Source organism: Acipenser ruthenus, chromosome 1 (genome assembly GCF_902713425.1).
Source record: "Acipenser ruthenus chromosome 1, fAciRut3.2 maternal haplotype, whole genome shotgun sequence".
In the NCBI taxonomy this organism is placed as follows: domain Eukaryota; kingdom Metazoa; phylum Chordata; class Actinopteri; order Acipenseriformes; family Acipenseridae; genus Acipenser; species Acipenser ruthenus.
In genome coordinates this window covers 14,667,936-14,789,831 of record NC_081189.1, presented here as the reverse complement: position 1 = coordinate 14,789,831, position 121,896 = coordinate 14,667,936, and the positions used below count along the sequence as shown (strand labels likewise).

The 121,896-nt window shown below is 36.8% G+C and overlaps 2 protein-coding genes across 6 annotated transcripts in view; both read left to right on the top strand.

The window, feature by feature from the left end:
• The first annotated feature begins 6,873 nt into the window (after positions 1–6,873).
• Positions 6,874–96,592, top strand: LOC117403553 (transmembrane protein 8B-like). Of its 3 annotated transcripts, none has more exons than XM_034005735.3 (13): positions 6,874–7,077; positions 41,119–41,308; positions 51,631–51,838; positions 57,906–58,039; positions 58,780–59,048; positions 77,124–77,512; positions 82,508–82,604; positions 83,121–83,244; positions 84,830–84,972; positions 87,473–87,651; positions 90,588–90,734; positions 91,788–91,904; positions 95,602–96,592. In XM_034005735.3, exons 1-13 carry the CDS (start codon positions 6,993–6,995, stop codon positions 95,935–95,937), a joined length of 2,418 nt encoding a protein of 805 aa, XP_033861626.2. In that variant the 5' UTR covers positions 6,874–6,992; the 3' UTR covers positions 95,938–96,592. The 3 variants fall into 3 exon arrangements, with proteins under 3 accessions (XP_033861626.2, XP_058862788.1, XP_058862839.1); XM_059006805.1 differs by lacking the exon at positions 6,874–7,077 and adding an exon at positions 32,742–32,867; XM_059006856.1 differs by lacking the exon at positions 6,874–7,077 and adding an exon at positions 32,742–32,894.
• A 15,922-nt stretch (positions 96,593–112,514) lies between these two features.
• Positions 112,515–121,896, top strand: part of LOC117403837 (beta-1,3-galactosyltransferase 5-like) — a 14,108-nt gene continuing 4,726 nt past the window's right edge. Inside the window, exon 1 of one of the 3 annotated variants that reach the window (XM_059006665.1) lies at positions 112,515–112,662. The gene's annotated coding sequence lies outside the window, so the exon portion shown is untranslated. Of the gene's footprint in view, positions 112,663–120,393; positions 120,534–121,135; positions 121,297–121,896 lie in introns of those variants that run through there. The other 2 variants (XM_034006281.3, XM_034915729.2) reach the window with 2 other exon arrangements.

Here is a 121,896-nt window from a genome sequence, read left to right as displayed (position 1 = left end):
CTCTACTCCAACACTCCACCTCGAGTGCAGAGAGCTGCAGGTTTATATACTCTGGCCGAGGGATTAACTAGTTGTTAATGATCTTATCTTATTCTAGAGTCTGCACGCGTTTGGTAAGGATGCATGACTGTCAGCTAGTTAAATAATCAGTAGCTGATCAGCCATGCATCCTCACTGGGTTTTTAAATATAATAATAAAAGACGCGGCGCTTTTACCCGCGCCACAAACAAAAATACAAATAATAATAAATAGGGGCGGGACACTCCGCCACACAGCATCACCGCCCTCTGTCCCCCACTCAGCTAACCCCAGCTTACTTACCTACTGTGCTTGAGGTCCCCAAGCAGAATCTTTTCATCTCAACCAGAGAGAGTTGCTGCTCCTCTCTGCTGTTTCAGGTAAGTTTGCAACTCTTGACCACTGAATCCGATGTCTCTGAGAAACCGGATTGTGGAGTGTGCCACAAGTCCTCGACAACCCACCTCCACTGGGTAAACCTGGACTCTCCATCTTCTCTGTGCCACTTCAGCAGCTAGTTGAGCGTACCAAAGTTTCTTCCTTTTGTATGTCTCATCCACAGCTTCCTCCCATGGTACTGTGAACTCTCCCATAACGTAAGCATTTTTTTTTTGATAAATTAACTGTAGACAAACTTTTAAAAGATAAAGCAAAACGTTTTATTTGGTGTACATATATTTTAACAGTTTTTAACAAAATTAATACAAAAGGAGGGGGGTGATTGTGGTGGTGTGGGGGTTACAATTAGGTTTTATAAAAAAATATTTATAATGTTTCGCTCCTCAGTTTTGTCTTTTGTCAGTGTCTTCACTGAGTTTTATTTTCCCGCTAGCATTTACTGTTTGTTGCTTGGTAACCAAAAGCCACTGTACCTGCAGCCGTGATGTAACAACGGACCGCCCACTGACTTTACCCTGCTTCGTTTGGTGTGAACAGTACTGCAGCGCGGGGCGCAAGAAGGCGGCATGCGCGCCGCGTCCGGTGTGAACGCCCCCTTCAGACTGCACTGCACTGTTACTCACTGTTCACAGTTCAAAACAACACTTGCACCCCAGCACTCACTGTTGGACTGGTGATCATGTAGATGCTTCAAAGTGTGTGTTATTGTATTATTATTTCGGGACTGAACCCCGTGGTTTTGACTGGCTGTACACAACTTTGTGTATAGTCAGTCATATTATTTAAAAGCAATAATAAAGCTTTGTTTTGACCATTGAACTGTTGTTGGACTGTTGTTTATAATCACTGCCTCACCTCTACACCTGTGCACTACCACCCACAGGTTCACAGTCATATATTGCTGGCATTGGTGGTAACCTGTTGGTCATGCTGCACTTGTCTTCTAATGCTAAGGCCAAACATCGCAGCACCTGATCAAGACACCAAGTAAACCGTCCTTGGCTATGACCCACCTTACATCCTGTCAAAATGTGTCTTGATGTAGCTGTGATGAACACAAAGGACACCAGAAATTTCAGAAAACACCTGCTGGACACGGGCACTGTGTCCTGAAGAAAGGCTCCTGGCCATATCAATCTCCGATTAACTTTATTTTTGTTTGTTTATTTTATTAAATTAAACCTTTATTATCTGACTGTCTGGATATACAAATACAATATGTAAAAAACAGAGAAAGAAAGATGATCAAATGCCATCTTTATGATGGTGTGGAAGGGTGGTGGGCAATTCACTGACACACACGGGAGACAGAAGTTTTATTTGAAAACACCGCACTGGTGCCCAGTTTTATTACTTTTGAAGTTTTCTTTTAGCCCGCAGAGGGTGCTGTTGTCTGTGGCCTGACTACCGGCAACGGTACACAGGACCACAGGAATACCAATACTGGTAAACAGTAAAACAAACTGGCGCCCTCACAGGTGCTCAAAATAATAATGAAAACAAAAGGCAAAATTAAAAGGGAAAATAAAACACAGTACTAAAACTGCAAAATAAAGGTGCTGCTTATGCAGTGCCCCCACTGCCGCTAAGCCGGTCAGCTCAGGTCTCCGTCCTACGCTGATATGCACTATACACTGGGGTGGCCAAGGTTCCCCTTCTATTCATACACGTTCCCTCGGATACGTAACAATAGATTTTAATGAAATTATTTATTTATTGCTGGCTGTTTTCCTCAGCCGTGCTTGCCTGTTTTGGTCACTTGCTCCAACCACTGGCCTTCTCAGCCAGCGTCTGTGTGTTTTCCAAATTACGGCCACCCGAAGGCACAACCTAGCACAGTTCTTATGGGCAGAGTAATCTCCCAAGGCCCGCCTCTCAGCCACTCAGAGAGATGGAAAGCCAACACACCCTCTTCCCCACCTCTCCGTGTCATCGCGATGACTGACAGGTGGATCCTACGAGACTGCTGCCCTCTTCCTGCAGTACCATGCATGTGCCAGATAGTCAGCACAGATCTCCCCCCGTTACAGATGGAAACATAGTTGATATGCAAAAGATAATTCTCCCACACGTTTGAACCCTTGGAACAGCCAAATTAACAGAATTCTAAGGGCGTAAACTAAAGCCAATGCTAGTCCTTTCTACCAGAGCACTCAAATAAGGAGGTACCAAGCCTTTAAAAACTTCGCAAAACAATACCAATGAAAACGCCTCCGGTTCATAAGCAAGAGTCAGCCTGGTTTTATGTAGACGTGACAATGATGTGTCAAAGGGGAACTCTCTATTACAAATCTGCAACATGAATTATACACTACATCTCATTTATGTAGAGACTACTTACAAGCAAACTGGTAAATATAATCACAATAATCTAAAACAGGGAAACAGTCGCAGTCACTAACTTTAACTTGCTAGATAGGGAAAAAGCCTAATTTAGGTCATAACTGTAAAACCAATTTATCAATATGGTAACTAAAAGTAAGATGCCAATCAATCCATATCAAACTAAAAGGAATTCCGTAACAAACAGCAGAGAACTTTAGAACTCTGGCAGGAAAAAAATGATCACCAGAGAATATAAAAAATACTGCATGGGGTAGTGTGTCATAAGAACATAAGAACATAAGAAAGTTTACAAACAAGAGGAGGCCATTCAGCCCATCTTGCTCGTTTGGTTGTTTGTAGCTTATTGATCCCAGAATGTCATCAAGCAGCTTCTTGAAGGATCCCAGGGTGTCAGCTTCAACAGCATTACTGGGGAGTTGGTTCCAGACCCTCACAATTCTCTGTGTAAAAAAGTGCCTCCTATTTTCTGTTCTGAATGCCCTTTTATCTAATCTCCATTTGTTACCCCTGGTCCTTGTTTCTTTTTTCAGGTAAAAAAAAAGTCCCCTGGGTCGACATTGTCTATACCTTTTAGGATTTGGAATGTTTGAATCAGATCGCCGCATAGTCTTCTTTGTTCAAGACTGAATAGATTCAATTCTTTTAGCCTGTCTGCATACGACATGTCTTTTAAACCCGGGATAATTCTGGTTGATCTTCTTTGCACTCTTTCTAGAGCAGCAATATCCTTTTTGTAACGAGGTGATCAGAACTGAACACAATATTCTAGGTGAGGTCTTACTAATGCATTCTAAAGTTTTAACATTACTTCCCTTGATTTAAATTCAACACTTCTCACAATATATCCAAGCATCTTGTTGGCCTTTTTTATAGCTTCCCCACATTGTCTAGATGAAGACATTTCTTAGTCAACATAAACTCCTAGGTCTTTTTCATAGTTCCCTTCTTCAATTTCAGTATCTCCCATATGATATTTATAATGCACATTTTTATTGCCTGCATGCAAAATCATAAATGAGTAGAGGTGGTAGCTAAGGTAACATAATTCAAGAATTAAAAAATGCAGTCCAGTAGGCCTCTTACTATTTTAAGCTTTATTAATAATGCAACCAAGTTCCAGTCAACTCTGGATGTAGCTGTGTATGTTGGTGATTGTGGTTGAATTTTAGTGTGTGAGTAAGTGTATGTTTTGCAGACTAGCTGTTGATTGAAAATGACACCCTGTCACAAAGACGGCCGGAGTGGGTGACGTCAGACCAGAAGACAGGAACACAAACGACAGAGAGATGTGGAGTTTGGTGGAGCTGAGCGAATGCTTTCGCTCAGCATTTAATGAATAAACAGACAGAAAATAAACGTTTGTAACAAAACACAAAAACAGGACACGGCACTTGAGCCAAAATAAACAGACAAACAAAACGAACTACACAGACAAACACGGTGAGCTTCTTTTACTATTATTATTTTTACAATACCCTCCGTCTCCTAACCCGTTCTCCACTCACCGAACACCAACCCCCAGTGAGTGAAAACATGCAGCTTTTATGCAGTTGTACCGAGATTTGATTGCTAGTCAATCATTCAATTGGAATCTCGGTACAACTGCATGTGAATTAATTAAAGTGCAATTCCCCGTGCTCACATATTACTTTTTACTTGCACGTGATGTGATGTGCCATCCCCGTGCCTAAATACAAATATACAATTTACACACACGTGAAACACAGACCGCTTATATCCCGTGTACCAATGCCTATACACCCACATTTACACACAACACGTAACATATAACATACACAGGGGGGGGCACTTTGCCACACACCCACAAAATGAAACCTTGTGTACTCATTTCTATGAACATTATTTAGAATCTTTTGGAAGGGTTGTAGATCGCTGTCGCTGTGTTCACTGATGTGGTTGCATTCCACCACACAGTCACCTCTATTGGATTAGGATCTGGTAATTTGCCAGTGTGTCAGCTGTACCTAAATATTATGGCAGTTGCAGTTGTGGCTGCATTGTGTCACTCATTCTCTGATGGGGCAAGGTTACCACAAGATGACAATGTCCCTACCCATCCATCCAGAGGTGTTAAGGCATGGTTCAAAGAGCTCAGCAGGGAGTTCCCCACTGACCTTCCCAGTCTCAGCATCTCTATACAATTAACCCCTTAATGAGAGCGACATCTACAGGACACTAATGCACCTGAAATCTCTGAAGGTGGTATGTATTAGTTACTGGAATGTTTCTATAAGTGTGTTGTTAGTAGCGGTGGTGGTGGCTGGGATGGGGAGGATTTGTTTTTGCAGCCTAGCCTGAAGGATGTAGCTGCAATGTGTGTTGTTATATTTGCCACACTGAAATGCTGAAGCAATAAAAAATAGTCAAATTTTTTCACAAGAGGGCGCTCTTTCCCTGTTCAATGTCAGTACCGTGCTGTAATACTGTGGAAAAAACAACTTGTAAGAAAACTATGTTATTCAAATACCCTATTCAAATACGTTTAAGGTTGATTTAATTATATTATTAAAGGTCCCTTTAAAAGGGGTGATCATATACCTCATTCTACACATTATGTCACCAAGTACTCACTCTCCTGGTGAGCAGTGAAGTCACACAAAAGCTGCTGACTGTATTGAAATATTGGTCAGCCCAATTATCAATTCCCTTGACGACAGCTAACATCTCAGAGCAAAAGCAAAATGCGCACCTTCAATACTGGTTTCTGTAATTAACCCTGTTATTTTAGTGCTGTTTTTACCACATTAAATGGGCAATCTACTTATTAATCTTCATATTACAAATAAAATAAATAAATTTAAAAAAAGGAAATTCCAGCAGTAACCATCATTGGTGTATGCTGTTCGGTGATTGTGGCTTGCTGGTTCAGCTGGTCGTGCTGGTTAAACTGGTCCAAGAGAAATAAAAATAGGTCCATTGAAATGTCTTTAATAAAGTCAACTGTGTGGTCTATTCTCCCATATGAAACCTGGTCTGGGACTTGATATACCTGGTGGTGGCCAGCACATACAATTCCCAGCAGGTCACCAGCAGCTGCTGGAATTTTCAACTGGGCAAAGCAAACAAAGGAACAGCTACATGTTTCGTGTAAAATTACAAGACTTCTTAACATAGGTAGTAAAACAGAACTTTGTTGTTGTTATAGAGTTGCTGCTGTACAATGCTGTACTTATTTTATTATGAGTCATGCAGACTTTTACAGTAAAGAAAACCTGTCTTTCACACCGCCAGTTTGTCTCCAGTAACATTAGGAATCGGTATTAGGAATATATATATATATATATATATATATATATATATATATATATATATATATATATATATATATATATATGGATACCCTTGTGATGCTAATATTAAAGAATACGAAGTTCAGCAGTACAATTCGGTTTTTTTTTTCTTTTTTTAAAATAGTGTTTTTCAGTCCTGTACAGACGTTTTATGTCGTTATCTGTTTTATCTGTTTAGTTTCTCTGAGATACTAATGTACCAGCTTTACTTTTTTTTTTTTTTTTAACGTATTCTCATTTTGTTGATCATTAATGAACATTTATGTACTGTGGGTGTTGTCGAGTGATTGAAAACGAGATATTTTGTGTTTGAATTGAAAGTGATGGTCTCGAGGAGTTGAATGGGTCAAAGTTCAAGTACATTTTCCTCTAGAGGAATTATCACTTTTTGACGTCACTACTGTGGTATTGTCACTTTTTTTTAGAGTGGCTCAGGATGCAAATATAGCCTTCATCATATATATATAACTAAACCGGCCTATACCAAACCGATAATTACACGTGAAAAGTTGACCACGTTGTATCTAACTTGGTTTGAATATGTATACACGCTTTGTGTAGGTTAGTAGGAACTACTTACCGATTACAGATTATTTTATACAGATAGCACTCCCGCTTTTTAATAGCAATACAAATATATTCTTTCAATCTTATAATAATTAACATTTTACTTTGCACTCAACAGCAGCATCCCCTGCTACAACAATGACTGACACCACCACTTGCCAATAACCTCGGCGTCAATTATGTCAGCTATCCAATCCCAGCCATGTTGGGAGGAGCATTCTCGGAATCGCTATCTAAATGACGTCATTCATGAAACAGCTGGTCTGTTGCAATAACTGAAAATGGGGAAAACCTTAGTGATATAAAAATCATCTCCGTGCTTTTTGGAGGTATCGATTTAGTTTACCAAGATGTGGCGGCTGGGAGGTCTTGGGCGGGATGTGGGCTGCGCACAGATCCTGTTGCTCGTTTGCCCCTTTCTCTGCTCTCTCGGAGGTGAGTCTTATAAACTGGGGTTAGAAAGAGATCTGTATGTGGTGCTGAGGCAGTGGAGCTGTCCTTTGTGGCGGTACTGAAATAAGAGAATAGCAGTGGAACTAGGCATAGTCTCATCTGTAAACAAAGTCATTTGATATATCATACAGCAGTTTCAGGATCGGGCGATTTTTCTTAATGTCTGTATGTTATACTGAATTACATTGATTTATTTCTCTTAAAAAAATACTGGACATTAAGAACTGTAAATGATTAATTAATTACTTTGCATTGTTTATTTGCCCATTTCTGGATGTCATTTATAAATAAAATGAAGAAAAAAAAGATTTACCTTACCTGCAATACTTCTGTAACGCATCTTTGGAACGTTTTCTTCTTTGCGGTGGTAATATTTCTGTGACTGATCTTGTAAGTCAATGTATAATTGTTCAGTAACAAGGTGGTGGTTTTCTATATTTTAAACATGTAGTACATTTTTTTTCAAGATAATTCCATCATCCTGATTGCACTTGTATTGTTAATCATTTTAATCACGTCTGCCATTGTACGCTATCTGTTGTTTCTCTTCATATTGTTCATAGCTCGGTCTTTTGCACAAAACGTTACAACTTTCTCTTCTTGGCTAGTGGGGTTTTGTCATTAAGTATTTCTGAAATAACTCGTGGGGAATGTGAAACACAGTACCACCACAGTACCATCTGTTTAAACTTAGCTAATTATGTTGCTCGCCTGTCTCCAGTAATCTTTGCTATGGTTCTGCCACGTTATTCTTTCACTACTATAGGTGTTCAACAAACCTGGATGAAATTTTACTGAATTATGTGAGCAAAAACGCAGAATCAGGGCGAGGAAACATGCGATTTAGTTTTTCTCTGGCTTGACACTTTTTATCTCAGTGTGTGTCGTTATTAACCAGACGTTCGTCTATTGATCATTATTAAAGATGCAATCTGGTATTGGCCCGTTTTTCTGTGTGTTGTAAAGCTGTAGATCTGTGATCAAGTTAAAAACAAGTTCACTGGTGTAGCGATTTCGTTGGCAGCACATTGAGGGGAAGTTGATGGATAGCTTGTGGAGCATGCTTTAGATCATAGGTGGCAGGAAGACTTGTGAACTGTGGGGAAATTTATGGAAAGGCTATTTCTGTCTGCTTGAAACAAAGGCGGCAGGCAAAGCTGTCTGTTTTATTGTTTCTGTAAGAAACACTTGACATCCAAGGTAACAAATGACATGTTGTCTAATTTAGATGAAAAGGCTGCTTGTGAAATCTATGAGTATATCTATAAGTATTTTTTTTCTAAACACTTTCCCTATAGATTTCTTTCCCCGTAATCCCCATTAATTCAGTGGATTGATTTTGATACTTTTTGTTTCCTTAAGCGTAAAAAGGCAAAAATAAATACCATTATTTTGTTTGTGATGATTACCATATATGAATAGATGGGTTTAGAATAGATGGACATGTGCATTTCAGTTTCAGTTTAATTTAAATGTTATGCGTGGAATACTGTATTTTATAAATATATGTATAGGCTGTACATTACTTAATGCATGTATCTTTTTATAACACAATAAACAAATAGGCCTAAATAAATAAATTAATAAACAAATATATTTTTAAAAAAAGCATTGTTCTGGATTGTTACTATGATTCTGCAGTCATTTCTCATCAAGTATTGCATGATAAAGAAATAGCCTGATTGGCTGTCTGATTTCATGTGGTTATTATATGGGTATTTATTATGTCTAAATATATATTGAATAAATACTATATGGATATGGCAAATCTGACCCTCCATTACAGTCAAACCCGTTATATATTGCTTTTTTTTGCCATAATTTGCCATAAGGACCTCTATAGTATTGATTACAGCAGTTTTCATTCATAAACACCATTTTAATCTGTGCTGTACTATGCTATATTGTACATGTACAATACAATGTAATAACTAAAACCATAAGCAATCTGAAATTAAGTTAGGTGGAAATCAGACTGATCCATCTGATTAGTATTACCCATAATGTGATAATAATCAAAGTGATATTATCAGGAACTTGTATCGATTGTCTCCCGATGGTGGGGTGCCCTGCCACTGTGTGTATTTTTTGTGTTTTATGTTTTATGTGGTGTATTATTGTTGGTGTGTATTTATTGGTGCACGGGGTATAATGTGGGCTATGTAGCATGAGTGATTTAAAATGTATACTTGTATTTAGGCACAGGGATTGCACAATCACTTCATGTCCAGACAAAATGTGTATTAGTATGTGGGCACGGGAAGTGCACAAAGTAGTTCACGTGTAGACTGTGCTGAGATTTAATTGAATGATTGATTAGCAATCAAGTCTCTGTACAGCTGCATAAAAGAGTCAGTGTTTCACGCACACAGGTTGGGTGTTTGCAATGGAGAACGGGAGAGAGAGATAAATAATTAAAAGCCAAAGGAATAACAATTGCTACTCGCGCGGGTCCCACACGACACTTGTTTGGGTCGTCCACTGTTTGTTTGTCTGTTTGTTTTGGCCAACGTGCCTTTTGTTTTGTTCAGTGTTTTGTGTTTTATTAAATCTTTTTATTTATTATGAAATCAGTGCATTTCATATCCCAGCACTATTGTCTGCATCCGGGCCTGACGTCACCACAACACCATGTGGTCAAGCTCCCATAAGATTGTGGCCAAGCCATTGATAACAGGTGGAGGGTGACATTAACAGGAGTGATATTAAGCAGGGTTTACTGTAATAGGAAATGTAGGCGGAGTTCTACATATTGTATTGTTGCAAAGATGAGGATCCAAATCTTGCATGATAAGTATTTACAATGGAGTGACTTGCTTGGGCTCATCACTGGTGAAGAATCATATGCTTGCAAAAGAACATCTTTGTAGCAAAAAATGAGATTCAGGTTTCTGAGCAAAACTGAAGTCATTGTCCAAGATTTCTCCAAATCCTCTTTCAACAAAGAGGCCATTGTTCAGAGTGGATCTTTAGGTTTACAACAGATGACACATGGGCAGTGAAAAGAGCAATGTAAGTACCATGCAATCTTTAGAAGGAGAGGAGTTAAAAAAAATACTGAGAAGCAGATCCATATTAGGCATGGCGTTTCCCATAAAAATAAATAGATGACCTCTCGGAATGCAAAGAACAATAGACAGCAGGGGATCGAGCCAGCCACCCACACCAAGTAGGAGCACACCGCGAGCACTGCTGCCATTGATTCTCTATTGACTGAAGCAGCAGGCATGTCCACATTTCCTAATAAGGTACATTGCCAAGTACAGCACTGTTTTGTTTGTTGCACAGTGATGTTTAATATAGTTAATATTGCTATTCAGTGCTTTTATGTATCTTCATAAAGATCTGATAAACATCACTGAAGAACTGTCTGGTCTTTCTGACAGCAGGAATATCTGATGATCATACAAATCATAAGGTATTTATTACTTATTTTATAATATTATGGTTTTAGTCCCTTTTATAACAAAAAAAAAACCAACAATAATTTTGCTCTATAACGTTTAACATGAATACCTTGATAAACCTGTCACACTGTGTCTGTGCTGGAGTAATTAGTATGTGTTATCATTGCAGTGTTGATAATATTTAACAGTATGTATATTCATTTTAACAATTATGGGTCAGCTAAAGGGCCACTCAGAAGGACCTTGGTGGCTAAATGCCATGGGCCGTCAATTGAGTACCAGGAAGTATAAATGGTGACAGATACTGATGAAAGCAGAATGTTCCTTATAATAGAAGGCTTTGAACAGGTTTGAGTCTTTTTCAAACAAATGTTTATGTAATTCAAACAAATGTATATATAATTAAGAAACACCTGTAAGACAACCTGATGAGGTTTCTCACTCAACGTTAACAATGAGTTATTTTTGCAAGCTTGATGTTTATGACTTTTATTTAAATTGATTTGTCCGGTTTTTTAGGTTTGGTTTGAGTTGGTGTTGAGCTGGGTTGACTGGGAACCCCTAAAAGGTATTCCAATAAAGATTTTAGGAATGTATCCAATGAACACTCTGACATAGTCACAATTCTATTAAGTCCAAACTTGCTTCCAGAGGGTCTAAATGGAAGAGTCGTTGCTGAAGTCATATCAGCCCTGAAGAAATCATCTGAAGACAATGACATGGTCTGCAGGACTAAATACATTGGCCAGTGCTAACTAGATCATGGAGCAATCCACAGAACATACATCATCTGACTTCTTGACACGAGTAATGGCAGGTCATTTCAAGGACAGTAGAGCTGTATGACAAACAAGTGTTTAAGTTGTTCTGGGGAAACATGACAATTCTTCAATGATTTCCAACTCAAATACCTGAAGTCTATTCAACATCTGTTCACCAGAATGACCCATACTGTAAATAAATCACCTTTAAGGCTGTTCCTTTTGAAACACCAGTAATATGTGTAGTCTTCAATATGGAAACACTGTCAACTGCTTTCTTATGCAAACTGTCTTTCAACACAGAGACCCTGTACAGTTTGTATGTATTATAGAATACATATCTGAGAATACACTTGAAAAGCAAACAATTCAGTCGTCTGAGGTACAGCCCAGTTGCAGAAAAGCGTGTGCTATAGTGCCAGACATTTTAAAAACATGTGCTATAGTGTCAAGCATTTTAAAAACATGTGCTATAGTGTTATGTATTTTAAGTACTATATTTGTCAAACTGCTTTATGTTTTCTTTTGTAGTTGTTGAGTAATATGTTAAATTAAAACAGGCCATTTCAAGTATTCTGGGGGTATTTTTTTCTTAAATTTAAAAATAATTTGGGAGCTGAATTTTTCCAATTTCATCAATACTGAGGTAATATGTTATATCGAGAACATTTTCAAAACACAGCGTTTTTTTCTGACCCCCTTCTTTGTGGAAGATGAAGTGCCTTGTAATATTATTTGTTCGGATGTGTTTTTATATGTCTTGCTCATTAAGTTTAAAAATGGCATTGTGGGTAAATAAGGATGGGAACTTCTGCCCAACCAGTTCATCAAAACCCAAGTCTCATTAGATCATTGTCACAACCCACCCCCTGTCTTGTCCTTTTGTCTTGAAGCTTCTGCACAATTGTGAAGGAAGTGAATGCCAGATTCTGTTCAATTAGTCATTTCACACATGAGCATTTGTTGAAAACATCCTTTCAGCCTCTATAGCCAAGGAGGGACTGAAACCCAGTTTCCCAAGATGCAAATATGTGTGCCGTTTATACAGGGAATTTTGTCTGCCAAATTCCTCCAATTAATGATATGTTTCTGAGGAAGTGCAATATGGTCTATGCAGATGAGGTGATTGACCTTGTGTACTCTTGTACACTGTTGAGCTTTCCATCAAGCTCTTGCACTGAGTAGTCTAATGCACCAAGATGCTCTCTCAGCACACACTGTACCATGTGTAATTATTTTTGTCAGCCTGTTAAGAGTTTTATGAGATTGCATAAAACCTGATAAAACCTATTTATCACATCCTTCAGAGTACAGACAATGTGAATACAGGGTTGGACTGCTGTGTTTTAATATAGTCACCCTGAAGACAAAATATCAGGAGAGATTTACAAATACAGAGAATTGTCATTAAAACAAACTCGGATTACACACATTTCTTGATACTATGACTTTTCTACACAGTCCTTGCCAAATTTAGCAGTCTCTTATTGTAAATGACTTCTTATAATATGAATTTACATAACACACATTTCCTGTTAGTGCAAATTATTTTGGAGCCCTAAGAAATAATTTGAATAAAACGAATTGCTCTAGTCCGAACAGCTGAGTGTAAAAGACATTGGGAAATGCATTAACTTTCATCCAGATTTGGGACGACAGACCCTGATGCACTTTGAGTTGTTTATAAAAGCGGAGGTGTTGAAAGCTGTGGATAATGCCCCACCATACAGAAAAAGAAAGATGTTGCTGCAGATGCCCTTAATCGGAATGGGACAAGCGGATTGCAAGTGCAGTTCATTTGCAGTGTATACTTTTTCAAAGTTCACTTCCAAATGTATTTTCAATAACATACACAATGCTTTTAAATGTACGTTACTTTTCATTGTTGTGTAATTGAATTTGATTTCAGTGTTGCTGTAACTTCAATAAAAACTGTCAGTATGTATTTGGCTTAGCCACATTTTTGCTGGTCCCTTGAAATTCGTATTAACGAGAATGAACTGTGTTTCTTATTTTTTTCTGAAGAGCTGGACGTTTTTAGTTCAGTTTAGACTGACACTACATTTCAAAATAGAGTTTCCTTGGTATCAGTAGCAAGACACGATCTCAACTGATCTACAGTTTTAGCGCCACACCACCATACAGGACACTGGTGACAGCACGACATGCAGCTTTACAGTGACGAGTGATGTATGTAGGCCTATCACTGTACTGTGAAAGTGTTGCATAAAGAAGTAAAAGAATCAGCCTGTACTTGTAAATCACCGTGAATGCTAAGGTGCTACCTAACCCTAACCCTAACCCTAACCCTAAACCTAACTCTAAAAGTGGATGAGAAAAAAAAATGACAAAAGACAAGAAATGTAGTAACCTCTGTTTTTATTCATTTTCTTCTATGGGAATTTTAATGAAATGGAAAGTTGATTGGTGATTGCCAACAGCTATGGCTTTAATAAATCACAGCATACCTACACTGTACTATTCCACAGAGACAGAAAGGGCAGTTATTTGCATTCATGCTATTAACCTTTCTGCTTCAACAGCACCTTTTCCTTTTGCCTGGGGACACATTTATGCACTCTACATGATTGGAGTCAGAGTTGGTATGATAAATACAAAGGCATTCGGGTGTATTTTCTTAAATTAAAATGATATATACTGTAATGTTGCATATAAGTATTGACATTCTCTGTTAATTTCAGGATGATTCCCCTGAGTACTATGCATTAAATGTTGATTATGATAAAATGTTTTAACACTGGGATGGAAACATCAATGTTCTTATTCCATATTACATGACCCATTGTTGAATTAAGTTGCAGAAGATATTGACAATATGTACTTTTCTACTTACAATGTTCTGAATGCATGCCAGTACTTATAAAAAAAGTCTTAATTATTTTGTACTTATGTGTGTGTGTGTATATATATATATATATATATATAGTGTAACACAGCAGGGAGGGAGTTAATATCCTCCTTGCCAAAAACGTAATTGTTTAATTGTTTTATTAATTAATTATCAACTGCACCTGGCTTTTATTGTAAATTAGAGCCAGGTGCAGGGTATTTAAAGATAGCAGCCAGTCCTTTCAGGGCTGCTGTGTGAAGGAGCCTGATTGAAGAGGTACTCAATCGTATTAAAAAAAGGTAACTGTGTGTTCCTTTTCTGTTGTAAAACTGTGTGTTTTCCAGCCAGCAAACATCTTAGCTGTCCAGCTTTCTAGAATTAGGTTCCTGTTGTATGTAGTTAGGTTTTTGGTTTGTTTTTGATTTATTTTGTAAAAATTAAAGTGCGCTGAAGTGCTTTTTCTTTCAATTCCTGTGTGTTGGGTCGTGTTTTGTGTTTTGAAGGGAAAAGAGCCAGAGAGAGCCTGTGTGGCGAGCGTCTCCTTTACAATATATATATATATATATATATATGGTCTGCACTCACATATCCAACCCTATAAAATGTTGACTTCAGTGATGGTTAAACATGTGTGACGCATATCTGATTATTTCATTTGGGACCATTCCAACCCTTGTATCATTTTTGTGTTCCATGTAAAATGGACAATGTGTTTTAAAATAAGGCTTCCATTTAGATGTACTGCATTGGTTTTGTTGGTACAGTACTATATTTTTTAACAGTAGTAGTATTTTAATTCAGAACGATATGATAACGAAAATATCACTTGCCAAAACTAAAGAGATGACACGTTAACTGTAATACAGTACATACTTTTAAATCCGGTACGTATTGTACCGGTATGTAACATTTTCCATTAACGACCTAACAGCAAAATTAAATCTAAATGTTATCCATGCACAGAACTGTGTAAAACGTAAAAGGCAATGCAATTTAACAAAACCAACAGAGTAAAAAAACTAAACAACAACAGCAACGCAGTTTCCGGAATTGCAGAATATAGTGCTCGATAAGGTCACAGTTCACTTGCAAATGAAAATGCACAAAAGCAACAAAAGATCATAGATAAAAAAAAAAAAAAACATATCACAGTATCTAAAACTGTTTAATGATTAACTCTTATATTACCCTAGCTTGTTCCGTTTGTTTTGTTTTGGCTGAATTTTTGTCAGGTGATTGCGTGTGATGGGCAAATGCATTCATTTTTTACATATCTATAATGGGGATTGATTTTATTCTTAATACAAGGGCAGTAAAACATGACTGACGTGTGTATATATGTATATAAAATCCAGGTCTGGCAATGGAACATGAAGCAAGCAATGTGATTGGTCGAGCAAGGTTCCAGCTGTCCGTATATTGGATGGATAAGGACAGTTGGAGCCTTGTCACATATTAAATATCACTGCGCTGCCTCACAGAATTGGACGGCAGCCATCTTGTTTACAGTTACAGATGTACAGTAACTATAAAACTGAGTTACCAATTACCAGCAAAAAAATCCCAAAAGTAGTAAGAAGACATATCAGTTTGGATGAGGAACAATTAGCTTAAGAACATCTTTATAAAATACTCAGGGATCTCTGTGGAAATGTGAGAAATGCCCATGGAGAAGAATATAACATGTCAAGCTACATTCGTCTCCGAGCTGGAATAAACTGCTGTCTAAATGAAAACAAAACTGGGGAATCTGTCAATGCACACTCACCCCAACTTTGTCACTTCAAATAATGTCTTTTTAGTGGTTTGTAAACACTGCAGAAAACCACAAAATGACACGTCTGTACATTATCCACCCCTCTCCGAAAAACTATTGAAATCCAAGACGGCGTTGAATATATTTGTATTCCTTCCGTCTGTTCTGCTCAAACAGTGTCTTGCACATAAAAAAAAAAATAACTCAGTGCCGTCTCAACTCCGCACCCTGGTGTATCTTTTCTATGGTAATGTACACAATATCAAAAATAAATAAAATTACTCAGCTTAACTTAATGTGTATTTCAAAATTCTAAATTGGAATACATTATTGATGTAAAGATATTTAACCTTATTTTATGTATATATATATATATATATATATATATATATAATGTGTGTGTGTGTGTGTGTGTGCACGATCAGTTAGTTACAGCCTCGTAATCTATAGTATAAGATTGTGATGCTGGACATGTATGTGTATCTCCAAGTCCAAAATGGGTTCATATTTTATTGAAAAGTTATGATGTGCTTATTCCAACTAAGGTATTAGTATGACATGAAATGGAATTTTATCAATTCTACTACATGTAGATTTTATAGTCAGAATGGTAAAAATAATAAGCTCCAAATGACTTGGAATAGAAAATCAACTGTTTACACCTGTTTTAATTCTGCGATCATAGATGTAGGGATGTGAAAAATGTTATGATTTATTTTCTCCATTCAGATTCAAATGACTTTTAGGATGCCTGGAATTCTGAATTAAAATGTGTGGAAATCTATTATTTGCACAACAGGATTAGCTTCCTTCTTGACATAATTTCTCAAAGCAATTTACTCCAAATCGTCATTAGGGAAGTTTTTTTTTTCTCTTCAAGACAAAAACATAATTTGCATTTCTTAGACTAATCACAAGCCGCTAAATTAAATGTTTGAGGTGTTGATTTCTGGATTGGTAACTATTAAAAAAAAAAAAAAAACATGCTAATGACAATTTGGAGAACATTTCTTTGTGATTCTAACCCAATGTGATTAATTGCAATCGACCAATTGGTACTTATTGTAAACTATACTGTATTTAAATATTAATCTTGCACTGTAACCCTGTACTGCCCTGTAGCACCTGTAAGTCACCTTTAATAATAATAATAACAATAATAATAATAATATGAAAAGTGTTGTCTGTCCGAATACAATAATAAGATTCTACTGCTGCTGGGGTTTTAAGGGGACCTCAAGCCCTCTTACTTTTTTCTGCCTCCTCATTTTTTGGGGCTACCAGCGCCACTGGTGTAATAACTTCTTGTGTTCTAAAGATGTGTGTAAAATGTAGGCGTGACATACAGATGGACGAATGTAAAGACAGAGAGCCACGTCTCACAATCTGATACTGCCATTAGAAAGTCTGATCCTTCCAGTAAAGTGTTACATACAGTTGGTACGTACAACTGCCTCACTTATAACCCTGTCGCCTATGGTCTATCATATTTAAAACACTAATATGTATATGATTATTGAAATTATTGTTACATTTTTTCTGAATCTTAAACTTAAGCTTAATGGTTTTTTTTATTCACATGTTAAAACAGCATTAACATAAATACGTTTCAGCCATTATTTTAAAATATTACCGAACCAGCTATTATTATTATTATTATTATTATTATTTATTTCTTAGCAGACGCCCTTATCCAGGGCGACTTACAATTGTTACAAGATATCACATTATACATTATTTCACATTATACAGATATCACATTATTTTTACATACAATTACCCATTTATACAGTTGGGTTTTTACTGGAGCAATCTAGGTGAAGTACCTTGCTCAAGGGTACAACAGCAGTGTCCCCCACTGGGGATTGAACCCACGACCCTCCGGTCAAGAGTCCAGAGCCCTAATCACTACTCCACACTGCTGCCCCCCATGATTCTAGAGGCATACTGCAGATATACATTGAAAAAAGGGACCTTGAAGCTTTCTGTACAAAATCCTTGGTTTACTGGTCAGCTCTCCTTTCTGTTTTCTTTCCTTTTTGTCTTAAAGCAAACACACAGTTAACTAGTCTTTGTGATCAGACTGTAAGAGTGTGTCTGACGATGCAGACTGCATACTCAATGCTTTTATCTCCATAAGGAGAGGCACCCTGGTACACATTAAAATGCTACAGCGTTTTGAATGATATTTAATTTGATACTTAACTGCTTGATCCCTATGGACATGCTGAAATGAAATGGAGAGATTGGTAATACACACAAAGGGAGTTCGAAAGACGAGAAAATTCAATAGCCATCTGGTAGCAGCATTTTAAAACTCAACCTGGCCTTCCAGAGATGCTTCAATAACACAGTTAAAAGCCTTCTATTGTGTTTTTTTTATTGTGTAATGTTCGGGTATTTGTTTATCATTTGGCAGCAGTGGCTGGGTTAAATAGGATGATTTCCGTGACACGAGAGTAGATGTTAAAACTTCATGCTGATTTGAACTCGGCTCTCGCCAAGATAAGCACCAACTAAGATGTAGCTTTACAGTAAACTAATGTGATCCATATGTGTCTCCATCCATTTACGTTTCCTTCCATATGATGATGTAGATATCCTTCTGTCTGGTGTTAATGGCTGAAGTGTAATGCTGGCTCCAGGGATCAGCTTATTTTGCCTCCCTGGCGCATCAGCACCCACAACGGCTTGTTAGAGAAAGCTGTTGGACTGTTTTCAGATTTTTATAGTTTTAGAGTTTTATATTCTCTTGATGGGTATGAAAAGCTGTTATGTATGAGAGGGCACTTGAGACAAACATCAAAGTTGGTGTTTGGGCTCCCGCTTAATTGTGTTATTTTCACTTTTTAATTGACAGCACAGCTACTGTAAGCATTGCTAATTTTACACAGTTATGGTGTATTAGAGCATATTAAATTATACAAATGTAAACTATATACTTTGATATAAATAATAATACTGTACCATTGATATTTAAATGAAATAATATTGACTAAATATCTGAACAGAACATTCTCAAAGTTTCTTATGCTTTTAAAAAATGTTAAGTTATCCTCTGATACACAAAAAATGACAATGAAATAATGTCTCTATTTGCAGGAAAAGGAAAACAAGGCTACAGTTTTTTTGAGTGCCCTTTCATTGCTGCAGCATTGTGATCATTATGACCAATGTATTCAATGTGAGAATGTGACAAGCAAGATGTATGGAATTATTTGAGCAATAACCTCTTTAAATAATGTGTAGCGCTTATTTATTGCCAAGTTTCTTTTGTGACACTGAAGTAAATGAGATGGTTGTGCTATATCATTTCAAATAGGTGACGCTGTGATATGCGTTGTTTTTATACAGCAGATTATACCCTGGATTAAAAGGAAACATTTCCATTAATGTGCAACGAAGATGATTTTCAGTTACAGAAAATTAAAATCATAGAAACTGGCATTCAACGTTATATACACGCTTATAATGATCAGCTTGTTTTATCAGCTGATGTGTGTTGTGCTTCTGCTTCTATAATTAGCACAGTGTGTCAGCTGTGTAAGGGGTTTAACATTTCATCTCCTCTGTCTTGCTTGATTATACCATCAGTACCCAACACCTCTCTCCATCGCTTGTTTCTCACTCTCTGCAGCTCCTGCAATGCATGCTTGCTAACATTTTGAAAATAAAGTGCGAGGCAGCTACTCAAAGCACTCTGTCTGTGAGAAGAAGGATGGGGGGGGATTATGCCAATTGAAATATTATAGAGATTTGTTCAGAAAATAATTACTGAGAATACAATAAAATTAGTTATCATAATTACAAAATAATGTATAGCGAAGCGGTACCTATTAGTTGTACTAAACCGATCTAATTCCTCATTTTAAGCACCCGTCTCACTGCTGCTTTGGGAGAATGTGCTTCCTGGGTACAACTCTGTCTAGTGTCGGGGGGAGGGGGAGGGGTTTACATGATCATTTTATTCCCCTGAGTCCCTTTGTCTTGGAAGTACGTGTGAACCAAATATAGAGATTTACTATGGGATTCAGAGTGGAAGAAATATGAAATAATGTATCTCACAGTGTCTTTTAATCCCACTCTATTCCCAGAGGGGGGAGTTATACTTTAGTTGTCCTTTTATTTGGTGTGATTTTATGCTAAAATAACACACCATGGATACTGGTTACCAATTTTGTACTGTAGCTGGTTTGGGGTGTATTAACCAATACAGCTGAGGTGTTTCATGCATAGCCTGTGGTATTAATGCTCAAAAAGGTTTAAGATGACCAGAAATTGTGTAAGCAGCTTTTTAATACATTTTCAGCAAAAATGCACACCCCAGTTTCTTTTTCCAACACTTAATTTACTCTTAATAGTAGGTTCCTTACTGCTATTTTATATTTCTACTGAGTATTGTTTTTGCTTGACACATCACTAGTTATATCTTCTTCTTCTCCTTCTTTACAGTTAATATGAATTCCCCTTTAAGCTGCATATTGTATCAGTATAATTTCCACTAATATTGAAACAGGCTTTTCTTTTTAACAAGGCGTGTTTGCACATTGTCATCTGTTATTTACACCAGATGATGCTGTAAATGATTAATTTACCCTTTCCTGCCTCAGGGACTGTAGCAACTTAAAATAGGCTCCCTGAGGAGGAAACCCCTGGGGTGCCGTTCAGCTGCAGAGAGCAGAGAGGAATCAGGAGCTGTCTTTGTAGAGCAGCCAGCATTTCTAATTACAGCTGCACCAGATAGTTTTCATACAATACACTTCAGGCTTTCCAGTATTAACTGTGTTTGATGCAGCCTGTGCTATAAAAGAGCAACCCAAAATAATCCCCCCCGCAGCAAAAATAAATAAATAGATAGAATGGTTTTATGTACTTGTAAATGCAATTCAACTTATGACATCGTTTTTGTCCATAAATTCAAAAATCAATAGTTGTATGGGTTACTCCATATGAGCATGGACCCCTCATTTTCTTTAAAATTTGTACCAGTGTGTTATTCGTTTTGTTGCTGTGTATGTTTTCCATAACAATGAACAGAACATGCCAGTACTGCCTCAACCCAGGTACTGAAGAACACTTTAAATGTGTTGGAACTCTTCCAAAGAATTTGCACTACAGCACAGTGTTGTTATGTTATCTAAAAGGTAGCAATGTAAACTGTAACCCTGTTACATTATTTATAGTTTGTCCTACCTGCTATCTACATCCACATTTAAATCATTATTTCTATTACTTGACCCAGCAATAGCAGACGTTTTTTAGTGTCACGGTTAATACCCTCCCCCCCCACACACCGATGAAAGTAAACATGTTTCCACATGCATATCATATATTTGTATTCAGAAGTAAAAGTAAAATTGGTATAAAAAATCATTTTCTATTTTTTAAAAACAAAATTGTTTTTTTAAAACAATTTTCCTTTCCCAAAAGTATTTGAAATAGAAATAATCTCTGAAAATGTAATGTAAAATATAAATAGAAAACGCTATTTCATTCACGTTTTATTATATAGTGACAGACTTGGCCATTAATTCACAATGTATTTCCACACTGACTGTTTTGTCACTTGGTACAGTAATTCAGTTCCACTGGTGAGCACCAGGCCTGTCAGAAGTCTTATTAGACACCCATGCCTCACACATTAAAATGTATGACAGGTGAAACACTCCCTAATGTTCTCTTTAAATAAGGCTGTTCTAGCATAACTACCAACAAATATAAAAATAGCCTCTTTGTACAGCATTTATCATTTTTATTTTACACTTATAAACATTCATCTTACAGTACAATGTCCATCTCCCTTATAAGAACTTTCACTGGAATCTGGCACTATACCACCATAGCAGTGGTAAACCTGTAATTGGATAAGATTCCTTCCTCTCTATCAAGTATATTACATTAACATGGCAACAGGCCCATCTATTAGCTGATAACTCTCCAAGTGCCCAGTTTTCAATTACAGAATGATGTGACTCTACCACATTCAGACATTTTAGATCCCTGACTGCTTTAGATGAGGGAGAAGTGTGACTGATTTATTTTTCTTGGTGGATTTAGCATGATCCAAACCCCAAGCCTCCTCTATTGCCCAATCTGAACCTTTTATTAATTCGTTGACATTCATTTTCACTTCAGATGGAAGAGGGTTGGGGTGCCAGTTAAGCTAACCCTCTATGGTACACACCATAAAAAATACAACAGAACATTATTTACAACATTAATGTTTATTGATTTAGGTCTCATAAACATGAATCTGGACACATATTTTGTATGTATTTTTTTATTATTATTAAAATATGAACATGTATTTTTAAACCTACATTGTACGTTTACAACATGCGTTTCTGGATGTGCTCAGCAAGTGCACAGACCTGTTAACTTGCCATTTCACACGTTTCAAATCAACATCATCTACAGCTGATTTTTTAGTCTTGCCGTAAGACCTGTGGATGTCAAAGGTTGTTCATTGTCATTTCGAGGAGACCCGAGTACATGCTGTGTCTGCTGGGTCATGTGCCTGTGAGGAAGGGCTGATGTCATCATTCTCACTGCCATCACATATATAATGAATCTGTAATTAAATAAATCAACTGGACGTTAAGGCTGGACAAAATACACATATAATAATAAGTACTACTACCACATTATTATTATTATTATTATTATTATTATTATTATTATTATTATTATTATAAATAATAAAAAATAATTGGCAACGACTAAATTAAAAAAAACAACAAAAAAAACCAATAGTTTTTAATGTGTATGTTTAAACCATACCATAGAGGGCTAAATTATGTTATGGAAGATCAGTCTAGTCTATTCTTGGGGGTTCTATTATGACTAAGCTATAACATTGCATCACTGCTTCTTAAATATACTGTAAGTACATAAGTGCATTTACAGGTAAAACACAGCTCCTTTGGATGTGAAAGATAAGGGGGTATATTTTAATGAACCGTGGAGGGTCTAAACACCTCTTTTAGAAAGCTCTCTTTTTGAAAACCAGTAATCAGTTGTTTGTTTTATAAAAGTTTACCAGGGTAACTCGGTATGGTAATTGTGCAGTTTCTGCATGCTTTCCCCATGGTTATAGTACGCATTTACCTCAGTTTAACATGGTTTGCCGTGTTTATCATTTGCTTTACCATACCTCTCTAAGCTTTATAATGCTTACCTGTGCTTTACCATCTTTTCAGTTTGTTTTATTATATTTTGCTATTCTTTTACAGTGGAGATCTTCCAAAAGGGTTAGGCCAGCAGATAAACTGAACAAAATTACAGGGCTGACAAATGAATTTCTTGAAAACAGAGAGCTTGGCATTGACATCATAATTGGCCAGACATCTGCCTCCAAATGGTTCTGCTTTTTCAACAGTAACTATTTTGTAAGTGAATTATTCATGTTAGAATGAATTAAGCTTCAAATACTAAAACTGACATTATAGTCCTTTTGTAGGATAACAACTCTGTGTGCAGTAATACTAGAGATGGTGGTCTTGGGAGGAGATGTCAAAGACAGATGACATCCCCTTGCTTTCTGAATGAAGGACTGCGTTCATCTGGCACTTGTTGAGGAGCAGCAGAGTTATTGATCCTGGCTCTATCCAAAAAACTCAATAAGCTTTTATTTCTCTGGGGAACCTCTGAAGAAATAAATGTTAATGTACAGAAGGACACGCTGCATAATTATTATCCAAACAAACAAATGACAGTAATTAATTCCTCTTACATATGAAAGTCTACTTAGCATTATGAAAGTAGCCAGGTAGAAATCCATAACAACCACAGCTGACCGCAGGTAGAAATCCATAGCAACCACAGCTGACCGCAGGTAGAAATCTATAGCAACCTCTCAGGAAAGCAAGGTATACGTGGCTGTAAGGGAAAGAGTTCAATGGAAGCCTTGGTACTGATCTGTCCACAACAGCGTTGGCGATTAGCAATCCAAACGTGGAGGCATCCAGCTTGACATTTATTTTTATGAAAAGAAATATACTGGAGTTGTATTTGATTATATGTCAAAGGTTATTATTTATTTGGCTCTTGTTCATAGTAACCAGTTAAGAGATCCAGGAATATATTATTGCAATATAAAGGGGTATAGACCTGTGACCTTGTGACCTATGTAGCCAACACAGAGAGCCTAATTTTGGTACTGGGGAAAGCACAATGACATGCCCTGGATGCACTGTTGAAACCCATGTCACATGGCTTATAGTTAATTAACCATGTGATGTGCACATATAGGTGTCAACAGCACCTCCTATTGGCATTTTATGCATTACTTTGTTCCCCTAGGCTTGTTCTGTAACAGTACAGTACCAAAAGGTATTGCTAAATCGTACCTAGTGTCTAACTGTGATATCAGACAATATCTGATTTAATAAGTGACTGGTACATGATTCTTTTCTTCTCCACACTTGTGACTTTACCAGGCTTTTGCTTGCTTGTTCATAGCATGTTTCTTTCTTGTTTTCTGATGTTTTTTAATTAAATACGGCAACATTGCATTTACTCTGAAATCGTGTTACTGCTCATCGTGAAGCTTTAGCTGAAATGTAATTGAGAAAGACAAAAGGGTTTTAATTTTTTGCAGTCATGGACTGAACTGGGCTGTCTTAAAGGAGGTCTAGTCCCCAGATGTCTTTATGTTCAACAGTGATAAATGTCTGGGGGGGCTACAGACAAGCTTTGATTTGCATACATTTCCAAGCCCACAGAGGAGGGGAACCTTCTCCTGCTAGGGAGACTTGAGACATTGCGTGGCTGGGCTAATTCAAAATTGTTTTGCATCTAGCTCCCAACTTAGACAGTATCCCCAGTGGTATTCTAATTATGTCTATAAAAAGTGATGAATGCTTAATATCTTGATGCTCTGCCTAATATAATTATCATGTGTTCCAAGCACTCATATTTTTAATTAGAATTTTTTTTTCAATTCCTTTTTGTTTGGCCTTGATTACCCTCCATTTATTATGTGCCTTTGCACAGGGTTCCTAATCATGGAAGTAAGCTTCAGAAAATCCAATCAGTTCTCTTTGAACTAGTGCTGGGACAAATATCCGAATATTCAAACCAATATTTTTTGACATGTATTCGGAGACAAAAATCAGATGTTTGGATTCGCTACAAATTACAAAAATAGAATAAAATAAAAATTTCAAATAGAACTGATTGGATTTTCTGAAGCTTACTTCCATGATTAGGAACCCTGTGCAAAGGCACATAATAAATGGAGGGTAATCAAGGCCAAACAAAAAGGAATTGAAAAAAAATTCTAATTAAAGATATGAGTGCTTGGAACACATGATAATTATATTAGGCAGAGCATCAAGATATTAAGCATTTAACAAGATATCTATCTTCTCTTCACCAAGAACTACAGAATAAAAATATTTAAAAAATAATAATAAAATAGTAATAAAAAAAACATATGGATGTTTATCATAATGTGTGTTTTTCATATACAGTAAGAACATATGAGACCTATAAAGTAATTTTAATACATATAAGGTAAGATTTACTAGAATAATTGTGTTAGCCCAATGCACTTTAAATACAGAAGACCACATGGAACAGCCTGACTGTTGACCATGGAACAGCACCACACTTCTGCAAATGAGATCAGTATTGGATTTGTACCACTTTGGAGGAATTTCATAGAATAATTTCCCCCACTACTGCTTCGCTGCAGTATTGGTAGATCATACTATCATGACATGTCTTGTTCAAATTTCAACCAATTTGCTAGACCATTTGCAAAAGTGCTGGTCCACAAAGCCAGTAACTCCCAGTACAGCAGCTTCATTGTATAAAATGGCTTGCATTTCTGGAGCTTGGTGTCTCTTGCTTCATGATTAATGGCCATTGGTTTAAATAGGTCTGTAAAAGCTTTATACATACAGTCATGTACAGCAAACACTGAAATTGTACAATTGATATTTCCTGAAATCAGATGGCTTTTTATCAGATTAACAGTGTAATTACATTAAGGACAGTTTCTGGGAACAAAGACAGCAACACAATTCATAATAATAATAATAATAATAATAATAATAATAATAATAATAATAATAATAATAATAATAATAATAATAATAATGAAAATGACTTCTTTCTTTTATCATTAACCACATTATGGATGTGCTAATTAAAACAATTTAAAATGTCTAAGTGGACAGGATCAAACTTTTGTGCATTTGTTGATTCAATTCAATGTTGGACTATATTCCAAACAATTCCTGCCTACAGTTATATGTTCGAATAAAAATAAAACTACTGTACATTAAAAATGAATTATGTGCAGTCCCATGAATTATGTGCAATGTAATACATAACTGTAAACATATGCCTTGAGCTTTATCCCTGATACACAGGTAGCTAATGCTCAAATCAGTCAGCAGCATTTGCAGTTTATGCAAAAACTGAAGAGGGGTTTTCAAAAGTAAATGGGTTTTACATACTGCACTGTGTATTGATTTTCTCATATCTGTTGAAAGTCAATGCTTATTAACCAGCCTCTAACACAGACAGCCTTGATCTTCGTCTAAGACAGGAGTTATTAAGCAGAATTTATTGAATCATACTTTTATTGAATCTGCCTTTTTACATTTTTTATATTTTACTTTGAGTGGTCAGGAATTTAATTTTGTGCATTTTCACCTTCATGGTTATAAAATACCTCATTGTGAAAGGTTTTTAGAATCCACTAAATAGACTCTGTTCTGTGTAATAGATTGCACCACAGGCTGCTGAATTAAATAGAGAAGCAGTGGCTGGATGCTAGCTATGAACCACCTCCTTCAGTACTAGTTAAAGGTCTGACACTGGGCTGGTCAGGGCATTCCTTAGTCCATTTCTTTGTTTCAATCATGTTCTAAGATGTTTAATTGAACTGATTAATTATTTCATTATATTGCTGTTTTCACATTAAACTAATAAAAGAACAACAACCTCTAACAACTGCTAATTTTACATACTTTTAATTTAGTATAGTAACCTATTTTTATTATTATTATTATTATTATTATTATTTATTTCTTAGCAGACACCCTTATCCAGGGCGACTTACAGTCGTAAACAGCCTATGTGAAACATATTATTCTAGAGTCATATTTGTTATATGATTGGCCATTGTTTATATAATTAACGTAAGGAGTGCTGTCTGCTACCTCTGTAAACCGGGACTGGGATTTTTTTTAAGGTTTGGGGAAAAATGTTGAGCAGTTGATGGGAAAGGGGGAGGGGGTATGTCTGGTCACCCTACACTGACTTGCATCTAGTGTCTATACCTGCTAGAGCTGGAAGCTGATTGGCTGATGGTACAGAATAATGTGTAACAACAAACCCAGTTCACCTAGTAAATGATTAAATGATTTATACAGCAGTGCAACCTCTTTCACCCACGTCAGTCACATTTTATATTACCTGGGTAATGATTAACAGAAAATAAAGAGCAATTAATGCATGTCATTTTCTCTCGTTCCAAGTAACAGCTGGTATTCAGTAAGTTGTTGGTTTAAGGGACTGTTTTACCAAGCGTGTTTGTTTGGAATATTTTTTTGGAGTGTTTTCACTGCTGATTACTTTAGTGCACTTCCCTTTGAGTAAGATAAATAAATGAATCTGGTGGCAGTTCAGTCTGGCTACGATTCATTTTCGTACTTGAATCAAAGTCTTACCATAAAATAAACCTTGAATGCTGTACCCATTCAGGCATTGAAGCCACATCGATCACAATGACATAACCTTCAAGATGAGATCGTGCCCAAATGAAATGGTCCAGTCTGATGACAAGGGAACCTTTTCTTTGAGCTTCACTATCTGCCTGAACGGCTTTACTGAGCCTTATTGTTACTATGACCCAAGGTGTTTACTGGAGTGTATAAAAACTCCTCCTGGAGGACCCTGTTCTGACACGATTTTCTGTTTCTCTAAGCATTTGCCATGTGCATCAGCCCATGATATTTCTTAATGTGGTTTTGCTGTCAGAAAGGTGCATCGTGGTACTGTGTAGCCCAGAAAGACTCCCAACTGCTCTCATCTTGACACAGTCAATTGCTCCTCTAGTCTCTGTTCAAAGTTAACCCTTTGCATTCTATTTAAAAAAAAAAATAAACAACTACTGCAGCAAAAAAAGAGCCCCCCTGATAGAAATGGGTTTTGATCAATTAGGTTTTAGGAGCGTCTAAAGGTCTCACCATATCTGAGAAGACTTATGGTAAAACGTGTGTTGATTTTCAGCTGATGGAATATGGATATATTTTTCCCTGAAACGTTCACATTGTTAATTTCTGTATCGCCATCTGCTGCATGTAATGCGTCACAACAGTCACGCTACCCTTTTCTGAAATGAAATCCATCACTCTTACAAAATCTCAGCAACTTTCTGCACACACGTATGCAGCAACAATGTAGAGCTACTGTTTAAGATATTATTGCACTTAATCAACCACCTTACCAGGCGATCCTAACTTCAGCCATGTTGCATTCATAATGATTCACCCAACACAACCCCAATGAGAAACCAGAACGAAAGGGTTACCATTTAATATGGGTCCCTCCAACGCTGGACTAATTAACCTGATTAATTTACCTGCTCACCCTGCAGAGGGCGTACATCCTGGCTCAGACTATTGTTAAAATACATGGTTACTGGAGCAGTAGACTGAAACGTTTTGGAGCACATTTAACAATCCTCTCAAATTGCACTTCTGCTGGTACAGGACTGCGAAGACTTTCAAAAACAGTGGAGGCAGTGTGCAAGATTCACATGATTGCCAGCCTTGAGCTCAATAGCTTGGGTAAACTTGCTGGGAAGGTCCCCAGAGACCCATGCTGCTGTAGTTCTTAGATTCCTGTCTCGCTTATCTGAATTCTGCTTTGAAAAGTCACTGTCTTCATTCTTTCTATATAAAAAATGTGACTAATAAACAATTGGCTTCCAATATGAAAATATGTCATATAACATTTTGGCAATATAACATTAACCGTTAAATAGTTTTACAGCAAGGTTTTATAGCCCTGTTTTATAGCTTATAAAAAATGATAACATGGCAAAAATTGTCATCCTATTCATTTCAGTGGCCAGTGCCACATCGCAGGGTGTGCTTTGCCTTATAAAAGTGAGCCACAGTAAATCTGCCTGTAATTTTGCAGTTTTCCCATGCTTTCCCCATGGCTATACTATCGCCTGCTGTATTTATTTAAGAGACTCTCTGGGGTTTACCATGGTTTCACTATGCTTTATCACCCATTGCTATGCTTTTACTATGTTAAACTTTTACAAGGGTTAATTCACACCAAATGCACTGCTAAGGATCAGGAAGATGCTTTATATCTAATCAGTATATAATTGCAGGTAGTCAATTAAATTCTGTTGCTTCTAAGGCAATGCAGACCTGCATACATAACATGCCATGAATTTTGATCAAAGAGATTATCCTATGCTTCAGTGATTACCTCCTGATTCAGTTGTGAAAGGGTATTCTGATTAAATGCACCAAACAGGCAGATTTAATATAAAGTACTATGTTAGCTTCACCTCAGAGGATGCAAATGTATATACAGTATATATCGGATTATTGGCCCTATCTCTGTATGGCAGCTGTTCCCAGCAGCTTAGTAAAGATTGTCAGTTTCACTCCCAATTAGAAAAGAATTACATTTTTCATCACTTTGGATATTTCAAGTGTTCTATATTAATGGGTTGGTTAAATGTCAAGGAATTCCAAAAATAAATACTGTTGAACAGTTTGTGAAATGCTTTATGTACGCAACAAGGACATTTCATTAAAAATCAGGATTCTAGAAAGCAGCAGAACCAGGGTTATGGTAAGTAACCAAACGTTCCCTTTCAATTCGAAGACGACCACCAACAACATTAGGTATGGGATAATGTATACCAGAGCCGTCGTGAGGGAGAAGGAACGGCAGCATACGAGGGACGCATCAGAACCATATAACCAAAGGTTAGTGGTGCAAGCATGCAACCTCAAGGACCCTCGTGCCTATTGAAGGCAAGGAAGGATCTACCACATTCAAGCAGTAGAACCAGGAGAATGTATGCTGCGTAGCCCAGCTAGCCGGCATACAGATATCGGACAGTGAGGCCCCAAGATGTAGTACTCTCCCAGGTGGGGGTAAGCCAGCACTGTCATACGCCGCAGAGACTGTGTCCGCAATGCGACAGTCACTGCCTCGAGAGGGGCTGTCCTAGGGTCTGTATACCGTGACAGACAAAGAGCTGGTCAGTATGACGCAGAGCTCTTGTCCTATCCACGTAACACCTCAATGCCTGCACCAAAGCAAACGGAGGTGGATGGAAAGACTCAAATTCCACAGATTGATTCATGTGGAAGGCTGTGATCAGGGAGGAAAGCAGGGTTTGTACACAGTGACACCCTGCTGCCATCGTCCCAAATACACATACAGGAGCTGTGTACCGACAGCGCCTGCAACTCACTGCAGGTTGCTGAGGAAGAAAGAAAGAAAAAGGCTAAATCAGGAGTCACTGATTCCATGAAAGCGGCAAGCCAACTTTCAGCCTGAAAGGCAAGGGAACTGCAGTAGACTCGAAGCTCTTTTTTCACAATACGCTCAGATACCAAACACAGAGGGTCTTACCGTCTTGAGAGGCAAAAAAGAGAAATGGCTTCCTTAGTATGACGGTTTTAAGCGCTCAGTAGGCGGGACCGGGGGCGTCATCCCAGGAAGGGGCCTATCGGCAGCTCTAGTATAGAGAGCTCAGAAAATACCTACCAATAGGCAGGCATATCCCACACCTAATGTTGTTGGTGGTCATCTTCGAATTGAAAGGGAACTAGCTTCTGTATAAAACTGACAACGGGTGCATTTCCCTTATATATATTTGCCAGCTTGAAATTGTAACTCCCTTGCTAGAAGAAGGTCATGATGTGTTTTGTACTGTGGAGTCCTTTTTCTTAATATAAATGATAATTGTTTTTCAAGAGTGCTGTCGAAAGCATTTCTTTGAGGCACTGTGCTGTGTTTAAAAGAAGAATTGGCTATGTGTTTGTGTTTGCCTCCTACAGTCAAGCCCACTCAGGGGTGGCCAATAACATTGTTAAATGTATAAATCATGGGGTCCAGTTCTCGAAAATATTAAATAATTGCATGTATCCATTTTCTCTGAGGACCAGTCTGATGATGGCATTGACAGACTAACAGGATTTAATAGGTATCTGTGGCTACTGAGCTGTCCATGCATTGCCAACCCCTTTACTGAGGCTTGTTGTGACTTTTTTGATGGATGACATCACATTCCATTCTGGCTGCTCTGGTACAAGCATGCACTTCACTTCTGATTTATATGATGGTATTGCTTACTTGGTAGAATATCTCTGTGAGGCTGGATATGATTCACAGTACCCGCAAACTGCTTCCTCCCATCACCCACGTAACTGTAGTAGTCTGCAGTTCGAACAATACATTTTATACAACTAGGTTATTCAGGGGAGGGGGTTTGTGTGTTTTTAGTCACATGGACTGATTGTGTTTTGTGAACTAATTGGCCACAATTAATGAGGACCAGAGTTTGGTATTTAGGTTGTGGTGATCCAGCGTGTGCAATCATAAATCAACAACTAACTGGAGTCACATCTACATGATGATAGGAATATGTTTGTATATGTTGTGATTGTTCACGTAAAAGAATAGTCTGCATTAAATACAGTCGGAAAACATCTCTGTATATGCTGTGTTTGTTTCCTTAAAAAGGTGCATCAATGCAAGTAAAACAAGGCCAGTTATTTTATGTATTTCCAGTTCATACGCCTCTGTACAATTGTCATTATAACAATGCTCTTTTATATTACATATTGCTGGAGAGTAGCGTGCAATGAATAGCCAGTAAAGGCAATATTTCTCAACATGAAGTGTATTGTGCGTTTCTACTCTTTAAGATAGATAGCATGTTGTTGTTTCTCTGGGGTGCTTACAGCAGATTGCTTTTAAAACCATTCTATCATGTTACATCACAGCACAGCTACATTTGTTATTTTTATGCTTTAAATCTGGTAATAGAAATTAAAATTATTACTTTTTTCTTTATAGACTGAGTTGACGCTGCTCTAGAAACTTCATTTTCCATGTGTATTAAAAAAAGAAAAATCCATGTACTTTTTTTAAAGCAATTTACTTCACTGTTTTCAGCCATTATGTGATAAAAAGCTGCATATTTCAGTTTATTTAGTTGAAATCCATTTAGGGTGCTGTCTAAACATTTCTCTCCAAGATAAACGGCAGCCCTGGTTGGTATATACAAATCAATGGAAGGGTAAATATATTATATGAGTCAATAGCAGGAAATTAAAAGGGGCCTAGTGGACACAACAAACAAGAGTAGTCAATATAAGAGCCACACTCATAAGACTGTGAAAAACAAATACACCATCATAACACATTTATTATTGTAAATAGAAGGTCTCCTTGTTTATCCATGGGTCTCACGATGATAAAGATCCCTGCAATGCACTACATTGGGGTGTGCCTATAAACAGTGTGCTTAATGGTGTTGTGTTTATGTAGGCAATTGTAAAGCACCATTACACTGGTACTGTATAGAACAATATCAGCATATTGGATTTGTGCATCTCTTTGCATAGCACTAGACAAAGCACAATTCCACCGTAGGGGCAACCGGACTGCCGTGAGATTTAATGTGTTTGTTACGTGCGCGCAAAACGCTGAGTGGTGCAAATCTGGGGTACGTCATATAGTGCCACCTACATTAAATTCTGGCGCCAGTAGACATGTTTACATTTTTTGTTGTTGTTGTTTTAATTACTCCTTAGCAACCATAGATGATGATGGTAGTTTCTCATTGGATTTGGACTAGTCACACGACCCACCCACACTCATCCACATACGCAGGAGAGAAGGTTCGCGTCTTGTGGGAAAGTGGTAGCAAGCATGTCGCAGCATACTTTTACACTGTTAACAATTAGTTATTTGTTTAGCAAGTCAAAGTCAAGGTACGTGGGCAATAGTAGACTTAACAGGTAACAATATTTTGCTTTGTTTTCGCAAGCCTCTTCATTACCACGAAAGTTAAGCTTTGCTAGTTTCTAAACACATTTTGTTGATTTAAAAATGCGAACGCTTTGGTTAGATGCATATAATCCCGGATTTATGTTAAAACCAAATCAGTTGTTGCAGCTAATGTAAATCGAATCCATTAATACAATTCATTGCAGCTGAATTCACGAGCTTTTTTTCGGTAATGTGTCAAACGTTTGGGCTACTCAGATCTGCAGTCTTAGGTTTCTTAATATAGCAATTTTGGTGTTAAGAGAGAGTGTATATAGATATACAGTACGATTGTTTGTTTTTGTTTTTACCCAGTAAAATACTCTTATTTCTGAATGGAATAATATTAAATAATAATAATAATAATAATAATAATAATAATAATAATAATAATAATAATAATGACAATTAAACTACATCTACCCACATCTAAAATGATTTCTTGTAAGAAAAATAAATAAATAAAAATCACAGGCTGCTATATGAGTCTTGTCGTGGATGAGAGAGATGTGGCAGAATTTCCTTTTTACAAAATATTACAAATATGGGTGTGATTAGATATGGGGGTACATTTTGTGAAAAATATTTACTGTAGCGGCAAACACTGAAAACTCTAGCAGCAAACACTGAAAAGCTCTCTGGTGCTAAACTTTTAAAACAGTTTAACACCAATTCTCTGAATGATTTGCACCCCTGACGCTGTAGCAGCAAGTCATCATGTTGGCACCTCGCAAATATGAGTCCTATGAAAATGCTGCAGTACATGCATGGAAACAAATGAGCCGACAGATCATTACAGTGACGGCTGCTTCTGGCGAGCACAGCTTTAACACACTGAAATTGATCAAGACATATTTGCGCGCGCAAAGATTGTCAAATTTGGCCATGCTGTCAGATGAGAGTGAAGTTGACAAGAATTTAGAATACTCAGATTTGATAAAGGACGTTGCTGCTGCTAAAGCTAGAAAAATGACTTTGTAATTTATGTTCTTAGTAATTTAGTCATGTGTCAAAGAGGGATTTTTTGTTGTTGTTGTTGTTATTATTATTATTATTATTATTTATTTATTTCTGCCTGGTTATTCTCCCCTCCAATCTGTCAGAACCCACTTACAGTTGGGCATTACAGTATTTTTCAGTAGGCCTATTGGGGCAGTGTCCTTTTAGAAAAAAAAATATGTGATATATTTGAAGTAGACTGGAATTCTGAGTGCTTTGAAGTTGTGAATTATATGAAATGATAATGTCTAAAATGAACTGAAACAAGTATTCAGTAACAATTTCATATCATGAATATATCTTAACGTTAGTATATTCTACACAGCCCTGATTCTACACAGAAACGTGTCATAGACACCCCTATCTATTACTGATGACAAGTGTCTTTGTATAAATTAGGGATTACCTTACAAGGGGAGGTCATGGGAAAACCAATTAACTATTGTATTTCTACATATCCTCACTCAAGTCAATGGTACTATTTATCCTGTAGAGAATCCTGTAGAGTTGAAGGCTTGCATATTTAAACTTGAGAGGCTGAACAAAGTAGTGCTGGCATCCGGCTGGACTTTTAAACGTAACCAGTAAGGAACAGTTGCTAAAACAGTTGTTAGGAGACTGCTGAAGCCATATCCTCATTGAGTATTCAAATCACGGGCGAAACTCAAAGGGGAAAAAGCCTTACGATACTGTAAGACAATTAACTACAGAGTACAGAGTGTTTGACGGCTGTAAGAGGAAATCCTCTTTCCAGCCAAGCAAGTCATTTAGACAGGCACATTTGTGTTGAACATTTAAAAATAGGTCCAAATAAACACTCAAACCGCAAGGATTTGTTTAAATCAACAATTGGAATCTCCCCAAAAATTGTTATGACTGGTTCCCAAATTGCCGTGCATTTAGTTGGACCAAGATTGTTGTCTTTTTGCATAGTCTTTCCATTGATTTACAGGCAGCAGTGTGGAGTAGTGGTTAGGGCTCTGGACCCTTGACCGGAGGGTCGTGGGTTCAATCCCCGGTGGAGGACACTGCTGTTGTATCCTTGAGCAAGGTACTTTACCTAGATTGCTCTAGTAAAAACTCAACTGTATAATGGGTAATTGTATGTAAAAATAATTTGATATCTTGTAACAATTGTAAGTCACCCTGGATAAGGGCGTCTGCTAAGAAATAAATAATTGAAAAATAATTGAACACAGTGGCTGCATAAAACACGCTGGCTGGAGAAACGATTGTCACATGAAATAAGAATTAATAGCAATTGTAATGCTTTCAACCAAAGCAAAGACTGTCATTTGCTGGCACCCTCTCTAAAACTTAAACACATGGTTATCAAAGCAAATAAGAACAGAAGCAACAGAAAACACTATGCAAATAATATAGGGTCTAACATATCTGACAGATAATAATGTTTCATGGATTTGTAAAGAGCCAAATGTGTCGGACACATCCCCATTGGTATCCACTGTAAAGCTTCCACCCCAGAGGTTATTACCAGTCTTGGTTGCCCAGTTATTGTGAGGTGGTTTGAGATATTGCTCTTTGTAAACCATGTAATTCTGTTACTTTTACTAATAGTCCTGGCAATTCTACATTAGGGATACAACTCAGATTCTGCAGAGCTGTTAACATGTGTCCATCTTGTTTAAATAATACATGCAGCCCCCTACTCCATTATGTAAACCACCAAAAAAGGCATGTCAGTTGAAAAGTCCCAGGTGTACAGTAAGAATGGGCATGGTGAGACCACAGTGTCTGCCAGCAATCACGTGAACACCCAGTTAAACTAGCCACAGTCTGTAGGAAGGACATGTCAAGAGCTGTCTGTCAGCAGTTTACGGATACAGCTCAATTTAGAGGCCAGTGGTGTATTGAACTGTATTTAATGCAAACTGTGCGGTTACTGTATTTTGATTTAACTTTCACTGTCAAGGCAAACCGTGTATCAATAACCAATAGGTAATTAATTCAATTGATTATTTTTTTCTAATTGATTTTCTAATTGGATGCTGAAAGTTACTGTATTTTTATATATCTCTCTTACGGCTTTTATAGGTGTGAAGGTCATTCATACTGTACTAAGATATGGATAACTGTTAAAACCTTCATATGTTAGCTGTTGTATATTGATACACACTACTCTGCACACAAATGAATATAGATGATTGTGCTGTAGAATATTCAAGCACATTCAAACTCATTGAAATGGGAATCATTGTGGTTGGCTACTGTTATTGGTTCAAGGAAATGTTACTATCCATACCTGTTACTATACATGCATCCCTGCAGATAACTGCTTTAAACATCCCAGCATGCTTTGTGCAATCTAGTATGACTTTCAGAAGCAAAAACAATTAACAAAAAAAACACTCCTTTATACAGTATTCATTTTCCATAAGTGGAACTGCAACTAACACAGAACAGAATAATAACCATAGATAATTAAACTGCAGTCTAAAATAAACCTGCTTGTTAATTTGACCATACAAGTCATATATTATATTTTGTAAAGCCCCTGATACAGTGATGAAGTTACAGAGTATTGAATAAGTGTAGAAAAAATGAATTCCTTTCTAACTTGGTGGTTGAAGAGCTGGTTTAAAGAAACATCAGTTTTAAAGCCCCTTTGCTGTTGTCTATACTCTTACATTATTCGAATTGCTGTAAATCTGTGCTAGGGTTTTATATACCAACTGGGTTTCTATTAAGAGACCACTGAATGTGTGTTCCAATTCCAGCAGTTCCTGGAATTAAGAAGGGGCAATTAGCACACAAAAAATAAGATAATTCTAATTCATTCTTTGTTAAATTCGTACAAAGAATGACAAAATGTATAATATGATGCAAGTGTGTTTAAAGCCTTACAGGGGTATTTGCATGAAAATTAATCTCTCTAAAAATGATAGAGCACACTACAGTCCCCGAGTCCCTTTAGACCGTCCCACTTCACTATGTAGATTAGGTTCCCACAAGCAAAGTACAGTATGCATTTGCATACAAGAGACAGTTACCACCTGTCCTGGTTAAGAATAGAGAAGTAACTCCTTTGGCAATCCTATGATTACAGTGCTGAAGTGTAATATATGAAATCACTGCAGCAGCCCCCTTATTAGCATTTGGGGAAATCAATACCAGTTTTGATTTTTTTTTTTTTTTAGATCTTTGCAGCAGTTCTTTAGCATAGGTAGAGAAGCCACCAGCGTTAAGGTTTCTTCTCTTAATTTGGGTTGCCACTACTGTACATGAGCCCCTTAATGACAACTGCGACTTCCATTACTTGTTGCAACATGTTGCTGCTCAAATACAGATTGTGGTTTATATTTACATGCAGCAGCTAATGTTTGTATTCCATGCTGAATGTGATCAGATTCAATTCCCAAGGGCCCACCTCCATTTGGTTTATCTTCCCGTCCTATAATACAGCATGCCTGGTTTGCCTTATTTAGCACCACATCATTAGCCAGTACTCTGCCTTCTTAATGATTGCATCTTGGACAGTAATATTGATGTTTTGCATCTAGCTCTTCAGCCTGAATGAGAACCCCCCCTCACTCTGCTTTCCTTCAGAAGCCCAGCTTCATACTAAAATTATACTCCTTTTTATAAACTCATTTTTAATGTTTTCTTTCAAAGTCTGGACTGTTTTTTATAATGTATTGTTACCCTCAACATATTTACTTGTCTTCACTGTTTTTCTTACCCTTGTCACGTGTCCACGGCATGTACTGATTCAGTCGTTTGGTGTCAACACCAGATCACGCCTGGAGGCCTTCAGATACTGGTCTGCTTGCTATCCCTAAAATAGCACTTGGTTCACAAGGTGTATTAAGGACCCTTCTTTCCTTCTTTCAAGACGCATATTGGAAAGGACTCTGAATAATGTAATCTAGCATGTTCGTACTGTCCAGTCTAAAACATGTGCAATGCTTTTGCATGCTCTTGCATGAAAATTCAAATTGAAATATCAAAAATATAGTGTACTTCTTTTTAACATAAATATATATATTTCAGTCCCAAGGAGGACATTTGAAATGCTTTTGAAAGCAGTTCTTGCATCCAACACGCATGTAGTCATATCACCTTTCCTTTAGTCAAGTGATCCAGCAATAATTCCACAATGCTTGTCACAATAGCTCCTTTCAAATTAGCCTACGTTTATTCAGTAAGACAACGAATATATAACATAAACTAACTTGCTTCTAGTTTCATTTCTTTCCGTTTTCTTGCTATGTTTACGATAGCAAATGCTGTAGCCTCTGTCGTTTTAGTTCACAGTAATAAATTGGTTGAACATTTCTCTAGAAAAAGTGTTTAAAAGATGTAATGTTTTAAATAATAATAACACACATGCTGTAGATAAGAAAAAGGTTGTGTATGCCTTTGCTATCGAGCCTGCAAATAAATGACACAGTGTAACTAGTTCGATAAGACAGGGCATTAATTATTGACCCAGAAAAGATGCAGGAGATTGAAAAATGTGACCTTGAAACAAAAATGTTATTCATTTTAATGTGTAGACTTGACTTTGAGGTGGTACCGCTATCTCAAGCCTTCCATTAAACTATTTAAAGTTTGCTTTTTGAAAACCTGTGACAGGATGATTAATGGTAATAATAAAAAATAAATGTTGAGGGAATTCATAGCCTGGATCCTTGCAAACTAGTTTGCATGCAATACACACTACCTACGACAATACAGTAGTATACTACCAAGCTGTATTGCAGTGCATATTATATTTGTGTTGTTTATATACAGCTGGTGTAAGCCATTCAGGCCCATTTTCAAAAATGTACATTGCAGCAAATGTAGTACAATATTTAGATTTTTTTTTTTCTTTGATCAACCCTCAGATATACAGTAAAAAAGCTTATGTTTCTAAATTGCTTCACAGTAATCAATATAAGTTGTAAGCATACTTTAACCAAAACGAATACTGTACAATAGAAGAAGTATTTGTTGTCTGTAGAAAAGTATGCCTATTCTCTATTTGTGATAAGATTAACAAATGCATTTGACTTTGAATGACAGAGAACACAGCAGATGCATTCCTACTGTGCTGTGCCTTTGCCATTGGTGTCACTTATAGATCATATATTGCTCTGTCATTCTCAATATAACAATGATAATACAAATGAAAATAATAATCATACATAGATATATAAATATACACAAGGGGTGGGCACCCCGTCACAGGGTGTTAACAATGAAAAGAAAAATTACAGGTAAGTTATTTAAACAGTTGTAGCAACACCTGGGGACGTGTAATGCTATATTTTCGGAACCCCGCTAATTACTCTTTAGAGTAATAATTTAGTTTGATGGAAATATCCCGTTAGTTCTTTTAGGATGATGGTAACAAGTACAGTACACACTGCCTTGAGGTTCTTCCACTTAGTTACCAACTGTTGTGTTTCCATAAACATAACATGCCACTCTGTAAGTCATTCAGATAATACAGCAGCACAGCACAGTACACTGCCTATTTTATGCACTGACAGAAAATATGCGGATGTCAAGTACAAAGAACTGACAGTGCAATGGCAAATGAAAGCAAGTACTGTAAGTTTGAACAGAACATTATTATTATGTTATTGAATGCACACTTAATTCATATTTTATATAAAATGCAGTTTCGGTTCATTTCATAAAAAAACAGTTTTTAAAAATCCTGCAGTCAGGAAAAAAAAAAACAGCCTCACAGACTTGCCTTTAACCAAACAATGATGACATTATTCTTCTGAGTACAGGCCCTCCAAACGCTTTTGATTTGAATATTAACATCCTGCCCACCATGCCTGTTATTACTGGGGATATCACCATAAGAGTGCTCATACATATTTGCATACTGATGTACAGAATACAACCAGATATCTTTACAAATGTGTTTATAGTAAAATGCATTAAATGCAGAGGGACGATAAAACAGAAAAACATGCAGTAACCCTGTCAGTATTGTGAGGGACAGTGCGGGCTGTAGGACAGCATGGATGCAATGAGATGCAAGACTGCAAGTTTCCTTTTTTCAGCAGCAGTACATGACCATTTCTAAAGGGAAGCTGGGAATAGAAATATGCATACGGTGAAGTATTTTATCCAGAATGGTCACTGAGTCATCACTTTTGAGATTTTAAAGGGAAGTTTTCATGGTTCCTTCTTTGAAGTAGGCAATGGCTGACAGTTGCCAGTGCTGCTGCTTTTTCATCTTTTAAGTATAAGAACTAAATTTGCCAATGCCAAATAAGGAAATAAAGACATACTGGCTTCCATTGTCTGTAGTGTTAATATCCGAAGTCTACTGACTCCTGAGAGTAACTTTAAGAAAACGTCAGCACACTAAAACACTCCTTTTATCTGCCAGTAAATAATTATAGACAGCTGAAACAGCACAATATAAATGGCCTTGGGTGAAAGCTAAATCTGCTTTTGCTGCGTCATTCTTTAAACTACCTGCCACAAATAGTTAGGGGCAATTGGGACAACTATCAGGCACGGCTAGCTTTGAAATACCGAACCTGGTCTGGATGAGAAATGAGTTGGCAGTACCTGTCATACACATGGAGACTGCAATGCAATCATCATTTGAAATAAAATAGTGATAGCATATTATTCTGTACAGCGTAAATCCATATTTCTATTATTTGCCATTATGTTTGGCATGTATTGGACTCTAGGGAGTGGGGGCCAGCAATAAGAAATGGTTAATTCAGCAATTACATTATATACATTTAGCTAATAGAATATGAAATCGTTTTTAAGTAATGTGTGCTGTTTTAGGGTATATTGCATCATATCTTAGCAAACATGATATTGTTGGCAGTTTTATTAACAAGGATTAAGTCCTGTGAAAAAGCATTTGAACGTTTATGTAGATTTCCCACAAAAGGTAGAATCATTCCTAAAACATTTTGGTAGCATCTTTTGATTTTGTAGTTCATTGTAGTAGATTGGAAATGTCAGTTTGTGTGTCCTACAGTACCTACACTTGTACTGAAGAATAAAAGAACATTAATTCCAGGAAGGTATTTGAATCAATGCCAAGGAGGGCTGACCTAGATCAACTGTGATTAAATCAGGGGTAGCAAGGTTCTGGGAGGAAAGTCACTGAAATAGCATTAGAACTAATTCCCCCATCCCCTGCACAAAAGGAATAAAAGTCATCTTTCATCTAACTAATTTTCTCCTTGTTCCATTCCCTAGATTGTCTTTTCGTGACTGATTATTTTACCCGGACGCCTCGAAAACTGAATGCATTCCGGTCATTTGCCAGTGTGGAGCTGTTCCATTTTAATATGCCTGATGACACCGTGGTTGCTGTCTGGAACCTGATCACGTTTAAGGAACAAGGCGGCACGTTCGGAGACAGCTGCCCTGACCGTAACGTCACTGTGTGAGTATGACCTTTCTAATGTGCTACGAATGTCTAGAGGGAGAAAACAGCTGAAAAATAAAATGAGCGACTGAACCTTGAAAAAATGTGGAATTGTTTTGTACTTAAAGTAGGAATTCTAAAGTCCTCTATGCTAAAGTCTCACTCTGAAAGTTGAGCAAAAGTCTTGAAATAATATGCTAAAATGTGTGATGACATTTCAATGCCATATCTCTTTCTGGGCTGTAACAATTTGTATAATTTACACAGACAAAATGGAATCTGGTCAAAACAGATCTAAATCCTATTGCAAAGTGACACTGACATGAATCTAAACAGACACGAATCATTAAAGTCAAGTGATAATCAACATCATTCTTCAGGACATTCTTACATACCATAAGCAATGTGCAGATGTGGCAGATGCAGCAGTACTTCTGAATGTTGCTATCCGGTAATTCAGATATTCTTCATTCTTCACACCATTACTACACTCAACGCTCCAGATAAGCTGCGTACTGGGTGTTTTACGCATTGAAAAAAATATGAATTTCTAATGATGTTCAAATTGAATGCATACGAAATATGCATAGCAATTTTGCGGCATAGCTTGAGTTTGCATGTTGGTCAGGTTTGCAAAGCAACATGTAATGTTGTTCTCTAATAACACTACAGTTTTGGGTGCTCTTCTGCTATAGCAAGAAAATACTGGGTAAAATGTTTTGCCGCATGACATAATACAACAATAAGTATCACCACATAAATACTAGAATTGATTAAAAAGGCTAAATAAGTATTTTCTCTAGATTAAACATACTGTATATGTATTCCTAATGTTGGCAACCTTGGACATTCTATAATGTGTTCATGCAGCACCAATTTTCACTCCATCCTTTTATAATCTGCATATCCCTTTGTTGCAGAGGAATTAGTGATATATAATCGAAGTTGTTTTAATGGTCGGGAACAGGTTTTAAGCATCCCTGGATAATCTTAACAGCATTCGGAACCTTACTGCAATAATGGCAATAATTTTTTTTTAAGTGTTGGAAGAAAACTGTCATAGGAAGAATATGTGTTTCTTTTTCATGACTATTTTGACAAGCGCTTGATCATTTATAATAAATATTACCTGCCGCAAATATTATTGGTGCAGACAGACACGCTCTTTATTTCCGTCTCAGTAGTGATATTCACAGTTATATAAATTTAATTTTATATAACAAGCCTAGCCTAAGGCTGAGAGGAGAGAGTGATTGCTGCTCGTTTTCTACATTTTATTGTTTTAACTTTGTTTTTGTTTAGTTGAGTTTGTGTTAGTTTTAATAGTTATAGTTACAGTTTCATTTGATATTTTATTGTTTTATTTTTCATTTATCACTTCTGGGTAATTATTATTATTTATTTCTTAGCAGACGCCCTTATCCAGGGCGACTTACAATCGTAAGCAAATAATTCTGTGGCGATTGCTACTTTTCTCAGATCTGGGGCTCCTGCTTGTTGCTGGGGTCTGTGTTGTGCCCTGCTTGCCTGTCGATTTGCTGTTCCTGCGGTTGTATCCTGTCCTGCCTGCCGCCGCGTGTTGCTGCTGTGGTTTGTCTCCTGCCTGCTGTCGGGTCTTGCTGCTCCTGTGGTCTGTGTCCTGCCCTGCCTGCCTGCCGCCTTGCCTGCCTGACTGCTGTGGCTTGATTCCTGCCTGCTCCCCTGCCTGCTGTCAGGGCTTGCTGCCGCGTCCTGCTGCTGTGCGTGTTGTTTTGCCTCGGTCTCTTGCTGCTTTTTGTTGCTGTGGCCAGCACTGGCTGTGTTGGTGGTCCGTGCTGTTGGCTCGGGGTTGCTTGCTGCTGCGGCTGGCTGGTGCGGACAGTGTGTGTGCTGTGGGGTGGCTGTGCTGCTTTAGATTACCAGTGGGATTTTCATTAACTGAACTTTAATTGGTCCTGACTATTGGTCATGATTTCTTACTCTGTGTCAAGGTTATTGAGTCTACGACCCCTCACTTCTTTTGTTTCTAAAAGTAAGTTACATGATATCTGTCATAGCTTGGGAATTTGGCACAGACGCCCTTATCAGCACAGAGGATCTGGTCGTAGGCTGGTTTACGGTAATAATTATATCTGCAATATCAGTATTATTTGGTCACTTTGTCGTCAGTGCTTACCTCTGGGTCGTGGTATTGATCTTGGCTGTCTGCGCTATCTTCCTAAAACTCTGTGCGCTCAAAACCCAAGCATTTTCTGTCAAGAAATTCTACTAGGTTTGTTCTTTTTAATACTCGTTCTTTAAATAATAAGGCTTTGATTCTTAATGAGTTTATTACTGACCCGAAAGTGGATTTTTTATGTTTAACTGAAACTTGGCATCTGCCGAATGACTTTCTGCTGTTGAATCAAGTTATACCCCCCTGGATATGGTTATACTGAAAAATCTCGTACTTCTGGTCAGGGTGCTGGCTTAGCAGTTATTCATCATTGAGACATTGATCTAAACATGGTTCCTGTACAGAATGTTACATCTTTTGAGTGTATAGTTTTTAATATAAAAGGATCTCAGCCTTTGCTTGTATTTGTCTAAACCACATACTGTGTTTATATCTGAGTTCTCAGAGCTGTTAACGCTGCTCTGTCCAGCCTCTGGTATTCTTTTACTTGGTGATTTTAATATACATGTGGATTCCCCTGATTGTACTGCTGCTGATGACTTCTTAGATACCTTGGATTGCTTTGGTCTTACTCAGCATGTTAATTTTCCAACACATAATCGTGGCCACACATTAGACTTGGTTAATTCTTATGACTTGGGAATTTCCAATTTACAAGCAATTGAACTGGGTATCTCTGACCGTAAGGCTGTTTTATTGGACGTGGCAGTACCTCCACCTAATAAAATAGCAAACGGATTATGACTTTTCGTAGACTGAATTTGGTGAACCCAGCTAGGATGTCGGAGGAAATTACAAAAGCTTTACTCAATGTAGCTCAGTCAGTTTCGCTAGAGGACTCTGCTGCTCTTTACAATGTTATTGAGTGTTTAGCTCCTATTAAAACACGTTTCATTTCCTTTGCTCATTCTTCTCCCTGGTACACTAGTGAGCTGTGTACCATGAAGGCAGCAGCACGGCGTCTCGAGCGTCTGTGGAGGAAGACGGGGCTCACTGTTCATTTACAGGCTTGTGAACCACATCAGCTGGCCTATAGGGATGCGCTTAAGGCTGTCTGAGCCTTTTTTTATTCCAGCCTTATTGAGAGTGGCCGCAGCAATCCCAGAGTCCTTTTTTCCACTACTAATAAAATGCTTGAGCCAGTTAAGTCTGTTCTTCCTCCCTCTATTGATCAGTGCAATATATTCATGCAGTTCTTTAAAAATAAAATAGATAATATTAATATTCAGTTGTTGACTTCACTTCCTGCAGTCGTCCCAGTTATGCCCTTTTCAGCCTCCACGGGGCAGATTTTCTCTTATTTTATTGATGTGGACTCTGCTTATGTGGCTGAGTTGGTTGCCAAATTGACACCTACTACCTGTGCCTTGGATCCTATTCCTACGTCCTTAATCAAATCCAGTTTCTCTGCTCTTAGTCCATTTGTTACTATCTTCATTAATGAGTCTTTGAAATCACGTGTTTTTGAAATAAGAGCTTATAACTAAATAAACTTTAAGGTTTGTTTGCTGCAGTTAGGAAAGCAACTTGCAGGCTTTTGTCACAGACAGTGCAGATAATTGTAATGACAGCAGTGGTTGTTCTGATGGCTTGTGTAGTATCCAACTAAAGGAGGAAATCCTGCTCAGCAAAATGGGAAGAATCCATCTTCATGTTACAAATCAGGAAACACACCATTGTGAGGGCTTAGATGGTTGTTTGGTTCTTGTTTTGTAAAATGAACAAGTGTTTTCAGGTTGAGAATAGGGCCTTTAGTTTCAAAGGAAAATATTGAACATTTTCTCTGTAGAAAGCATTTTACTGAAACAAAAAATCAAATGCTCCCCATAATTAGAGCTCTCAACCTAATTTATATTCCTATAAGTAATGGTTGTAGCTGGGGTGTGCCGAATCTGAATTAGCACTCAGTATTTGGCATGAATTTGGGCATGAATGACAAAGTCCCTTTGCAAATTCTGTATCTGAACAAAATCCAAATGTACAGGTTCCAAAAACATAGACATGATGAAGGATGGGTCCTTGGCACACCCTTAGTTGTAACAGTGTCTAAACTGAGAAAGTTCTGGTGCACATTACAAAAACGCTGGCTTTCTCTGGTCACGTGGCATCTCATTTTAATCTTGCTGAATACATTTTATAATATGAAATGTTGAAGATAACCAGATCAAAATGGATATGTGATTGATTACAGTGATGGATATTAGGGGAATAATAATAAGAATAATAATTTGAATAACTAAAACTATTTAAAGTATATCAAACACATTTTGCAAATCATGTTTATTACAGAATAGTGTGTTATGTGATTATTGTAATGATCAATAAACAGTGCACTCACATTCTAAGAAATATTTACAATCACGTTATTTTTAGGGCAAGAAACCGAATTTGTAGACCAGAGCACAGAAAAATACCATTCGGTATACTGAGAGTTTATAATTAATCCAGCATTTGTTCAGCGATTGGGTCGGATTAAAAACAAAACGAAGCAGCAGGATAGTTGAGTCGATGGATAAAGACTGTGGTCGATTGCTCTGAGGTCAATAAGTCAGGTTTTGATTCAAGCTGACTGCACCCAATACACACAACAGAACTGCAGCCTTTTTAAAGTAGTCTAATCAGTTCCGACTGGGATGCAAAGGCAGCTTCTACTCTGGACCCTGGGTTTTTCAATCAGCAGCAGAGAAATGAATCTGAAGCATCAGAGATTGCCCTGGAGCTACTCGATGTAGTTGGAAGTTATGCAGGTTGGATGTAGATGCAGCAGTGAATAATTTACAAAGGCAGAAGGGTTATCGAGCAATTTAAAGCACTGATATTCCTTCTCCATAACACTGTCCAGCTAGAACAGATGGAGCTGATCAAGCTTTGCAAAGTGAAAGACAAAGCACAGGGTATTAACAGCGCCTGAAGCATGGGCTATTCATTAAAACAGTTGATGGACAGTTTTCATGCACTTGTGTATTTAGGCTAAGCTTCACAGCGCTTACACTGAAATTCACAGTCTTGTCAGTTTTGTTGTCGTTCCTTGTTTCCTCATTGACACCCTCAGTGGTCCTGCCTTTTTTGTTGACAGTCATGGCCTTTTGCTGAAGGCCTGTTAGGATTTTACTAGGTGCCGGTGTCCTGCCATATTTTTCACCCTACTGAATTTTGCATTGCTTTGAGATATGAGAATGCGTCAGTGTTTCGTTGAATTTTGTCCATGTGATTACTTATGCTATTAATGCATAACGCATTAATGTTTAACTGTGAACTTTCGGTATTACAAATAAAATGTACATTTTAGACATCAAAACACAAAATAGCTTGTGAATGGTAATTTACTCCCATCACGTTTCTTTAAAACTGACCATATTAAATTGTTATTTTAAGATTTTACTCCAAATCGTGTAATACCAATACGTTAGTAATAAGTCATAGTTAAGTAATCATCTGTTTAATCTATATAGTTACATAAACTATTGTTACTGACAAGGGTCTATAATGCCCGAAGCCGCAGGCACCCTGGAAGTAACAATAGTCTTCTTATTGGAATCGGTCAAGAAAATAAGTGAAGCAAGGTTGAATAGTAAAGACAACTTTATATATTTTGTTTAAATATAGCTGATACAGCATAAGTAAATCAATAAATAACATGAATAAATAACAGAGAATGTTTTTGAAGTTCATACCGCAGGTTTTCAAAGTCTTTCTCTGTCTCAGTCTCGTTTGTTCACTGCTGCTTAATCCAGTGTATATGCTGCCCGTCATATTTGTTTTCGTTGAGCTGAATTTGTTTGAATTTCAGAAAGTCAGAAAACAGTGACAGTGGCGTTTTGATCACCGTGTTTTGTAATTAATTTTCTGTTAAGTCACAGAATCGGTGTTCAGTCATTTTACTTTGTTGTGAGGAGTGGAGATGAAAGATGGTCCTTTGAAAAGGGGCGGGACTGACAGTGATGTGAACCAGTCACATGACAGATGGAGACTATTGGAGGCCGGTGGTGTAAGGATGTCAGGGGGCAGTAGTTCAAGCTATTTTTGCTCCTATGATGAGGCTTTAACCAATCCAGGCCAGAATTTCCAACCACTCGCTGCTTGGATAAAGGCATCTGCCAAATAAATAAATAAATTAATAATAATAATAATAATAATAATAATAATAATAATAATTTGTACAGTATCTCACAGATTCTTAGATATATTACCAGATTCTGCTGAGTCAATGCCCAGGGGGCGTAAAGTTGACATTAAGGCAAAAGTGTGTGGGGGCGTGGACTCAGGCAGGTGTGAAGTTACAGGCATTATTACAGAGGGAGTATTTTTAACATTGGGTAGGTAGATTACATTTACAATTAGGCCTGCTTAAAATTCAAAAGGTAGAGCACAGCCCACAGTCGCACTAAAGAATCAACAAGTGCAGTTAACATATTTATTGACGGGTGAAATACAATTCAACATTGCTGCAGTTTGTCCACTGTTTTGTCATTTCAAATATTTTCACAAAATAAACATTAAACTTTAAAGCTACAGTGTGCATGAAAAACCACATCATAGGAGGCTGTGTGGTCCTGTGGTTAAAGAAAAGGGCTTGTAACCAGGAGGTCCCCAGTTCAAATCCCAGCTCACTCATTGACTCACTGTGTGACCCTGAGCAAGTCACTTAACCTCCTTGTGCTCCGTCTTTCGGGTGAGACGTTGTTGTAAGTGACTCTGCAGCTGATGCAATATTATTTGAAATAATTGTGCATGTATTTGCATACGGGAAATACAGTATAACTAATAAAAACACATTTTTCTGACACTGAACAATGAAATAGTGTTTTAATTTAATGGTAAGTGGTACATTTGCCATTCACTTTATTGCTTGTGATATACAATATTGTGTTAAAATACCCACTGCTTGTTTACTTCCCCATGCACTGTGTGAATGAAACACGTGCGAACAGGTTCCCTTTTCTCAACCAAAGAAAAATATCATAAACTCTGACAAAAGTGAGATCTCTGGTGGCTGTAGTACTGTGTTTCAGGATGGAATCTAAATATTTAAAGCTATTAAAATGTATTTTTTAATAAAAATAAGTGTACACTGACCATGACTCGCTCCTTTCTGGGCACTCTTTGTACGTGTGGTAGGATAGCATCACAGCCCACGCTGTTACTGTCAGGAATGAGAGACTCTGTTTAAGCTGCAGTTTAAGCTCTGTTGCGCATGTAAATAGAACAAAGACAAACAAAGAAACAGGGCATGAGGGCCAAAACCAAAGGTTTACACAAAATACAAACCAATACAGGCTGTAGGCTGGGCAGTCGCCTTCACTACACATCACCAAAAACACAGTCCATACACTCACCTAAACTCCTTGCACCAAACAGCCGCTTTCTCCCTTTTTTATACATGTGGCCATTCCCCAATTCACACTCAATTACCTAATTGAGGAATGGCCACACCTGTGATTGTTGGCAGGGATGGATTTAACCCCATCCCTGCCAACCTTACATTCCCCCACACACTATTTACATCTGCCGGACTTTCGCCCTGCCACAGTACGCTTTCAGAAAATGTTGATCATTTTGGACGGCCCCTTACAAGAAGCATTTTAATGTGTGTTTCCTAACCTTACCTTGTTATCTGCAGATAGCATGAAAATATATATTTTTTATCCTTTCACGGACTCATTTATTACTTCTAGCAATAATGGCAGATCTAAATACAGCTGTTGTATGAAAACCAACATATTTAGCAGTTCCTATGATTTGATTAGAATTAAATACTCCATTATTATACTGAGATATAGACTTTAACACAACACAGGTCATCATTAGACAATCAATGTATTTTTCACACATGTGAAGATGCTTGGGCACTTTATAATGACACTGTAAGAACACAGGTCCTCTGCTTTTAGAGTACTGAGTTTAAACTCAATAGCCCAAACCAGCATTAATGTAACACCTGCAGATTAAGCTATAGGTATATCAGCATTGATTTTTTCCAGAACAATAAATATACCAGTATATTTATGCGCCCCTGTTAAGAACTCCATCTTCCACAATGCGCCAAACCCCAGCCACTTCCTGCAAAATGAATCCTCAGTGTCTCACGTGTGGAATGTACGTATGGAGATTGTCTTGCTAGTTTTTCATGATGTAGCCGTCAGCATTTTAAAGGAATGTTTCCTCTCAACAGGAACACGGGGAGCTACAGTTAAAAAAAGCAAGCAAGGTGTAATTAAGTTGTGTTTAAAATGATGATATATACCCTGTCTCCATGATAGGATTGTATAATGCTATAAAAAAATAAATTCTCTAAATCTAAAGCTTGTAAAGCTCTATGCTGGTGAATGTATTTAATGCCATTCTGCCTCACTTGTCTAACTGTTTAAGGCTTAATTATTGAATTGTGTGTCACAGTGAAATACTGGTGCTCTACACATTTTTGAGACATTTATCATGGTCTTTATATTAATGTATAATTTACACTACTTTTACTGAAAGGGAAATCAAACAGTTAATGTTACAAAACTAGCACCCAACCACGTCTGAGTGGTTTGTAACAAGTGTGGTTGTGACAAATAGTATTGTATTTCCCTAGGGGTGATGAACTTTGAGTTGATATACCTTGTAACCCAGGTAACTGTTACTCCGGTAAAGGGAGTCCTCCTACAATTAGGGAATGTGTATGTTATCCAGGTAAAGGGAAAATGCAGGTTATGCAAAATTCTTGGAACACACTTTTTCTAATAGCATACAAGTCTGTCCATCTCAACTAATGACACTGTGTGGTATGTCCTTGTTTCAGCAATTCCAATGCTGATATTCCATATTTCACATTCTTATTTTCTCAGTTAAAACATGAACAAAAACTGAGATTAAACTAAATGAGAAACAAAACGGGCTGATGTAAAATGTAACTAAATTAATTAATTAAAAAAAAATGTACATAATAAGTTGTTGAAAATACCTCGTTATTTTATGATTTAAATAAGAGCATGTCATCTTGGCCCATTAGTGTAATTAGGTTTAACCATGAATTTCAGTTAATCAGAATCTAATTTAGGTTTTGAGCAGTAACAGAAGAACACAAATAAGTAAACGCAAAAGTAAATGGCAAACCTCATATTAGGCCAAAAGTCTTGCCTAGAAAGGAATGAAGATACAACTAAATCTCAGGTAATGAAGTCTTGTAGGTGAGTTAAGATGTTAATTTGCATTTCTAAAAAGCTATTAGCAATTCCTGAGCAGGAAGCATGGGTTGTGGAAATGATTGGGAAAGCTGTGTAAATTGGCCCCTAATTTGTGTGTTCTATTTATACCACACACAGCTCTGTTTATATGGTCTTTTTAATAAAATGGTAGGCTTTAATAATATATGACCTTTTAAGAGTAAATTAAAAAGCTGACATGCCACTCAAATGTGTTTGGATTAATTACTGTATTAGGTGCTCATGCATGGCTTGTTATACACAGAGAGATTGACAGCATACAAAGTGTGGGTATTATACTGTAGGTCAAAAAGAATATACTAATGATGAAGGTTACACATTAACAATATCATTACAGTAAATTATTATATTGGTATTATGAACAGGGCGTCCTTAAATACATGCAGTATTGGAGATTACATGGACAAGCCAGTTGTAAAGGGACTGCTTGCGATATAACGGGCAGTGGATGTGCATCCAGGTTCCAATCTGGCAGATTCTGTGCATTAGCTCTGGTTGGTCAGAGAACCCCTGAAATGTTAGAGACTTTGGGTTGAACAGAGCTGTGAGCTTGATTGATTGATTGTGAACTGGCAAATCAGGTCTGGCTGGGGCACCATAATATCTGATATACCTCAAAAAGCCTCCTATTGTGACACGTTGCTTACAACTGCTTGAAGTATCTGAAGAATACAAATATGAACATGCAAACTGGGTTTGTCTACCCCCTACACATGTTCCCTCTATTTGATGAATCTCAATCTTATGACCCAGCCAGCTTGGCTTCATTCATGCCAACATTAGCCTCTCCGATCTCAACGTTGCCTTGCATTACTATAACAACTGTATAACAAATGTATCACAACATCCAATAGAGTTCAACTTTGAAAATGTCTACACATGTTTATTTAGTTCTGTTTTTTTTTGCCCCCCCCCCCCCCCAATGTTTGTGGTCTTTTTTATGTACTATAAGGACTGTGCTTTTTCTGCGTTTACAGGTATTTCAGATCTGGAGCACCACCTGTTATCGACCCTTTTCACACTAGTTTTCCGAAGGACACCATTGTCCCAGGATCATTTGCAGTGACCCTGACTTGGACACTGCCCAACAGAACCACAGGGGTGTTCAATATTACCAGCCCCCTGCCTGGAGACTGGTTCCTTGCTGCACATTTACCGAAGGATGAAGGAAAGATTTCTGTCAAGGTAAATCTCATCTAAACGTTATATAATGACTTATGGGAATATAGAAAGTGACAACTGTTTTTGAACCAGACAGATTTATTATATCTGGACAATTTTTTTACATAAACATTCAACAGAAATTAACTTCAATTTCTCATATGGCAGATACTGTTTATTTGATTACTTATATTGAATTGAAGTAATAAAATTCTGACATATAGTATTTGGTCAGTTGTTTAGTGTCATACAGTATATACATATAAGAATACATATGTTTCCTTTAATTATTTGATGCTAAAAATGATAGTATCTTACAAAAGAATGTGATACATCTTACCTGCTGTGCACTTACATTCGCTACTTAGGTCTCAAATGCTCAGTTTTGAAAGAAACACATATAGTAAATATTTCACCTGGAGAGTGAACTTTTCCCCACCCCTTCAACGCCTTCTTTCCTGCCATTAACCAACCAGCTGCTTCCCCTATTGACTGACAGTGACTGTCAGTCAGTAGCATAGCCCTAAGATGGTGCCAAGTGTAATATCAGATATTATGTTTTAAAATGGACTGTTTCCATACAGAAGTAAAACTAAAGTTCAGTTCATGATATGCTGCAGTTGAACCTTCAAATAGCTATTTTCTCACCAGAGCTGAAAAAGGTTGAATTATTTCCAGTTGCGCTTATATTTATATTTAATCCTAGGGCAGCAGAGTAGAGTAGTGGTTAGGGGCTCTGGACTCTTGACCAGAGGGTCGTGGGTTCAATCCCAGGTGGGGGACACTGCTGCTGTACCCTTGAGCAAGGTACTTTACCTAGATTGCTCCAGTAAAAACCCAACTGTATAAATGGGTAGTTGTATGTAAAGATAATGTGATATCTTGTAACAATTGTAAATTGCACTGGATAAGGGTTTCTGCTAAGAAATAAATAATAATAATAATAATAATAATAATAATAATAATAATAATAATAATATTATGGAATTATGTGTATTTATGTGCACAAAGGAAACTTACTGTAGCACAGATTGAGCAAGAATTGATTCAGTAATTTGGTTGTTTCTTTGAACAATTTCTAAGCTTACAACCTCAAACGTGTGTGAAGCATTATCTATGCAGTCAAAATTACCAGCTAAAAACATCAAAAATGATTCAGAGCTGCCATTCTCACATATGTGTTTAACAAAGACACACAGGTGTATTACTCCATCATAACAGTACCTAGAACTATACTGTTAATTTCTATGTGATCAGACTTTTTCTTCTTTTTTTTAACTTTTTAAATAAGCATATTCCCCGATTATTCTGGTCCTCTCTTTCCTAGTTTCTAAATGTTGTGGCAGCATACAGTACATGAGCTTGTTATGTATTAGAACAATGTTGATCTAATTGCATATTAATGACTTTGTGAATTAGCGCTCATTGCAGAATTTTCCAATACTAGTCCATTCAAGAGAGATCCCTTAGAGATTAAATCATTAAATTTTAAAGCTTAATATCAGAAATTAGCTTTTCAAAACTCATCCAACTCAAGTGAAAAGTAAAATACATCTTAATTTATAATTCTGTTTCCTGTGCCAACATATAATGTTGATGCAGTATAATTATTTCTTCCAAAAGATGCATTTATTGGAAAACACAAATGTATTCCTTTTGATAAATAAGTGTAAGAATGGTGTGGTGTTATCAAAGGCAAGACTACTAGAATGTACATCATTGTAGATAGCATTGATTAACAAAAGCCCATGCACATTGCTCTAATGTTCCATGTCAACAGTATTAGAAACGAGCGCTTTGAAAAGTAAGTCAAGATTATACTGAGAAGGGAATGATTTATTCTTATATCTGCTCTGAAGGTCTCTATGGTATAATGATTTTTATGTTCCAAACAGATTTGTATTTTGTTCTTACAACATATGTGAGACCAAATCAACTCTTTTCATCTAATTTAGTTTAATACATGTTTAGTTGGTAAGGGAAATTATAATCCTGCACTGTTACTCAGCAACAGGCATTGAGAATTCCTACCTCCCACGCCTCCTCTTGGACTAAGTGTAATGTCCAGCTGTCAGGAGGAGGGACAACTAGAAGAAAAGAAAGTAATTTTTTTTTTGGAAAAATGTGATGCTGATTTTGACATTGATATGGACACGGAACACAAATAGTAACAAATAGTATGCTGGTTGCAAAACCAACATATGCAGCAATTGTTATATCCTGTAGAAATAGTTTTCACAGCTCACGTTTCGTTCTGCCTGTGCACACTCCCCATGCAGCCAAAGCTGCAGGTCTTTTATATTATAACCGAGGGATTAATTAGCTATTAATTATCTTGTTAACCCCTCGGCCATAGTTTGCACGAGTTTAAGAAATCTGCGTGACTGTCAGCTAATTAAATAATTACTAGCCAACAGTCACGCAGTCTCACGAGTAAAATACAAATAATAACAGTAATAGCGGACAGCTTTTCGTCCGCCCTGCATTTTAAATAATAATAATGCAAAATAATACAAAACATGCACAGGGGCAGGCAGTACCCCGTCACAAGGCTATACAAAAAAAAAAAAAATACTGTATTGTAATATGCGTCAAAATGTCGCATCTGGCGGTTCTAGGTAGAAATCTGCTGCTCAAACGCCGTCAGGATATCTAATACATATATTTAGGAAAAAAATATACCCAAATCTCGCCCGCACAATGGAGGGGGTCGACTTTTACACGAGGTCGACTTTTACTAAAGCAAATACGGTAAAGAATGTCACACTCACTAACATAATTGTTATTGTGCAGGTTCTGCATTAAAAACCAGTTGCATTTTAAACGCCATCTGCTCTGCCTTATAGTTTATTCATGCATCTCTTGGCAAGGAGCAGATGGGTGTTTTTTTTTTATTTTCCGCAGAATGGGATTAAATATAAATGCCATTTTAGCGTCCTTAATGCAATTATCTAAAGTTGCTTAGGTAGACAAAGTTATTATGTCAAAGCGATAACACCTTATTTTAATGTTCCAGGACAAATAGTAAATTAATGATGACTTATAAAGCAATTCAATGACCTAATAGGGTTGACTAAATGTGAGACACAAAGGATGGCTAAGGAAACCTAGCCATTTATTGAAGGTTACAAGATGAAGACTATAAATCTATTTTATTGCTCTTCTAAACAATGATAAATCTTAATTCTGATTTCTCCATGCGGTACAATCAGTGTTATACAAGCTAACGGATACCGAAACATTGTTATGGTTCTACAAGTTGATATCTGTTTCCGCATAATAACATTGCACATGTCTTAACAGCATAAGAAACGTACTTAACTGCTTGACTAGCTCATTCAATGCACTGAGATGCCAATGTATTACAGCATGCAAACCACACTAACAGCCTGGGTGAAACAGCCTGGGTAAAAACATATTAAAATGATGTCTTATTTTTTCTACACAAAATAAGAAATACAGCATGTAATATATTTCTATTTATTGTCAAAATCGTCTCACTATACTATCCAATTTTTAGAGATCACAGTTGACATTACAGGCAAGATTTTCAAAAGTTTGTAAATCAAGAAATCGGCATGTAGCATTGATTTGGACATGTTCAAGAGGTCGTTGTGCCTATTTCATTATTAAATAATCGTCCTAATGTGATTTCCGATATTATGTTGATTTCCGAAATAATGTTACTATCTTAACGAGCAGTGCTTCTTGCGACTATTTCTTTTGTTTGCGTGGGAATTTAAAAGATAATCTGTGTTAATTGTCATAATTTATCAGGAGTTAATTTGCACTTGGAAAAATAGGGTTTTAATTAACAAAAGAGTATGTAACGCACCTTGAAACAGACATTTAACAGACCACGTCTGTGACAGGACCAGGGTTAATTTCTTACAGACGACCTCGATAATTCAATTTGTAGTTCTGAAAATATTTTAGCCTTTGCTATACTTGTGGTTATGAATTAAATTTATTCACTTGTTTTAACCACTTGTAACCCTACGGAATGTTTGTTGTATTGCTAAAATGATATACCGCTATTTGCACCCAGTGACTACCAAGGAATTATCAATGCAACTGTAGCCTATTTGAATTCTGCATATGTAGATTATATTTCAGATGACATCTGCTGTAGATTTTATTTGAATTATACCACTGAAATCTTGGTATAGAAAACAGCATATTAGATATTACAAGACAGTTTCCTTAGGTGATTGCAGATTTGATTTTAACATGTGTCTTAGCCACACAAGAACAAAGAACAGGCATTAAGGACACACAGCGATGCACTAGGAATGTGATCGAGATCAGTGACAAGGATTTTGCCTAAACATATTTGTAATGCTGTCAGACTCCCCCCACACTTTATGTACAATGTACACTTTCATCTAAACATGTTGCATGCATATAAAATGTTCTTATAATACTGTAGGTGTTCGGTGGCAAATCATGTTGAGTTTATTTATCGCAGAGGCCAAAGAGTACCAGAGAAAATGCATGATTAGAGGAATTAATTGATCAATTAATTATAAACAAATTGTGAACTGCGTTAGGGAGTTACATCGTAGCTTTAAAAAGCTTAATAAATATATAATGAAGTGTTACATACATGGTATACATGTATAATAACTAACAACTACAAAACACCAATGGCACTTGAAACATGTATTTATATATAGCCTACATTTTTCTTTTCTTTTTAACCAAAAAAAAAATGCAAAATGCACATTAACCCTTTAAGGACTGGGATCGTGTAAACACGATAAAAAAAACACTTCATTTTGATGACTTACAGGGCCACAATACTTTGCAGTACAGGCTTGAAACACAGATCAATGGATAGGGGAGGGACTGACGCTCACGTCCTGCTACTGTAATAAATAGATTTTTAGTGAACTTTTATCGGAAGAGAGTCAACGACAGCCAAAGAACGGCTGGTCCAGGGGGAGCATCTCACTGTAAAATGCTTGGTACTGAAAGGGTTAAAGGAGTTGTATATAGTAAGCTGTGGCAAAATATTCCCCCGAATGAAGGTAAATGACTAATGGAGGTTTATTTATTTATTTTGAATCCGTGCCGTCCGATTTTTACCCATCAGCATTTTATATGTGGTGTTCTAAATAAATGTACATTCTTCATGACAAAATTCACAATTTTATATGAAGTTTAGAAATTATACACAACATAGATATTCCCATTATTTTTTATTTCCATTTGGCTGCTGCTCGCTGGTGGGAGAGCCGCGTACCTGAACGCTAGTAGTTTCCATAACAGCGAAGGATGCTTCCATTCATTTTTCTTTATCTCGTTAACATGCATTTTGATTAACGAGTTCCCCTTATCAAGTCGTTGAGGCAGGTAGTGAGGTAGTTGACCTGCGACAGTGAGGATTTTTAACGAGAAATGCGTTCATTAATGACCTCATCGACTCAATTTCAAAGCATTAAAGGATTGATTTAATTAACACATTTTGTTTGCTACTAAAGCTCTCGTTACTATACCACGAGTTCGATAGAGTAACACTGTTTTTTGAAAATCCTGCCCTACTTGTTATAATAATCTGATACAGGTCATATAAGATGGTAACCATAGATCCAGGTACAGTATAACAAAAGCTAGTACTGCCTGACTGTAATGGAAATATTCTTACATTCAAGCTTCATACACTATATTTGACAATCAATCTAACCCATTCAATGTGTCAGTGCAGATTTACTGAAGGAAGCCATTGGAACATTGCTCTTGAGTTGCCAGCAGCATAATTAAGGCCACTTGAGATTCAGTTTAGATGACAGTGGTGTTCTGCATTGTGGTGTTTTAAAAGTTTATAATATACATGTATTGCATTTTGGAATATAGCTAACCAAATGAACTAAGGGGCAATGTATCCTACAGTGCAGGTAGTTTCTCCTAACATTTACAAATACAGAGCTATAGCTGCAATGTATTTTGGGTGTAAATGTTAGTTCACAATATGAAGAGGGTTTGAATTAACAGAATTGTCTTGACCCACTTTTGTGCCACAGGAACAATTCAGCAGGGAAGAAAAAAAAAATCTTGGATGTTTTTTATAGTTTTTTTTCTCTCTGTGTAGGGGCTGTATGAAGAATGCCAATACCTCTTTCAACCCCAATTAATTGTGCAGAGATTGATTGGTATTCCTGTCCTTTATCCTGGATACTTGATAGATCAGATGATCCCAGTTCACAACAAATCCGCACTCTATAAGTAAGTGGTACTGCTTTATCTCTGTTACTAATGTTACAGATGTAGTGTGTCATTGTTATGTTTATGTTTTATCACGAGAAATGACTTGTGGGAAAGGGAGATGGCACAACTGTTACTTAAAGATAAATTACTCTAGTGATGTGTTTCCTACCATACAGGCAACATAAATTGAATCATAAGTGAAGCTATTAAGGACATTATCTCTTTTGGTACTGATGCAAAGAAAAACAGTATGGATAGGCTGAATCCCAATGGAAAGCCCTTAAGCAAAAGTGCTAACCTCCAGTACTTGTTTAAAACACATTCTGCATGCACTACACTCACACTGACTTCTACAGCACCTTGTTGATTATGTTTTTAATTTATAAAACAGTCAAGTGTATTTTTACAAGATCTGTGCCCCAAATTGCAGTATTAAGAACATCAAGAACTCCATATAAGCAAATAAATATAGGAAAGTTGCTGCTGTAGACATTTATTTGTGTAGTGCTGAATTGCTATAGTGTGGACTGGTGTGTTGATCAAAGCATCCTAAAGTACATACAGTAGGATTTTAAAAGTTTCACATTTGGTACAGAAATACTGCTTGTTTTTTTAAGTAAGGAGTGTGTTTGTATGTGCATTACTCAAAGGGGGTGGAACTTTGGAATGTAGCAGGATAGCTCTTATCGATTTAAGATGAAAGATTGTTTCAGAACCTTAAACATCATTTAATTACAAACTTTTTTTCTTTCTTCTAGAGTGTATATTCCCAATTACAGCTCCAGAGTCAAGGTGCAGCTTAAGGACTGCAGAATTAGTAACAGAACTATGGAGAGCTGCCCTGTCTTTCTGAAAATAAGAGCGAAGGCACCCCCTCTGCATAACTCAACATACATTGACTGCAAAGATCGCATGAGCTGTGAGCTGGAGACTAAGCTTCCCTTTTGGGAACAGTGGTACTATATTCTGGTTGACAGATACATTGGGAATGTCAACTTTTATTTCCGGATTCAAGTTCAAGTGAAAGGTAAGTGCAGTTATCCATCTGGATACAATCACATTATTATAATTAGTTGTGCATATTTACATCTGCATCCACTACTGGAATTTACAGCCATAATATTATCAGTTGTCTGTTTTTTTTTATATAAGTTTAGAGTGACAAATTATTATTTTTATTTATTTTCCCCCAATTTGGAATGTCCAATTATGTTTCACCGCAGCGAGTCCCCACACAGCACAAATGTTCTGAGGGCATGTGAGCATCCTCTGATCGCACAAGCCTAAAGCCAGAATCACTTTTAAACCAAGCAATCCAGAGCAGAGGTGGGCGGGCTCAGAGAACAGAGATCAGCCCTGCTCTTTATCCACTCTGAATGTGCTTGGTGTCTGACTTCGGAGTCAAAGTTCAGTCTCTTTGCACAGCCCGCAGTTGTCTGTTTAAGAATATAAGACTGTACATGCAGCCTGTGGTTAATAGTTAATATAATAGGTATAAACCAGTGTATTTTTGTTTATAATGACATACATCTTAAAAAATGGCATTTAACACTAGACCAAGGCGATCATTTTGACCGTTTTTGGAATTTAAGTTGAAATTGCTGTGCGTGTGTTTAAGATAAGGAGCTGTGCTTTCCTGACTGTTCCTAAATATATGTACTAATGACAAAGAAAGAATCACATAGCTGCAAAAATTAGCGAGATAAAATACTTATCATACCTATTCCGACCAGGTGCGGTCAAATTGACCGATACATATAAAACATTATAACAGTTAAATGTTGCGGTATTATTTGTGTTTATCAGCCTGGAATTGAAGCTGTATTGAAATTTGATTATATTAGTGTGCATTCCTCAAGTGAGCTGTCTGTTGACATTGCTATTGTTTCAATGAGCCTCTGATAGCCCGTCGATCAGCCTTGACAGCTCACAGCGCCAGGCTGTCTGTCTGCACTGGTACTTTTCTAAGAAATTCATTGCTACCCCAATACACATTGCAAATGGATCGCTGGACAGTAAAGCAGTGTTTGGAATTACTGCAAATTTTACCAAACAAGATTCTGATGCAGCAAAGATGGACCATATGATAACTGCATTGCATATTTTGACAAGCACAGTATGTACATGATATAAATGTATATACACAGATTTGACTGGAGCCCATTCTGTTCAAATGTTTATTTATTCATGTCATTTTGATTATAGTACGGCTGTATATAAACGCATAGCTTCGGTTGCGTATATGCATGTTATGTAGGCAATATAAACTCATTTATTTTAAAACATTTTGATACGTCATTTCAGTTGTACAGTTTTCTAGTATATGATATACCTGTATATAGACACATTTATTTTCAAATATTTGTTTATTTAATTTTTTACAGTTTTTTGAGGATGCGCTTTATGTAATATGTCTGTATAAAACACATTTCTGTTCAAATGTCCGTTTATTTACAATGTTTCGGTTGTGTAGATGCTTTATATGACGTTCCTGAATAAAACTTATATTCTTAAGTTTTATGACTTAAGTTTTTTCACTTATATGACTTCTATTCAGTTGTTTGTCCTTTCATTATAATATTTATGTTGTTTTTAATACACTGGTCAAATTGACCGGTCATGGTGGTTCCAGGTATGCCTATAAACACGGTCGTTCTAGTGTTAAAAACTCTTGCCCTGGTGGTATTGCTTCTTTGGGCCACATTTAAACCATAGAATGCAGGGAGCCTAAAGCTGAGGCAGACTGGCAAAGCTGTGAGGTGGAAGGTGTGGGAAAACGACAATGAAACAACAAAAGGGAATCATTACATGCTGTAAAGCTGACATAAATATCTATTGTATTTTTTTTAATAGCTTGACAAAATGAGCTGCTGCTATTTCTGAAGAAAAAAAAAAACTCTGCCATGAAAATAATCTACCACACAATATTGCTGCTGATTAGTTGTGTGGAGAAAGGTTTTTAGCATGTAATGCAGCCTGCCAGAAAACCCTCTTTGTGGTTCAGTGCTTTCTATCTCCTCCTTCTTCTCACTGACCTCCTTGCAGGATATCTCTCTGACGGGATTAGGTACACGGCCCTGAAATTTTTTTTTTCTTCTTCTAGCAGCTTAGCTGCACAGCCGAAGGTTTATTTTTCCTCACTCGAGGTACAAGGCTTGTGGTGAAAGAATTTGTGTCATGATTTAATCCATTTACATATTTTGCACATACAAAATCTGATTTGTAACAAATAAATATGTCTGTACGAAATATAACAAATTCTCCTATTTTCTGAGTCATTGTCAAATCTACGTATTGCTGTGTGGTCCAGTAGTTAAAGAAAAGGGCTTGTAACCAGGAGGTCCCCGGTTCAAATCCTGACTGACTCACTGTGTGACCATGAGCAAGTCACTTAACCTCCTTGTGCTCCGTCTTTCAGGTGAGATGTTGTTGTAAGTGACTCTGCAGCTGATGCATAGTTCACACATCCTTGTCTCTGTAAGTTGCCTTGGATAAAGGCATCTGCCAAATAATAATAATGTATATTTTTTCTAAATGAAACTGTTTTGGATTAATCAATATTTAATATCCACATCATCATGTGTGTTTTTTTTTTAAATAGCTACTACTACTCTATAAGTAAACCACTTCGATATATTTTTAGATTTAGTTTGTGAATTGCCACTTGTAAGTTGATATCTCAATTGTCTAATACACTTGAGGTTTCACCTAACATGTGTGTAAATATGTATGCATTGTGATGAATATGTTCCTTGACTAGCAGAAAGGGCATTCATAAATGGTGTGTCTGCTTTAAGAAAGATTGATATATGTATTAAGCTAAAACCACTCTTGGTCTCAGGGGGCGTTTTATATGTTTAAAAATTAATTCATTCGCAATGAGGGTTTATAATACAATGACAGGAGGGTTATAATGCAATGACAGGAGGGTTTATAATGCAATGACAGGAGGGTTTATAATGCAATGACAGGAGGGTTTATAATGCAATGACAGGAGGGTTTATAATGCAATGACAGGAGGGTTTATAATGCAATGACAGGAGGGTTTATAATGCAGTGACAGGAGGGTTTATAATGCAATGACAGGAGGGTTTATAATACAATGACAGCTGGCTTTTAAATTTATATATTTGTTACTACTAGCTTATAGGTAACACATGCAACAGGTGTTGCTGCTCCATTAATTTATTTAACGCTTTGGATGTGAAACCTTTTGAAACATCTTAAATTAAAAATGAAAGTTAATAGAAAATGATGCATATTTATATTAATTGCTTACAGTAGTCCAGCACAGTTTCTAGCTCTTTATTACTTGAAGAGCATTGAAGCTCAGGCAGGTATGGTGCAATGTAATAGGAGTGGATTAGTGTCGAGATGCTGCTGCTGTGTTTAAGGAATGCAGTATGTGAGACCAGTTAAGTGCCTGAGGGCAAGCTCTTACAAAACGTGTTGGCAAACTTAATTTCTACCTGTTAATGTTGAGGCTAGTACTGAGGTTCATATTGTTGTAACAATAACTGAAGCCAACTCTGAGTGGTCAGTGCTACTAGCAGCAGAAAGCTCTTATAGGTTGGAGTTATATTATTCATAAAGCATCTGCACCATGTTTTACAATGGTACAGAACTACCAGTAACACATACTGTATGGATGGTACATGTAGGAGTCATGTATTGGAAACGTATCACCTTTAAAAATGTACACGTAGTTTAGTTTACCACTAATAAACATTTATAACATGTATAAACTATGAACTATGAGCAGCTGACAAGTATGTATCATTGATACCCGATAAATTATACAGATTGTGTAGGATCTTTTAGCCAATTAGAGCGCACGTTTTGCCTTCTGTATTGCACAGCACATCACAGAGAAACCCTATTCATGACATGAAACAGCAGTGGGCCTATTCAGTTGAGCTCATTAAATTAGGACCCTTCCTAGTGTTTACATATTTTTACAGAGACTCAAATGCTCTGTTTATGCTTCATTTGCACAACCCCAGTGCATAAAGATTGTACATTGTTTATATCAATTGTGTGATCTGTCTTTTACCAGTATTGTAGATCATGAATTGAAATACTGTATAGATCAAATTGCTGATATTTTGCTGCATGCTGTGTTTCAGAAATGTCAATGACAAACCCTAGTTCCTTCCAGCTCTTGGCACAAACAAACCCGAATCCCTTTGAGGTGATGTCACCTTGTTTGCAAAGCAGCAGTTCAATGTCACACTTACATCTTCCCTTCATACAAGCACACGATTACAAACAGTTCAACAAGTACAAGACCAACTAAAATGCTCTTTTCATTGGTTTTTTTTTAATTAGTAATGAATGATGATCTAAGTTCAATAGATTATTGCTGTCAGTGAATATTAATTCAGTTGCTCTAACCTGTCTGTAAACTAAAAGATCTGGATTTGCCCCACCTCATATCTCCTTACAACAACTGCAGCAATAGTTTCAGTTTTGTATTGTTGTTCTATAACAAGTATTGGGACACCATGATGTGTGTGCACAGTACCGTTCCATGGGGGAAGAGTAGCGTTTATGTACACATCATAAATACATCAATGTACAGAAGGTTGAATTGATGGCACCACACAAAAAAAAACGTCCTTGTAATTATGCAACCCTAAAAATTACTTCCAAATAAAAATTATAATCCATCAATTCTGAAGAAAATTGTATTTTGGGATCTAAAAGTAAGCTTGATTAGCCAATTATCATTGCAATCTGTCTATAAAATGCACTGTTTGTAGCCTGAAATTAAAGCATTGGTGTGTGTAACAAGTGTTCATTACATTCAATATTGCAGTGGCTGTTCAGACTCATAAAGGCAGTAATGATATCAATGTTAATGACCTTGATTAGGCACTGAGCCATTTGCAGAGGATATAAAACCATTCAAAACTGTGTGCATTTAAAAAAGTTAGTATTCTAAGGGAAGTGTTTTTAATTTACTTAAATGGTCTCAGATATAAAACAAGAGCAGGTTCTCTGCCTTGAAAAAGCCTAATGGTTTCATTCCGCTCAATATATTTAATGCTGTGATCCAACAAAATGCATTAAAAAGCTAAGGATGTATAAATTAGAGGCTACCGACATATTGAAGAAATACCCAAGAGGTGAAATCAGTAGGTTGGGAAATTGCTAAGAACTTTTATCGTTTTATTTTTCAAGAGTAAATTATTATTTCTTGCCATAATCCCTTCTTTCCCCGATTTGAAGCAGTGCAAATGTGTTTTTCTTTTTTATATCAGTTTTTTTCTCCATTATCTTGGTTTTTCTGAAATGTCTTTCACAGTATGTGATTCTCTGGTCTTTGTGGCGTTTCCACGGTTACTCCTTTTTCAGGAGCGTAAGTAGTTCTTGCTTCAGAATAGATAAAGGTTATTTTTTAGACATGAATTTTTTTTTTTGGTAAACCTTCTAAGCTGGCAGTAAAACATGTTCGTGTTTCCTGCCTTCCACTGTGTCAGTAGATTCTTGCTGCTGACCTTCACAATTTAGTCAAAAAGTATGTTCTCATGAAGCAGATTCTGTTTGGGGCTTAGCGAATGCTGTTGTTGGTGTTTGTTTTTTATCTCCATCACAATTCACATGTGAACTTCAAAACTTCTGGTCAACGTGTATATCTAATTTTAGTATTACAGTATTTAGCCTACTTAGTACTGTTGTGCTGTATATTATAATGACAGCTAGAATAGTAAGGGTCAGTAGTCTAGATCTTTAGTAGTACTGTACTCAAAAGATGAATGTTTCAAGCAAGGAATGGTATTCAATTGATAGGACTCTTCTTTTACATATTTTTACAGTTGTAACCACACAAAAGAGACCCATATGCTCTGTTTATGTTTGATTTTCAGAAGCTCAAAAAGGTTCTGAAAATCAACTGTTTAGGTCAATTGAACAGACCCCTATATGTTAAAATGTGGTGTTTAGGGGGATACTTATAGCATAACAATAAATAGTTCTTTAAAAAAGGTCTACATTTATGAATATGTTTATTTTTATTACTATTATCTTATGATTCTGGCTGGATTCATACATGTAATATTCACTGGAGATGAGTGAAAGTATTAAACTGGAATTCCGTGGCATCTAAAGAAGAGTCTTCTGCATTTTTGTTCATTCAAATGAGCAATTCAGAGCTCCCCTGGGCCAGGCACCACATGATTTCCACGTCTTGTCTTCCAGCTCACTGAAAACGTGTGGTCAGCAATTACTCCTAAAACAAAAACACACCAGGGAGTTCATTGTTAAAGAAATTGGATTACTGGTGCTGGGCTGTGTTAAACATAAGAAGGACAAGAACTGGATCTCATTGAATTATTAGCTTGCTATGACAACAGTCACACCAAGCAGATTTGGTACAGAAGCAAGTCATATGAACCACAGGAGAGGTTTGTAGAAAACACGTGAATAACATGCAGCAGGAGAAATCTTACAAAGAAGAGAAGGCGTCAGAATCTAGAATCACGTTAGAGTCTGAAACAATGTCTGACATTGTCTGTGTTTTTATAGTTTCATGACAAAGTTCAGGAAGTTGTTCTATACATGCAAAGTTCCTCAGTACAGTGAAATCTACCTTCAGAGAAGTAAAGTTAAATTAAAGGGAGAAAAAAATTGAATTGGGAATAAAACTAGCAAGAAACTGCTCGGAACAATCGTGTACCTGCCCCTGCAACAGATGCTATGTTCCATTTGCTACTGGTAACAAGCACTTTGAAAGCACTCCCATTCGTTTCCTTCAGCAGCAATCTCAGATTGAACTGCTATGCATTGGCAGAAATTAATCTGTCGAGGACTGATGAAGGCAGATGAACTTGTGAGGGGAAAAAAAATCTGTTGGCAAAAGGGAGGGCTGAGAATACAATTAGGGAAAATTTGATATTTTGTAGATGCATGGTCCAAGGCCAATGGAGTTTGAATTGCTGTTCCTTTCCATGGTAGTGTTTCAAATGCCAGGGATTTGGGAGTTAGTTTTGACTTTTGATGACTACTTGCGTTCAGTCACTAAGATTTATTTTTGGCACCTGAGGAATATTGCTAGGTTGAAGCCCATGCTGTCCCTGATTCACGCTTCTATAACCTCAACAGCTGATTATTGTAATTCCTTGTTTGCCAGCCTCCCAATGCCTTACTGAATAAGTTGCAGCTAGTTCAAAATGCTGTAGTCAGAATACTTATGCATACCAGGTCTACTTGTCGCATTTCCCGTTTTAAGATCACTACATTTGCTGCCAGTGAAGCATCGAATTGGTTCTTAAATGTTGCTCTTCTCTTCTGGGAATCCATGGTTTTGGTTCTACCCATATACGTGCCTTACTTATTCACGTACTTTGAGATACAGTACACCAATAATGGTCTCCTGGTAATTCCAAGAACTCGATTAAAAACGTATAGTACATTTTATTCTAGAAATATATATTCTATGTTGCAGAAGATCAATACCTGTTTTGTGAAACTTAAATGGTACTTCCATGCTTTAATGGAAGTAATGAAATGGTGCATTTCTGTTCAAATAAAACGCTTTATAGTATATTTTTACTTTTTACTGCATTCAATGCAGCAGGTCCAGATAATGTATCTGCCTATATAATAGGGGGTTGTCCCGGATAATGTATCTGCCTATATAATAGGGGGTTGTCCCGGATAATGTATCTGCCTATATAATAGGGGGTTGTCCCGGATAATGTATCTGCCTATATAATAGGGGGTTGTCCTGGATAATGTATCTGCTTATATAATAAAGTTAGCCATTTTTTATAGCCAAATTTAAAACAGAATGTGATAGTTCTATGACCAGAGCAGTGTTTCATCTCCAGCAGCTTAAGAGCCAGAGAAAATTGATGTTTACTTTTGCGAACTGATAGCCAAATAATGGGCACCAAAATATAATTTACACCATTTTCAGTGAAGTGATAATAAAACTGTTAATTGTAAAATTGCATAAATATAATATATTTGACTCCTTAAATGCACCTTCTAAGTAGTTTTTTAGTTCTTTTTTTTTAAACCAGCAGTGTGGAAAGTTCCATTTTGGTGTAAAGACCGTGATAAATGTGGTCCCCTTACTCGCCACATTAGGTTTGGGTGTAAGTTCAGCATGTTCAGTGATCACAGCTTAAAGCACAGATAAGTAATAATGCTCGCCTCAAGCCTTATACTGTTCAGAGGTGAACATTTATTGCACCAATAAAGTCGCGTCATATTGCTCATGGTTTATCATTGCTAATATAATGCTGTGCCTTTAGACCTTAGACAAGTTTTCCTGGTGCTGAGGTAGCTCTTTCATGCTCTTGATGTTTCTCATCCTGCACCCTGCAGAGAAAGAGAGCAGGCTGACACCCAGACTGCAAGCAGAAAATGTGATAATTCACTGTTTACGGAGCATCTGGGTTCAGGTTTCTGATAAGACCTTTCATGTGACCTCAGAATTTTAACGTTGAAGTAAAAAAGTGCAGGAAGTGGAACAAATGAAAAGGGTTTTTTTTTTTCTGTATCCCTCTGGAATCACTTCAGTTGTATATAGATTCAACAATCATGTTCTAGTGTTGGGATAATATGTCCCAATATTCCATGGAGGGGAAGCTCAAGGTTGCCTTCTGCAACGTATATCACCTGATCGCCAGACGAGTCACAGCCCCTTGGGAAGATCACCATATTCAAATTGAGTCTCACAAACACTATCCAACTGAGAAATGACCTTCAAATTCTACACAAACGGCTTCATGAGGCTGGTATTAGGTAATCCACTCTGACATCCAGGAATGTTTGAGATGGGCTAGGGCTGGGTCATTGATTGCTTCAATAGCACAGCTTGTGTGGCTGTATCTTTAACCTGGTTAACAGTACAGCCCTTCCCTGACCTTTTCCCTGTCAGTCACCTTCAGAATCAATCACAAAGAGCACAGATTCCAGTATATATTGCATCCATGAGTATATGAATGTAAAACCCAATAATTAAAGAATGGAAACTTCAAACAGCTAATTATAATACAAAATGCCTGCAGTACACACTGATAATTTATGGTGTACTAAAAAATAAATGCCAACGGTTAAATACTTTCAAGAAAACAGATCTTAAGTTTTCAATTTATGGAGTGCTGCTGTGTCTTTATTTAGCATGTGGAGTCTTTTCAGCTTAGCATTTTTACTGCCGGTATTCTTGTTAATAGAACATAGAAGAAGCATAGTAATTCATTAAAGTGATGTTCATGGTAGACTCAGTAAATCACTTTGAACTGTGAGTCTGCTTGTTCCTTTATTAAATATTCATTGCTTTAGAAACAAAAAGCTTTTTAAAGTATACATAAACAGTAAGCACTTTCATTTCTTTACAACGGCAGCGCTCCAGACTGTGACTAAAATGGTTGCAAATGCGACAAAAACATTTTGTTGGCACCTGTCTTTTTGGGGTTTGCCACCATTGGCGCCTGTAACCCCAAAAGGCTACCTCTCCCTTTAAAGATGCGTGTCAGTATTTATGAATGCTCTATGACATCGGTCTGTAAGTTAAATAAAAAAATTAAGAATTGAATTTTGTAATTTGGAAGTGTACTCCTTCCCTGGTAGCCACGGCAATGTGCTGCTGAAGTAACTGCTGAGAAAAAGGCCTGAAGGTATTAGTACTCGCCAATCCAAACCCATTGAGACCAGACAGTGCTCACATTTGCTGATTGCAATCTGTCCCATACTAAACACAGCTTGTCTATAACAGTGTCTGAAAAAAGTACAGAGGCAGTTGTGTACTTTTACACGCCTTTTCTTGGTTTTGACGGCTGCTAGCAGCATGCATTTCAGTATGATAACATGGTTCAGATTATAGGTCGGTTCGAACTACCAGGGTTCTAGGTGAGAGTCTAGTCTGTTAGAAAATCTGAAATTTAAAACAAAAAAAACAAACACTAAAATCACCCTGGTGCAGTCTTTCTATTCTTAGAATTAGACCTGTTATCTAACACTGGGTAGAAAATGGCTCCTACGGATACAGTAATTGTGCAAAAAACAACATTGTCCTTAATAAAACTGAAGAGATTCCTGGTTGCTCAAAGAAACAGGAATATCGCAACAGCTATCTGCAATACTGTACCCCTTGTTTTGATACTGTTACGCTTCTGAATTTTTATTTGTTATAGATAAATGGTAATGAGCTTTTGTTCCTTATACAAGTAACATAAAGAAAGAAGATAAATGCAAACACATGTATTGCAAAATACTGCAGAATTACTAAGTCCAACAGTTAGAATGGGGGAGTGTCAGTACCATCATCATTGTACTGTGATACAACCGTGACCTAATCAAATCAAGAATAAGTGTGATTATCTCATTAATAAAGAGATGCAGGTAGTTAGACTTTAGAGTAATGGTGAACACATCTCTCACACTTTTCCAACAATGTGGAATGGCAATAGAAAAAAGGTTTACAGAAAGATATATGTGTACCAAAGTGAGATACAACAGTAACTATGCTGAATTTATACAACACGGTATCCCAATTTATTTAGCAGATGTTGTCCCAGTTAAGTTAAAGGTCATACATAGAAAACACAAACTCAGAACATACTGTATGTAGAAAGCCCCCTTTCTCTCAGAATAATGTATGTGAAGATTGCAGTCTATTGGAAATGTATAAAAATAAACAAAGCACTGGGGTATATATATATATATATATATATATATATATATATATATATATATATATATATATATATATATATATATATATATATATATATATATATATATATACACACACTTGTGTGGCAAAGTGGTTTGCAGTTGTAGAGTGGGTCATAATATCATTCTGTGTATGAAATTAACAGAATTGAAATATACAAAGGGTGGGTCTTAAGCCATTCTCTGTGTCTACGCAGTTTCTGCTCACAAACTCCCCCACTGACAAAGAATGCTTTTAGAAAGAGTTGTGAACTAACTGCTGGACAAGTGTTACCTTTTCCTCTCATTGAATGAATCATTTAGGTCCGGCAGTATCTTGCAGAAGGCAAGCCAGACAGTTTTGAGTGTGCTTTGACACCTCGGACAGAGAACAGTACCCCTCATAAATACAGCCAACATGGGGCGAAGCCACGGACCAATTGAGAACAATGGGCTGTCTCTGAACGAGAACAACCAATGAGAAACACCCCACGTGGACTTGGGCACAGCCCAAAATAACCAAACTAACCAATCACAGGGTGGAAGTCAGGACAACAAAATCAGCCGCGCGACTTTCAGAAACGCTGGAGTTTGCCCATGAGAGAGCTTCCCATACGAGCATTCCATGCTTGCTTTCCATATGAGCTTCCCATGAGCTCCCCACACTAGAAGTGTGCCCCACAGAAGAAACAGTGCTCTAGGCAAGAGAAAGAAACAAGCTCCACTCACAAAGGGAAGTGGCTTGGAGTTTGGAGAAACGAAATGGAAGCGCTGAAGAAAGTTCTTGAAGTCAAGGGAGCATAAGTGCTCGAATTCACGGAAGACAAGGAAGAACCAATGTTCTGAAGAATGGCTAAAATCATCTTCTGAGGAAGGGCCCTGCTGTCCGTCCTACGAGAGACTGAACCAGATAACAGGATACTGCATTAATCGGAAAGCGGGTCTTTGTTTTTACGTCGCTAAACGAAACGAACTGAAGCAAAGCCAGCAGTTATGTTTTGGAAGATCCCAAGATAATTGCAACAAGAACACTTCTACGAACTACATAACTTTTCAATTGCAACGCATTATCTGAACTGAGTTACGTCTGATCAACGGAACTATTTCCAGTTGGAAAACTGCCAACAACAACTATAATGCTGCAAGACTTGGAGATCAACAATCTCCATTTGAAAAGAACTAGTTGTTTATTGCGAGCATACGCAATACAATGCATACAGCAAAGAACCATCTTCATTGGAAGATCCAGAGAGCTGCAGTATTCATCGACACAGATTGACTTCTTTATATGGAAATCGATAAGTGTTCAACGTATCTAATATTAAATACTTTATGACTCGAGAAAGTAACTGTAGTAAATGCTGTCAAGTTAGTAGATAAACCGTTCTTGGAATAGAAGATTACTTCCTGTTTTAGAGTGTGTAAGAAATGTATTTTGTTTGTTGAAATGTGCAACTCAAAGGAGGTGTCTCGTAACTGCAGAGAATGCAGAAAACCCTGATAACCCACAATTTCAAATTCACCTAATTTTGCTTCATATTACCATCAAAAACTATTTGCTACAAAATAAAAAAAATAAAAAAAAGATATGGTGACACTCCTCAAATGCATACACTGTGATAAATATTGTTTGACAAACTGCATAAACAGTATTTCAGTCCATTTACCATTTTTAAGCAAACATGGTAACAGAAAATAGAACAATGTAGATCCCCCTATAAATGTACTAAGAGTGATTGTTATACTGACCACATTTCAAATCAATACTATACAACAAATGACCCCTGAGATACAGTGACGATCACTGCATCATATCAGTAAGAACAGACTGCTTTTAGGACTGTTTCCCTGGCAACCTTTTATGCTGCAAAACTGGATTGCATTGGCTGTTATTGCTAGTAATGATTTTCATCTTTCTGCCAGGTGACCATCTTTGTCTTTTTTTTTTTTTTTTTCATTTTTCACCTAAGAGCTCACAAAATAATTTTTCATCCAGACGTGTGCAGGCAGAAGCCAAAGATGAATAAAGTACAAATCAATATGTACAAATAATGTTACAAGCTGCTTAAATGAGAATTATTATTATTATTATTATTATTATTTATTTCTTAGCAGACTCAGCAGTGTGGAGTAGTGGTTAGGGCTCTGGACTCTTGACCGGAGGGTCGTGGGTTCAATCCCCGGTGGGGACACTGCTGCTGTACCCTTGAGCAAGGTACTTTACCTAGATTGCTCCAGTAAAAACCCAACTGTATAAATGGGTAATTGTATGTAAAAATAATGTGATATCTTGTAACCATTGTAAGTCGCCCTGGATAAGGGCGTCTGCTAAGAAATAAATAATAATATCCAGGGCGACTTACAATCGTAAGCAAATACATTTCAAGTGTTACAGTACAAGTAATAATATAATTAAGAGCAAGATAAATACAATGACTTTGAATTAAGTCATTGAGGTTGTCATTTGATGGACTTATCCTCAATGACTCCTCTTAACACCAGTGAATTGTCAAAAACATGTAAAACCATCTCTGATGCATCCTTTATTACCATCTCAAAGAAGCTGAAAAAGTAAGATTCTAATTTGAAATCTCCCAAATAGCATTTGTTAGTGTCTAATAGGGTAAGGGACCTGTTTGTGTGTTATGCAAATAATAACAAAGTAATTGGAAGGCTTGGAACTGATATCTCCTGCTGCTAATTATGTTTTGATTCCAAGCCAATCCCACATAATAACCGAGGGTATTCACTGCTTGCTGAATCTCTGCAGAAGACAAGCAGCACACTGTGTGGATCATCTTTTTTAAACAGTATACAAGCCCCAGCTCTCCTTTTATGGCACCCTTCTTAATAAGAAGGGATATGGTGCACAACAGCACACTGTCAGTGTCATTTCACTGGTAATAAGAAAGAAAGACAACCCCAGGGTCCAAAGCTCCATCTTCATTTGTAAGCTGTCTTGATTTTGTTTCCAAATGTGTATGAAAAAGCAAGGTACACAATAAAGCCAGTTTAAGTGAGCAGTCACAATGTGGGGTATTAGACACCTGATAATTCTACAGCTGCAGAATGGGTATTGCTAATTGGTTTTCTTCCATTGAGGCTTTATGTGGAAGGTAACAAACATTCTACTTCAAGCACACAAACAATGTACTTGCTGTATAAGGATTCTGCTCTGGAAAGAAAAAAAAAACATGCAAAGAGTCCTTAACAAGTTAATTTCACGTCTAGTTTTAAAACGTTAACCATTTTTCCAGGGCTAACCGGTTTGCATGCATGTATTTGTATTGCTTTTTTATTGTCTCTGTGAGTAATTCTTGAGTGGATTCGTTTTCAAGAGGTGCGCGACAAGGGCCAGTCCAAGTGCCTGTACATTGTAAATTGTAAATGATTGTTTTACATTGTACCATTCTTTAGAATCATGTTTATGTGTACAAATAAATCTAATATTGAAAGTATGCTTCCATCAAGGACCCCCAGCTAAATGTCTAATCATTCTCATTGAGTAATTTGCTTTTTTAATACACAGCCTGATGCTATTTATTTGATACGACTAAAGCGATTGTACATGTATTATCAAACTACAGAGGCCTAAGCAGATGAGTATGGAATATGTTTGTATTGGTTCTATATAGAAGACCTACTGTATCTAGAAGTCTTATCATCGTTTTATATGTATACACAGTATTGTGCTACCATAGTGACAGAATAACCAAATAACCAAACCAATACACTTATTATATATAATCATCAACACAGACAATGTTGCTTTAAATTTACGTAAATATACTTTAAACTGCTTCTGGTGTACAGAGGTCAAGGTTGAACGAGGCGTCACATTCATGCTGGAACCTAGCTGCAATTTACTTCAGTATCCAGTGTGTTGTTACCACTGAACAAGCTTTTTAAAGGTGCTGAAAACTATTAGATTATATTAAATGATGATATTATATTATAACACATTTATTTTCGAAAAAAAACCAAGGTATATAAATGATGGACATTGATGAAATGTTTTTAATCACTTGATCATTCATCCTTGGCCATGACACGCTTGAGTGACTATGACTGAAGCATATGCACTTAATCACCTAATTAGTGAGACAGTTGATTGGACACTGGATATGGAGTGATTTCAGCTGTTGAATTGCAAGCTTGAATAAAAGCAATAAAGAAAATTACAGAAAAAAACAGTATGCTACATCTGTCAAGAGAGCAGCGCCTTCGTGCAATCGGCATGTTGGAGGCTGGACTTCTTTGACTTGAAAAAAGAAAAAAGGACCAGGGGTCATAAATGGAGATTAGATAAAGGGGCATTCAGAACAGAAAATAGGAGGCACTTTTTTACACAGAGAATTGTGAGGGTCTGGAACCAACTCCCCAGTAATGTTGTTGAAGCTGACACCCTGGGATCCTTCAAGAAGCTGCTTGATGAGATTCTGGGATCAATAAGCTACTAACAACCAAACGAGCAAGATGGGCTGAATGGCCTCCTCTCGTTTGTAAACTTTCTTATGTTCTTATGTTCTAGGACAGCGTACTGTGGCTCACCGTCTTGGATGCTCACAGCCAGAAATTTCAAACCTGGCGAGACGGTATAACCAGACACACTTTGTCAATGACAGGCGACAAACTAGGAGACCAAGAGTCACAACACCTGCCCAAGATCGACAGATCATTTTGCAGCATCTTCGTGATGTCAGTTGTTAATCAGCACAATAAAAAGTCACTACACCTGCTGTAAAACAAAGTTTGTTATTTTTTTCGATCACATCTAGTGAATTTTATACAAATATAAGTGATAAGTTTCTTTTGTTGCTCAAATATAAGTAATACATGTCTTTTGATGCTCAGTATATATGAAATGGTACACTTTGGTATTCCTGGGCAGTATCATGGTAAGTATCAGTGTCCTTTAGTATGCACAAAACTGGAAAATGTTATCACAGATGCCAAGAAAACATTTAGATAGCATTGCAATGTCATCTTAATGCACATTTATTTTTAAAACAAATGAAGTAAACCTGCTGTAGACTGTCTGACACCTGACAAATGACCAGTGACTAAGACAGCATTCTGTACTGAAATGTCACCCAAGGGGAAAAGAGAGAAAAGTATTTGACATTGTGTAGTCTTTTGAAAATATGATTGTTTTGAAACTATGAATTAAATACATGTCACTTCCAGTTATTCTTCAGTACCAGATCAATAGCTGAATATCACAATGCATACGTGAGCCCTCGCTAAACATGTAACAAACGGGATATAAAAGGAGGCTATTACACTTTTTATGATATATTTGACCGCTTACCACATAATATCCCCCTCGGACAAGTTGTTGAATTCTCAATTACATTATCTTGCTTTTTTTTTACTTTCTGCCTTTTAATCAATATTATACACACTGCCTTTCCTTAGGCAGATACAGTAATGTTGATTGTATTGCTTTCTTGTGTGTAGGTGTGAATAAAATAATAGTTTGCCTTTCACATATAAAGGCTTGGGTTTGACCAATTAAAAGGAAATTAGTTTAATTCTTTGAAATACACTATGTGATGTAAATGCATGGTTTCATTGATTTATAAAAATAATTCAGACAAAAGGTACATTAAGAGATCTAATGTAACTACAAATGTAGCAATTTCACTTGAAAACAAGTCTGGCAGTAACCGTGAACCTAAATCTAGCATTACCGATCACATGCCACACAATTTTGTTACCCACCGTCAGAAATATTGTGAAATACATTTCACATCAAATCTAGAATTATATAGGTGCTGAGCTTGCTTCATAAAATTGAAGTAGGGACCTAGGGACCAATGTTTTAATCCATGATAAGGCAATTCAATGTAACATAAGAGGCATCTTTACATAAATCTATATCCTAAGATTACAGATATCACTTGCAAGTTATTAAAACCCTACACCAAGACTTTTTATACATTGAATGCACTGTGTATGAATTAACTGCAAGACCTTGTGATTGCTAGGCAGAGCACAAGAAAGTATGCTATACTGCACATCAGTTTTAGCTGATGGTGCTTTTTAGGAGAATGCCTTTGTCACATTTTAGCATGTACTATCAGGTAGACATAACCTTTGCACAGCAAAAACGTAGTCAGCAACTGAAATGCAAATAAAAACCAAGCATAATCAATTAGCACTTCATTTTAGGGATATATTTGGAAGGCAAGTATGTAGTGTTAAGAGTGCAATTGTGCTTCAGTGCCAACAAAATCCAGACATTTTATTAGTAACATGACTGGCAACAGGGTGTCCAGATACCTCAAGTAACATGCTATATATAGTAGTCCAAATAGATTTTACTTTCAGTACTGTATAAAGGGTACAGCAATCTATGGGCTATATCCTAATCTCAAAAACAAATGACAGATTTAAACTCACATCCTTCTCCAAAGCGAAAATACTGCTGCATGAACAATGGAAGCTCATTACTATGATAGCATCATTTCAAGAGTAAAATTCAAATAGAGCCTATACAATAATTTCCAACCCTTATTCGGCTCTAATATTTTACAGAGCGGCCTACCTACATTTGAAATTATACAGAGGTGATTAATATGCACTGTGCATGTTTGAGATAACCATATAATAGATCCAGTTTATTGAAGTAGCAAGCATGCCCATTGTTCAGGATGTTTAATTGTGCAGACCTGTACATGCCACTATAAACCATTGCCAACTTTGCATTCTGGATATGTGTTATTACTAATGTTTCCATCAAATATATAGTTGAAGCCACTCAAGTTTATGAGCTAGTAAATTAGGACAAACCTTGATGCTTAATATCTCCCAGGTTGCAGATCAGCGCTAGAACTCATAATACCAAGGTAAAGCCAAGGAGTTCAATTTAGAATCAAAGCATTGAAGTCGTGTATATATATATATATATATATATATATATATATATATATATATATATATATATATATAAAAGACTGCAATGCATCTTAAATAGGCCCTCATTAAAATGAAAATGTTTTTTTTTTTTTGTTTAATTCCAACCCTGTGTAGTTCTCAGTGTCAATGTATTACTTGTATTGTAACGCTTGAAATGTTTTTGCTTACGATTGTAAGTCGCCCTGGATAAGGGCGTCTGCTAAGAAATAAATAATAATAATAATAATAATAATAATAATAATACTGCATATATTTTTCTTTACATTTTTTTTCAATAAGCACATATTATAGTATGCAGATGGCTGTTTTTTTTATTTTATTTTTCTGCCAGGGTGGTTAGAGGTCTTCCTCAAAATGGTGTTCATTAACCCCTTCACACTTAAGTTGTACAAACAAACAGCAACCAAAAATAGTGCATTGATGTGTGTGTGTGCTTTTAATTATTTTTACCATTTCTCTCCTTCTCTAATACAGAGGATATTTTCATTTCAGTGTTTTTTTTTTGTATTCCCTTCAGATTGTTCCAAGCCCAGTATTGCAAGAAGCAGCTCCCCAAACTCAGCCCTCAACATGCCCCAGTCATTTGGCTCTCCAATGGGCTTGTCCCTCACAGATTCCCTCCCCGCTGCTGGTTTACCTCCAATGATGCAGAACACCTCAGAGAGAAGTACCCCCTTTGTAAATGAAGAGACTGGTGCTCATCTGCCGTCCAGTTCTGACGTGGATACATGTTGGCCAATAAGGCCAACTCTTCGGAATGAGCTGGACACTTTCTCTGTTCACTTTTATATATTTTTTGGACCAAATATCTCCATCCCCCCAAACAGAGCAGCAGTGTTTGCAATTAACCTGATGCCTGTTCTAGACAGTGGTGGGGTTTTAAACCTGGAGCTTAAATTAAATGTGGTAAGTACAAAACATTGTTAATGCGTATTCAGATACTGTGCATGTAATAAACAGACCACAAACATGAATAGCAGTCAGAGAGTAAAGGAATCAGTTGTTTCAATACTACTGATTATCAGAATCATGAAAAAGTGAAAGAATGTTTGAAATGTACAGTACCAATGGATCTAAACTGGACTGATTTTAGCACCCCCATATGCAAACTACATACTTGTCATAAGTAAATAGGCATACGATCTTAATCTATGTATGTTCTTCTAATCGGTATAGTTGTTTTACAACTGTCATGCTGACAGGATTGATTTATTTCAAAATTAAAAAGCTGGTCTGACTGAGCCCTTTCTCCTTGCTGGGAGACTGGGAGCACCGAAGACCAGAAACAGCAATGAACTATCTGACAAGTAGTGTGACAGTGTGTTAGTGTGTGTGTGTAACCAGTGTACAACCATGCGACCAGATGTTCAAGAACAACAAACATAAAGGTGAGCTTTTTTATGTAACAATTAAAAAGTAGGCCAATTACAACCATAGTGCGCTAAGGGTGTTAAAACACACACACGCACCCACACAAACGCACACACACACACACACACACACAGACCCACACAAACACACGCATACCCACACACAGACCCACACAAATGCACGCACGCACACACACACGCACACACACACACACACACCCTGTTACCACTAAAACAATTAGACATTAAAAATAATAATTACGAAAAATGTATATAGCAGCTGATAAAGTTTGGTCTTGGTTATCTTAAAGCTAAATAAGCAAGTGCCAATGGAGAACAGAAAACAAACACAAAAAAAAACAAGTTTGGTTATGCTCTATAGGTACTGCATGAATAGATATCAGGTTGTTTTTTTTCAACTGAATTGAACTTGAACACAACTATATATATATATATATATATATATATATATATATATATATATATGTGTGTGTGTGTGTGTGTGAGTGTGTGTGTGTTAGTGGTTTAGAAATATAAACCCACTGATTGATTAAAAGCAATGTAAAAATGTATTAATATACCATGGCTATGTCTCTGGACAATCCCTGCTGTGTTATTAATTAAAAAAAGGTTTGTGGCAGAAAATGACAGCATGAAAAATGAAAAGATTCATTGCGGAAGCACTGTTTCTCTCCTGGGAAGTCTAGAAATACTTCTGAAAGTATTAAGCAACCATTCATCAAATGTTTATACGGTGAGTTTGGTCTTTAGATTTTTTTTTTTATAGTAGATTAAATAGCTAAGCAAATAGTTTAGGTTTATGAGAAATGTGTTCAAATGGCCAAGTTGTCATTGATTAGCCACCCACTAGGGGGCCTTGATTTGAAGAGAGTGGCATCTGGTCCACCTCTCCTGCTTCCTGTCTATAAGCATAAACAATATTTTTACGAACATTTTTTCTTTCCTTTTATAAACTATAATTATTTTTTATCATTTACCCTTGTTTTCTTCTACTCATTTGAAATGACCAATTAAATGTAGCCTTACCACTGCAACCCACTTACGACCAGGAGAACTGAAGATCAGTTGTCAATCTCCACTCCCTCTATCAAGCCAATGCCCTGTTTTCTTGGATATTACTAAGTTCCTGAACCCTAAACGCTATGGGCCTCTCAGGCAAACCTCCCCAACCTACTTTGCTCCCTAACCCCACCAGAGTACAAAGACCAAGGCAGTGCTCCATGTAGATCCCCAGCCCCAGCAGGAATCGAGCCTCACTCGCTAAGGACCCCTTACTCCAAGTGTTTTTACTTGGGGAGCCACATTCATGGTCCCACGTTCAAAGATCACATGGTGGTATGTTCTGTTGCAGTGATGATGCTGTTGAGAATTTCTCCTTGAACAATGAATATTCAGACAGTGATCTACATTCCTCTTCAACAATGGCATCAAACCCTGACTTTGATCTTCAAGAAAAAGAAGACATTTGAGTGTATTAGTAAACTGACATGATTAATCTCAACCCTAAGGATAATGTATGATTTATACATATCTACACACTTAGAGAAAAAGATCTTAGTCTTTGGCCCGCATACAATTCACTGATTTCTGTTTTCTTATCCTTCGGGTGGTGGTTGAAGGGGGAGCAATCTGGCTGTGTTGGATGTCAGCCAAAGCGAGACTCCAGAGCATTTCTCCCTGGATAGGCTCCGTAAGACAGTAATTAATGGAAACCGACAGCCAGAAGAAGCCAACCTGCTATAGCCTGAAAAGGCAATTACCTGACACTAATGAGCCGATATGAGCAAGTGCAAATGAAAAAAAGAGTTACGCTCAGGAACAAAGTCACATAAAATTGCATCTACAAATAGGTTACAAAGATGTCTTTACAGTTATTTCTTTATTTTTACTGAGGAGCGATCTATGCCACATGAAGCGGAATGTGTTGGTTATATTACCCAGAATTTGTACTGTCAAATAAAAAACAAGCCATGGCAGGTAAACTTGAATACAGTGTTCTGTTAGACTCACTGTAGATTATATACTGTGGAGTGGCAGGCCAATAAGCAAGGTTATTAGTGGATTTACTAAACTTCAGATTTCATTTTGTGCTTTTGTAATTGGTTTGCTGGTAGCAGCAGTGTGGAGTAGTGGATAGGGCTCTGGACTCTTGACCGGAGGGTTGTGGGTTCAAATCCCGGTGGGGACACTGCTGCTATACCCTTGAGCAAGGTACTTTACCTAGATTGCTCCAGTAAAAACCCAACTGTATAAATGGGTAATTGTATGTAAAAATAATGTGATATCTTGTAACAATTGTAAGTCGCCCTGGATAAGGGCGTCAGCTAAGAAATAAATAAAAAATACTAATACATCTGGAAGACAGATCCCAGCCGTTATCTGGCAGTCACTTTAACCAAGCTACAAACTTTAGTGGACAGTTTTAGCTTGTCATTGACTCACAGTTGCCACACAGACTAAATTGGCAGATAGTCCAGTGCTTCAGAAAGCTGTTAAATCCTTTAGTTAGAATTAGTAAAAGGCTGATTATAGACCATACAAAAACCTTTTCATTACCAACTTGACATGAGTGCCAATTCTGGGTGCTGAACTATGTGATTTTATACTTTTTTTTATTGTGACCAAAAAGTCAATACAATGCTGACATTTTACTTCAGTATAAAAGATGCGGTCACAAGATCTCAAAAATCAATAAACTAAATGGTATTGAAAATGGAATTCAGTGTTGCTGAATGGAAGTCACCGGCATTCTCATTAGTAGTACTTGGTTATAATACACATTGCTCTCCATGCATGACATTTCTCATGATGGCTGAACACAGATAACAGTAAAATGAATACATTCATTTAAACCTATATTTTCTAGGCAGTGTTTCATTCATGTTACTGGTTTGCAAATACCAAACATGCCTTGAACAATCAAATTATTCGTAACGTCATTTCATTAGGATTGCTGTATAAAAGGAACATATTCTGTATAGTGGATCCTTGGGATAAAGCAGCAGCATGTGATCTTTTAAACTGCTTATCATTTTATTCTGTCTTTGGATAGCTGACCATTGCAACTTTTACCTAAGAAACGGTTGTTTGCTTAAATGTGATAATGCTATTTTAATCTGTTTACTATTGACTGATACCATAATCCTTTTTTAGATTATGGTGGCTGTCTTATTTACATTAACTAGTACTGTATAATTATGATTTAATTTGTGTGCCATATTAGTTTCGGTGTTTTCATCTTTGACACATCATTGTGTTTAAAGTACTTAAGCTCGTTGCACCATCGTAACTGAAAACTGTGGTAGAACATTGGCTGTAGTTTACGTTCTCTGAATTCAAGAATTTAAACACATATTAAAGAATAATAATTTGCATATCTTTTTAAAAACTGCTAACATAAAATAAAACTACAAAAAATACACACTGTATTATTATTATTTTTTTTTAATGTTAAAACAACCAAAATGAAACTTTGGTCAAGCTCACTAAAGAGAGAATAAGTGTTATTCTTAATACAAATATCAGTTTTAATGGCTTTACTTACACCCTTGTTATCCATTCCTTGAAGCAAGTGCCTTTCATCACAACAAGACACAGCAGCCCCTGAGCTTTTTATACTTATTGATAGGTTTTACCTTTCATCTTCCAGCAGCACTGCTATGGCCAATCTAGCTCAAAGATGCTGCTGTTTTAAAGGACATGACATTCTCACTAGCAATCATCCTTTTATTCACTATGTCTTAATACATTTAATTTGCCATATGTCATGAGAATGGAGCTCTGTGGCAGTCCTTAAATTATGCATTTGATCTGGGAATCGCTAGACAAATGTCTTTATCTTTTGATTTTTAAGGAAAGGATGTAGCTGCCGTGCTGTAGTTCATTTCAAGAAACATATTGAGTTTTTACATTTGTAAGTGAAAAGTGTGTTTGAATTTGTATTTGTGACCATCAGCTAGGGGTACTATGGAAATATGAGTTAAGGGAAGCAGCTTTACTCAAATTATAACAAAAAATAAAACAAAAAACAACTAAATGTGTAACTTCACTGATGAATGTTGTCTAACCTAAACAGTAATGGACAGTGACTCATAAAGAACAAGATAGAGTGTAGGAAGATGTTGACATTGAAACCATTATGTCAGGGTCAAAAGATAATGTATTTATTTATATACTTTTATTTTTTTTCCCATGTCCTCAATGGGCTGCCGTACAGACATCTTATCTTGTGATTTCCACACAATGAGCCCCCATCCAAATGACCTCCATTCCCTTCCAGATAACATGTGTGTTTTAAGTGTTTACTGAAGTATGTTTATTCAGAAACAAAATATTGGTGGCATTGGCAGAGATCCAAAGGAGTAATACATAGAAAGTATTTAAAATGGTTTCTTCCTTGAACCTTAGGCAATAGGACTGCCTTAGATGCTTCCTGAGCTATCCAAGGGGTGGGGATCTAGTAATTGCCTTTATACTTGACTACAACTGAGATGTTTTTGTTTTCACACAGTCCTCAGTGATGGGAGAAAATGTGACAGTGTTTGGCTGTTTGACGCACGGGACGCCCCTAACATTAGCTGACAATTCCACTGTGAGCTGCGAATCAGGTGAGAAGTGTGAACCTACTGAAAAAACAAGGAAAGCAGCCATACATTTAGAAGAGCTATGTGTCCCTGGGGAAAACACCATGTTCTGACAATTTTAATCTTATCCTAATGATAAAAACTAAATAACACTTTTGACTACAGCGAACATTAAGTGATGACGTAGTTATATTACATGGTTTGCTTTTCTTGTTTGAAATGCCCTTAATTTGGGTCCCCGTGACTATTTCATCAAAGGCAATACTGCATTTAGTGTAGGTTGAGTCAAGTGATCATGGGCTAGCTGGTTCGAATCCTGGTCCTGCCAAGTTCTCGCTCTAGGCTGAGGTCCATAAAGAGCGTTACTTTGGCCTTTGGGCACCTGTGGGTTAGGGAGGGAAATCGACCAGGTACCCGATGAGGCCAGGCACAGACTAGTGGTTCACAATTATAATCAGGCATTTCAAATTGGGTAGACAATTTTATTTTAAAAAAGGATTTAAAAATGCCTTTGATTTCCCGTTTCCCTTCCATACCCAGAGTTCTCTGCAGGATTTGTGATGTCTGTCAATACCACCTCGAACATCACCAGGCTAAGGATTCCATACCCCCAGACTGGCACCTGGTACCTGAGTTTGCACTCCCTCTGTACAACAGACCATGGGTAAGATTTGTTGGCACTGTTTCCTGCGACTCCTTTTGAGGAATCTTGAGTACATTCTGAGTTTTCCAGCATAGTGAATATAAATACTGTGTTACAAATTAGACCAAATTTGCTTGCTTTATTTATGTTTAAGTAAAACTTGCAGTATTAGTAGGATTGTTGGGGAGCGTACTTGAGATCAGTATTAGATCCACACTGTTCACTGACAGCCCTATTTGAAGGTTCAAGGACGTCATAAGCATAATAACAAAATCCCATCTGTCATTGTCAGTGTGACAGAATCATTAAGTTGACTGCAAAGATGCATTTAGGATATGGAGCTATTCGACTGTGTGTTCTTACTCAGCCTTAAGATGGGGGAAGGCTGAAGCACTTCAGACAGCCAGTGTGGGTAAGCTTGCATTGCAAATATCTCTTCAGCATAAATTCTGTAGGTAATAGGAAACAAAAGTCTCTAGTGTGGTTACTTTTGACAGTAACTGAAGCTTATCTCTGAGTTCAGCACAAAAAAAATATAATTACTCATTTAGCATCCCTCTTAAGAGAGCGTATGTTTGTTTGTAAACCCACTGCTTCTGGCTCCACCACTTTTGCTATTAATGTCTGGTGTATTAAAGAAGCTCCTTGAGAAAAAAAAAAAAACTACCAGTACCCTTCACTTTGTACTGAGACCCAAGATCGCTACCATAAACTACCAGTACCCTTCACTTTGTACCTAGACCCAAGATCACTACCATAAACTAATAGTACCCTTCACTTTGTACCTAGACCCAAGATCGCTACCATAAACTACCAGTACCCTTCACTTTGTACCTAGACCCAAGATTGCTACCATAAACTAACAGTACCCTTCACTTTGTACCTAGACCCAAGATCGCTACCATAAACTACCAGTACCCTTCACTTTGTACCTAGACCCAAGATCGCTACCATAAACTAACAGTACCCTTCACTTTGTACCTAGACCCAAGATCGCTACCATAAACTACCAGTACCCTTCACTTTGTACCTAGACTCAAGATCGCTACCATATTGGGCTCGTGTAACTTTTTCTATGATTCTTTCAGTCATGTTCCACAGCCATTGTTGTCCATTGAAAATTAACCATTGTACTGTTGTGTTGTTTTATTTTAATCTTTTTCACATAGTCATTTTACTTCATGTTTACAAACTATTCAATCAAACAAACCATTCATTGTTCATTTTGCCCCTGGGAAGATACATTGTTTTTGTTCAATTTTCTAGTTTACAGTGTTTCCTACATCCCAGAATCAGGGCCTTTACAAAATATATTTTAAAAGTCTTCAACTATTCTTGGGTTTTTATTACAGCTTCGTGCATAAAACATAATTTAATCTTCGTGCAGGACAAATATATGTACATCGTGGGAGAGAGACTGCTTGTCTTCAGATGAATTACAGAAGGTCTAGAAGACATTATTTGTCAATTACTTCAATGGACTTTTTAAAAGTGGTCTTTGGACATATAGGGAAAATAACTGCAGGACTATAATACAGGGAGTGAGTTTTTACAGGAAGTCTTTAATACAGGTTAGACTTTTTTATTTCTCTTTTTTTCTTCAAAGGTTTGATGTATGCAGTAATGTGACAGCTGAAGTGTATTTGAGGTCTTATCTCACACCTTGTATCAATGACTGCGGGACATACGGACAGTGTAAACTCCTTCGGACAAATAATTACCTGTATGCCGCCTGTGAGTGCAAAGCAGGTAAGCCGTTAATTTACTATACTGTGGTAGTTCATATGAGGAGACTGGGATCAGCAGTGAAAACCAACGTGCGTGGCAAAGGAATTATCAATTGTTGTTAGTTTTGAGGTATTGCAATACCCTTTCAAGTAGGCCTTTATTATGCATTCATTAAGCAAACCAGGCAATTCTGAAGTGCGATGTGTTTTTTTCTGGAATTTGAAATACAGCAAAAGTGTTGTAAACAGTTGTTTTTCTTCATTTGTTAGTAGATCTGCAATTGATTTTGTACATCATAAAGATTTATGTATTCCTCTCTGCAGAGCCCCTTACCGGAGGAGAGCTTATCCGATTCTTGTAGAATTATGCAATGCCTAGGCATAGCAGATAAATAAGTGGTTAGTTTAAAACATGCTATTATTCCTCTTCTACAACAAGTACTATAATGTATTGGAGAAACTCAAATGATGAGTCATTTTGGAGCAATCAATATCAAGTGTGAGACACAGTTTAATTAAGTGTATGTTGAAATTGTTAGAACTGTCTGCAAAAAAAAGACCAATAGTGAATGTTTTTGATAGGTAATCTCCTGACTGGAGTCATCTGACTGGAGTCACTTGTCTCTCAGTGTGCACCAGTGAACAGTAGTCCCTATAAAGCTACACAATAAAATAGACTTTGACGGACAATAGTAAGTGATTTTTATTCAGAAAATACTGTATATGTAACTTTACAGATTGTAGTACCTCAAAGCCATTATCTTTTTAAATATTGTGATAATTGTGTGTGGTATACCTTGTGGAGTTTGTTTGTAAGGAAGCCTTCAGTGGTAATTAATAACGGTTATGGGAAACAATTTAATTTGATCTGCCATGGTCTGCTCATGGAAATGAAATCATCATAAAACTGCTTAAATGGAGAAATTGTTGAAATAATGTCATCAAATATGCAAAAGACTGTTTCACAATTGTATTCCAATGATATGGTATGTTTTGTTTATTTTAGCTAGACCAGTGTATTCCCTTTGAATACACATTTTAATATCACAGATGCAACTCGCTGTGACTGATTAATATTCTGTTTCAGTCAACATCTGCTCACAATGTAACAAACATCTTCTTTTGTGTCTGACATATTCAATATAGCTTTATAGGGTTCAGAAATAGCAATTTGGATGCAGAAAGATAGTGCTTAAAATGAGCGTGTTTGCTAATGTATAATTCAAACTCGTCTTGATTTCACATTATTGCCTCAAAACTTGTTTTCTTTCATGATGAAAGCTTGTATTAACTGTAATGCCCAATTGTTTCTTTTAAATCCCAGGCAGTGGGCAGTAGTGCACTGTGTGCAATGAGAGGGCCAACAGGAAGTTTAAAATGGTTCCAAATCTATTAAACCACAAATTCAATATAGAGAGGGGCATACAGACATAAAACACAGGTTGCACTATTAGTGTCTGGTGCAATCATACTAAAAGATTGGCAGAAAAAAAAAAATCACACAAGTTAACCTGATCCCATGTTAGACTAGAATTCTTGAATATTGTACACAGTAACAACTGGTTGGCAATGTATACTGGTTTAGCCAGTGTGCAAGCAATATAAAATAAATAAATAAATAAATAAATAAAATGTGGCCAAATTCAAACAGTGCAAAACACAAAACTGTACATCTCAATAACTCAAGACAAATAAGAAATCAAATAAATTCAAAGTGAACACAAATAACACAGTGAAATAAATAAGTAAAATAATATAACTGGCCTAAACAGAGATGCAGCCAACCTTACTCCCTTACTCTAGTGTGCAACTCAACGCTACCTCTTTGAAGTCCGTCAGGCTTTCTTTTAAAATGCAACATTCATTGTCCACAGCCGGTGGCAATTAGTTTCAGGTGAGTAAGGGACCGTGAACATTAACCACTGTTCAAGCAGGTAACTTTGACCACAGGTTTCAGTATAGGCCCCCCGTGACTGTATTCCATGTACGGCAATCAGCAGACTCTAGTAACAATTCCTTATCATGCCAATTTCTCTGTGAAGTAAATGATATCAAGACAGAGCTGAGCTTTGAAAAGTTATTTTAAAAAAATCAAACCTGAGTCCAATGGATATGTGTTCATAGTTATGTAACTGCAATATTACAATATTTTCTAATTAAAAGTGTTTTTGAGGTTATTTGTTTAGCACATCATCAAATCTCAGCTCAACAGTATGCTTTTTCCCATAGAACCAGTGTTAAAGTCATGTAGAATAACAAAGTGTTGAGCCCACAATTGGAGACAAGAGCTGTGGATAAATACCCTCTGTTTTCTCTGATTGTTGACATGCTCTGTCATCTCTTCAATTAAACGTTATGTTTTTGGCATTGCTTTTCCAAACAGCTCAGTGTACACGTTATGTAGAGCTCATGTTCACAGCTCACAGTTAATTCTGTCAGTCGCCATCGGGGATGCCTAATGGACAGTGTCAGTAACACAATGCTCTTCTTTATCATAACTCCAGACTCCTTTTGTGTTCTAGGGTGGGATGGCTGGGGCTGCACAGATAACTCGGTGGCGTACACCTATGGATTTCAGCTTCTGTCCACTCTGCTGCTCTGTCTTAGTAACCTGATGTTTGTCCCTCCTGTTGCTATAGCCATTCGGAGTCACTGCTTACTTGAGGCTTCTGTCTACATTTTCACCATGTTCTTTTCTACTGTGAGTATTCCAAAGAAATGTGATATGAGTAAATAAATGTCAGCTTATTTTCAGATTTACACATTTATGAAGGTACATTTAGTAATCATAAAATCTTAATAATAAGAAAAAACTGAATGCATAGATTGTTACACAATCAAGAGGTCTGTAAGGAGGAAGCACAGCAATCTATTCCATGCTCCCTCTGTTTTAAAAGAGGCTTGGCTTGAGTCTTTTTTAAAATTCAAGTAAGATGGCACCAATTGTTACAGTGCATTGCACAATTAGCAATTTAATGTACAGAGTCAAATAATTGACACCCAGTTACAAACACACAAAACAAACAACCAAACTACCTGATTGAGCTCTACAGTACATAAGAACATCAGAACATAAGAAATTCAAGAGCGAGAAAAGGCCGGTCGGCCCACCTATGCTCGCCCACTTTGGTGCCGGTGTGGTCCATTAGAGGAAAAACAGTTAGTAGGGAAATGAAACCTCTGGCAATCTGTGGCTAGTAGTATGGTGAGAGGATTTTGATTGCATAGTAAAGTGAGTGTAATCCTGATGAAATTGGCTTAATATGTACAGTATAAAAGAGATATCTGTGGATATTGCAATATACTGCCCTTCAAATGCATGCACGGTTGTATCTGTATAGCTTTGCTCTCAAACTAGTGGCAGACAAAGCACTTCAAGTAAAACAACACAAGGTTAGACACAAAGTGGAGATTTCTGTAACAAATAAAACTGAACATTCAGTTAAACCAAAACAGATGACAACAGGTAAAAAAAATTAATAAAAACAAACATATCAACATACTGTAAAAACCTTTGTATGAGTCTATTTTCTAGGTATTTTTTAGGGGGTCCTAAAAAGGGGGTAACGACTTATACACCGGTGTGACCTATAGGCTTTTTCCTGAAATTGTTGTCTCAAAAAGGGGTGGGGGGTGGCACTGATATACAGTTTTATTTACGGTACGTACTTCACCATTGCTGTAGAAATATTGCAATCTACCCCTGCAATTTTCCTTTTGTTTGTTTATTAAACAACAACAACAACAACAACATGTTTAAAAACAGTTCTGTCTTGGACACATTTTAATGTCCAATATGGTGCCCAAAAAGTGTTTCACCCGCTGCTGTGGTTCTTATCTTGTTGAGTGGTGTTTTAAATGTGTTTTCATCTATGCAGTTTGGGTGAGTAATTAAGGTACACAGGCAGTCAGAGCTAAGTAGTTAGAACCAATAAGAAACACTGAATTTGACCAAGGACTTATAAATCTGATTGTAAAGTGACACAGATGGTTAATCATGCAGAGAGCCGCGAGCACTATGGCAGATCCTTATATATCGAGAGAGTAAAGAGGAACAGGAGATTAAAAAAGCAAAAAGCTAAGACAGATCATTTGGCTGATGCCAGGAAAACAACAAGAACCTGATACTTTCAATATATTGTGCTAAAGAATGCCCTGAAAAGTTTTGTCACCAGTGGCTATGTGGTTATCTAGATATTTGTAAAATTGTAAAGTTTGTATGTACTGGTAACTCACTGTATGTATCCCAGCCGGGCATAATAAGTAAACACAATACCAAGTACAACTTTTAAAAACAGTTTATGTATTTTAGAAGTAACAGAGTATTGAGCTTTGGTTAAGCTGAAAATTGTTCTAAACATCACTGCGCTTCGTCCTTATAAAATGTATACTCTTCCTTGTATTCATGTATCTGCCCACATCAAAGCCAAAAGTAGAATACTCTGCTTGCTTTAGGACCACCCCCTCGCAGGACCACCCCCTCCCACATAATAATGTTGGTTTTATCTGCTGCCTTTTATCCCTGATCATCTGAAGAGAGAAATAACATAAAAACACTCATCTGTAAGTAGCCTTGAGATTAAAACACAACATAGCTGTCAGTGCCAATTGTTTACAGTAGCTTAAAAATCAATGTAGTGTGAACTTTGTAATTGTTTTCAGCTTTTAAACAGTTGGAGATTTCAAGTTAACTATACAATTTTATAAGTAACTTGAAATCTTCAACTTTTTAGGAGCTGAGAAAAATTAAAAAGGTCTAATTAAGCATATTATTAGTTCAATTAAAGGTTCAATTGAGTAGAATTAAAGACACAGTGGGTCCCCAGGACCAGGGTTGGGAAACCCTGATGTAGTCTATACACTGTGGAAGCATAGCTCACTGGGGCTCTTTACTCAAGTCTGTCATTTCATCTAATTTTATAAAGGGAAGATTCATGTTAATTACATAAAACAAAGAAGACAAATATTGCTTAAGATTACCGTCAGGTCTACTGAACACGTGCAGTGTTTAAAACGGGTGTCAAACTCCAGCCCTCGAGGGCCGCAGGGTCTTCTGGTTTTCATTCCAACTTAAGCTCTCAATTAACATAATTGATCTAATTATTTGTTGAATTTGACATATTTCATATTTTTCAAGGTCTTTTACAGTTCATGGTTTTAGAAATGTACTTGATTCAAGGTACATTACCTATGAAACATTTTGAGGCCTGAAGAGAAGTGTTAAATGTGTCCAATTAATCAAATTATTAGACCAATTAAGTAATTGAGAGCTCGGGTGGAACGAAAGCCAGAAGACACTGCGGCCCTCCAGGAACTGAGTTTGACACCCCTGGTTTAAAACAAACCTATTGCCTTGCCTTTGCTGTACCCTGTGTTGTAGGAACTATTTTTCAATATTATCTTGATTGATATTTTAATGAGGAATAGAAAGGAACACATCTGAGAAGTTATTCTTGGCAGTGCATAGAACAGATGCTTTATCTTGTGACAATGCAGATTGAATGGCAATGTGTAGGTTTGGGAGTTTTGCAGAAATTAAAAATATATATATTTCTCTACAGCAAGCTGGGTTATTGTATTTGGAATATTATTGAGGTCTAATAATTGTACTTTCTCTTTCAATTTCTTTGTGTTCAGTTTTACCATGCCTGTGACCAGCCAGGGGTCGTGGTTTTCTGCATAATGGAATACGACGTTCTGCAGTTCTGTGATTTCCTGGGCTCACTCATGTCTGTCTGGGTCACGGTTATATCTATGGCAAGGCTGCAATCCATCATCAAGCAGGTGTGCTTTTGTAACTACAGTTGCTATTAACCCTTTGATTTCTAAATGTGTGTGTCAGGAAAGTGTGGAATTTAGACATTTGAGGGCACTTGAACTGCTTTTTGAATGGCAGCTATGATGTTCAGTCAGGTTGGCCCAGGTAAACAGACCCCATATTGAACTTCTCCTGCCTCACATCTGAAATGTGAGGTGGTTATGGGTCTGTTGCTTTCCAAAATGGACATCATTATTCCCCTTTCTAGTTGACTGGAAGCAACATTGATGGATTACAGGCAATAATTATTTTATAAGATTTGGATAAGAGTACTGTAACGATGGCGTAAAAGGATGAATATCTTGTGCCTGATTTCTATATCAAATGATATGATATATGCATGCAGACCAGTCATATATAATATACAGCTCCCTGTCAACCAATAGTATTTTGCCAAGTCCTATTCTTTTAAACTCTTATACTTCCATGTGTATTTATTCTAACTACAGATATTTATTCCTGAACTAATCTGAATGGTGGCCAGTGTGTTTGTGCCGTTGCTGTGCAGCATTGGATCTCTGTAATGAAACAGCATGCCAGGTTTTCTATTGTATAATGTTCCTAGTTGTGACTAATCAGTGGACTGAAAAAAGTCAATTTCTGCTTTCTTTAAAGTGAAAAGTCTTATTAAAACACTTTGAATTTTTTTTGTTTGTTTTCTAAATCCTATATAGACTTATACAGATGCAATCAGCCACTCAGTTACACCATGAACCAGCATGAATAGCATCTGCCAAAGCCTACTGGCAGTAGTGCTTTCGAGGGAGGCATTGTGTTGTGAACTACAGTGGCAGATCAAAAGCCTTTGCCTCTCTCTTTAGGGTTAGCATTTTCTTCAGTCACCTGCTGGTACATAGCGATACTTCCTGCTGGCACACACTGATTGACAGCTGTCCAGCAATTTAAAACTCATTGGATCAGACAACAGGCCTCAAGTCTTTGCCACTGCAGCAGCTGTGTTTCCAGTCTGTCTCCATTGTATCACCTCTGTAATTCTGCTCTTGATTTTTCCTTTTAAGGTGCTGTACTTACTGGGTGCTATGGTGCTTTCTATGGCACTGCAGCTTGACAGACATGGACTATGGAATCTCCTTGGACCTAGCATTTTTGCCTTAGGGATAATGGCTATTGCTTGGGTAAGGGCAAAACCTGTGTGATTTTTTTGTGTCATTTTTTAGCAATAGACGACTATGAACTATTAACATGGTCAACCCTGATTCGGCCCTTGTATTGCAAACCGCTGCCAGGCCATGCTTGGTATATGGCACTGCATCCCAATGATGTTCAGCTCATAGAAATTGACATTATCAGAGAGCAGAGTTCCAGAACATGGTCGTACACCATGAGTACAAATGAAACAAGTCAGCAGTGCTACTGTGCTTACCAGCTGTCACGGACGGATACGTTTAAGTGAAATGGGTATACAAAGTGAATTTATGTTATTTTGTAGGTGTGCTTTAATAATTCACCAGGTATTAATCATTAACTGAATACTCCCTCAAGCTTCTAAATACAGTTTAATAAATGCCCATGGTGACAGTAAACTAGATGTCAAAAAACTATAGGAAAACAGTATAATATTGCTACTTGTAGAATTAGTTTGAACCATTTACCGAAAATCCTATTTGAATGTAACAATTGTGAAAATACACAGTATGAGTAAAGTTATTGTACCAAAATAGCAGTGTTCTTTTTCCAATCAGGTCCTAAATTAGTTAATTGACTCTTAACACTTTAGGACCTGCTTGGAATAAAGATCTGGACTGGAATAGGTCTTGATGTTTGGAGTTGTGCACCACTGAGATAGAGGCTCCCTTACAAAACAATTAGCACAATAGTACAGAGCAGCAAAAAGCAATGTGCCTGGTCTGTTTCTGATAAATCTGTCAGGCATTGTACATGTGGATTGCTTCTAAGGCCAATACACAGATTTTACATTGGAATCTTAACTGAGCGTTACAAAAATCAAAGATAAGAGGAAAACCTGTTCAGGCTCAACTATTCATCAATCAGGGACTGGTATGAAAATAAGATTCTCACGAGAACCCAAGAGGGCGGCAATTTGTCCCTCCTGTTACTTGTAGCTTTGAGTTAAAAATCTGGCTTCCTTCTCACTGAATGAAATCAATTTGCATAGTTAGTCAATTAGATAATTGCTATGCAAGTAGAAGCACCTGCTTTGACAGGAACAGAATGGATTGTTTGGAGACAGACAGAAAGGATGTAATTGTGTGCTTCATTTTGTTTTGTACTTTCTTTTTTTTTATGTAACATTAATTATTATCTGCAGAAGAATATGTCAGCTTCTCATTAACTAAACCACAGAGGAGAACATGGCAAACGGATGATCATCTTAGTGTGTTGCTCCATGTACAACTGTGGCCAAAAAAGGTGTAGTGTTTACAGTTTTCCAAAATGTGTGTCAGGAAGTGCTAGATTTAAAAGCAGAGATTTAAACGTGAGATCATTTTAAATGAATGGCAGCCGAGGTATCCCAGGTAGGTTGCACCATGTGAATGTTAATTACAGACCCTGGCCCATATTGAACCCCTCCAACCTGTCACATATCATTGCTTATTGGCCTGTTGCTTTTTAAAAGGAACATTATTATGTACTTTTCTAGTTGCCTAGAAACAACATTGATGGATTACAGGCAAGGGCAAAGTGAGAAGTATTTTTTTATTGTTCTTGGGCAATATTTTTTTCTACTGCTAAAACTGCAATGAATCAAGGTTGTGTTTATGAATCAATGCTACTCAATTATGGTTACAGTTCCTTTCTATCAACTTGTCGGTTTTATTGTCAAGACCTTGCATCTTCAATGTTTGCTGAGATTCGCAAATTAGATCACTCAGCTAGAAAGTAACAATCTGTTGGTTTTTTTTCTGAAATACTGCAATTCAACAGTAAATCTGTTCACCTGCCACTGTAAAGCATTCAGCTGTTTTTAAGGTAAAACGAAACTAAAATACATATTATTTATTGATAAATATTCTGGAAATATCTTATGTTACATTAGGTAAAATACATGTGTATATCAATATCTATATTTATATCAATGTTGTATTGTCGAGCTGTAATACCTTAAAAGAGGCTATATCTTTATACATAGTATTGTATACAATGTTTTTATATAGTGCTACAGACACAAGCCCCCATCCCCCATAATGAGTTTTATTAACATTAAATAAAGGGAAGTCACTGTTTAGAGTGATTGAGTAGCTTTGTAATGTATTTATGGTACACTACTGAACAGTACTACCCATTGCAAATAGCCTGTCTTAATTAGGGCTCTCGCCTTCAGTTGCTAACTTATGGAAATTCAGTTTTGTATAGTCGAGCTGTGCAGCAATAGCTGCTTTTCCTAAAAACTAGAATTTACGTTCTTTCAAACAAAAACAATATGGGAATCCTGAGCATAAAACATAAGCAGAAGGAAGGTGTCAGAAGTTGGGGTTATTTATCTGTTTTTCATTTCAAGCCAATTAAATCATTGTTCAAAAGAGCCAACTTCCCAAAGTTTTGGTATGTTTAACAAACCTGTTGTCAAGGGGAAATGTATTTGAAACAAACAGTACAGATACTTATAGGCTTTTGATGCCATGGTGACTCACTGCACTCACTTATTTCTATTCAAATCCACCAATGTTTGTGATGTCATTTACTACATAGTTAATGATATCACAATCTACTATTCCTTTCTATTTAAACCATCAGGAATCATGGTATTGAGCTTATTTATCTTTAGCTTTATTCTTCTGTATTGTACATTATCTAATCTTATTCCTTCTAGAACTAAAAATGTTAGTTCATTCATGATTTGCTGGAAAGTGTTGAACTATTGGTTCATTTGCTTTTTTATTTCTTATGTTTGATAGGTGATTCTGAATTCTTTTATAGAACGTTGTACCAGTCTCTCCTACATATTTTATTTTGTTACAATTTTGGCAAAATATACCATAAACAAGGCTGCTATTTTTGCAAGACGAGTTTCTTATGACTGAATATCTATTTTCTCTATTTGTCATTTCATTTTTATCTTTACAACTGTATTTGCATACTATAAATGTGCTCTAACAGGTTTTAATGTCTGTTGATTTTGCTTCCCATCTAAAAGCTGCTACCGGTCCTTTTGGAAATATGTTTTCATTTGTTCTGAATTATTTTTGAAATGCTGTGTAATAATTTAGAATATGTCATTATTATATGTCGATGTATATATAAAGCTCTTGCTAAGTAGCCAAACAACAAAGCAACAGCATTCATTAAAGGGCGGGTTGCTGCTTCTTCGTTAACAAGGCCTCTGGAGCATCATAGGGAAGTAAATGGGGATTTGAAAAAGCAAAATGAAAACAGTGTTAACTAATTACCTCCACATATTATATAATCAAAGGATTATGATAATTACATAAACCGTGAATAATGGCCATCAGATGCTTAGTGCCGTATGCTGCATTATTTTACTTTCATCTAGGACAAAATACATAAGGTAGAACAACCTCTGGGGGAATGTAAACCAACTGGACTGTCAACAATATGAGTGCTCTGGTGGCAAATCCATGGAATAGGGATGTAAATGGACGATGAACATAATGAATGATACTAATACTAAAAAATGTAATACAATGAAAAACGTTTTCCCAATTATTGTAATGATATGAGGTGAGTTTAGTGTAACTGCATTTACTGCACCACCAGTGAGTGTTTTACAGTCCTGGGTGAATGGTACCTACAATGAGCAGTGCAGCACAGGTCATCAGATGGTCACTCAGGCAGCGTTTGCAATAAATATCAGTGCTGCACAAGTTCATTCTTTTCTTTTCATTTGTACAGACTGTACGGACCATTAGAAGACGCCGCTGCTACCCACCCACCTGGAAGCGTTGGGTTTTCTACCTCTTCCCTGGTACTATGATCGCCACTTCAGCGGTGGCACTGTATGCCTTTGTGGAGACCGAGGAGAACTACTTCTACATCCACAGCATCTGGCACATGCTGATTGCTGGTAGTGTTGGCTTCCTGCTTCCTCCACGTGCCAAACATGATAACAAGGTCCCACCTTTTCAAAGGAGGAGAGGCTGTGGCTACCAGCTGTGTGTCAACGAGCATGAAGAAATGGGCCTGGTTGATCCAGCCATTGTGTCCATTAACAGTATCTGTGCAAGTTGATAGCCTGCTTTAGAGACTCATATTGCCTTCTATTATGAAAACAGGAAACAGCCAGACAACTGAAGAACATTGTAAATATATCTTATAAGGATTTGTTTTTTAATATTAGTTATTAATATGATTTAATTTTTTTTTTTTTTGGCCTAAAGTATAACAGTGTTTATACAGTGTTATTTTTTAATTTAAGCTAACCACAGCTGCTATTTCACGGTGACTGTAAAATGGTACTTTATTATTATTATTGTTAATGTGTTTTACTACTAGGTTAAAAATATGCAGACCAAATGTTTGACTCTTATTTGGAAACAAGGGCACGGCTTTCCTTTTGGATATATTTTTTGCACTGAGACTCAACAGCGTGATACTGTACTTCTTTTCAATGCACCAGCCGTCACAATGTTTTAAAGTAAAGTTTTGTTCCGTAGTACGTTTGATAGTCTGTGGGATTGCAGTTTATTGCTTCTGCGGGTGTTGCTGTACTTGTGTTGTTGTGTTGGATAAGGGAAGGCAGCTGCCTCCACACAGAAATATTGCGGCTTTGTTTCAGAATGCCCAGAAAGGGTTTATGTGGTGTGCTGATGCTGACTGGATCTCCCCTGCGTTATAATGGTAGCAGTGGCCAGAAAAATGAATAAATATTTTACAGTTTTTTTTATGGTCTTTTTTCATTGTTCTTTCAATGTAATATCATGCATTACGTAATTACTGTAATTACAAATGCAGTTGTTATTTACAATGTAGTTACAATGTCATTCCACTGGGAAATATAACATGACTGTTTTGTTATAAAAAAAAAAACTAAAAAAAAACAGTGACACCATTTTATTATACACAAAAAACAACAGTATAATAGCTCAAATGTATTCTTAAAAAAAAAAAAAAAAACATCAAAATAACTGCAAATCTAGTACTTGGGAGGCTTAGTTTTACATTTCAAAGAATCAAATTAAGACCACAGATACATTTTAGGTTATTTATTTATTATATACCATAAAATTTATAAGGGGTTATTTTGGTTCTATTTAATTTAGTTTGCTTAATTGACCAAACACATAGAGACACCTTTATACCTTTCAGGGAGGGGAGTATTTATTTTCATTGACGACCCCTCCCTACCACATTAGCATTCTTCAGTAGGCAGGTGGGAACAGCCCTAACTTCCCCAACACTTTTCTCAGGGGTAGTGCAGTTCTCAGTCCATTTTCGGTTTCAGCTGGGAGAACTCTGTAACGCTGGCCCTACCCAATATTTGTAATACACCGTCTACACTCCAAACCCACGTTCTCAGCAAACCAACCCAGTAACAGCACATAAAAACAGTGACTCATTTATCACTTCAACACAATTGTTAATCAGGTGCCAGTGTGCTTTCACGCTGGCTGGAATATTCCTACACCAACCAGGCCTGGAAACGTAGCCCCCTTTGATGCTGTTCATACATATAACTGTAGCCGCTTTAGGACTTTAGAAGGTAATGCTCTACACTACTGTTTTCCCCTGAACGAAAGACATCAACTCAAGGATGAAGCGGTTTTGAACACCTTAGGCAGATGATTGTCATGGATCAGCTTTAGACTTCAAGTTAAGCAGATTTTCAGAAACTGTATACAATATATCAGGGGTGTACATTTCCAGCCCCTAAGGTAAGGAGCCCTCCAGGGTGCTCCACCTGTACCCTGAATTAAGTAATTGAACCTTCTTCCGTGTAGATAGAGTCTTTCTCTGTTTCACTGAATAAAACTGTTTATTTAACCCTTTTTAAGAAGTAAGTAGGTATTACCTGATAATCATGTGTGAAAAAACAAACAACGCAGTTTTGAGACAGTCATCCTTGATACCTTGATTCATTCTGTTTTGAATAGTTTAAGGGACATAAGCGATTACAGGATGACAGATTCAATGAATTTGGTACACAAGTAAAAGGCGAATACTTGAGTGTTACAGAAACTATCAAAAATACAGTACAGAATACCAACCAGGGTATTTTTTTTTTTTTGCACATTGCATTCATTATAAGCCTGTCTGAGATTCAGGGGAGAGATCATGGCTCTTATCGATTCCTCCTCCCTTATTATTATAGTTTAATTTTAAAGAACTCACCTAGTTGTGGCTGACACAATCCTTCTGGCACCAAAATATCCTTGGATGGGGAGCAGTCCATGGCTACCTTCTTCACAGTCAACCCTGCTGACCTGGCCTCATCAAATCAATTTCTCTTTCAGAAGGACGCAGTTTCCTTCTGCTCTCAAGATGCTGGACCAGCAGCCAAATCTAATAAGCACTCCTATTACCCAAACCCCAAAGCAGTAACCACAATCAAAACACTGCATACTCTTTCAGTTGTAAGTTATTGATTAAATCATGATAGTTTATCCAGATAATGAGATTAAACTCAGACCAATTATAGTTCTTAATACTTGCACTGAGGAAAATAATACTTCATAGTACAGTATATACGTTGACTATAAGAACGTTTTTCAATCGGAAACACTTCTGTCTCATTTAACAGTATCATTTCAAAACGATGAGATGACAGCTGAAATGTTTTGTAGGTTCTTTCTTTTATATACTTTTGCATTGCTCATGTTTGATTTTTCAATCCGTTTTTTTTTTCTTTCCACTGAAGTTGGAAAACTAAAAAATGCTAACTGACTGGGATATTTGTTCCAGATGGAATTCTGCTATGATACCAGCCTGATGCGTTGCCATTTTGGTCAAGTGTCCTTTTAACATAGGCCTTCCCACTGAAAATGTAATAACAGGAGTTGAACAGGTTTGACATTAAAAGTGACATTTTAAGATATGTTGCTTAATCAAAACATAATAATAAAAACCAAGGAATGATCTTTGCTTTTGGCCATTTCAATGCAGGCGACACCCATTAATAACATCTAGCACTCAGCAGGGAAAGCAGCTGACAAGGTTAAAGATTTCATTTCAGAGGGTGCAGAGGAGGAGAAACTGTTCATTAAAAACTAGTAATATTTGGCAGTCTCCACAAACTGAATATTTAACAATGACAGCCTGCATGTGTATGCATGGTTTACTAATAAAACATGTCTATTAGAGCTAGCTTTTTAAATAGTTTCCTTAATTCGCTGAGAGTTGCAATTGCAAAGCAGCAACCACTAGATTTAAAAGACAACGTTATCTCTATGTACTCACTGTATCAATCACTGAACGGAAGGCATAATGTTAAGAGCAGAAGACTCCTTTGTGACTTCTATAGCATATTTAAATAAGAAAGAAGAATGACTGCACATCAAGAGCAGGTAGTGGGACGGCTCCATGCTTTTAAGAACCAGACTACAATACAAATTAAAAAAAGAACTGGTTTATATAAATATCTGAATTGTTGGGAGTACTTGAGGGCCAGGGTTGAGACTCTCTACCAGGTTATGCCATATGTAGCACTGTTGTAGTTACCTTTGTGACTAGAACATTATTTGTCATAATTCAAACTGAGTTGGTTACAACTATGTTTTGTTTCTTCACTCAAGTAAAGAAGAAAAAGGGAAATGTTCAAACTTTTAGGCTAACTATTTCTGTATTAGATATAAAATATACTGTTTTGCATTTGGTGTTAGATTGTCCAGATCTGTCCAGAAATATGTTAACATGATTCTAACAAACTTCCAGTTAAGTTCAGTCATGCAGAGTCACAGCAGTTTCCCCACTACTGAACTGTTGAAACTTGTTTGTGAAGGAAGCTGAGAATAAATGTATTTATTTTAAAGAAATTCAGGAGATGAAACACTCATTGGCGTTACGAGGATTACAGGCTGGGTAGTCAAACTTGTAACTCATTTTTATAGGAGATAAATCTAAGACATCCTGCAGTTAAACCTCAGTGCAATGCGTTCTGATTAGATTAATCCTGAGCTTGTCTGTGACTGGTGGAGGAAACAAGCTCTGAAAGAATAAACAGATGTAGGAACGATGCTAAGAAATGGAAGGATATTTTTCAAATATCCTTAGGGCAAAGCGCTTCCAATTCAAAAGTTTAACTACCTATTTATTTTTTAACTGAACAAAAAAAAAACTGCTAGTAGGACAGAAAAGTCTCTTCTTCTTCAATCTCTTGTAAATGAAGCTATGCTCCATAAAATCCTTCAACCACTTCAGTAGATAGCACGAATAATAATAATGAAGAAAAAAACCTCTGCTTCCTGAAACACTGAATCTATGTGCTGTAATTAAAACTGATGAGTGGTAACAAAATGGCTATTAGACCTCCAGGGAGTTATTTATTTTAAACTAGTTGTAGTGCTTGAAACATATTACATATTCAAAATCATGGGAAGCCTTTTGGCAAATGCGTTAAATAACCCATTCCAGGCCAATATCATAAAATGTGTTTTTTTTTATTAATGTACTATAATTTGATGCCAAGCAGATGCCCAAAATGAAATATGCCATCAAGGGAATGCACTCTTCACAGACAGCACGTACAGACTTACTCAGGATCAGATACAGTAAATGCAGGACAAACAAGGATTGCACAAATAAGAATGGTAATGGAATCAGGGAGAGTCATGACTGGTTTCATAAGGCCTTATCAATAATGAGAGTACATATGGACAAGACATTTAACACGGAGATGATGCTTTAAGTCTAGAAGAACAACACTGATGTCAAGAATGCAGTTTATCCGATTGTTTCTTCTAACTTGTATCAAAAACACAAGCTAAGTTAGAAGAAACAACTGGCACAACCTTGGCTAGCACCGAGCAAACAGGCACAACTGTCAAAGTGGTGGGGGCCAAGGTTGCCCCAATTGTTTCTACTAACGTGGCACAATAAAAGCAGATCAAACGCATGGAAAACATGTTAAGGTTATGTGTGCAAAAGTATGTATGTTCAATGAAAGTGTCATTCATATCAACTACATTTTTCTTAACATTAAAAATGTGTTTGTTACAAAATACAGCACTAATATGAATTATATACAGTATTTCTGTTGTTTGTATATAAACGTTTAACATCGTTAATTAAAACAATGTATATTATGACATATTTGGTATAAGAGTATCATAACTTTGTGCGGGTATTAAAAAAATTAAAAAAATTAAAAGTTCTACGAAGCGTCAGTAACTAGAATCTGTATATTTCCTGGAGTAGTGGTTAGGGCTCTGGACTCTTGACCAGAGGGTCGTGGGTTCAATCCCACATAGGGGACACTGCTGCTGTACCCTTGAGCAAGGTACTTTACCTAGATTGCTCCAGTAAAAACCCAACTGTATAAATGGGTAATTGTATGTAAAAATAATGTGATATCTTGTAATAATTGTAAGTCGCCATGGATAAGGGCGTCTGCTAAGAAATAAATAATAATAATAGCTTGCAGCTTTCTGAGGGGGTACTGAATTGGTTAAAACGCTGGCAGTGTCACAGACACCTGAAGCGTATTTTAAGACTGATAAACAGAGCCATTAATCAGCTTTGGGAGGCTGATCTGGGATTTACGACTGCGCTGACCACTTCAGCAGAGAAAAACCGGTATGTACCGCTGATGTTGAAATACAATCCTTTTCTTGACTCGCCAACAATGGCGGTACGGTACGTATTGCGGTACAGGGATGAACCGGATATCGGACCGGTTTTTGCGGTTCAATATGCATCCCTACCAGATATATAGGCTATCCTTCAGCACAGCTAATTTTCTGAAATTATTTTCCTTTTTGTCCAGCGGGGACCACAAGTAGCATTACTCTCATTGACCAGTATAGAGAGAGGAAACCATACTTCCTTGTGCCAATACTAAGGACCACAATGAGCGTTACACTCACGGGAAAAAAATTTCAGGATGATGATGATGAGTGATGGCTCGAAAAATCTCAAATATATGTCCGGAGAATTCTCAGCTGGCTGACTTCATCTTTCAAAATACTGCTTATTTCAACTAATCGTGTAGCACACTAACAATTAACACAACAGTTCTAAACTGAAGGTTGTAGGTTCAAATCCCACGTATACCAGAACCTTTATATATATATATATATATATATATATATATATATATATATATATATATATATATATTTATAGACACATTTTTTTTGAAGGCAAATGTTCCATTTTAAAACAGAAATAAATCATTTAATATAAATGATATAGACGTCACAATAAGTGTGTTCCCTAGTATATTTCCATGTTGACATAACAAGTTAATTGTCATTAAACTCAGATGTCCTGTAATATACATATGCGTGGATAAAAGTGCATGGGGTCTGCAAAAATATACGTTTGGAGAAAGAGGAGGAGGAGGAGATGGACATTTTTATCTTCCTTTGGCGACTTATTTTTCTTACTGTATGACAGGTATTTACTTTTTTCTACATTTCACATAAGATTGTTGGGAACTATACAAATGAAATGTGGAATGGTGCTTTTGGCTGATTTACTTTTGCTGCGCCAGTACCCTGAAAACACATAAACTATCCGTGTTGTTGGCAGTTCTCGCGCTTCCCTGTAACTTGGCGCGTGGAACTACCGTTCCTCTGGATAACCTAATGAAAATAAATCAAAATAAAGAAATAACCTAATGAAAATAAATAAATAACAATTAGATAATATAATGGTTCGATTAACTGGTAACTGTCCTTTATCTGACATTATCCAGTCTTAGCTATATGTTATTTAAGAACAGTCAGTGTGGTGTTGAAGAACAGCATTTTACCCTTAAACTGGAACTTTAAAAAGCTGCAAACAACTTGCTTTCTAAATCAAATCATTCATCTTTATTAAAAAAAAAAAATACAAACGTGCTTTACAAAATTATCAAAACATCTTTATCTTGCAATATTGATAAGTTGCAATGTGTGTAAAAAAAATATTGAATTTGAACACCATAACCAAAATGTGTTATTTTATAAAGAAAATGTATAGTCACAAGGTCTTGATGAGAAGTTATAGTATAACACAGAAATGTATTTAAATGCTTGAAGTCTATATATCTGGTTAACCTTCAAACGGTTACAGTGTAAACATAACTTTGTAAAATATATTACAGTCATGGATGAATTTTCAGGTCATGTACTGAATGCAGTGTAATTTATATTAGTAACCATCAGTGTGAGGATTTGCAGGAGGACTTCCAAAAGCACTCACATGGACAGCATGTGAGTCCTGTGGAAAAACTAGGGAGTCTGTCATTCCCAGCTCTTAGCTCTGGCACACTCTCCAAGAGTAATTTAAAAACATCTGAACTGTTTGACATTCCAGAAATGCATGTTGAGAAACTTCTGGCATTTTCCATTTTCAGGTGGTCTCTTTTGAAGACTTTTCAAAATGTACTTTGTTAATAATGCTTTGTGCCACAAGAAATGGTACAGAAGTCTTGCCCATAGCTCCAATGCCCATAATCTCATCTTCATTCTTGAGAGTTAGAACCGAAGGGCATGCCCAGAAGGATGTCTGAGTCAAAACCCATTGTGAAATCATTTAGAACAACCCCAGTTGAAGGTGACAAGAACTTACATCCAAATGAATTGTTGAGTCAGGCAGCAACTATGAAAACATTACCATCCCATCTAAAACACCAATACGATTCCCAAGTGCAGTTAGTGCAAATGGATCTCTGATGTTTTTGTATTCAGTTGCCAAATGATCACCCACAGGTCTAGGGAGTGCTGTATAAATCTGTTGAGCTGAATTTCAGATGCTGATGTATGGAGATACTGTGCTGTTAAGATCTGCAAGGCTCCAAAGGGAAAGGTTCTGCTCACTGAATTGCTTTAATATTTCTGATTTTATCCTTCCAGGAGCGGGTGATCTGGCTGAGTAAAGAGTATATTTATCATTTTTGACAAAATATTTACTCACTGGATGGGGAAGATGTTCAGAAAATGTCACGTCTAGAGTTTTTGGAAAGTGTGTGTTATTAACCATTAACAGACTGACATTTTCTAGAAACTCAGACGTTTGGTGGTGACATTAGTTCCTTCACCTTTCACACCATTGTTTAGGTCACAATAAAGGTCACATCATTTAGATTGTTTTATTTGTGCTTTGTCGTCTTTTATGCAAGACGGCCATCTGTTGTTGTAGTAGTTTCAGCCCCTGCAGTCACTGGAATGCCATAACTGGAAATTGACTCAGTGGGAACTGCATGTATTGCCTTGGCATTTCCCAACATCCTGTTATAAAACACTGGTGAAAATACCCCACCTTGAAGAGAAAAAAAGGCAAATTGTCACCGCACAGGCTAAACATGGATCTCAAACCAAATCAGGTCTTGAAATACACATTGGGCCCCGAACGTATTTCAAATATACAGTTTATTATTTCATTTATGAATTGTTTTCATTGCTCCACTAAAATGGGAATTCTATAATGCAAAAATACTTCAAATTATTTAGGAAAACACGAATTCTTGGTGCTTTACAGGATGCATTTCATTTCAGTAATGCCTAAGCCATTATTTTTTTTATAAAGGGCGTGTTCAGCCATTATTTAGATTAAAAAGGAGCCCTGAGTTTAATTATAAAGGTGTGTGCAAATGTTATATATAAACCTCTCATATCGTTTCTCTACTTAAGTGATGGAAGTGTTACTAATGGCACTAATAGCATTCTCCTGGGAGTAGTTTAGCAGATGTGTGCCTTTTATGTACATTAAATCCTGCATGAAGCATGTGGCTGAAAACACCTTGCTGTCAAAAAATAAGACGTGATGGTAGTAGATCAAAATAACAGATGAACTACAGTCAAACCTGATTTTCTAAACTAATGCGGGTATACTAATGATGAGTAACAATGGACAAATTCAACCGAGGAAGATCTGTAATCTTTTTAGAGCATCCTGGTTAATTTGCATGTATATTTAATTGGATTAACCACTGAACTGGAGAGTTCACAATGACCTAGATTGCCGTTTACGTTTTTGATTACTTTATATATATATATATATATATATATATATATATATATATATATATATATATATATATATATATATATAATCTTTTACTATTTTTTTTTTTTGTAAGTACTGGTAAACACATTTAACAATTAAAGGGTCAAAATAATCAAAGGGGAGAAAACACAGGCCATTACTGCTCAGGATAATGAAATGTTGTATCAGCAGATTCAGCAATCTCATGAAAGTAATTGGATAGTAATGTCTGCCAGTTCATTTCTACTGGTGTGCAGCACAACGATTGCCTCAACAACCCTGGAACATCAGCTACACAGCAACTGTCTTGTGTGGATGCAGTGTGGCTTAATAAAACAACAGAATCACCAGAAAAAAATCTGATGTTGCATAATCAGCAATTAATGACACAATTAAAAAAAAAAAAAAAAAGTTTGGAAATTGTTTTAGTGTGTATTCAAACAGTACAGTAGCTAGTATTGCAGATTACTTGTACCCTCCCTCCAGTCCCCCTCTCCACCCTTGCCCCTCAGTGGTGGAACGATCTACCCACGGATATCAGGTGCTCAGTCCCTGACCACCTTCCACCGCCTCCTCAAGACACACCTGTTCAGACAGCATCTGTAAACCTCACAGCTCTCGACTAATGGTACCCAATTGTATCAGTACTTGCATCATCTTGTACTTGCACTTAACTGCTCCACACTTTGCTGTATTCTACTACTGCTCTTAATTATATATATTTCCTGTATCTGGTACTTGATTTTACTCTTAAAGGTGACCGTATTCACATTTTTGTAATTGCTTATTTGAAATCTTTCTTATCCATTTATTGTACTTAATATTTGCTCTTAATGGATTTTACTCTTATAAGCAAATATTTTTACTATGAGTTTAACTGCTGTTAGTCGAAATCATCTGTCTCAAACGTAAGTATTTACTGTATTTTTTTTTATTTTCTCTTGTTTGAATTTGCTCTTTACTACTGACTTATTGTATTTTATAACTGCTCATATCTGTTATATTTTGTAATGCTAATAAATAAATAGATCAATAATATTTCAATAGTTCAATTCAATTTTTAAATATTTGTATTTAAACATGTTCCAAAAAACTAAAATAATAATAATAATAATAATAATAATAATAATAATAATAATAATAATAATCTTAGGAGAATGTGTAGATAACCCTTTAAGGTCTGAGCTATTTTTGCCTGTTTTGTACTATTTCTGGCTATAACTAATTATAAAGGTTACAGGTACATGTCATACATGAAATTAATGTGCACACACTAGGCTTTCATTAAAAAAGTGAAATAGTCTGAAACTCACCCTATTCAATACAAATAACAGAAAAAGGGATGCTTTTTAGAAAAAAAAAAACATTTATTGTTTGTAAAAAAAATATTTTAGCAAGGCCAGCTCAACTCTGACAGTGCACACTTCAACATGTAGGGAATATGGACTTTTTTTTTTTTAAACAAATTGGATAATAAATAAAGGACTTATGGCCAAAAGGGACCAAAAGCAACCCCCCAAAAATTATTAATTGAAGAAGAAATCAAAAAGAAAAAAAGACAAAAGTTATTCATCCCAGGAACCCTGATCACATGGCACAAGACGGGGGCTGTTCACTGTGGCTTGAATGGCCAGCAAGGTGGCAACCAGGGCAACATAGCCCTAAACAGCTCTGCTCTCGTGCACAAACATGAAAAATATATATATACCGGTATACTTATTGGAAAATATGTCCTTGGGTCTTTGATGTCGCCATTTCTCTTATTTTGTAAAGATTTTCTCTGAAAATGTTTGTTTACTGCACCAAAGTATGTCTGTCTTCAGTGCAGCAGCAACATTCCAAAACACTCACATTCAAGGCTATCTCCTAATATGGTTATCTACCAGAAATACACAAGTAGGACCTTGTTTTAAAAGGTCTGAATCTCCTCTTTCCAATGACGCATGCAGGGTTGTCCCTCACATTGCCCGAGAAAAAAGAGTTAAAGGGCCAGGTTGCCAGTGGGGTATTTAACATTGAACATTATCAGAAATAAGCATGTGAAATAAAGATGATGTCCTTAGTGTTTATTCAGCAGTAACTGTACAGTGTCAGGTCATGTGTTTCATTTTCAGAGTTTATTCCTAGTCTATTCCATATGTGCACGTTTTAATTGAGTGCTTATAATTGAGTGCTTAAAGGTATGGATGTTATACAATAACACCGACCGGAATCTGTAATTAGAACACCATGCTGCTATAAGCCCTGATCAGAATGGTGTTCATGACCATCTTCATCATGGTAATAATCTTCATTATCCCCATGGTTATGGTGATGACCTCCTTCGTTCTTTTGGTGGCAAATGTCCTTCAGCAATGCTTTCAGAAGGGTCTATGTGCTCCCATTCCTCAAATACATCCTTCAATGTACTGTTCCAAGAGTCGTCCCCTATATTAAGATGGTGGTGGTGGTCATTATCATCATCATCATCATCATCATCAGGCTGAAAAGTGCCATAATTTAATTTATAAAATACGAAGCATAAGGTAAGAGTCAGAAAAACTATTGCCACCAAAATATGGACCCAAGTCTCGTTCTCCTTTTGATTAATTCGACGGCGAACCGAGGGCCTGCAAAAGTAAAGAAATAAATACAGTAATAAGAATAATTAAAAATGGGAGTTTGTGAACAAAAGCAAAACATCCCAGTAGTGTAAGCAGTACGTCATACCAGATCTAAAGGTCTGTAAGCATCAACTAAAAAGAAAAAATGTAAAAAAGATCTGTATCATTGATATGTTTGTAGGTTAAAACAACTGGAACGGTTAATGCTCACTGGACATCATGTATTATGAAACTTTATGGAGAGAATCATAGAATACAATTGTGTACCAACTATAAACACCCTATGTACTGTAAAATAATATAGTCTGGCAATTGGTATGGGGTTAAAACAATGTGGCAGTGATGGAACTAAGAAAAGCAAAGAACACAGCTGTCTACCAAACATGAACTGCTAGTTTCACAGACCTTGATTAGCCCTAATCTTGGATTACTTTACCTAAATTAATATTGAGTAGTCCAAGCTTAGTGCTAATCGGGGTCTGTGAAACTAGCTGTAAGTGTATTGTCTATACAGAATAAACTTTAAAGTCTTAAAATGGTCTCACTAAGGCAGACATATTAGGTTAGAGGTCAATGTCATAGTAACCAAGCCATTGTATATGCTGAGTTTGTATAATCCTGCAAAAATGAAGTCACAACCTAAAATGGTTTCTGAGATACGAGGCTTTGACATTGTGGTGGTGGAAGTTTGGCAAAAACCGGCACAAAAGTGTTAATTCTTCTTGTACGACATCCATGATCGAACTTCACCAAATTTTATTTATAAAGCGTCATTCACACCAAAGGCATCTCAAGGCGCTGTACACAACAATTCATAATCAAATACAATCCAAAAAACACAAACAATATACAGGAAAACAATATTTAAAAAGACAGTAAAGGCACACTATGATATAAAGGCCAATGTATAGAAGTAAGACTTGACCAAGAAAATCATAGAATACATACAGGAGTACCAAGTATGTACCAAGCAAATATCTCAAAAGGTTGAAGGAATTTAATCTATTTAGGCTAGAAGAATTAGGGGGGAACTTAAGTCTTTAAAATCTTAAAAGGAGTTGACAACATTAACCCTAACCAATACTTTAAGCATAGCACAGAAACCAGCACCAGAGGACACCGTTGAGAAATTAAGTGGAGCTAGACTTACAGCAGAACAGAGGAAAGGAGACACTTCTTTACAAAGAGAATGGTGAGGCTGTGGAATGGGGTACTTAGTCATGTTGTTGAGGCTCAATCATTGGGTTTCTCAATGTTGTGTGATCAATCAGCTACTAGGACCTGGACGAGCACAGATGGGCCGAATGGCCTCCCCTTGTTTATATTTTCTCATGTTAGGTCTTTATCATATGGAAAGAAAAAAAAGTCACATATGGCAGACATCTTAGGTCACCTTAGGAAAAGTGGTGTTCGATTTGCCAGAGGAGTTACCATAACACTGAAAATTTAAAATTTGCCAGCTAAAATGCTTCCTGGGATATTAGCAGTAGTGAGTGAGGCAGTAAACCCTTTACAGGGACGTGTAAAGAGTAAGTAGAGAGGTTCCAAAAAATACAGTTTTACACGTCCCCACGTGTTGCTACAAGTGTTTAAATAACGTGCCTGTATTTTTTCTTCTCATTGTTAACATCCTGACAATTTTTTACACTTTAAAGTCTGTTTCAAAGCGCTTTTCAAAATGTCCGCTCTAGTGCACTGGGGTTTGAGATCTGTCCTCTAAATCACTGCAGGAAGAGCGATTCTATTTTCTTCTGCGTGTGACAGGTTGGCAAAGGGTTATAGAGACTGAGAGACAGTAACTGCGGTTTTAAGCACTGGGGCGCACACATTTATTAAACAAAAATAAATCAAAAAGGACAGACAAAACACAGCTCACAGAGCCAAAATAAAAAAGGTTCAACGAAACAAGTCACAAACACAAAACCAAAAGAAAATCCTCACCCAAGTAAACTATAGCGGTGAGCTGGAGACCTATACAAAAGCCCTTAATGGGGCTTTTAGCTCTTTCTTATATCATGTGTCTGTTCCTAGTCAGCACCAATGATCTAATTTGGGAACAACCACACATTCTCACATGTATATGGCAAGGATAGGAATTAACCCCATCCCTGCCAACCACCACCACCCACAAACAAACCACTATTTAAAATCAGGGCTCTACTCTGCCACACTGAGCAATAATCCTTACACTATCAGTGCACTAGAGTGGATATTTTGAAAAAAGCTTTAAAGCAGACTTTAAAATTATAAGTATAAAAAGGGGTCAGGATGTTAATAATGAAAACAAAAACTACAGGTACGTTATTTAAACACCAGGGGATGTGTAGGCTAACGCTATATTTTTCGTAACCCCGCTACTTACTAATAATAATAAACAACAACAACAATAATAATAATGGTTCAGGGATAGGAGTTTTTTTGGATTAAGTCAGTAAAATTGTACGAAGCTGTGGGTATCATTTATTGCTACTGCTGCTGTTTAGGTCTTTAATAAACTGTCCTGGTGTCATTTAGAGTTCTATATATTTCTAGTCAAACCCATGTCAGAAAATAAATCAATGAAGTCACATGGTGTGGGATGAACTGCTCAGACAGACCTCTTAACCTATTTTTAAACTTGGTGAAAGTGTCACAAAGTATTATTTAGCAATTGTACAGGCTTACCTGACATCAAATTAAATCTCGCACTGTTCTGATGAAACTTTAAGAGCTTATGTACAATACATGGGGTACATCTTTCAGTGTTTGGAGACGAAAAGCATTAGAAGATCAGAGTATTGTTAAATCACTATTTCTGGTACAAGTATATTTACCAGATACTGCATTTTTATAGATCATAAACTAACAGATCTTTCCTACTGAAACAACCTGTACCTTCAATACAGTTTCATCAAACTTTGCTGATCATTTTTTGTCACCTAATGCTGACAGTTCTATTACATTTATGGGGTTTATGTAAAAGTACCTTGGTAATATCATGTTGTAACAGGGCGAGGTGCCCTGTACATTGTTTTGTTTATATATTTTTAGAACGGGGTCCCCCTCCGCCCATGTTATTTTGTATTTGATTATTATGATTTATTTATTGTAATTTGTGACGGCGTACCGCCATGTTATTGTTTTGTTTATTTTTAAAACATGTTCTGGCAGAGGCGAGATTGGTGCTCGTCCTCTGCCAGGAAAAATAAATAAACAAAACAATGTACACGGCACCTCGCCCTGTTACACATGTATTAAAATAAAAAAAGTAGTTATTGAAATGCAGAATAAATGTGTGTTACATGTATTTTTTAAAACGGTCTATACAGCAATTACATTATAATAATTCCAGTTGCATAGCTGTTTTTCCACATTTTTGCTGCTTTTTATTTGAACTAGTTTTCATTTTTACAGTACCTTCTTTCAAACGTTTCTGAAAGTACAGCAGTATACAGGTAGTTCAGTTTCCCATATATTCTTTGCTGGACAAATCTGTTAATTATATACACAATACTGTTTACAAAACCTGCAAGGGTTGAGAGTTCAAGGTCGCTAGAACATTACAACTGGCTTGAAATAAATGTTAGGCTATATATCTTGGGACAATTTTCTTTGCTGTTACAATTGTTCTGGCAGATGTGTAGCTGGCAGATGTGTATTTAAAAAGTAACCAACAACAGAAGCATGAACTATGCCACACAAAACTATACTGCAGAGGTCAAATACACAAGGAACAAACATACATTTCTCAGTGGAACCAGGCAGCTTTTGTTGCATTATGTTCTAGTTTCTTGCAAAAGTGTAGTATTGTGTTCCTGGACCAGTTTAACACGTTTTAGAGACTCAAACAATATATGTATACTTAAAAACAGACCACAATTTTCTTTTCACACTTACAGCGGCACAGTAGTATGAAATGATAACACAGCACTGTGAATAGTATTAACAGATACAATGTCGATTATTAATAGGTTGCAGGTAGCAACCTTTTATTTCATTACAGTATTTTCAGTGCAGATGGATTTTATGATTGAGCATCGTGAATTCACACGTGAAGTTACTTACGCTGATTATAAAAGCGACTTGTGTCACTGCTGTTTACATTAAAGCACTTACTCCCGTTTTACACCATTTTACTCTTCTCCACATCCAAGTACTAACACTTAAATTGTGTTTTTGTGGCGTAACATAGCAGTCAGAACGGTAGGCACAATACCAAAAAAAACAACAACATAGCAATGTAATGGTATGGTAGGGGTTTCGGTTTCCCAGTAGGGCTAAATGTTCACGATTATTTTGGTTAAGCCACGGTTAGGGCTTGGGTTTGGGTAAGGTAATGAAATTTAATATGAATTGTTACTTACGAGTACAGACAGACTATAACTTCATCCTCTTCTTTTTCTTCGGCCCCACCCCCGTCATCCTCACTAGTAATATTATCATCACAGACAGACTTCAGCTTTTCATAACGAACTGAACTTTCCATTCGTGGTGTGAAAACTTTTTTATGCCACCCGTGTCTTTATAACAACTCTCGATTTGTCCGGAGCTTCTCGACGACTGAAGCTTGTAATACAATATAACCACTAACTGACAACGCCCATTTTGCTGTTTCTAACCTGACAGTGGTTTCCATAGCAACCTGTAACAGGTTGAAAAGTAGAACACCTGAGGCTGCACTGCCCTAAATCTGAATGAAACAGCATCTAGACTGTGAAGAGTGATGATACCATGGCAATGTGTATACAATACCTATCTACAGACCGTACAGGATTGCTTACCTAAGTGTCATTTTGTGGAACAGAACAGACCGGATTGACACACAACCTGACCTTCCTTCCCTACCTTGTTTTGCCGTATGAACAAAAACCAGTTGCTGTTCAGCATCGTCTGAATATTCTTCTTACGAATTACAACTCTGCTTACCCAGGGCAGAGACTACTTTTTCGGATGGGATTCGGGAGAAGGATTCAAGACAGAGGGGGTCTGTTGAATTGATTAAACCATAATTTAAAAATGATGCATATCATTCGTGGAATGAAACCTAGAACACACAGTTCCAGGCAGTAATCGACTTTAATTATAAAACTGATTGACAGAATGGTGCATGCTGATTGGTCCATCGGAACTACTTAGGAACAAAGGCAAATCACTGCACATGTCCTAACCACGTATCACTGCGCCACCAAAATCAAAGCAAACACCTTTCAAAATTCCAGCTGTCATGGAAGATACTGAAGACATCAAGGTGTCTTGTCATATTTTCCATTTTATATTAATTTACACTACGAACCAGTTTGCTATTTTAAAAAAGACGCTGTTTTGGTATTTTATTTGTAGTATGTACCAGTCATTTTCTGTAACCGGTCGGATCCAGTTGCCAGATACTCAGTTTTATTTTCCTCTTTTTAGTAGGCATCAGCAGTCATTTTGTTAAACTGACTCTTCATTAATTTTTAACTCTGGATATTTTTTATATTTTTCGACTGTATTTACATTATTAAACGCGATGTCCTAACCATCCGACTCGCCTTTCTTCACTGTCTCTCTTCTTTACAGCGCACTCACTCTTGGTACAAAAATGTAACATTGACGTTATAGGGAAAAAAGAAATTAAATTAATACCACCAAAGAAACACATTAGGCTGTTAATGCTTATGATTTCCATTACACGAGAGTAGATGTTAAAACTTCATGCTGATTTGAACTCGGCTCTCGCCAAGATAAGCACCAACTAAGACGTAGCTTTACAGTAAACTAATGTGATCCATATGCGTCTCCATCCATTTACGTTTCCTTCCATATGATGATGTAGATATCCTTCTGTCTGGTGTTAATGGCTGAAGTGTAATGCTGGCTCCAGGGATCAGCTTATTTTGCCTCCCTGGCGCATCAGCACACACAACGGCTGCGATGCTGGCTCCGGGGATCAACCAAAGTGCGGCCTCCCCAGCGCATCAGCATGACAACCGTCTGGATTGAGCTAAGTAGGGTACATCTCTGGGGTTTTCAAGTGGGCACCTTCCATCCTCAGTGTTTCGTCGACTAGCCCACGACACCTCAAGAGGGCTCGACGGTGATTCTGGCGTCCCAGCATCACCCCCCTCCGTCCCCCACTCAACTCAGCCCAGCTTACTTACCTGTCCCCAGCCAGAATCTTTCCGTCTCAACCACAGCCAGTTGCTGCTCCTCTCTGCTGCTTCAGATAAGTTCTTCACTGTGCGACACAACTCTTGGCCACTGAATCCAACGTCTCTGAGAAACCGGGTTGTAGAGTGTGCCACAAATCCTCGACAACCCACTTCCACTGGGTAAACCCGAACTCTCCATCCTCGCTGTTCCGCTTCAGTGGCTAGTTGAGCATACCGCAGTTTCTTCCTCTCATACGCCTCATCTACAGCGTCCTCCCATGGCACTGTTAACTCTACCAGGTGAACAAGGCGTGCTGATCCAGACCACAAGACAATATCTGGTCGAAGGTTAGTGGTGGCAATCTCAGGTGGAAAAATAAGCCGTTGACCAACATCTGCCAGCATATTCCAGTCTCTAGCAGCTTCCAGTTGTCCTGGGCGAGGATTGGTTTTAACACCTTTTCTTGGTGGTTGCTCTCCTCTTAAATGTCTTTCTGAAAAAAAAATCTGACTTTAAATGAATTACTTAATAATTAATAATCTTCATCCAACAAAGCATCTTAAACTCTTGCACTGCTTTTTTATTCCAACTGAGCTCTCAATTACTTAACGAGACCCTTAATTGAATTGACAGTTTGCTGAATTAAACCTTTTTAATCGTTTTCAGCTGTTAACTGTTTCATATTTCAATTGGCTATACCATTTTATAAGTAACTTGAACTCTGCAACTGTTTAAGAGCTGAAAACAATTTAAAAAGGTCTAATTAAGCTGATGATAAGTTCAAGTAAGGGTCTAATTAAGTAATTGAGAGCTCAGTTGGAATGAAAACCAGCAGACACAGGGGTTCCCCAGGACCAGGATTGGAAACCACTGACCTAGAATATGCAGGAAGGCAGGCACCTCATATATATATATATATATATATTTTCATACGAATTATTTTCTGTTGTGGAAGGTTATACCTGAAAATGTTAATACATCTTTAGAAACTAAGAAATTAATAAATACATAATATATAGATTTCTCCTTTCGTTTTTATTAAACGTTTATAAATCTGTTTTATAAATGCAATAAGGCACTTGAGAGCATGGGTTATGCTGGATATTGTCACTTCTTGGTTGGTAACAGCACTTGACTGAGTCTAGTGCAGGGGTGGGCAATCCTGGTCCTGGAGGGCCGGTGTCCCTCCTGGCTTTTGTTCCAACTGTGCACTAAATTACTTAATTGTACTGATTATTACCAATTATTGGTCTAATTAAGTAATTTAGAGCACAGTTGGAACAAAAGCCAGGAGGGACACCGGCCCTCCAGGACCAGGATTGCCCACCCCTGGTCTAGTGCCTAACAACGCACCAAGAAGTGACAATATCCAGCACAACCCATGCCCTCTCCTGCCTTATTGCTTAATTATATAACTAGACAGGTGGAATGTTGTTCTGGCAGTTAGCTGTGTCAGGTGTGTCGAGTTGTACATGCGACTTACAGTCTGCCTTCATTCTATGTGCTTTACTTTGGATTCTGTATTAAACTCTGGTAATTCATTGCAGAATAAAAAACAGTAACAGCCAGTGAATTTAATTGTCTCTCAATTGAGTTACATCAGCAATTCATTTTTCCACTTAATCATGAAGTGGGAAACTGTCCAAGTGCATCAGTCAAAAGTGGCTGCCTTATTGTAGACACTATTGGAAATAAAAATATTACCTGCAATGAAAATTAAATGTGAACATCACCACAATTAAAAGGTAAGTAGGACACATGTATTTATTGAATAACATTGAAATGCCTGCACCAAAAAAAAAAAAAAAATACAAAATAAAAATTGTATAAAAAGTTGTCAAAGTTGATAGCTATGAAGTATTTGACTTTACTCTCTATAATGAGAAGCATTTTAATTAGTAAAGCTTACATGAGGGCTCCTACCAGATGGGAACTATTAATAATGTTATTTCGATTGAAATGGCTTCCATGTACAGGGACAGTTTGAAAATGTATGTGTGAACTAATTAAAATATTAAAATGATAGGCATGTAACTTCACTGCTGTTTCAGAATCTACTCAGCATTTGAGCTGACAAAAATTATCATTTCATACACAGTGTTTGCATATCAGAGCCCTTAGCAACATCACACATTCTTACGGGAAAGTCTGCTGCAGAGGTAAACAATGTGTTTAACTTGATGGATACAATGTACAGAATACTTTTCTTTTTTACGAATGTGAAATTTGACATTAAAAAACAATAGGAGGTTAAACAAAATAAGACTGGAGTAAACACTTCAAAAAATATACCTGTGTCTACTAATGCATTTATATTTAGTTAATTTGCAAACATCTGTTCAAGACTCATGCATGCTTATTTATCAAAATTGCCTCAAGCATAAAGTAATTTTTTTTTGTTGTATATCCATAATTTTAATTTATTGCTACATATCAAATAAAATACATTCAGTTGACAGTGAGTGTAGGTTTAATTTGTCATACTGTGTTACAGTGGGTCCACAATCCTGAACTGGATGACATGTATAGGCAAAGTGGTTCCAGTTTAGCATTGAGTATCCCAGGAAACATCCGATAAAGGTCAGGCTGTCAAGTTCAACCACGTGTCACTACAATTACTAACAAACCCGAGATCACTTTTCTTTGACAAAAAACCACGATGAGTGAGAGACAGGGTCTTTTGAACACCTTGCTGTTATTCAGCTAATTGGTGAAAATAAGCTTGCCAGCCCAGTTCACTCCTTTCGCATTGAAGTTGGTCTCACAAGAGACCATACAGCCTCCAAAACCAAAAAGCTGATTAGGTTAGTTTGCCTCCCAGAGTACCATGAGGCCAAGCTATTTTACTGATGTCAACCCCATTTTAACCACATTCAGCTTTGTTAGGAGAGCTCCAGGGAGTCTCCTATATGGTTTACTGGACATATATTCCCCCCTTATTTTTCACATACTCTGAACATTGAAGGAAATAATGAAATACTGCATATGCCAGTTCCTTTCCAAGACACAGCTTTAGGCTCCTCAGGGTCCAGTTTTGCACACACTGTAGAATAGGGGCATGTGGCCTACAACAGTATCTCTTAAGTTTTCATTAGATAGATAGATAGATAGATAGATAGATAGATAGATAGATAGATAGATAGATAGATAGATATTTTAAACGTTTCAGTAAACACAGGCTGCATGACAAAAACATTCAACTTCTCTTGGCTGATAAAAGGAGACTGTTCCATTAAAAAAACAAAAATACAGATCAAGACATGTTTGCATGAAGGAAATGTGAGTATGAGTTTTCTCTGTGCATTAACATATTGGTATTAGCTTGAGAAAAAGCGATGCAGATTTTAAAAGCCCTTTGGGATTAGGTTTTTTGTTTCGCATTTTTTTCAATTCAACACAGCTGAAATAATCTAATTCTGTTGGTATAATCAATTAATGGGGATACTGTAGTAGAAAAATAATCATAAAATAAAAACAGCCCAGGGCATACAAAAATATGCTGTTAATATATGTTTTTTTCAAAGACTTTCTAGGATTCTTGCATTAATGCAGGGTACCACAGAGGAGTATTATTTCTGAATTTATAAAAATACAGAGATTTACAGGCTAGGATCAAATAAAGCTAAAACAAAACAAACAAAAACACTTTAAGACACTGATATCAATCCTAAAGGTCAAAACAACAGCTGATCTAAAAAAACAAAAAAACAAAAACAAAACCTTACCCTTTATATTAATTCCATTTTTACAGAAGATATTCCAATTATCCCATTTGGAGAACAAATGAAAAATATGTTAACCAATCCACATTTTGCATCTTAGCGTGAACACACTGTATAAATGACTCGACGTGATTCGTTTGTTCTGGTTCTTCGCCTCTTTTTCAGGGTCCTCATTTAAAATGTGAACCGTGGTGAATGATCGTGCACATCTGTTTGTCACACTACTTAAGACAATTACCCTGAATTCTCACTCTTCACAAAACCTGTATCTTATACTTCTAACTTCCTGCAGATCTTTCAGATTGCTTTTGGGAAATCTGACACCGGACATCTGTTTTCATTTGTGTGTAAGGGATATGAAGTGAAAACGGAATTGTGCAGCATCATCAATTATTTATGTACATGCTTAAGTACATTCCATGACGTTAGTGAAATTATTATTACTATTATTTGTTTATTTAGCAGACACCTTTATCCAAGGCGACTTACAGAGACTAGGGTGTGTGAACTATGCATCAGCTGCAGAGTCACTTACAATTACGTCTCACCCGAAAGATGGAGCACAAGGAGGCTAAGTGACTTGCTCAGGGTCACACAATGAGTCAGTGGCTGAGGTGGGATTTGAACCAGGGACCTCCTGGTTACAAGCCCTTTTCTTTAACCACTGGACCACACAGCCTCCTATTAAATATTCATAATAATACAGTTCTGAAATACACAGCTGCTGTCTGCCAGCTCTTAAATGGGCCTTGGCCCTGTGGCGTCAATCATTTATTGGATGCAGTATTTATTATTTAATTTGACACATCACCTGATTTATTGAAGCAGAAGTGAAAGGTTACTAGGATGAAAAATCATATCTAAAGCAGCATAGCCTAGTGTTTCAGTATTTTTAAATACGAAACTGATGTAATATCTAGTTAAAAGTGGACCTTATACAGATAATAATTGGGCATGCTAAATTGGGGTGAAAACCGGGGTAAAAATAATTGGCGACGACAAAAATTAAAAAAAAAAAAAAAAAAAAAAGAAGAGGGGGAGGTAATGCAAGCTGTAAATGTAACAAATTATGAAGGTATAGTGAGGAAGATGTATTTGGACAAATGTTAGTAGCATAGTTTGAAGATGCTATTATAGAGGCATATGTTGGGGACTGTCAGAGGGCTTTTATTTATTTATTTATTTATTTATTTATTTATTTATTTATTTATTTATGTTTTACCAGCAGCAGCAGACCAGATATCTGATTTAGAAATCAGTGTTATATAAACTGCATTTTAAAATGCTGGTTTTTGTTTATTTCAGATTGGTTGAGTAAACCACGAAAGCTGTTTCTCTCTGTGTGTATGAGGACATTCTCTCGTGTGTCCTGGGGTTAGTGTGGTCATCTGTGATATGCTTTACACTGACTGTGTAATATAAGTCCACATTGACAATGTAGAACCACTGATTTAGAGGACTTTCTAAAATTGTTTTGTATTTCATTTTATTTTTGATTTTATTTTCTATATAGTTTTAGCACCACTATATTTTCAGATGACTTTGGAAGGGTCTGTATAAGTATTATTGGGCTTGGAAAAGCACACTTTTGCATGTTTACATGTTTTCAACACTGGCAGTTGAAAGTGTTTACAGTTTATCCACGGAAAGGATACAGGTTAATGTTTCCCTAAGTGAAAAAGCTTTCAAAGGCAATGGCTGGTACATGGGGAGTGTATGTGATAAGAAAACCGAACTTTCATCTCTGGAGCAAAAGTGAGATCTGGCTCAGATAAGAGAGGCTAGTGAATTATGGCAATATTTTCCCTCCCTCCCTGTACTGTGATTCTTGAAATGTATTTTTGTTTACGACTGTAAGTCGTCCTGGATAAGGGCGTCTGCTAAGAAATAAATAATAATAAATAATTTTATTTATTTATTAACAGACACCCTTATCCAGGGCAATTTACAATTGTTACAAGATATCATATTATTTTTTTACATACAATTATATTATTTCTTACACATAATTATCCATTTTTACTGGAACAATCTAGGTAAAGTACCTTGCTCAAGGGTACAGCAGCAGCGTCCCCCACCTGGGTTGAACCCACAACCCTCCAGTCAAGAGTCCAGAACCCCTAACCACTACTCCACACTGCTGCCCATTTTATAAGCCCAGTGGATAAAGATTAAATATACAAACAAGCAAACCTAAACAGAATGCAACTTTCATGGGTAATCTCATGGTACCAATGCCCAAGCACTGCTGGTATGGTGTCTGCACAGGCTGGAACACGTGTTAACTTATGAGATTGCTATTGTTGCCATTTTATTATTATTATTATTATTTATTTCTTAGCAGACACCCTTATCCAGGGCGACTTACAATTGTTACAAGGTATCACATTATACATTATTTTACATTATACAGATATCACATTATTTTTACATACAATTACCCATTTATACAGTTGGGTTTTTACTGGAGCAATCTAGGTAAAGTACCTTGCTCAAGGGTACAACAGCAGTGTCCCCCACTGGGGATTGAACCCACGACCCTCCAGTTAAGAGTCCAGAGCCCTAACCACTACTCCACACTGCTTTGTGATAATAATATCCCTAGCTTGGACTGGAGCCATGCATATACACTATCTGTCTTTTTCTTGTATGAATTTAGCATAGGCCTACTTAGATGTAACTGACAAGCGCCTAAAATAGATCTGGCATTCACGTCATGTTTTTTTTTTTTTTCAGTTCAGTGAAACATCACTCAGGGAACTGGGTGAAAAACAAACCCGACTGAAATTATTCACCACTTATGACAGTCCACTGTTATTAACTCTGCTGGAATGTGTGCTGGCTTAGTGAAATGCCACCTCGCCCCCCTCCACAAATAAATTAGTTTGAAATCTGATACTTTACACAGATGCCTTGTCCTTTACGTCTTATTCTATTTCTTAAATAATGTTACTTTGCATTGGCCCGATGTACACATGTTATGTCTCCTAAACCAATTACTGAGCAATTTCATCTATAGTCACTTTTTATTGGTCAGAATGTTTCGTGTTCTTGGGCTGTGATCGGAATTGGTACTTCTGATTGGTCAAGCTTTGTGTCAAGTATGCTGCAGGCGTGGACTGCACGTTGAATAAGGTCGCTGGAGCAATTACAAATTGTTATTGTTCCATTTCGCTGGAGGGAGGATCTTTGAAGAAAGACTTGAAACTTTCAGGGTGGTTTCATGCGTGGTGTGTTTTATGGGAGTTAGACTGTTGTTGTAATGGTAAGTATTCATTCTAATGCTTTCAAATTGTATTTGCAACAGAATAAGACTGTTATGATAATTGATAAGTTGATAAGTACACTTTTCGTGACGTTTTTTCCACCAAAGATAGAAAATAAAATATATGAATACACGGTTTAACAAAAGAGCAAAATTGGTCAAGTCACGTGCTTGCTTTATAGTACAGATATGAAAAAATAAAGTAGCTTGACGTTTTATAAGAGTAATTATTACTGCATTTTTCTAATTATTATTAGTCTCATTATATTGTAACGTTTTCCAAAAAAAAATAGCAACAGGAACCCTACGTTTCACTTTTTAACCAGTTTATCAAGTTTCATAGTACACTATATACCAATGGTGAGTTGGACACACACACACACACACACACACACAAATAAATATTGCCCTTATAAAAAACCGTTTCCAAAATGTCCCGTCTTGCCTTCTATCATATGAGTTACACAAACAAATATAAGTGAAAATTAAAAACAAAAAATAAGTCAAACTGCTACGTTTGATACATATCACGAAAAACAAATGATTATTGGATTAATTGAACATTCATGATGCAGGCGGGATTATCAAAAAAAAATGGAATAACATTCCTATCAGCGGATCTGAATGCATGTCTCTACTTGAAAGTGATGGTCGTTTGGAATATTTGTGCTGATGATAACTCCAACACTCCACACCATTTCAGTTAAAGAAAATCGGAATGGAATTTAGAACACCAGTTTCTTTTGATGCTAAAATATAAGTGGTAAGTTTCTTTTGATGCTCATATAATTAGCTAAATCTGGAGTTTTTGTGGTTAAATCTAGGGAAAAATACGCAATTTATATGAAATCTGGGGGAAAAAACCACCTGTTAAAATATAAAGTTATGTGTTAACGTTTGAATTTCGGGGGGGGGGGGCATTTATATTACTCATTGCCAGTGCCATCTAGTGCACAGCAAAAACAGTAAAGCCAGTAAAACTAAACAAAACGTAATCCAAAGTGTCAGACGGCTTTGACGACAGCTTGAATTAAAGATCAATGCCAATCTGTTCTAAGTAATCGATTAATATGCTTCTGATTCTTTGTGTCATTCCTTATGTTTTCGGAAATTAACATTCTTATCACCTTATGTATGCCTCATTATTTATTTATATATTTATTTATTTATTTATTTATTAGAATATGACACACGTGATTGTTTTGAACAGCATCGATAGATTGGGGTCGTTGCATCAGAACCTGTGAAACATGAATAATGTCAATCACATAATGATTCTATAATCTGGCCTTGTTTTAAAATTGTAAGAGGCATCATCTGACTGATTTAATTAAATTTAGGACATTATTGTTTAATAGAGTAA

What these genes read in the sequence shown, in the direction of transcription:
- LOC117403553 (XM_034005735.3), top strand. Translation starts at nt 6,993, where the DNA reads ATGTGGCGGCTGGGAGGTCTTGGGCGGGATGTGGGCTGCGCACAGATC. An exon ending in CTTTCTCTGCTCTCTCGGAG is followed by an intron (nt 7,078 to 41,118) that starts GTGAGTCTTATA and finishes TCCATTCCCTAG; the next exon opens with ATTGTCTTTTCGTGACTGAT. An exon ending in GATTCAAGTTCAAGTGAAAG is followed by an intron (nt 59,049 to 77,123) that starts GTAAGTGCAGTT and finishes TATTCCCTTCAG; the next exon opens with ATTGTTCCAAGCCCAGTATT.